General features: G+C 42.0%; 1 protein-coding gene across 1 annotated transcript; it reads left to right on the forward strand.

Moving 5' to 3' along the window:
• The first annotated feature begins 8,359 nt into the window (after window positions 1-8,359).
• Window positions 8,360-88,355, forward strand: LOC126183440 (uncharacterized). Its single transcript, XM_049925427.1, has 4 exons — window positions 8,360-8,418; window positions 55,862-56,086; window positions 76,880-77,022; window positions 86,440-88,355. The coding sequence occupies exons 1-4, from the start codon at window positions 8,362-8,364 to the stop codon at window positions 86,549-86,551; spliced, it is 537 nt and encodes a 178-aa protein (XP_049781384.1). The 5' UTR covers window positions 8,360-8,361; the 3' UTR covers window positions 86,552-88,355.
• Window positions 88,356-144,179: the final 55,824 nt, after the last annotated feature.

Raw genomic sequence — 144,179 nt, forward strand, 5'->3', positions numbered from 1 at the left:
TCAAGGCCGTTATTACGGCCAGAGGTGGTTCTTCTGGGTAGTGATTTCTCAGGATCTATGCACCTAAATTGCGTGAAAATGTAATCACATGTCAATTCTAGTATAACATATTTGTCCAATGAATACCCGTTTATGATCTGCATTTCTTCCTGGTGTAGCAATTATAATGACCAGTGGTGTCGGAAGCAATGGTCGGCGAGGAAACGGTAGAGTCAAAGCCGTACCCCTTCTGATGACTCCCTACATAGGCAAGGTGACGACCCAGCTACTGATGGTGCGCTGTCCTCTGACGCCCTGACACCTAACGATGTGACTCCTTCCCCGCCTCCATATTCAGTCAGTGTCCACCTCCGGACACCGACCTCCTGCAGATGTTGACGCTGCTCTCCTTCAGTAGGTGGACGTTGCAACTTTCTGTGCTCCCCATAGTTTTACAGCACATGTCTCGCTTGCTAGTGGGGTGGTGATTCTCTTACGTGACTGTATCCTCGCTGATGCAGTTGCCTATCTCCCTGACGCGAGAGGTATGGCTCTCATGTTTAGTGGCGTCAGGATCGCCAATATCTATGCGCCATCTGATTCGGGTCGCTGCCGTGAACGTTTCACCTTCTTCTCAGAGACAGTCATGTCTCTTTTCCTGGATCGGCTTTAATCTGCTTGCTAACGTCATTGACGACGAAGTCCACGATGCTCTCCAGGTGGGTTCTACGAACAGGTTGCCTGCCTCTAACGGCCTCCCACGGGAGTTTTATCGGGAACTTCGTCCCCTTCTGGACGGAAATTTGTCAGTACTCTCTGTCACCTTTCATGACGATTCCAATCAGTTTCCTTGATGTTTTCCTCATTCCCTTCCATAAGCCTCTGGGTAGTTCACAGATATTCGATTACCGCCCCTTGACGTTACTCTACAGCGACACAAGGATCTTTACTTGGCTGTTGGCTGCGCGGTTTAAACGGGCGGCTTGGTACGTGGTTTCCACCGAAGAAACTTCTTTGGGAGGTGCTAATAACATCCGCACTGCCCTCTGTCTCTGTCGGGACATAATCGCTCTTGCTCACACTCGTCGTATGCCTGGACTTTCGGAAGCTCTTGACATCAGTCAGCCGTTCGATCGGGTAGATCACGACTACCTTGAATGGGTTCTCCTCAATATGGGAAACCCTGACACTGCGGTCGACGTCGTAATGGGTCTCCGTGGAGCTACGTCTCGTGTACTCTACAACGGCCGTCTGACTCCTCCCATCTCGATCCGTCGATCAGTGCTCACTCTCTGCACTGTTATATGCTTTCGCCATGGAACTCTTCCCCTGCGGCCTCCGTCAATGCCTCTCTGGGATGTCTCTCGGTGACCATGTATTCATCTGCACTGATTATGCAGACGATCTCGTCATTGTTCTTCGTACCGGTGCTGACGTCAGAGAGTCACTGCCATGGGTTACCACCTACGGCGAAGCTTCTGATAGCTGCCTTAACGTCCGCAAACCGAGCGCTATGGCTACAGGTGCGGGGTTTCATGCGGACAGCGCTGCCCCATTGCGTGTAGCTGATATTATCCGATGCTTAGGACTCGATTTCGCAATAACATCCGCAGCGCACGATTCCCCAGAACTGCCGACACCTACTTTTCCAACTACGAGCTGGGCTCTTAGATCACCGTTTACGAGCACTCGATCTTCTGCAACGGACACAATATGTACGCGTATATTTGCAATCATGTATCCCCCAAGTGGCACGGACACTTCCTATTCTGCCATATATAGCCCCGCCGCATTCTATCGGCATTGGGTTCATTTGTTTGCCACGGCTTGCTGTTGAAGATAAGGTACGCTACTGGCCATTAAAATTGCTACACCACAAATATGACATGCTACAAACGCGAAATTTAACCGACAGGAAGGAGATGCTGTGATACGCAAATGATTAGCTTTACAGAGCATTGACACGAGGTTGGCACCGGTGGTGACACCTACAACATGCTGACTTGAGGAAAGTTTCCAACCGATTTCTCATACACAAACAGCGGTTGACCGGCCTTGCCTGGTGAAACGTTGTTGTGATGCCTCGTGTAAGGAGGAGAAATGCGTACCATCACGTTTCCGACTTCGATAAAGGTTGGATCGTAGCCTATCGCGGTTGCGGGTTATCGTATCGCGACATTCCTGCTCGCGTTGGTCGAGATCCTATGACTGTTATCACAATATGGAATCGGTGGGTTCAAGATGGTAATACGGAACGCCGTGCTGGATCCCAACGGCCTCGTATCACTAGCAGTCGAAATGACAGGCATCTTATCCGCATGGCTGTAACGGATCGTGCAGCCACGTCTCGATCCCTGAGTCATCAGATGGAGACGTTTGCAAGACAACAACCATCTACACTAACAGTTCGACGCCGTTTGCAGCAACATGGACTATCACCTCGTAGACCATGGCTGCGGTTACCCTTGACGCTGCATCACAGACAGGAGCGCCTGCGATGGTGTACTCAACGACGAACCTGGATGCACGAATGGCAAAAGATCATTTTTTCGGATGAATCCAGGTTCTGTTTACAGCATCAGGATGATCGCATCCGTGTTTGGCGACATCGCGGTGAACGCACATTGGAAGCGTGCATTCGTCATCGCCATATTGGCGTATTGCCCGGCGTGATGGTATGGGGTGCCATTGGTTACACGTCTCGGTCACTTCTTGTTCGAACTGACGGCACTTTGAATAGTGTACGTTACATTTCATATGTGTTACGACCCGTTAGATCTCTGCGAAACCCTACATTTCAGCAGGATAATGAACGACCGCATGTTGCAGGTCCTGTGCGGGCCTTTCTGGATACAGAAAATGTTCGACTGCTGCCCTGGCCAGCACATTCTCCAGATCTCTCACCAACTGAAAACGTCTGGTCAATGGTGACCCAGCAACTGGTTCGTCACAATACGCCAGTCACTACTCTTGATGAACTGTGGTATCGTGTTGAAGCTGCATGGGCTGCTGTACCTGTACACGCCATCCAAGCTCTGTTTGACTCAATGCCCAGGCGTATCAAGGCCGTTATTACGGCCAGCGGTGGTTGTTCTGGGTACTGATTTCTCAGATCTATGCACCCAAATTGCGTGAAAATGTAATCACATGTCAGTTTTAGTATAATATATTTGTCCAATGAATACCCGTTTATCATCTGCATTTCTTCTTGGTGTAGCAATTTTAATGACGAGTAGTGTACGAGACCCTCACGCTGCCGCGGTGAGGGATGGTTTAGGTCTGTATCATGTGCGTGACAGCTTATTGCTGGAGGCCCTTGCACTACACTCTCTGCCAGCACCTATCCCGCTTGCGGACGTCCCACCGCCCTTCTTTTACTTCCGCCACTTTTTCTTCGAGCTGAGCTACGTACGTCCGTACTGCGATAATGCCAACGCACTTGATATCCACGAAGGCGATCTATGGCTTTTGTCAGCCACACAGGTCACCGAATGTGATGAATCTTGACACTGACGTCCAGTTTGCATGTAACCTTACTGTCAATGGGAAGCAAGTATGCCGGTCACGCCTTCACAGGATTCACCTCGCAGACAATCCGTTGTGTGTCGCTTGTGATGTATTCAGAGAAGCATCATCTGGTGCGCAAATCAGCAAGTGGTGTGTGATTACTGGTGCGACAGGTGTTGTTCCTAATTACCCGTACGTACGACTTCTCATCAGATACGTACTCAACTGCTGCTCTTTCCGGATGCGAGATACTTCCCGCAAGCTAAGACGACCTCTATGAAGCGGATTTGTGGACACCCAGCTCACTACTCGTTTGCTGATGGCGAGAAGAGTATCCTTGATGTTTGGTAGTTCCTTAATGAACGTCATTGTGCAGTTGTCCGCAATCCAAAATGCAGACAATTTTTCTCCAATTTCCTTTGCAGTGTCTTCCTTAAACCGCCCCAGAGTTGGGGTGCTCCTGTCATGAAGAGTTGATCCCCTTGGAATCGATATATTCTCTGATCATCGGAACGTTCTTCTCGGAAAAACTATACGTTGATTGTCTCGTCTTGCAGCGCCCTTCTCCTCGAGACGCCGATTTCCTGCTATTCTCGGTAGTATTAATGTTAATTAAAAAACAGGAAAATAAATAAATAAACAATTGATGTTCATTGTACCTCCACGCCACGTTCCCTACGTTTTGCTTTGTTCCCGGAGGGTGGGAACAGTGGGAACAGGACACTGTAGCCAGGTTGCGACCCCTGCCCACTTTGCCTCCACCACTCCATTTGAGCACCAGGAAGGTTCCTATGGATAAAAAAAAATATTAAGTGAAATTCTGTAAATTTTTTATTTTTAAATCATTATCGAATGACTTTGATTATTATTTTTATTCAGGTAACTGGATTAAATCCAATTTTTTTCAAGTTTCTATTCCTTTGTCTCATGATTTTAATCACCGTATAACTTTTTCTGTTGCTCTGATCTTTTCCTATGTTTCCTTATCCACCTGTAGTGTTTTTGCAAGTGATTTTAATTATTTCCATCCATTAGCTCCGATTCAGTTACTTCCGTTTCTGCATTTATATTTTCAAATGGTTGAAATGGCTCTGAGCACTATGGGACTTAACATCGGAGGTCATCAGTCCTCTAGAACTCAGAACTACTTAAACCTAACTAACCTAAGGACATCACACACATCCATGCCCGAGGCAGGATTCTAACCTGTGACCGTAGCGGTCGCGCGGTTCCAGACTGAAGCGCCTAGAACCGCTCGGCCACTCCGGCCAGCTTCTATATTTTCGATCATGGTATTGCAGTCATTATTCATTATCTCTGTACTTCATTTTCCTTAAATTTTTGCTTTACGCATAATTCGTACTTTCGTTTAAATCTTCATCTGCGTTATTTTGTCCATAGTGCAATAAGAATTTATGTAGTAAATGTTTGTATGACGATTACTATCCAAGAAAATGTACATCTTGTAGCGAAAATTACATTTTGACGTCATTCCATGTATAAACAGGTTATCTTGTCTTTTGCTTTATAACCGATAAATCGGCATTTCCTTTAAATATTATGATAGATAAATGAAAATAATTATATAATTAAATTCACACTCACGAAGAGACCACCTGGATAAAGAATGATGGGAAGAAGAAATTAGAGGAATTGAAAAAGTTAATACGGTGATTAAAATGACGCGAGAAAGGAATTGCAATAAAAATTACATTAAAACCCTGTAATTGATTAAAAATGATGATCGAAGTCATTTCGATGAAGATTTAAAAATAAAGAAAATTTTAGTACCTGAGGAGATCCGAACACACAATCATTTGTGTTTTTGACTTGTTCAGGTTACGTAACCTGTCCTTACAATTTATCTCTTTTAAACCTGTAGAGCGTCAAGCGAAATTCCAAAATTTTTTTCGACGTTTATTTGCGAACGAGGGCCCACCAGGATGAATGATTGCAGGGTGCGATACGTGGGACATTAACCCCTTAGCTTACAATGTCATGTGACAGACGTAGCGCGCCGACCTGGCCAAACATCAACTAGACGTATCAGAGACGTGGTACGTTTACCTCGCCGAACAAGCCGGCCGAGCGGTTCTAGGCGCTACACTCTGGAACCGCGCGACCGCTACGGTCGCAGGTTCGAATCCTGCCTCGGGATGGATGTGTGTGATGTCCTTAGGTTAGTTAGGTTTAAGTAGTTCTAAGTTCTAGGGGACTGATGACCACAGCAGTTAAGTCCTATAGTGCTCAGAGCCATTTGTACTCGCCGAACAAGCGCATGTAGTGTGAGAGACGGCCTCGGTCAGCCGCGCCAAATGTAAACAAAGCGTCTCTGCCACGTTGCGCAGCTGATCGAGTACACGCGGCATACACGAAGTGTTCTTCGCCGCATTCGGACCTGCCGACATTACAAAAATACTTTCACAATTTTCCCGACGTTTAGCAAACGTGTTCATAAGGAAAGGGAGACATGTGATGGCATAGCCAACAATGATTTTGCAGGATATTTTGACAGCGGCAGTGACAGTGTATGAAAACGGTGTAAGCGGCTGGTGACTGAAGATGGTACTGACGAAGAAGAGCAAACCTACCAGCAACAATCAGAGCCGTGGATGTGGCAAAAGGAAGACAATGAACCAACAATCTGGACGAATACGGAAATTCCCGGAATAAAGGAAGCAGCTTTACAGCACGTGAGTACAAACATAAGAGAATTAGACGTTTTCTATGTAATATTCAATAGTACATTTTGGGAAAACATCGTAACTGAGACGGATAGATATGCACAAGACGTACTCAACAATGAACAGAAGAGACGAAAAATAGACCAAAAGTGGTCTCCTATCGGCTGTAATGAAATAAAGGGCATACTCTACATTTAGATAACCGGTTTTCTTCACCGAAACTTTTCAAAACTCTCCTCACCAATAAAACTAATGTGATTGGAACAGTGTGCTCAAACAGAAAAAATATGCCCACAGACTTCTTGAAGGCAAAATTAAAGAAGGGAGAATATACAGTGAGGAGTTGTAATGGAATATTGGGACTAAAATGGAAAGATAAACGAGACATTTACATGCTTTCTACAAAACATTCAACAGCAAAAATGATTGCCACAGACACACCTCTCCGCAATGTGTCGTGGAAAAGGAAATGTGTCGTCGAATACAATAGAGGCATGATTGGAATTGATCGCCAAGATCAGATGCTCGCATGCTTTCCTGTGATGAGAAAATCTATGAAAGGATACCGCAAGATATTCTTTTACCTATTTGATGTTGCTTTATTTAACACATTTTGTATCACAAAATACATTGCGGCAAACGACAGAGCTACAAAGAATATAGGATTCACATTGCAGAATCATTACAATGAAATGAACACCTTTAGCTGCTTACAGGCGTTGACATACGTCAACGGGGACAGATGAAAATGTGTGCCCCGACCGGGACTCGGTCCGAAAGAACAGATACCATCTTAGTATATATATATATATATATATATATATATATATATATATATATATATATATATATATATATATATATATATATACCAGAATCATTGTTGAAAACTACACCTCTCCCGGAATATAATCGGAAGGGACGATTAGCATCCGGCGATATACCACAAAGACTGCACGCGCAACATTGAGCACATTTTACGAAACATATTGATCCAACACCATCAAAAGTAAATTCTGCGAGAGCTTGTGTAGTGTGCAGAAAGCATAAACGACGCAGTGAAACAACGTGAGAATGCAAAAAGTGCAGGGTTACATGTGCCAGATTGTTTTTAACGACATCATACAATCGAAGACCGTTAAATTCGTGTACATGTCATTGTGAAGACGTTGCGTTTAAAAATATGTTGGCCAACGTACTAACGTAACAGGTCCCAGAATGTTTTGAACAAAATATTATACAGTCTTAGATCTGTGCATTGCTGTGAGTATTATTATTAAGATGTATTTCATCAATTTATGTTTGCTTATAAAGGGAAATAAAACGTTTGTGAATATACCGTTGCGTTTGAGAGAATGACTGTTTCCTTTCCAATGGGCAACTAATCGTCATTATTTATGATACCTGTAGAAATGTCACGTTACTGGTATCTCACACACGTACTTACAAATCCCGAGAGCGTCTGCACGACTTCGGAGCCGGCCGCGGTGGCCGATCGGTTCTAGCCGCTTCAGTCCGGAACTGCGCGACAGCTACGGTCGCAGGCTCGAATCCTGCCTCGGGCATGGATGTGTGTGATGTCCTTAGGTTAGTTAGGTTTAAGTAGTTCTAAGTTCTAGGGGACTGATGACCTCATATGTTAAGTCCCATAGTGCTCAGAGCCATTTGAACCATTTGAACGACTTCGGACGCCACCAGGCGTAGCGCACCGCAGCCTTAGCGTGTGCTGGCGCCGGGAATCGTAAGGCGCATCCGTACCTTGCAGCCACTTACGGCTCACGCTAACGGAACTTAAATCGTAAGGCAAAGGGTTAACCTATAATACCGTACAGATGGTTTTAAAAAGCCGATTCAACTTCTGGGGACGTCTCCTTCTAAGTGATCTCTCATTGTATACGCGCAATAATTAAAATTTCGTTATTTGTTGTCCTTCTCGGTTTTGGACATTTAATGACCAGAGGTGTAATATCCAAGTGCGTGGCGACTGGGCAGGAGGTGCTGTCCACCCTAAGTGACCAGTGGCCTGCTGGAGGCACTCAGCAGCTCCACAGCTCCCGGAAGGCTGCAGCCAGGGGCGCGTTTCGTCATGTAGGCCGCAGGAGCAAAGCTGGAGGCAGCGGCGGAGCGGAGAAAGTGGGGCCGAGTTGATTTAACCGGCGTGCGGCGCGCCCCGCCGACACTCACCTGCAGCATGCGGCCCGCGCTCCTACTCCTGGTCGTCGCAGCCGCCACCGCCGCCACCATCCAGGTGACCCAAACCTTCTGCTCTCGTGTCGACACTGCTTAGCGGAGCCAATTTTGCTCACTTTATCATAAATTTTGGGGCCTTCTCGTGGTCCCAACTTTACTTTCAGCCGTTCTTTTGCTGATATCTAATTTAATACCGTTCACTTTTATTCTTGATACGTGTATGTAGTGATGATCGGTTTGTGATACGTGTTAAAAATACGGTGCCTCAACATTTAAATGCTGGCTTGATGAATCTCATGAGCTCGTTACTATGTGGTTGGTTGGTTGTTTCTGGGGAAGGAGACCAGACAGCGAGGTCATAGGTCTCATCAGATTAGGGAAGGACGGGGAAGGAAGTCGGCCGTGCCCTTTGAAAGGAACCATCCCGGCATTTGCCTGGAGCGATTTAGAGAAATCACGGAAAACCTAAATCAGGATGGCCGGACGCGGGATTGAACCGTCGTCCTCCCGAATGCGAGTCCAGTGTCTAACCACTGCGCCACCTCGCCCGGTCGTTACTATGTGAAAACATGTTTACTGAGTATACAAAATCTCCACATTTTCCACACCCTGTCCTTAGATATTAGTCGATATTCCTATCTCGCTTAATATTTACCGCTTACCACAATTTGTAACGAAACGTCCAGTAAATATAGACACACACACACAAACTGTATTCCACGTGTACGTAAGCTTTATTGACTCTTATTTTCAGCGCATTATAACTCAAACCTACTTTAAAAATGAAACTGCTGCTCGGAATAAACTGCGCCAAGTGTCACGAAATGGCGTTAATGAAGGTCATGATTCATTTAAGGTTATGTAGTTTGTAGGAAATGGGACACAAATTCAGACCAATTTTTTTTAAACAGTCTCAGGTGTCTCGTTGAATCATTCTCGCTGATGACACGCAGCTCTAGGCGAACTGTAGATTTCTCCGTCCACCTTGGGTCCAGATGATGATGTGATGTGTTCCTTTCGCGCTCTACTAATTTATCACAATGTTGACTAACACAATATTACCGCATATCACTCTGAGATGTAAATAGTGAGGATGAGCTAACTCCGTTGATGTGTAGGGGTTGTAGGTGTCATTAAGTTCCATATTCTCGTGGATGGGATATCATTGAATCGATCCTTTGAGTTCATTCCGTCATATGTTCGTTTTGCAGTAACCACAAGGTAACGTATGTATGCTAACACAGAGGCTCGCCGCTACTTCGGTTACAAGTGACACTACTCGTGATATAATGAATTGCCTAGGCAGCGATTACGACGATGACGGCGACGTACGGCAAGCAGCTGCCTCTTCTACATGTGCAGCCAGTTCTGGTTACGGAAGACATATTTTAAACTTCCTCACGGGCCATCTCTTCTGCGACTCGAGAATGATGGAGATTTTCGCGGTGTTGCCGTCGAGAACCATAACTCAGTGCCACACACTGTCTCATATGTTACTTGTAATGAAAAGAACTGTGTGATCACCAATCCATCTTGTACTTCTTTAGCGATGTTCTTACGACGTAAATCTGAGAACACGATATACCGAGGACAGATTATTAGAGATAATTAGCAATGATCGGTTGCACTACCTAACGAGTCTGCTTTTGAAGAATACAAACAACTATGGCCAGTCGAAATGTGGTTTACAACGTCATAGGCCCCTCCGTAATTTGTGTTCAGAATGGCCCAGCTATCATGTGCTTTAACGCAATCATATCTACTGTATATTAAACAACTTGAACTGTTCGCGTTGCAGCGAGATTCTCGTTAATATGGGGCGTGTCGAAACATCTGTGGAGATGAACATTGTAGAATCAAGTGCAACCATTTAGCCAGAAAACTCATTGCGCCAAATGTAAATGAACATAGCTGACAAAATAGTTTGAAACTCATAGAAACTTCAGTACAGTTACATGCAAGAGAACTGCTTACTTTATCTTACGAAATTATGACTGCTTAAAAATACATGTCGCTCGTTTTCTTAAATTTCTTGCCAGAATAGTTTTCTAGTTTACCATATGGTTTAATCACTGTGAGATGATTTCCAGACAATTGTTTGGTTTACACGCTCATGTGGATTACGATTCACGCCTTGCTCTCGGCTGATAACGATCATGTGTCTTCCCAAGCCAACGTAACCTTACAAAACACATTATTCCTTGATCACCACACAAAATTCGCATCGTTATCGTCTAAATAACAATCTCTAGCTGATTGCTATTATCACCCTAACCTTCACTGGAGTTAACTGTAACTGTAACAGATGAGAAACATTAGAACAGACGATATGTATCGCACGTACGCACATCGATAGTATAATAAGCATTTGTTTGAATTGCGCAACTGTCGGTATCTGCTATCCTGAACTCAATGTATTTGCATCATTTATCGAGTTTTGAAGATGATACGTCGGGACTGAAATTTCAATACAAAGTTTGAACTAGGTAGATTTAATTGTCAAGACGTGCTGAATGAATGTAAAGAAAATTTCGACACTTGATTACACTGTAATTACAATACTCTTTAAAACTGATGGCTCTGTTAAAAAAAAGCATCATATTTAAACATTGGCCATAACGTATAGAGGTTTTTCAGTAAAGCAACAACCAGGACAGAGTCAACTGAAGACAATGTCCACCTGTTATCCTTCAGTTGTCCTGCGTCTGGATTTTGTAACTTTCATAGTCTCGAATGCAGAACGTAAAAGTAACGTGGCTACTTCCCCAAACTGAAATTTATCTGTTTTTTTTTTCACCGGAACAGGTATTAGTCAGAATTAGATACATGTATTCGGATTTTAATACAAAGTCGATTATAAAAATGTACATCGCTAAAAAAGTTACTTTCTCATCCCTGAGGAATTACGATGAAATTCTTTTGCACTTACCTTCAAAGGGTTTACAATTTTGAAAGGACATAATGTTTAGACAATGCAAAACTAACGACAAATCATTACATTGCTATTTTATACCACCTCATTCCTATAACTATGCAAAACTTCTGCTGTTACAGCTTCTGTGCAATGACATTAGATGTAAATTAACAAAGACAAGTGACTTCAGACGTTTATTTCATCGTCATACTTACGAGCGGAAATAATAAGTGACCGTTACACGAAATCATGGCTCCAACATTGAGGCAAGCGGGCAGGTCGTAGTCTCAAGTGGTCTGACGGTCAGGTAATAATCTATGAGTTGCAGGTTAACTGTAACTGCAAAATATAGACATTATGTTGATAAATTCTGTAAAACAAATGTAGCCATCCATTACTGCCTTAACGTTCAGGAGCCATTGTGAGTCGGCAATTATTTGGTTTGTTAATCATTAAAAGAATCTGGTAGTTAACTTGACACTGACTCTTGGTATTCTCAAACTACGATTGTGTCTTTTGTAACAAGAGTAGTCTCTGCACCGACGAATAAGAAACGTGATGTTTTGTTGTCTAGCACGTAAAAACCGCTTGAACAGAACCAAAGAGACCTAGCTAGTTTGAATACTCGGAGTGGAAGAAATCTTCGTAGCCGATACTCGGTCATCGGACAAATTAGATCTGATGGCGCTCAACTTCTGATCACTGAACTGTGCGCTACTGTGCTGGCTTGAACTGCAAACCTCTCCGGAGTTTCTTACGTGGTCGTGTGTGACTAGGACCTCCCGTCGGGGAGACCGTTCGCCGGGTGCAAGTCTTTCGATTTGACGCCACTTCAGCGACTTGCGCGTCGACGGGGATGAAATGATAATGATTAGGACAACACAACACCCAGTCCCTGAGCGGAGAAAATCTCCGATCCAGCCGGGAATCGAACCCGGGCCGTTAGGTATGACATTCCGTCACGCTGACCACTCAACTACCAGGGGCGGAGTTAATTTTAGGTAATAAACTGCCTTCAAGCCACTGTTATTCAGAAAAAGATGGACTATAGGGCAGCCAAAACAGTTTCGAGAAATTTACCCAGCCGGGAATCGAAACCGAGCCCTTAGGATTGCTATTCTGTCGCGCTGCCCACTCAGCTACCGGGGGCGGACTCTTACGTGGTGAGAGCATGTCACACTGTTGATATCGAGATCGGGAAGGAGACGTTAATACCGCTGATTCGATAGGATTAGGGTATGTGCCGGCACCAGTTTCTACCACCTCCCTACGTTCCATTCCATACAAACACCCGTCTGGTTAGTTCAGCACGTTAACGCGCCTCTTTCGGGATACGGGGAGCCGACTCTGACCCGAATCGAATCCTCCTCGCGGATTAGCGACGGGGGCTGTTAAGCCGGCTTGCCTGGACGTGGTACTGAGGCGGTTTCCCACATCCAAGTAGATAAATACCGGGCTGGTTTCCACGCCCCGCCTCAGATACACTCTATGCAAAGATGTAGAAAACGTTTTTAGCATGGATAGGGACTGCAACTGCTGTGTTCGGATGCAGGCTGAGTTGGCATCCCTTCGCTCCCAGCTTCAGGCAGTGTTGGCTTCGGTCACACAGCCTGAGGCTGTTGCCAATGGGCATTACCGTGGGGGTCCGGATGGGGGTTTGTCGGGGACGGCCAGCTCGTCCCACGCATCCCCCGATCGGGCTACAACTGTGGTTGCCCGGGATACTGCCCACATTGAGGCTGATCCCTCACCTGTGGTAGAGTGGGAGGTCGTCTCAAGGTGTGGCAGGGGGCGAAAGACATTCCGGAGGGCTGAACGGAAGGCCTCTCCAGTTTGTCTGACGAACCGGTTTCAGGCTCTGTCTCAGGCTGATACTGATCTTCGGCCTGACATGGCTGCCTGTCCTGTTCCAGAGTTTGCCCCTCAGTCTGCAAGATCCGGGCGGTCGCAGAGGGTGGGCTTACTGGTAGTTGGGAGCTCCAATGTCAGGCGCGTAATGGGGCCCCTTAGGGATATGGCAGCAAGGGAGGGGAAGAAGACCAAAGTGCACTCCGTGTGCATACCGGGGGGAGTCATTCCAGATGTGGAAAGGGTCCTTCCGGATGCCATGAAGGGTACAGGGTGCACCCATCTGCAGGTGGTCGCTCATGTCGGCACCAATGATGTGTGTCGCTATGGATCGGAGGAAATCCTCTCTGGCTTCCGGCGGCTATCTGATTTGGTGAAGACTGCCAGTCTCGCTAGCGGGATGAAAGCAGAGCTCACCATCTGCAGCATCGTCGACAGGACTGACTGCGGACCTTTGGTACAGAGCCGAGTGGAGGGTCTGAATCAGAGGCTGAGACGGTTCTGCGACCTTGTGGGCTGCAGATTCCTCGACTTGCGCCATAGGGTGGTGGGGTTTCGGGTTCCGCTGGATAGGTCAGGAGTCCACTACACGCAACAAGCGGCTACACGGGTAGCAGAGGTTGTGTGGCGTGGGCTGGGCGGTTTTTTAGGTTAGATGGCCTCGGGCAAGTACAGAAAGGGCAACAGCCTCAACGGGTGCGGGGCAAAGTCAGGACATGTGGGGACCAAGCAGCAATCGGTATTGTAATTGTAAACTGTCGAAGCTGCGTTGGTAAAGTACCGGAACTTCAAGCGCTGATAGAAAGCACCGAAGCTGAAATCTTTATAGGTACAGAAAGCTGGCTGAAGCCAGAGATAAATTCTGCCGAAATTTTTACAAACGTACAGACGGTGTTTAGAAAGGATAGATTGCATGCCACCGGTGGTGGAGTGTTCGTCGCTGTTAGTAGTAGTTTATCCTGTAGTGAAGTAGAAGTGGATAGTTCCTGTGAATTATTATGGGTGGAGGTTACACTCAACAACCGAGCTAGGTTAATAATTGGCTCCTTTTACCGACCCCCCGACTCAGCAGCATTAGTGGCAGAACAACTGAGAGAAAATTTGGAATATATTTCACATAAATTTTCTCAGCATGTTATAGTCTTAGGTGGAGATTTCAATTTACCAGATATAGACTGGGACATTCAGATGTTTAGGACGGGTGGTAGGGACAGAGCATCGAGTGACATTATACTGAGTGCACTATCCGAAAATTACCTCGAGCAATTAAACAGAGAACCGACTCGTGGAGATAACATCTTGGACCTACTGGTAACAAACAGACCCGAACTTTTCGACTCTGTAAGTGCAGAACAGGGAATCAGTGATCATAAGGCCGTTGTAGCATCCCTGAATTTGGAAGTTAATAGGAATATAAAAAAAGGGCGGAAGGTTTATCTGTTTAGCAAGAGTAATAGAAGGCAGATTTCAGAATACCTAACAGATCAAAACGAAAATTTCTGTTCCGACACTGACAATGTTGAGTGTTTATGGAAAAAGTTCAAGGCAATCGTAAAATGCGTTTTAGACAGGTACGTGCCGAGTAAAACTGTGAGGGATGGGAAAAACCCACCGTGGTACAACAACAAAGTTAGGAAACTACTGCGAAAGCAAAGAGAGCTTCACTGCAAGTTTAAACGCAGCCAAAACCTCTCAGACAAACAGAAGCTAAACGATGTCAAAGTTAGCGTAAGGAGGGCTATGCGTGAAGCGTTCAGTGAATTCGAAAGTAAAATTCTATGTACCGACTTGACAGAAAATCCTAGGAAGTTCTGGTCTTACGTTAAATCAGTAAGTGGCTCGAAACAGCATATCCAGACACTCCGGGATGATGATGGCATTGAAACAGAGGATGACAAGCGTAAAGCTGAAATACTAAACACCTTTTTCCAAAGCTGTTTCACAGAGGAAGACCGCACTGCAGTTCCTTCTCTAAATCCTCGCACAAACGAAAAAATGGCTGACATCGAAATAAGTGTCCAAGGAATAGAAAAGCAACTGGAATCACTCAACAGAGGAAAGTCCACTGGACCTGACGGGATACCAATTCGATTCTACACAGAGTACGCGAAAGAACTTGCCCCCCTTCTAACAGCCGTGTACCGCAAGTCTCTAGAGGCACGGAAGGTTCCAAATGATTGGAAAAGAGCACAGGTAGTCCCAGTCTTCAAGAAGGGTCGTCGAGCAGATGCGCAAAACTATAGACCTATATCTCTGACGTCGATCTGTTGTAGAATTTTAGAACATGTTTTTTGCTCGAATATCATGTCGTTCTTGGAAACTCAGAATCTACTATGTAGGAATCAACATGGATTCCGGAAACAGCGATCGTGTGAGACCCAACTCGCTTTATTTGTTCATGAGACCCAGAAAATATTAGATACAGGCTCCCAGGTAGATGCTATTTTTCTTGACTTCCGGAAGGCGTTCGATACAGTTCCGCACTGTCGCCTGATAAACAAAGTAAGAGCCTACGGAATATCAGACCAGCTGTGTGGCTGGATTGAAGAGTTTTTAGCAAACAGAACACAGCATGTTGTTATCAACGGAGAGACGTCTACAGACGTTAAAGTAACCTCTGGTGTGCCACAGGGGAGTGTTATGGGGCCATTGCTTTTCACAATATATATAAATGACCTAGTAGATAGTGTCGGAAGTTCCATGCGGCTTTTCGCGGATGATGCTGTAGTATACAGAGAAGTTGCAGCATTAGAAAATTGTAGCGAAATGCAGGAAGATCTGCAGCGGATAGGCACTTGGTGCAGGGAGTGGCAACTGACCCTTAACATAGACAAATGTAATGTATTGCGAATACATAGAAAGAAGGATCCTTTATTGTATGATTATATGATAGCGGAACAAACACTGGTAGCAGTTACTTCTGTAAAATATCTGGGAGTATGCGTGCGGAACGATTTGAAGTGGAATGATCATATAAAATTAATTGTTGGTAAGGCGGGTACCAGGTTGAGATTCATTGGGAGAGTCCTTAGAAAATGTAGTCCATCAACAAAGGAGGTGGCTTACAAAACACTCGTTCGACCTATACTTGAGTATTGCTCATCAGTGTGGGATCCGTACCAGATCGGGTTGACGGAGGAGATAGAGAAGATTCAAAGAAGAGCGGCGCGTTTCGTCACAGGGTTATTTGTTAACCGTGATAGCGTTACGGAGATGTTTAACAAACTCAAGTGGCGGACTCTGCAAGAGAGGCGCTCTGCATCGCGGTGTAGCTTGCTGTCCAGGTTTCGAGAGGGTGCGTTTCTGGATGAGGTATCGAATATATTGCTTCCCCCTACTTATACCTCCCGAGGAGATCACGAATGTAAAATTAGAGAGATTAGAGCGCGCACAGAGGCTTTCAGACAGTCGTTCTTCCCGCGAACCATACGCGACTGGAACAGGAAAGGGAGGTAATGACAGTGGCACGTAAAGTGCCCTCCGCCACACACCGTTGGGTGGCTTGCGGAGTATAAATGTAGATGTAGATGTAGATGTAGATGTTGTCACACACGCTCAAGGGATTTACTTTAGACGCAGACACGTGGGGTAAACATATTCTGTCTTCCAGGGTGAATACGAGACTGAAGACCACAGGTGTTTCTTCTCTTTAAATCCGTAATCAGCATTATTCCATACATATAACCGACTCTCACCATTCATCTACACAATACCAATAAATACTCACACTTTTGTAAGAGGTCATCATATTATTCTAAGAGAAGGACGTTCAATAGTAGTCTGCGTGACTGGCCTGAGGTCACTACGTTTTAATTTTCAAAACAATCACGGCCAGAAGTCTTTACGTAGGTTCCATTACTCACCAAGAGACACAAAAATAAATGACTTTACGTTGCATAGGACGTCCGAAACTTAACAACTTATATCTATCTCATGTATGTAAGCGACGCGTTTCACCATCGTTGACTGTGCGGCTGGTCCCGGCGGAGGGTCGAGTTCTCCCTCGGGCATGGATGTGTGTGTTTGTCCTTAGGACAATTTAGGTTAAGTAGTGTGTAAGCTTAGGGACTGATGACCTTAGCAGTTAAGTCCCATAAGATTTCACACACATCTGAACATTAACACCATCATTAATCGGAGCAGTGCTCTAGTGATTAACTTACACGTCTACGAACTTAGATGACAGGGAATCAATTCTCCGTGCAGGTAGTGTATTGTTTGTTCCCTGTTATTATATTACGATGAATTAATCGTTTAACAGTCTGGCCTCCCTCCCTAACACCTCATCTTTAAAGCATTGCAGAATTACCATCCGGTAGCCGAAGTACGACATGGCGCAAGGTGGTGACTTTTAATTTCAATATAACGGTTCCGAGCAGTCGTTGTTAGTGCGCGGCTCACGTAAAGACGCATCCACATTCATCCAAAAGAAATGTGTTCCCAATAGCGAATACGATGAGACTCCAGCTGTGAGAATTATTGGCGACATCTGAAAATTTATACCGGACCACCTGCGGTATCCAGGAACGCTTCTACGACCGATCGAAACCTCCATATGTCACCCTGTGTCAACGTCCTGCACTCGCGCAATTGCTGTGATTCCTGCACACGAAGAGACTTCCTTGTTATAGTCACGGCCTTTGCCAGCATGTAAATACTATTTGCAGTTTCTGTGTTTAACGGTCTGCTACGCAATGTCCTTCAGACAGGCATGCGTGCGTACACATGTCTGAAGGACACTACATTTTTTTTGAGTCATCGATCTTGTGACTTCTTTGATGTCACCCGCCACGAATTTCTCTCCTGTGACAACCTCTTCATCTCAGAGTAGCAATTGCAACCTTCGTCCTCAGTTATTTGCTCGATCAATCCCACTCTGTCTTCCTCTACAGTTTTTGCCCTCTACAGCTCCCTCTAGTACCATGGAAGTCGTTTCCTGATGTCTTAACAGATGCCATATCATCCTCTCCCTTCTCCTTGTCAGTATTTTCCACATATTCCTTTCCTCTCGGATTCTGCGCAGAACCTCCTCATTCCTTACCTCATCAGTCCACCTAATTTTCAACATTCGTCTGTAGCGCCACATCTGAAATGTTTCGATTCTCTTTTGTTTCGGTTTCTGCACAGTCTATGTTGCACTATCGTACGATGCTGTGCTCCAAACGTAAATTCTCAGTAGTTTCTTCCTCAAATTAAGGCATATGTTTGATACTAGTAGACTTCTCATGGCTAGGAATGACCTCTTTGCCAGTGCTAATCTGCTTTTGATATCCTCCTTGCTCCGCCCGCCACTTGTTATTTTGCTGTTTAGGTAGCAGAATTATTTAACTTCATTAACTTCGTGATCATCAATCCTGATGTTACGTTTCTCGCTGTTCTCATTTCTGCTACTTCTCATTACCTTCATCTTTCTTTGATTGCCTCTCAACACGTATTCTACACTCAGACTGTTCATTCCATTCATCAGATCATGTAATTCTTCTTCACTTTCACTCAGGATAGCAATGTCATCAGCGAATTGTATAATTAATGCCATTTCACCTTGACTTTTAATTCTACTTCTCGATCTTTGTTTTAAATCCATGATTTCTTCTCCTATGTACAGACTGAACAGTAGGGGTGAAAGGCTACATCCCTATCTTACACACTTTTTAATCAGATCACTTCGTTTTTGGTCGTTCACTCTTTCCCTCTTGGCTCTTTTACGTGTTGCGTATTAACCGTCTCTCCCTATAGCTTACCCCTATTTTTCTCAGAATTTCGAATATATTGCACCATTTCATATTGTCGGACGCTTTTTCCAGGTCGACAAATCCTATGAACGTGTCTTCATTTTTCTTTAGTCTTGCTTCCATTATCAACCGTAACGTCAGAACTGTCCCTCTGGTACCTTTATCTTTTCTTAAGCCAAGCTGATCGTCATCTAACACATCCTCAATTTTCTTTTCCATTGTTCTGTGTATTATTCTTGTAAGCAACTTGGGTGCATGATCTGTCAAGCTGAATGTGCGATAATTTTCGCACTTGTAAGCTCTTGCAGTCTTCGGAATTGTGTGGATGATTATTTCCAGAAAATCAGATGTTATTTCGCCAGACTCATACATTCTACACACCAACGTGAATAGTAGTTTTGTTACGACTTTCCCCCATGGTTTTAGAAATTCTGGTGGAATGTTATCCATCCCTTCTGCCTTATTTGATCGTAAGTCTTCCAAATCTCTCTTAAATTCTGATTCTGATACTGTTTACTCTGCGTAGTAAACAGTGACACTGCAAATAGTATAAATTCATACAACTTAAAACGTTGCAAGTTAGCTAGGACCAGATCAGCCATTAGTTCTCACGTTGTATTTTCTAATCCAGGTCGGAAAGAACGATTCACTATATATTGCTTCATTTAGTATCCTCTGACCATCTGTGTGATGCACTGTCACCGAAAAAATTAATTTATGCTAGCAATCGTGCAGATCATATTTGAGCTTCTTTGCAGTTGTTCTCACTTGATAAGGATTTTCCACTAACTTGCAGCCCTCAAGGTCGGGACGCACGTCTACGTCTACATCCATACTCTGCAGACCATTGCGAAGTGCATGGCAGAGAGTACTTCCCATATTACCATTCCGTAGGCATATGGAGCACGAGAAGAAAGATTGTTTACATGCCTCTGTGAGCGGTATAGTAAGACAAACTTTGCGTTCATGGCACGTAGGGGGGTGTAGTATATACCTAGATTCCTCATTTGATACCGTTTCATTTAACTTTATAAGTACGCTATAGCGGATCCATCTACTTCTACGAGATTACTCTATAATTCACAATTTGTTTGGCAGAGGCCTCTCAGTGTCGCTCTTCCGTGGGTCAAGTAAACCTGTAACGTTCAATATCACCGGTTAGTTCTACTCTTTGTGTCCCAAACGTTTCGCTAGCTAAGTCCTCCGTAGATGCGTTGCAGCCACTCAAAATCATTACAACGAAACATACTTGTGAAACTCATTTCCACTACTCCAGGGATCGGTGGTCCTTCCCTGTCAAAGAGCCTCTTAAGTGAGAGCTAGACGTCTAACCGATGTTAAGGACCCATTCTGCTTGTCGCGGATACCATGCACAAACAACACAGCGAATTTTTATATTCTTCTGTTTGTCATTTTTCCAAACTTTTAAGTAACGTCAGAATCGTTCACAATTCTACAGCACAAGATAAGTGAAATGCGAAAGAAAGAAAATTAGATCCCACGTTCATCAACAAAAAGTACCTACTAATACAACCCCTTCCTTTTTCATATCAAGCTTAAATGAAAGTCATCTCGCGTTTGAAGTAGTTATGTGCACTGTTCTTAGTTTTGTTGTGGTAAGGGCAGCAACTATCCTGTAGCGGAGAGTTTTGTACATGGAGGACAGTGTACCTAGTACAACATGATGGTTCTTGTTTGGCCTTATATTCTAGTGAGCTACTTTAAAATCATATGAAGAAACACTCACTAGAGATCGCTATTAAGCAGTTTGTGGCATTTTCTACTGTTTTTGTTGTTGAGAGACAAGTGTTTGGTGCAGCATTTTGAAATATTACGAGTTTTACATACGTAAGTGGTGTATAATACATTAAAGCTGTTTGGAGAATATTGTTAATTCTTCAGTTAGAACATTTTATGGTAAGTAAAATTCTGTAAATTTTTACAACTTGGTACATAACGTGTGGACGGTTAAACCCAACTTCCTCTGTCATGCGCTATCTTCTGCCTTGAAACGGAAGGTCTCCTGCCACACAACACGTTATGTTTGATATGAACTGCTTTTATTTCTTAACAGTTTTCCCCTTCGTGAAAATTGAATTTTATTCTTTGCCAATAGCTTTTATTTCAATTTTTTTAATTCTAACTAATTTATAATAATAGTTCTTCTTTATTTGATTTCACTTACCGATTGGTGATGTATAGGAGACCAATAACATAACAGAGAGACCATTAAATATAGTTTTGACAAGGTTTTCTCGATGTTACACGTCTAATTTGAGCAGAATATTTGTTTCTAGGTAAGTGACAATGTTTGTACCTTGGAACCGTTTCTTCGTTTTTGCAAAAACCTTACTTTTCCGGAGTCATTTTTGTAATTTCAGAAAAAGATTGCATCACCCATAAATTGAATTCAACCTTTTAAAAATGGAATCTAAAATTGTATTAAATCTCTATTACAGAGCTGACTAGAGGCGAAAATCTGAGAAGTGTTCCAAGACACAACACTCTCCCCTAATAACTACTGTACATTTTTTATGTGAGTGTTTAAAAATTGAAAATCCCTCTCAGTGTACTGTCTTTCTATAATAAGCTTCACTGCCTATTAACAGTCTCACTGAGCTACTAAAAGTATTTTGAATTCATTGCGTGTAGCGCAAACAGTAGCGTGCTCACAAAAGACGATTGAGCCTTTAATGACATTGGGATGACTGCGCATCCCGAAACGCACTTTCAGTTTCTACTGGGAAGGAAGTGGGTCGAGAGGAACAGGTTGGGTCGTGCACTTGCGCAGCTCAAGTCGTGAGGCTGTCACCTTACGCAACACTCCAACATCACGAAGGAAGCGACTCGTGCTGCGTCTTCAATCCCCGGTGGATATTTATTGCGTCGTGACTAGGGGGTAACAACGGCGCCGGTTCCTGAAGCGGGAAGCAGCTGCCCACTTGTAGACGCCGTTCTCAAAACTATTGGTTTGTATAGATTACCGCATTTGAATATCACGGGATCACCGCGGCTGACTAGCTGCAACGACCCCTCTACTCACTAGTGCATTAATAACGACAGACGTTCAGATGCGTAGTAGCAGGAGAATGCTTCGCGCTATCTGATCAAAAGTATCCGAACACCTATTAATAGACGTTACTATGGATTGACGAAATAAATCTCGGGTGAACAGACTGGTATAAGTGTGGATAGGACACAATATTTCGGCAATCGACCACGTTGCCATCGTCAGGTGCACTAATGTACATCAGCGCACCTGATGATGGCAACGTGGTCGATTGCCGAAATATTGTGTCCTATCCACACTCATACCAGCCTGTTCACCTGAGATTCATTTCATCATAAAATACGACTGGAGAAATTGAAGAATCACATTACTATGGGTTGTTTCCACCCTTCGCCTTTCTGACGACTAGGACTCTGCTAGGGACAATTGCAGTGAGGTCTCGGAATGCTTGTGGAGGAATGGCGTGCCAGTCTTCTGCCAGAGTCGAAAGCTAATGATGTTGGACGCTTGAGTCTTGAGCGAATTCGACGTTATAACTCATCCCGAAGGTGTTCCTTTAAGTTCAGGTCGGGACTTTCGGCAGGTTAGTCCATTTCAGTAATGTTTCTGTCCACAAACCATTGCCTCACCGATGCTGCTGTACGAAAGAATGCATTGTAATGTCCATACAAGCAGTCAACATTTCGGGACTTTTTATTTGTTTATTTATTTACACGTCGAGTTCGTTAGGACCAAATTAAGGAGCGAATCTCCAAGGTCATGGAACGCGTCAGTACAACATAAAAATTATAACAGATAAAAATAAAATGTTTATGAACCCAACAAAAGTCAAGCTATAAGTTTAAGTAAACGCAATCAACAACATAACATAAGAATCAGCTTAATTTTTCGAGGAACTTCTCAGCAGAAGAGAAGGAGTGAGTCAATAGGAAACTTTTCAGTTTCGATTTGAAACCGCGTGGATTACTGCTAAGCTTTTTGAATTCTTGTCGTAGCTTACTGAAAATGGATGTAGCAATACACTGCACACCTTTCTGCACAAGAGGTAAGAAAGTCTGATCCAAATGCAGGTTGGATTTCTGCCGAGTGTTAACTGTGAAAGCTGTTTATTCTTGGGAATAGGCTGATATCGTTAACAAGAAACGACAGTAAAGAATATATATATATTGAGAGACCAATGTCAAAATACTGAGACTAGTGAATAGGGGTCGACAAGGGGTTCGCGAACTTACACCACTTATTGCCGAACCGACTGTTTCTGAGCCAAAAATATCCTTTTAGAATGGGAAGAGCTATCCCAAAATATAGAACCATACGACATAAACGTATGAAAATAGGCAAAGCAGACTAATTTTCGTGTCGAACGATCACTTACTTCAGACACCGCCCGCATAGTAAAAATGGCAGCATTAAGTTCAAAAATGTTCAAATGTGTGTGAAATCTTATGGGACTTAACTGCTAAGGTCATCAGTCCCTAATCTAACCCACTACTTAACCTAAATTATCCTAAGGACAAACACACACACCCATGCCCGAGGGAGGACTCGAACCTCCGCCGGGACCAGCCGCACAGTCCATGACTGCAGCGCCTTAGACCGCTTTTTTTTTTTTTTTTTTTTTTTTTTTAATGTGTGCCCCGACCGAGACTGGAACCTGGGATCTCCTGCTTACATGGCAGACGATCTATCCATCTTTTATATATATATATCTCAATTTGCTCGCTTTCGTTCGTTACATCTGCTCGAGGCGGACGTCGTAAGACATCTGTTTTTGTTTGTTGTTGATCCATTAACTCAGTTTTTTTACTACAGAGGGCTGTTAACCCTCTGACCGAACACGCTGAGCTACCGTGCCGGCACCGCTTGGCTAATCCCGTGCGGCGCAGCATTAAGTCTTTGAACAAGATCCTGAAGGTGGGCTTTCCACGACAGTATACTATCTACCTGAACACCTTGAAATTTGAACTGTTCAGTTTCACTAATCATATGCCCATTCTGTGATAACTGATCATTTTATATCACATAATTTTATATATAATTTAATTTATAATATACTAATTTACGTATTTTTTTATATCTTTATATCACTATAAAATGTATTAATATCCTTCCGCATTTAGCGTTTTATTGAGCACATTAAGGGAACCATACGCTTACCACGTAAAACACCCTCGTATCATAACACCACCACCTCCTCTGTATTTCACTGCTGACAGCTAACATCATTGCAAGTAACACTCTGCAGGCAATCGTCAAACGTAATCCGCTCCACTGGATTGTCACAGGCTATAGAGTGATTCATCACTCCACATCACTCGCTCTTTATACCACCTCAAGCCTCGCTTATCATTGCCTACAGAAATGTGTAGGTTACGAGGAGCTGTTCGGTGAACTGCTGTGGCTGTTCGGAATTCACAAGTGACTTCTTCCATTGATTTTTTGCGGTTTTTTTACAGCTATCCACCGCATTGCTCGACGGACCCTGTCCGTCACTACGTTACGTCTTCCTGGTCTTAGTTTAGCTAAATTTGTTCCTTCACGTTTACACTTCACAACCATATCACGAACAGTCGATTTGGGCAGCTTTAGAAGGGCTGAAATGTTCCTGAAGAATTTCCTACTCGGGTTACACCCGACGACTATTCCCGTTTCGAAGTCACAGAGCTGTAATGGCCGACTTCTTCTGCTTTTCCGCTCACAACACCATAGTACCCTCCTCCTCTTACACGCGTGGATCCCCCTCTCTTGACATCTGGTGGTCAATTCCGCATCACATAGGGGTGCCCGGAGACGTTTGAGCAGATGGTGTATGTGTTGCACATACATAACAGTGCTGGGAGTATTGCTAGGCAGCTCTGTTGGACGACCTGAAAGGGGCTTTAGTCAGTTTCAATACAGTATGAATCAGGAGGAAAGGTACATGCTTTGAGGAATGACAGTATTGATGGTTCTGAAAAAAAAATTCAAATGAACGTACGCCCTCATCCTTACATCACATATATCTGTTTGAAAATCGTGGACATAAGTCGCATGTCCTTCACCAGCACTCATCTTACTCCATTAGATTACTGTTTGTGGAGCTGCCTTAGAGCGAAGCTACAAGCGCAAATTGGACACAAAGGAGATACTTCTTGCTCGTATTTTACATGCATGTGGTCAAGTAGAGGACCGTGCGAATAAGCTTAGATTAACAACACAGAGCTTTCTACAAGAGCATGTTTTGTGATGAAGTGTACACAGTTAAACAAAATAGTAAATCAAAATGTGTTATGTACTATCACTTGCATTTGTCCTGTTCCCAAAAGTTTTCATTAGCTTCCTCGGAAACAGTTAAGAACAACACATATGTTCAAATAAAAGTTTTTTGTTCAGAATCACTAATACTATCATGTGTCAAAACATTTAACTTTCTTTCTGACTAACCCTGAATTTTACACTATCAAGAGGAAATGCCCTTTTCGTTTCCAAGTATGAATATTTCATCCTTAAGGGACAGCATTATGAGGGCTGTGACTGTTGATCTAAAACTGTTTTATCTGTATTCCCAAGTATCTGTATGCGGTCAGTATTTATGAAAATATAGAACTCATTGAAATATGTTCTTCGTAGTTTATCGCCAGTCTGCCAAACACTTCCGTCCCCACCCCTTTCCACTGGATATGAGACTAAATCAAAGCAGAGGCTGGAATAACGTAACAGTATTGAATCTTTTGCGAATTACTTTCGGCAGTGCATCATATAATATTCGTTACATATGTTTTGTTAGGCATTACACGTTTTAGTAGCGTGTATTTCTGCATCTATATGTATAAACCGTCCAAGCCAATGTAAAGTGCTTGACGGGCTTACCTTGTCGTAATATCAGCAACTCGCTGTCCTGTTTCATTCGCTTAGGTAGCGAGAGAAAAATGACCATCTGTCAGGCTCCATGCGCCCAGTCTTATTCTCACAACACTCTACGAGAGATACACATTGAAGGACAGTAGAATTTTGGTACAGTAGCAGATATCTTTGGAATTTCTTCAGTAGCTTATCTGGAGTCCCCTTGACAGGACCGCAAAATTATAGACTCGTACACTGGAACAGGTAAGATTCTGAATGCGACTTCCCAGAACCCTCCGATCAAATCTAACTCTTCCATTCGCCTTCCTTATCATAAACACACGTGCTCGCCCTGTTTCGTATCACTGTGTAGTATAACCCCTGGAAACGATATTTAAATGATGTTACTAGCTCCACACCAACTAGTTCAGTAATCTGATACTATCGGTTCGTTTATCTTGCTTGGATGACATTACACTGTGGTCCAAACATGACTCCTTCTAACTGTCGCTGAAGTGGTCGAGCGAATAACCCCCTGATGGTAATTCCCATGCAAACAGGCCCATCTGGCCGGTTTTTCCATAAAATTCTGAGTTAAGTAAGGAATTAAATAGCATATTTTAGTGACCTACAAGTTCAGTACCATAAGGATTTTCTGTTGCCATTCGCGACCATAAATATCTACTGGCGGAAAAATACAATTAATACACCATTTTAGTGGTTTCCAATTCACTGAAGATTTGTTTTTGCGAGAGTGCATATGGAGTACATGAAATGATTACTGAGGCTTTTTGCGGATGATACTGTAGTATATCGAGACGTTCTAACAATGGAAAATTGTATTGAAATGCAGGAGGATCTGCAACGAATTGACGCATGGTGCAGGTTAGGTTAGGTTAGTGTTGTTTAACGTCCCGTCGACAACGAGGTCATTAGAGACGGAGCGCAAGCTCGGGTTAGGGAAGGATGGGGAAGGATATCGGCCGTGCCCTTTCAAAGGAACCATCCCGGCATTTGCCTGAAACGATTTAGGGAAATCGCGGGAAACCTAAATCAGGATGGGTGGAGACGGGATTGAACCGTCGTCCTCCCGAATGCGAGTCCAGTGTGCTAACCACTGCGCCACCTCGCTCGGTCGTATGGTGCAGGGTATGGCAATTGAACCTCAATGTAGACAAGTGTAATGTGCTGCGAATACATAGAAAGAAAGATCCTTTATCATTTAGCTACAATATAGCAGGTCAGCAACTGGAAGCAGTTAATTCCATAAATTATCTGGGAGTCGGCATTAGGAGTGATTTAAAATGGAATGATCATATAAAGTTGATCGCCGGTAAAGCAGATGCCAGACTGAGATTCATTGGAAGAATCCTAAGGAAATGCAATCCGAAAACAAAGGAAGTAGGTTACAGTACACTTGTTCGCCCACTGCTTGAATATTGCTCACCAGTGTGGGACCCGTACCAGATAGGGTTGATAGAAGAGATAGAGAAGATCCAACAGAGAGCAGCACGCTTCGTTATAGGATCATTTAGTAACTCGGTACGGGCCTGTGTTGAAATTTCGAGAACAAACCTTCACCGAGGAGTCAAGCAGTATATTGCTCCCTCCTACGTATAAATCGCGAAGAGACCATGAGAGATTAGAGAGATTAGAGCCCTCACAGAGGCACACCGACAATCTTTCTTTCCACGAACAATACGAGACTAGAATAGAAGGGAGAACCGAAAGAGGTACTCAAAGTACCCTCCGCCACACACCGTCAGGTGGCTTGCGGAATATGGATGTAGATGTAGATGTAGATTACATTTACAGACCAATAGTACAAGCGGTTCTGAGGTAGCAGATATCGACCCATGCTGAAACAGCCATGTTAGTACGTGGTGTAGCCTCCACAGGTGGAGACGCAAGCGCTGACTCTGTCATCCAGTCGATCGTACAGATGGCGAATATTGTCCTGGGATAAGTTATTCCACGCATGCTCGATCTATTGACGTAGTTTTGTAAGAGTTATTGTTTGATGTGTCGCACGAGTCACTTCTCGTCCCATTATATCCCACACGTGCTCGATTGAAGACAAGTCCAGAGATCGTGCTGGCCAATGAAGTTGCTACACGTCTTGCAGAGCACATTGAGTTTCACAGGGAGTGTGTGACCGAGCGTTATCCTGTTGGAACAACACATCACCTTACTGCTACAAGAACGGCAAAAGAATGGGTCTAACAACATTCTCCACATACTGAGGTCTCCTTAGCGTCCTCTCTAGAAACTCCGAGCTTAACGAGAATTTTAGCTTATCACACTCCAGAGCATGAGTGTTGGGATGGGCCCAGTGTGTCTTGGGCGTATGCACTCTCGAGACAGCGCTCACCATGGTTGCCTTGTACTTGCAAACGACCGTCGCTTGAGTGCAGGCAGATCTGCTTTCATAGCTGAAGACCAGAGCGTGCCGTTCTATCTTCCAATTGATCCTCTGGTGGTACTAGTCGAGCGTGTACGTCGATGCTGTGGCGTGAGTCGAAGACGGGCTAGATGTGTGCGTGCCCGCAGTGCCACTGCTAATAATAAGTTCGCAATAATTCCTGTTGACACGTCTGAGCTCACAAGTCCTCTTATCTGTTTGCGGTAGCTGTACTACACTACAGGCCATTAAAATTGCTACACGAAGAAGAAATGCAGATGATAAACGGGTATTCATTGGACAAATATATTATACTAGAACCGACATGTGATTACGTTTTCACGCAGTTTGGGTGCATAGGTCCTGAGAAATCAGTACCCAGAACAACCACCTCTGGCCGTAGAAACGGCCTTGATACGCCTGGGCATAGAGTCAAACACAGCTTGGATGGCGTGTACAGGTACAGCTGCCCATGCAGCTTCAACACGATACCACAGTTCGTCAAGAGTAGTGACTGGCGTTTTGTCACGAGCCAGTTGCTGGGCCACCATTGACCAGACGTTTTCAAGTGGTGAGAGATCTGTAGAATGTGCTGGCCAGGGCAGCAGTCGAACATTTTCTGTATCCAGAAAGGCCCGTACAGGACCTGCAACATGCGGTCGTGCATTATCCTGCTCAAATGTAGAGTTTCGCAGGGATCGAATGAAGGGTAAGCCACGGGTCGTAACGCATCTGAAATGTAACGTCCATTGTTCAAAGTGCCGTCAATGCGAACAAGAGGTGACCGAGACGTGTAACTAATAGCACCCCATACCATCACGCCGGGTGATACGCCAGTATGGCGATGACGAATACACGCTTCCAATGTGCGTTCACCGCGATGTCGCCAAACACGGATGCGACCATCATGATGCTGTAAACAGAACCTATCTATATTCATCCGAAAAAATGACGTTTTGCCATTCGTGCACCCAGGTTCGTCGTTGAGAACAACATCGCAGGCGCTCCTGCATGTGATGCAGCGTCAAAGGTAACCGCAGCCGTGGTCTCTGAGCTGATAATCCATGCTGCTGCAAACGTCGTCGAACTGTTCATGCATGTGGTTGTTGACTTGCAAACGTCCCCATCTGTTGACTCAGGGATCGAGACGTGGCTGCATGATCCGTTACAACCATGCAGATAAGATGCCTGTCATCTCGACTGCTAGTGATACGAGGCCGTTGGGATCCAGCACGGCGTTCCGTATTAGCCTCTTGAACCCACCGAGTCCGTATTCTGCTAACAGTCATTGCATCTCGACCAACGGGAGCTGCAATGTCGCGATACGATAAACCGCAATCGCGATAGGCTATAATCCGACCTTTATCAAAGTCGGAAACGTGATGGTACGCACTTTTCATTCTTACACTAGGCATTACAACAACGTTTCACCAGGATCGCCGGTCAACTGCAGTTTGTATATGAGAAATCGGTTGGAAACTTTCCTCATGTCAGTTCATTGTAGGTGTCGCCACCGGCGCCAACCTTGTGTGGATCTCTGAAAAACTAATCATTTGCATATCACAGAATCTTCTTCCTGTCGGTTAAATTTCGCGTCTGTAGCACGTCAACTTCGTGGTGTAGCAATTTTAATGGCCAGTAGTGCACCTGCCACTGCTTCCCTTACAATACGACGAATCCTGGCTGGAGTCTGTGCTGCATGGACCCCCAGAACCTCGTATACGGTTTTGGGGATGTTCACGTTACCACTGATATCAGCAGCTTTGCACAACTGACACAGCAGCACTTCCAACTTGTGTGGCAATTCACTGAAAGGTTTATCTGCCATTCGGAAGGTCACAATTTGACACCTTTAAAACCCGCTCACTTGGTTGTAGGAAGCACGAGTGCATCTCCGTGGCATTGCTGTCTGCTTGCTTGACACGTTTGCGCCACATTGTTCCTTCTGGCTGTGAGCATTCCCCGTTAAAGGGTAAACACAGATGGCGAATTGGTAGCTATGCCACCACTCTATCTGTCGGCGGACGACACTGAAACCATTATCAGTGTATCTATATCCTCAAAAAATGGTTCAAATGGCTCTGAGCACTATGGGACTTAACGTCTGAGGTCATCAGTCCCCCAGAGCTTAGAACTACTTAAATCTAACTAACCTGAGGACATCACACACATCCATGCCCGAGGCAGGATTCGAACCTGCGACTGTAGCAGGCGCGCGGTTACAGACTGGAGCGCCTAGAACTGCTCGGCCACCACGGCCGGCGAGCACAGTCAATAGGTATCGTGAAGATTTTTTTTTTCCCTCGGGCATGTGCGCCCCTTGGACAGTTGGTCAACTGTCCAAGGAGCGCACATGCCCGTGGGTCAGTTGCTGTCAACTGTCCAAGGAGCGCACATGCCCGTGGGACAGTTGCTGTCCATTGTCCAAGGAGCACACATACCTGTGAAAAAAAAATCTTCACGATACCTCTTGACAGTGCTGCATTGCTTTCCAACACGATGGTTACTCGATATACGCAGGCCTGAAGATGGCATAATGTGTTGCCGAAACTGGTTGCCTAACAAATAAAACCAAAATAACTGCTGTTGGTATTTTATTATGGGCGGCTTATGTTCTCTTCGAATCAAAATCGACGTCGTCTTCCCAGGTGTATTAATTTTTTTCCAGCAGTGTATGTTAATTTTTTCCCATCGCTTTCAATATATTACAAAACTTATAAGGAATGACAATGTGACCCTGGAAGACTCAGCAAAAGTATCACTTTGCTACAGAACTTGCGAATTAGTGTTATTACTTTTTTTAACTAGTAAACAGTATTTCGTAAAAAAATGAAGATTTCACTCTGTGATACTTCCGGTGGCCATGTCTGTGTTCTCCATCAGATCAATATTACCATTTATGATCTACCAGTTCTGATATTTTCAAATACTTTTTCAATATTATCGTCGAGTGGACAGTAATGATTCTGGATAGGGCTGTTATCTACATCGATATAGCGCCGGGAACTAAACGCTGGTGATATTTGTCAAGGAAGAGTTTTCCCAGTCATGTGGAATGACATCCACGTATTCTGACTATGTAGGATTCGTTACCAGTTCTGTAGTGGAGTTCTCAGCTATTCAAGATGCATACGGAGTCCGTCGCCCGTTGTGAGAAAAGGAAGGAACGTCACAATTCAAAGTACTGTTGACGACAAGCTGATTTTAGACGGCCCGTGAGTTCAGATCCGACAATGAAGGAAAAAAATAACGTATCCTTATAAAAAGAACTGTCAGAATTCACCTTAAGGGATTTGCCGCGCGGGATTAGCCGAGCGGTCTCAGGCGCTGCAGTCATGGACTGTGCTGCTGGTCCCGGCGGAGGTTCGAGTCCTCCCTCGGGCGTGGGTGTGTGTGTGTTCGTCCTTAGGATAACTTAGCTTAAGTGGTAAGTAAGCTTAGGGACTGATGACCTTAGCAGTTAAAAGTCCCATAAGTTTTCACACACATTTGAACATTTTTTTTGGGGGGGAGGGGGGAGAGACCAATTTAAACCGGTATGTTAAGATTAAAACTGCCCATTTTCATTGGCAGTTAATACTAATGGGATAAAAATCACCTTTAACATATTAGAGAGAGAGTTCACAACCAACAAGTTTATCGAACTTCTGACATGGTATCTTGACCAAAAATGCTGAACGTCTAAGTAGAAGGTTAGGCGTCATTCGCGACACATCACAAGTAGGTCATGAAATTCTTCATGTAATCATCTTTCAGTGCCGGCCGCTGGTGGCCGAGCGGTTCTGGGTGCTTCAGTCTGGAACCGCGCGACCGCTACGGTCTTCGTGTAATAATCTTTCAGTCATTAGTGAAGTATTATCGTCGAGACCGCAAAATATTAATAGCATAAAAGGCACATTATTTGTAAAAAGTGATGTAATTTTGATCTTGGGCACTTAAAGCATAAATCAAGCGCAATAAAACTGGCACTGGAATTTTCGATCACTTGTCTCTTCGGCCTAAATATTAAGTGTTTGGACGTTAGTGTTCGTCTTATGAAGATGGTTATAACTATATTCCGCGGAATAATGAACTGGTTTGTACTGCTGCAGTACAAGAATATTTAGAAGAAATAAATGGAGCACCATAAAAAGCCCTGAAAGATTCTTATTGAATCCTGAAAGAGATCGACACTTACAAGCTTCGAGATAATAGTATTGCCACACATCACGTTTGACGAAATTGTGTTACATCTGATGTGGATCATTTCGAGCAGATGAAAATTGTACCTAAAGTTGAAATCGTTGTGTAGACTATTGCGTATTTCTACGAAGTTAGTGATGTGCACTCGCATGCGGCTTGTTTCATAACCACAGGAGTAATTGCACGTTACTCCGTGAACAGACGATAACTACCTATCAGTAAAGGTCATGCCGAACTCAAAACAGCCAGTTACCCGGCGTCCTCTATAATTTAATCTTCGTTCGTGCACTTATTTCGTTCGAATACTAAAATTAAACACCATATTATGGCAAAAGGTAGTCTCACTTGAAGGGCGTTTTTTTTTTAACCAAGTCGATCATGCGATCGTGATGAAATAAGAATCGGAACGAGGATTCGAGGTCGTTCAAAGATGGGGCAGTCAGCAAAATAACTTCCTCGTTAACGCAAAAATCTCTACCCTCCAGCGTAGAAAGGTCAGCTTCGTGAAAATGAACAGCTGTTATGTTGCGTATACGCCAGCTGCGAGGCGGCTGGTAGCGGCCCCGCACTTCCAGTGTTCGAACATCTGTGCTGTCGCCCCGCACTTCCAGAGATCTAACATCTGCGCTGGGCTACGTAGTCATTTCTTCTCATGAAGTTACTTTGTGAATGCTCAAGGCTAGCGACGGCTGCCTTCGCAGGGAGTATAACCGATGAGTCTGGTTGAAAGATGTTCATATGCCACGTACACTACTGGCCATTAAAATTGCTACACCAAGAAGAAATGCAGATGATAAACGGGTATTCATTGGACAAATATATTATACTAGAACTGACATGTGATTACATTTTCACGCAATTTGGGTGCATATATCCTGAGAAATCAGTACCCAGAACAACCACCGCTGGCCGTAATAACGGTCTTGATACGCCTGGGCATTGAGTCAAACAGAGCCTGGATGGCGTGTACAAGTACAGCTGCCCGTGCAGCTTCAACACGATACCACAGTTCATCAGGAGTAGTAACTGGCGTTTTGTCACGAATCAGTTGCTCGGCCACCATTGAACATATATTTCCAATTGGGGAGAGATCTGGAGAACATGCTGCCCAGGGCAGCAATCGAACATTTTCTGTATCCAGAAAGGCCCGTACAGGACCTGCTACATGCGGTCGTGCATTACCCTGCTGAAATTTAGAGTTTCGCAGGGATCGAATGAAGGGTAGAGCCACGGGTCGTAACACGTCTGAAATGTAACGTCCACTGTTCAAAGTGCCGTCAATGCGAACAAGAGGTGACCGAAACGTGTAAACAATGGCACCCCATACCATCACGCCGGGTGATACGCCAGTATGGCGATGACGAATACACGCTTCCAATGTACGTTCACCACGATGTCGCCAAACACGGATGCGACCATTATGATGCTGTAAACAGAACCTGGATTCATCCGAAAAAATGACGTTTTGCCATTCGTGCACCCAGGTTCGTCGTTGAGTACACCATCGCAGGAGCTCCTGTCTGTGATGCAGCGTCAACGGTAACCGCAGCCATAGTCTCCGAGCTGATAGTCATGCTGCTGCAAATGTCGTCGAACTGTTCGTGCAGATGGTTGTTGTCTTGGAAACGTCCCCATCTGTTGACTCAGGGATCGAGACGTGGCTGCACGATTCGTTACAGCCATGCGGAAAAGATGCCTGTTATCTCGACTGCTAGTGTTGCGAGGCCGTTGGGATCCAGCACGGCGTTCCGTATTACCCTGCTGAACCCACTGATTCCATATTCTGCTAACAGTCATTGGATCTCGGCCAACGCGAGGAGCAATGTCGCGATACGATAAACCGCAATCGCGATAGGCTACAATCCGACCTTTATCAAAGTCGGAAACGTGATGGTACGCATTTCTCCTCCTTACACGAGGCATCACAACAACGTTTCACCAGGCAACGCCGCTCAACTTCTGTTTGTGTATGAGAAATCGGTTGGAAACCTTCCTCATGCCAGCACGTTGTAGGTGTCGCCACCGGCACCAACCTTGTGTGACTGCTCTGAAAAGCTAATCACTTGCATATCACAGCATCTTCTTCCTGTCGGTTAAATTTCGCGTCTGTAGCACGTCATCTTTGTGGTGTAGCAATTTTAATGGCTAGTAGTGTACATTTCAGTCATTTTAGAAGTTAGAGAAAAAAAGCAATCGTCAACCTTGAGGTTGGTTTAAACATTACAGCACTGCCTCACCTATGGCCATACTGTTACGTTCCACTCACAGCCCTTCCCGTGACAGAATAACGCCCCGCCATTTCATGTGGCAGCTGCACTTTTAAGTGGATTCTGAACCAATACGAAAAACGTTTTTCATATACACAGCGCACTAATAGACCATGTGTTGGGAACGTTATCCACCTATCACTGTAAAATAACAAAAAAAATTAAGACCTTTATGTAAGAGAAACATGAAAAAACTGCAAATGCAGACAAATTTCATGAACAGCTACTGTCAGAAACAGAAAAAAGCTTAAGGACTGAACGATGTGCAAGCTTGAAACGTTCGTATTTGTACGAGGTCTTCAAAAAGTCTCTCCGCAGCGCCATATGCCGCAGTGAATATACCGAAATGAAACTCAGTGAAATACAAGTTATTAATTTATTGAATATTCATTTTTACTTAGAAATTTTCAAATTAAATGTTGAAAGTGTCCCCCTGTTGTTGAACACATAATCCAATTCGTCTAATCATGTTTCCAAAACTTAGCTGTAACATTTCTTCTGTAACAGAAGCAGTGAAAGTGGATATTGCAGTTTTCAATTCATCGACGGGTTTTATAGACAGCTGCTATAGACAGTTGCTTTCGCTGCACCCCAGGAGAAAAGTCTGGTGGCGTTAGGTCAGGCGATCGTGGAGGCCAAAGCCCTTGTGAAATTATGCGGCCACCAAAAACATCAGCAAGCAGTGACATTGAAACGCGAGCTGTATGCGCGGTTGCACCATCTTGCTGAAAATAACCTTTAAGTATTTCACTTAACAGAAGTTCTCCTATGAATGGGTACAGAATATCACTGCAGTATAGTTGTACGTTTATTGTTTCGTTGAAAAATATGGGACCCAAAATCCGACGTCTAGAAATTGCAATCCAAACTCCTTTTTTCTCAGAATGAAGTGGTTCCTCATGAGTACACAATGGATTTGCTGTACTCCACATACGAGAATTTTGCGAGTTCATGTACCCGGATAAATGAAACCACGCCTCATCAGTGAAAAACGTTCCACTAAGAATATCCCTTACATTTCGTTGAACGAAAGTTTTGAACCATTGACAATAATGCAGTCTCTTGCCATGATCAGTATTTTTCAGTTCTTGCACGACTGTCACTTTGTATGGGAAAAGTTCTAACTTTTTCCTTACAGCTGTGTGGGCCGTTCCGACACTAACATCGATTTCCTGGGCGAGTTTTCTTACTGACTTGTTCGGACTCATGGACATTTTATCGGAAATATCCTCAGACAAAACGCTAGGACGATCACTTCTCGGTGCATCTGTGACTGAACCCGTACTTCGAAATTTGTTAATGAAATCTCGCACACTATCGCGATGCGGGAGTGTTGTCTCCGGGAAAACTGAATTAAATGTTTGACGAACTGAAACTGTGTATTTACCGCCGGCGTTGAACACTTGTTCGACTAAAAACACACATTCTTCAATGATTAGCATTTTAACAGTGACAAAAACGAAACAAACGAACAAAGGAACTAAACTTAAACGTTCACGTCAACAGGTAACGACACACACCAACGATACTACTGACGCTGGCTGAGATAAACGAAACAGTGGATTGTTGGGAGAGTCCACTTGAAGGCCAACAATCATACGGCACGCGCGGCTAACAATCATACGCCACTGCGGGGAGACTTTTTGAACACCCCGTAGTTTTAATCGTTGAGCCATCAAGGTACACAGAAGCTGGGATCGCGTGCAGGATATTTTGGGTGGCTGTGCAGATGCAGTCATAATAGACAGTCCAGTCACATCAGTGTGACCACCGCCTGTCTTCTAAGTCAAAGTGCAATAATCACTCACAGACGGCAGGTGGCACCACTAGCGGTGGAGGGCATAAAGGGTGTCGGGGGGACGCAGAAAACAGTGCAGTCTTTGTACGAGGCTTGTCCAGAAAGTAAGTTCCGATCGGTCGCGAAATGGAAACCACTGGGAAAAAACTAATAAAGCTTTGCACAGATGTGTTGGGCATTGTCTCTAGTATGCCTGTCGATAGTGTCGCGTCGCTCTTTTCAGTTTTGAGTGAATAGTGAGCACGTAAAGACGCGTCTCCCGCCAAGTATGAGGGCCTGGTTAGAGATTTCGTCTGTGCCATGCAGCCCACATAACACAACTGTCGAGCAGTACCGTGTTCATGCCAATTCTCGGCGGCACACTGCAGGGGCAATGAAGACGCTCCTACAGCGTTTCCGATGAGAAGTGTTTGATCACGCACAATACAGTCCGTAATTGGCTCCCCCTGAGACTCATCTCTGTTCACAAGAACCGCTTGCTATGAAGACAAAATTTTTCCGCAGACAACGAGCTGCAATCCAGTTCAGATAACTGGCCGAAAGCACATGCGGCTGCTTTCTACGACGAGAATATTGGAAAGTTGATACAACACTACAACACTCGAAGTTGGAGCGGCGACTGTGTAGAGAAGTAGGTAGAAGGGGTACCTAACTGTTGCAAATAAAACGTTTCTGGTTTTCGCTGTGGTTTCCATTTCGCTCCCGATCGGATCTTCCTTTCTGGACAACCCTCGTATTGTGGAAACGGAGCGATTTATCTGACATCCGAAAAGGGCATGATCATTGGCTTTCGGGCCAAGAGTAGAAGCATTTCAGAAACGGCTAAGTCTGTAAGCTGTTCGCATGCCGTTGTGGTTAAAATACCCGGTGATCAAAAAGTCAGTATAAATGTGAAAGCTTAATAAACCACGGAATAATGTAGGTAGAGAGATAAAAATTGGCACACATGCTTGGAATGACATGGGGTTTTATTAGAACCAAAAAAACACCTCATATTGCTAGACGCGTGAAAGATCTCAGCACGTCGTTTGGTGATGATCGTGTGTTCAGCCTCCACTTTCGTCATGCTTGGCCTCCCAGGTCCCCAGACCTCAATCCGTGCGATTATTGGCTTTGGGGTTACCTGAAGTCGCAAGTGTGTCGTGATCGAACGACGTCTCTAGGGATGCTGAAGGACAACATCAGACGCCAATGCCTCACCATAACTCCGGACATGCTTTACAGTGCTGTTCACAACATTATTCCTCGACTAGAGCTATTGTTGAGGAATGATGGTGGACATATTGAGCATTTCGTGTAAGGAACATCATCTTTGCTTTATCTTACTTTGTTATGCTAATTATTGCTATTCTGATCAGATGAAGCGCCATCTGTCGGACATTTCTTGAACATTTGTATTTTTTGGTTCTAATAAAACCCCATGTCATTCCAAGCATGTGTGTCAATTTGTACCCCTCTATCTACATTACTCCGTGATTTATTCAGTTTTCAAATTTATACTGACTTTTTGATAACCCGGTATATCGTATATGGCCAAATGTCGCTATCCAAAACCGACGCAGAGGCAGCTGTGTTCCACCACGGGCCATAGATGACAGGGGTAAACGATGACTGCGGTGATGTGTGGCCTACTGGCGAATAGAAGCACCACTGTTTAGTAGCTGACTCCCATATGAACTAAGGTGCCACCAACTTTGTCTCCTCAATGACCGTTCAGCGAACATTGACGCGTATTGGCCTCCATAGTGGGCACCTGGTTCATGCTCCCCTCTTGACTGCTGTTCATCGGCGACGAAGGCTGGAACTCGCATGCCAATACCGCAACTGGACGTCCACTGCGACAGGTGACCTTTGCAGATGTATCACGATTTATGCTCCATCGGACTGAAAGTGAATTCCCTGCAACAATCGTCTGAAAGATCGAGGCCGGAGGAGGGAGCGCTATGGTCTGGGTAGGGTTTTTGTGGCGTTCCCTGGGCAATTTCGTCATTCTGGAAGAGAAAAGGTTTGCATCTATCCTTGGGGACCATGTCCGATCCTGGATGCGTTTGTTTTTCTCGACATCTGCCATCAGGACAATACAACATGTTAGACAGATAGCGTGGTCTCGAGGACACCAGGATGAGTTTACAGTACTCTCCTTGCCACCAAACTCCCTGGGTTTAAATCCAGTGGAGAATCTGTGGGACCGTCTCGATCAGGCTCTTCGTGCCATGGCTTACTATGCCTACTTTCATTCACTGCTTTCGTATGGCATCATATTCTGGGGCAATTCATCGTTGAGTAGAAAAGTATTCATTGCTCAAAAACGTGTAATCAGAATAATTGCTGGAGCCCACCCACGGTCATCCTGCAGACATCTATTTAAGGATCTAGGGATCCTCACAGTAACCTCACAGTATATATATTCACTTATGAAATTTGTTGTTAATAATCCAACCCAATTCAAAAGTAATAGCAGTGTGCATAGCTATAACACCAGGAGTAAGGATGGTCTTCACTATGCAGGGATAAATCTGACTTTGGCACAGAAAGGGGTAAATTATGCTGCCACAAAAGTCTTTGGTCACCTACCAAACAGAATCAAAAGCCTGACAGATAGCCAACTAACATTTAAAAATAAATTAAAAGAATTTCTAGATGACAACTCCTTCTGCTCATTGGCTGAATTTTTAGATATAAATTAAGGGAAAAAAAACTTAAACATTAGTGTCATGCAATATTTTGTGTAATGTAATATCTTGTACAGCCATATTTTATTAACCTGACACGTTCCACATCATTACGAAGTGTCGTATTCATGATCTATGGAACAAGTATATATAAAAAAAAATGGACCCCAACCGAGATATCGAGCGCAGCTGGTCACGCACTGGAGCCAGCATGGCTTCACATCCCTATCGGTGCCTTCCAGAACCTCATTAACTCTCTTCCTGCACCTCTCGCAGCTGGATAGCTTATTTGGATGAATTCTTGCCCAAGTCCTCAAGTTCGAGTCCAGGCTAGGCACACACTTTTAATCTGCCAGGAAGTTTCAGATCAGATGCAGAGTGAAAACTCTTTTCTCTCTGCTCCTCATTGTAGGTCCAGTGCACCACCACCATCGACAACAGTGCACAAGTGATACTTGTACCACAATATTTGGTGGAAGACAATGATTGGTTATAGATACAGAGTATCTGTTCACTGCCTATCTGCATAGTTACCATAAAGTCGTTGTATCTTTTAACATTCGATCTTACGAAATAATGTATTATTTGTCTAATTAGGAATTTCTAAACCTTCAGTTCTTTTTTCAAATGTTATAACTGCATGTACACCACGAATCACTGGCATTTGTGTTGACAGGAAAAACTTCTGGCATTCTTGAAGTTAGTATTTCTATAACTCCGACAATACCTTTCTTACTCGGTATAGTACAAAAGATGATGGGACATTTCATTTCTGCCAAGAAAGAAAAAAATACTTTATACAACAGGAGACTCTGTAAACCGCTTCCCGCGCCCGGGTTCCCGGGTTCGTTTCCCGGCGGGGTCAGGGATTTTCTCTGCCTCGTGACGACTGGGTGTTCTGTGATGTCCTTAGGTTAGTTAGGTTTAAGTAGTTCTAAGTTCTAGGGGACTGATGACCATAGATGTTAAGTCCCATAGTGCTCAGAGCCATTTGAACCAACTCTGTAAACTCTCAAACTGAATTCTGCAATTCTGGAAGCTGTCTGGTTCTGCTTCAGTATCCCAATGATTTTTGTAGAAAAAAATGAAGATTCCTTTCAGTAAGTTTTATCAACACCAACCATATTAATAGATGCATTGCTATGGATAGAGAAATATATACTCACACGATAAATAAAATATTTTAATTGGTCTAACACAAACTGAATTCTCAATCTGTAACAACGACTTGTGCACTACGAAATGCAGCAAAGGTTCAGAAACAGTGATGCTAACTGCGGGGTCATGATAATGGCAAAGAAATAACCTGAAAGTGGCTAGATCGATGTTCGAAATTGAATTACAATTGCTAATTCATTATGTCAGCAATATCAAAACGCATAATTTCTTGTGACGAAATTAACACTCAAAAAAGCTAGAATAGCCTAACAAGGCAATTTTGTCCAGAGACAGGTATCAATATTTGGGTATTAAAGCAAGTTAAATGCAGAAGATACGTTGCCAAATGTTTTTAGTAAATTTACCCTTGTTTAGAACCGATGTTACTTGTGGAAGTTAAGTAACTTATAATTTCGTATAACTAAAATACCGGGAATTTCTGATTTCAACTTTGGATTCCCCATGTAAAATTGCTTCAGAAAAACTTATTTCCATATTAGAAAAATTTCCTTTGTAGAACAGTGTAGTAAATGAACCATGCGAAAATAACTGACACATTTGTGGTATTAAGTAGATGTTTAGAAATGTTCAGATGTGTGTGAATTCCTAAGGGACCAAACTGGTCAGGTCATCGGTCCCTAGAATTGCACACTACTGAAACTAACGTAAACTAACTTATGCAAACAACAACACACACACCCATGCCCGAGGGAAGACTCGAACCTCCGGCGGGAGGGGTCGCGCAGTCCGTGGCATGACGCCTCAAACCGCGCGGCCGCTCCGCGCGGCGCAGATGTTTAGAAACCACGAAAATGTGACACGTTGCCGTTAATTCATTAGTGTAAATGTATTATGGTCACGAGGTTCTGCGTATTCATGATAAATGAAATGATGATATCCGCTGTACTTCGTAGCTTTTACAAGCGTTCTGTCGTTCGAATATCTCAACATTTTTTTATCGAATTTATAGTGTCACAAGTGTGGAAACCCCTATTGGCCTTCAACCTGTGCGAGATCCAATGAAAATCAGCACTCAATAGATATTACCACAAGCAGCATGAGTGCGTTAAATGAAAACAGTTAGATTTATGTGTCGTGAGGCTGACAGAGTGATTGTGATTTTCATGCGGCAGTTACCTCAGTTCAGATAAACCGGCAATATCGCTCCGTATCACACTCACGCAATCTAAGACCTTTGTTGGGAACAACAGTTACACATTCACCGCTCGATTCTTTACTGCCTCGCGTGATATTGTCATAGTTACGCGCAGCTTTCCTGTCCGTCCCGCAGTCGTTTGTAGTTGGGCTTTACTTGTATACAGCAGCAAGACCGAAAGTGAGCCTGTTCATTTTGATTCCATCTACACAGATATTAGACTTTAAGGCTTTCCATGTTTTATATTCACTTCTGTGTTCCTTTATTTATCTTTAGACCTTTTCTACACTATCAGGACAATAAGAGTGGATTGCGTTACGTAGTTCTGACCTGGAAATTTATTTTGTTTTTCTTTTCCAAATACTAGTTAACAGACAGAAGCGCGAATGCAGTGTTTTGTGTTTCGTTTTTCAATGAGTATAGAACTCGCGTGCTTCTAGTTTTTATGGGATTACAGTCTCGCAAACAGTGACTACTGGGGAGACATAGTGGATTTCATGACTTGAAGTTTAGTGCAACTTTGGATGAAGCGGGAAATCAAAGGCAAACTTTAGAAATATACTTTGATTTGTATTTCATTGTGAACAGGGTAGGTGATGAATAGAAAAATAAGAAAGGTAACTTAGCGTTTAACATCGCTTTGACGCCCAGAATTTTAATGACGAACCACTAGTTAATCTAAAGAAACATGGAGAAGCCAATCAACCAGTGCCTTCTTGATGAAACCTAATCGTATCACGAATTATAATTGGGTGTGTTAGGCTAGTATACCTTTCGTATATGCACTCAGAACTTTTGTTAAACGACATGTTTTCTAACGTAACTTAGATATAACTATCTTGACTGAGTAAACTGAAACGCTATTCTCCGTTGGCAATTACACCGTCTCTATGTGCTATCTCGCCGCAAAAATGAACGAAGCAACTCACATCACTTAGGATCTACTGTGCGTTAGTGCGTTAACTGGCTTCAGATCTTCGACTGAGTCTTTACGCTATGACAAGTTCCATCTTATCGATCGACTCACTGGTGGTGGAAGCACAGATTACTACTGATATGTTTTTACTCTCTGCCAGAAGGCAAGTTGAAGCGTATCCTAACAAAAAATGACGCGCATAAACATTTTGAGACGTGGAACGAACGATTGCTGAAGTCTGCGAGCTCAAATGATTCCTACTCTGAGGACGACCAACACTGACTGAACATATTTAGCAAGTACATAAATTTGCCGTATCTGACTCGTTTCTTTCGTGTCAGCCTTCGGACACGACTTTTTCCGGTGTAGCCCTACGACACGCCTGTTGTGAACAACTCTTTCATTGTCGTAGAGTTCATCGACTTTGATGAAACATCTCAAAGCGTAAGAACACAACTTAAGTCAAAAAACATCGTGCAGTCTAGTATGTCACGAAAGTTAGTTCCTTTATGCGCGCTGGTTTGAGAACACCGTGGCTATTTTCGTAAATATCACACCAAAAGAACTGCACCCATCCACACTTTTTCATTAATGATTTATTTCGTTGTAGCTAGTTTCGGACCTGAGACCATCGTCAGATGGCAGCGAGGATTTCTTGTATCAATTTCGTTTTATTTTTCATCCACACTCTATACCGCCACTTTTAGCTTAGGTAGTAACAAAAATTTCATTTTGTAGTGCCATTATTTTTCAAAAGGTAAATTAGCGTCCATTACAATCTAGACTAAGAAAAAAAGTATTAGCAATAATATACATCATAGCTGTAGAAGTATACCATTACTGCGCCATCTTGTTGTTTTGTACAACCAGTCAGATCGTAAGCACACGTGACGTCAGATTTGAACACACGGGGCCAGCGAGATATACGGACCCTGCAACGATCTCGTGACGTCACATTAGTCGGTCGGTCCGCCACACTTCGCAAATGTTCGGCTCCGTGCAAGGGCTACTCGTCTGAAATAGTACTCGCTCCCCGCCGGAGACAGCTGCTGGTACTCTTAAGACCTGCAGTGTGACATACACACCACGCCCTGTCTTTATCGTGGGCCCCGTAAACACATGTGACCACCATCTTGTCTTCAGTCAAGCTCATGTTTAGTATTCTACATTACAATGATGCAGACCTCTATGCTGTAATGCACTGTAGCGAACAAAGAAAAACCTTTCCTCAAGTAAGGAAAATGTAAAGTGCTTATTTATATAGGGTAAATGCTTTTGCGAATAAGAAAATTATAAATATTCTGTTACATTGATAAATTCTTCTCGGGTTATCAGCCGAGTGGTGGCGTCTTCGCCAGAAGATGATAGGTACGAAACTTATCGAAACGTTGCGACAAGACGACGCCACCACTCGGCTGATAACCCGAGAAGAATTCATCAGTGAAACACGCCGAGAAAGACTGCAATTTTCTTCTTCTTCTCCTTTTTCTCCTTCTTGCGATATGGCCTCTGTAGGACCACGGGTAGCCCCTTCGTGGACTGCATTCTCCTCTTCTTTTCCCAGAACCTCTTCATTCTTTCTCTTCTTCTCTCCCGCTCTTCTTCCGAGATCTTCAGTGTCCGTTTCTCCTGTTGGCTCCACTGGTGACACTCCAATTTTTCCTGTATTCTTCTCTGTCATTGATCTCCGACATATTGGTCGGTGTATATTTGTTCCTCCAATTTTCCTTTCCTTCGACCTTGATCCCCAATTCCAACCAGCCAAAAAATGGTTCAAATGGCTCTGAGCACTATGGGACTTAACAGCTGTGGTCATCAGTCCCCTAGAACTTAGAACTACTTAAACCTAACTAACCTAAGGACATCACACACATCCATGCCCGAGGCAGGATTCGAACCTGCGACCGTAGCAGTCGCGCGGTTCCGGACTGCGCGCCTAGAACCGCGAGACCACCGCGGCCGGCTCCAACCAGTCCTTCCGAAGTTCAACAGCCCACTTGGTTCCTGTCTTTCCCCTTGTCCTCCCTGTTGTTTCCCACACTCTCTTCGTCGTACTGTCCATACTCATCCTAACTACATGTGCAGCAAACCTTGCCCTTTTGAGTCTGATTTCCCCGGATAGGCAGTCCACTTGAGCCCTGTTGTCCTTTTTGTACCCCACATGGGTCTTTGGTATTCCCATTTCCTCGTTTATTGCTCTCCACTGCCTGATCACTTCGTCCAGTTCTATACTGAACAACAATGGTGACAATCCATCTCCCTGTTTGACGCCAGTCTTGATCTCAAATTCTGACTGCTATCGCATATATTCTGTTACATTATAAGACAAAAATAATGTAATAATGTAAAAGTTGTACAAGAAATCCTCGCTGTCGTCTGACAATGGGCTCAGGGCCAAAACTAGTTACGACGAAATAAATAGTTCATCGAAGGATGTTGATGGTTGCAGCTTTTGCTTCTGTGATATGCAGTTTGTTTCCATTGAGGGCAGTCTCGTTTATTTTGTGTCGTGCGAGTATACCAGTAGCGTCACCACAAATAGATCGATGAACGGTCAAAGATAATGTTAGAAGTAATTTTGGATGACAGATTTGCCTGTTTCAATGATGTAGCATTGAACACTGATGAATGATAGTCTATGGCCTGTACCTGTAACCCACTGTTGTTTTGACGACGTGAGTTCATGGAAAACATACAGCAGCAGTGTGCTTGTTCATTTTTGTTCTTCTGATAGTGAGGTATTGGCCATATAGTTTGATGTACACGATCAACAACTTACCACTGACAGCACTATGGCTAGTCCCGTATGAATTAAACACAAACGTTAGAATAAGCCGAGCAATCTATCCCGATTGTACGAAATAATTTCATTCCATAACTATATAGTGTTTGAAGAATATAATTTTACTATTCACCTTGCGGTACTTGTAGTTTCCTGGATATAGTGTTGTTCGCTCATACACTGCAAAAGTTAAGAAGTTATTTCTATAGAAACATATGAGCAATCACATTAATACTGAAATAGTTTTTTATATCTACACTCTAAATTCGAAGCTCGGCACCCCCTTCTTATCATGCGTTGCCACTTTCAGATGCTGCAGTGCATTTACAGGAAGACTAGAGCCGATTGCCTCTGTCTGTTCGTGTAGGAAGGAGAGCTAGTACCTTCTTCGGTAAATGAATTAACTACCTTGAGCGTTTGGCCTAATCGGATAAAGTAAACCAGTACGTGCATTCTTGGGATGGGTAATGGAGTCCCTCACCGCACTAGTGACCTTTTGTCTGACATACCGTCTGGATTTTCACATTCATTTAGACGAGTGGTAGACTGGCTCACTATTTATATTCTAAATTCACAACACGTAGAGAATTGTAATTGGCAGCCAAATGAAGACGAATCAGTTAGAAAAAAAGTAAGTAAACTGTTTATTTTTTTAATCGCCATTCGTGGCAGTCAATTTGCTTCGGATGAAGAGGTGCTTAGCTGAGTGGAATGATGGTACCGTAGACAACAACAGACATTTTTTTTTTTTTTATGAAGGCACCGACCGTCTTGTCTTACAGTGGGATAAATGATTAAGTTATGGCGATTATTTTTGAAATAGTAAACAGTCTCATTTTCATTTGACTCCCCTTTAGAAAATGTCAACAACTCGAAGAAAAGCGTGTATTGAACTCAGGTGGATGATGTTGTCCACTTTAGTCTCCAAAGTAGGTTACAATGGCACTGTTGCGTGATAAGCTGTATGAGAATATTGAAATCGGCGGCAGTGGCTACTGCGGTAATTGAATATCTCTCTGTATGACCATTAACAAAGATAAATGGGCCGCGCGGGGTAGCCGCGGGGTCTCGGACGTCTTGTCACGGTCCGCGCGTCTCCCCCCTTCTTCCCCCCCCCCCCCCTCGTCGGAGGTTCGAGTCTTCCCTCTGGCATGGGTGTGTGTCGTCCTTAGCGTAAGTTAGTTCAAGTTAGATTAAGTAGTGTGTAAGCTTAGGGATCGATGACCTCAGCAGTTTGGTCCCATAAGACCTTACCACAAATCTCCAAATTTTCCAAAGATTAATGGCGTAGTATAATTGGTTTCTTGGTATGCTAAACGCACTCATCATACACTAAGTAGCTTTTTGTGGGTTCCCCCTATCCCTGTTACTGACTGTAAGGTTATCCCCTCATTCTACATCTACATACAGGGTGTTTCAAAAACGACCGGTATATTTGAAACGGCAATAAAAACTAAACGAGCAGTGATAGAAATACACCGTTTGTTGCAATATGCTTGGGACAACACTACATTTTCAGGCGGACAAACTTTCGAAATTACAGTAGTTACAATTTTCAACAACAGATGGCGCTGCAAGTGATGTGAAAGATATAGAAGACAACGCAGTCTGTGGGTGCGCCATTCTGTACGTCGTCTTTCTGCTGTAAGCGTGTGCTGTCCACAACGTGCAAGTGTGCTGTAGACAACATGGTTTATTCCTTAGAACAGAGGATTTTTCTGGTGTTGGAATTCCACCGCCTAGAACACAGTGTTGTTGCAACAAGACGAAGTTTTCAACGGAGGTTTAATGTAACCGAAGGACCGAAAAGCGATACAATAAAGGATCTGTTTGAAAAATTTCAACGGACTGGGAACGTGACGGATGAACGTGCTGGAAAGGTAGGGCGACCGCGTACGGCAACCACAGAGGGCAACGCGCAGCTAGTGCAGCAGGTGATCCAACAGCGGCCTCGGGTTTCCGTTCGCCGTGTTGCAGCTGCGGTCCAAATGACGCAAACGTCCACGTATCGTCTCACGCGCCAGAGTTTACACCTCTATCCATACAAAATTCAAACGCGGCAACCCCTCAGCGCCGCTACCATTGCTGCACGAGAGACATTCGCTAACGATATAGTGCACAGGATTGATGACGGCGATATGCATGTGGGCAGCATTTGGTTTACTGACGAAGCTTATTTTTACCTGGACGGCTTCGTCAATAAACAGAACTGGCGTATATGGGGAACCGAAAAGCCCCATGTTGCAGTCCCATCGTCCCTGCATCCTCAAAAAGTACTGGTCTGGGCCGCCATTTCTTCCAAAGGAATCATTGGCCCATTTTTCAGATCCGAAACGATTACTGCATCACGCTATCTGGACATTCTTCGTGAATTTGTGGCGGTACAAACTGCCTTAGACGACACTGCGAACACCTCGTGGGTTATGCAAGATGGTGCCCGGCCACATCGCACGGCCGATGTCTTTAATTTCCTGAATGAATATTTCGATGATCGTGCGATTGCTTTGGGCTATCCGAAACATACAGGAGGCGGCGTGGATTGGCCTCCCTATTCGCCAGACATGAACCCCTGTGACTTCTTTCTGTGGGGACACTTGAAAGACCAGGTGTACCGCCAGAAACCAGAAACAATTGAACAGCTGAAGCAGTACATCTCATCTGCATTGGAAGCCATTCCGCCAGACACGTTGTCAAAGGTTTCGGGTAATTTCATTCAGAGTCTACGCCATATTATTGCTACGCATGGTGGATATGTGGAAAATATCGTACTATAGAGTTTTCCAGACCGCAGCGCCATCTGTTGTTGAAAATTGTAACTACTGTAATTTCGAAAGTTTGTCTGCCTGAAAATGTACTGTTGTCCCAAGCATATTGCAACAAACGGTGTATTTCTATCGCTGCTCGTTTAGTTTTTATTGCCGTTTCAAATATACCGGTCATTTTTGAAACACCCTGTATATACTCCGCTAGCCACCAAGCGGTGTGTGGCGGTGGGCACAATTTACGCCAAAGTCATATTTCCCCCCCTGTGTTCCATTCGCGGATCGCGCGAGGGAGAAACGACTCTCTGAACGCCTCAGTACGAGCTGTAATTTCCCTTATCTTTGAATGGTGATCATTGCGCGATTTGAAAGTTGGTGGTAATATTATATGCTCTACATCCTTGGTGAAGATCGGAATTCGGAATTTAGAGAGCAGTCCCTTCCGTTTAGCGCGCCGTCTATCAGCAAGGGTGTTTTTCTAACTTTCTATGAGATTTTTAACGCTCTCGCGATGGCTAAATGTACCAGTCACGAATCTTGCAGCTTTTCTTTGGACCTTCTCAGTCTCTTGTATCAGACCCAACTGGTAAGGGTCCCATACAGTCGAACAATACTCTAAGACTGGACTAACTAACGTATCGTAAGCTATTTCTTTTGCTTAACGACTGCAACGCTTCAGGATTCTACCAATAATCCGCAATCTAGAGTTCGCCTCACCCGTTACTTGTGTAATCTGATCATTCCATTTGAGATCATTTCGAATAGTTACACCCACATACTTGACGGATGTTACCGCTTCCAAAGACTGGGCATTTATTTTGTACTTGTACATTAATGGGGATGTTCGCACATGTTCACCCCAGGTACAGGTACAGGATTCCGCAAGAAGTGAGTAACTCGTGATGGTCGGCCAACACATAGGCAAATTTAACAATGCTCTCCATTGTTTCAGGAAACAGGATAGATGCTGGAGTGAAGATGAATCCAAGACAACTTTGTTGGAATCGTTTCTAGAGACATTATGGTGCACATGTTCTAATCGAAAGCGCAAGGTTCTATTTATTCAAATTTTGAAATGTGTATAGACTGTGGGGCATAACTGGAAAGTACATTATTTGTCCTGTTATTCTCATGTTGAACATCTGAATGCTGGCTTATCTGTCCTTACCGACCAAATTCTAGTGGCTGCACTATTTTCCGTTCGTCAGCAGGATCTGAAGCAGCTGTGTCAGAGTGCAGTGCAACATCACTGCCACGTGTTAGAGAACTTAGCCACGAGAGTGAGTGGAGAAAAGTGCAGTGACGAATACAGTAGACCTATTAGACGAAAATATCATGGCAGTCGAACATTTGAATAAATACACGACATATAATGTAGGTTAATTCTTACAGAGAAGAAAACAGCAACCAGCCACTATTAATACTGCTATTTATTTAGGTAAATAGCGGCGTCCTGGTTTCGAACTGACAAGTTCATCATCAGACGGCTGTTCACATGATTTTCAAGATACACTTTACATTATCGTCCGTTTTTGATTTTTATTATTCCACTGTGCCGAAGTATTTTTGGTGTGTTGTTGCCCTACGGTAGAAAAACAGTGTTAGAAGCGCCATATGTGAAAATAACTAACCTCCAAACGATGAAATACAGCGTAGATAAATATGTAAGGTTAAGTGGTTATGGTACGTACGTCGAAAATTCCGCGCGATTTTGTTGCGAAGTTGTAGGATTGTATTTTTCGCATATTCCTAAATATATCCAGCACTTATGTAATTTGTACAGCACCATATTGTGTAAAGCACCACACACACAAACACACCAAAAAGAATTTGCCACATGTGTAGTTATCACAGAGATCACAGATTTACAAACTCAACAGTGTCAGAGACGTTCTCTCTCTGACACTGTTGAGTTTGTAAATCTGTTATCTCTGTGATAACTTCACATGTGGCAAATTCTTTTTGGTGTGTTTGTGTGTGTGGTGCTTTGCACAATATGGTGCTGTACAAGTTACACGCTGGATATATTTAGGAATATGCGAAAAATACAATCCTGCAACTACACAACAAAATCGCGCGGAATTTTCGACGTAAGTACCATAACCACTTAACCTTACATATTTATTTACACTGTATTTCATCGTTTGGAGGTTAGTTATTTTCACATAGGGCGCTTCCAACACTTTTTTTCTACCGTAGGGCAACAACACACCAAAAATACTTCGCCACAGTGGAATAACAAAAATCAAAAACGGACGATAATGTAAAGTGTATCTTGAGAATCATGTGAACAGCCGTCTGATGATGAACTTGCCAGTTCGAAACCGGTAACGGCGCTATTTACCTAAATAAATAGCAGTATTAATAGTGGCTGGTTGCTGTCTTCTTCTTTGTAAGAATTAACCTACATTAATTGTTCACAGCCACGGTCTCACCATGTCAGTTCTAGACAAAATAGCACACGACATATACTTTTGCTTCACTATTGATTAAGACAGGTGGTCAGTTAATGAGATAACCAGTAACATAGTTTGTGTTTCCAAAATGTCCCGTACACACAAGCCGAACGTCCGTATGAAATCGGCTTCGTGAGTATATGAATAGTAAACGTTCTCCAGAAGACTACATTTATGTCCAATACAGGAACAAACATGTAAAATTATGTATTTCATTTTCTCTCGTCTAATGGTTGGAAAAGCGTTAGTAATTTATGAAGGCTCTAGTAATTACTACGTTTGTACGCAGGTAACTAAAGTCTAACAACGTGCTGTACTAAGTTACACACAAAATACTAAACATTTGCGTCTCAGATTACACGCTCGGCGTCTCTTCCTCTACTAATGGTCCACATACCCGTCCACCACTGTAATAGAGATTAGCTTTTGACATTTTAAGACATTTTCAGTGAAAATCTAGCAACACCCTACACAATACACTTAAAATAGCTGACATCGATAGAATATAAGATTTATGTTTCTCAACAACAGATACGGAAACACAGTGGGATTTCGTCTACTAGAATACGGAGCTGCAGAAGAATTTTGAAAAAAGCTATCTTCTGCTCGATTATCTGTTTTCCACCTTTTAGAATGCGTGAAGCTTAATCTATTCACTCAACTGTTGGCTTAGCGTTTGTGAACAACATAGCGCACTCCAGTAGTATTTTCAGTGCGACTTACGAAACATTTCTTAAATGAAGGGGAGCAGCAATTCATAACGCCCGCTGTTGCGCAGAACTGCGGTTAACGTGGTGTGAAACGTAGACCATTACGTTGTACTTTCGAATTGATGGTTGTTTCCAGCTTATTTCCAGTAATAGTCTCTACATTAGGGCTTAACTGGCTAGTAACTCTTAATTGGCTCAACCTCTAAAATTACGTAGCCGTTTCAAGATACAGTCCCATGAATTTTCGATTTTCCTCGAGTGTAATTACTGGTACCTTTTTAGTGTTTCGGTTCACGCTCTACGGAAACTAGTATTAGCATAATACTAACGAAATTTTATGCATTCATTATCACTGGCGATGTAGGGATATAGCATTTCCGTAACAGCTCTCCATAAGGGATGGAGCACTGAAAACATAAGAGTGAAAATCGAATGCAACACGTTCTCAGTATGAGGTTTGCTAGAGCTATGTCAGAAGTCAAGGAAATCCTTCTGTTTTATAGGCATGTCTAAAGACACTTCCTGTTTTGACTGTTTATCGAGCTTCCTGGCCATGATAATATAGATTATGACTACCAGTCACATATTGCCTGGCACTTTTCCATATTTGTCACACATCTGTACAACATTGAAATCATATACAGCATACACTGGCGGAAATACAAAGTGTTACACCAAGAAGCACCAGTACGGTATTTATCAAACTTTATTGAGATATTTATCAAACGTTATGGAGATGTTCATCACATAACGTGTATTATGTGATTTAACGTTCATTTTATTCGCAAATGATGTTCATCAACATCAGCGTGAAGTGTTACCAACACGAGTATGAATACACTGTTGTAAACCATGTGGCACGGAAACAAAAGATCCTTCCAACGTTACTTTGAGGAATTCCTTGCATGTCTGAAACACGTACTGCGTCATTTCATGAAGACTGTTTGCTCAAAGCTGCTGGAAATTTGTATGTATTCCCATCCCATCCCTGACATGCTGTACGAGTGGCAAATCAGTGCGCAGGGGAGGCCAGTCAACAATCCGCGCATTCATGAAGTCGTTTATGATGTGAACTGTGGTTTGGTGTCTTCATTTATCCTGCTAGAATATGCCATTTGGTACCTTGGTCATGAAGGGTATGACAACAGGCTTTATTACTCTTACCCTATACTGGCGAGCATTCAGTGTCCCTTCAACAACCGCCAGATCTGTCCTGTTGTCTTTTCCATTAGCACCCCACACCATGACTCCAGGATTTGGAGAGGTATGGACCTCGAGAATAGTTGCTCCTATGACTTTTCACCTGGTCGCCAGCTGACACATTGATGTCAACCTGACCGCCACAACGGAGGTGAGATTCACGACTGAACACCACAGAATGCCACCCAATGTCCCTGTTGACTCTACAGCACGCAGTTCTTTGTTGTTTGTGATATGGTATCAGCTGTAAAAGACGCATGGGATCTCGAGATCTCAGTCCACATTCCAGTAATCTTTTTCCATTCGTTGGAGCAATTCGAACAATTCTATGATCTTCTCTTGTGTAGTTCTTCAGGAAGCACCTATGCCTACAAATGTTGCCAGTCGGTCGCCTTTAGTTCACCTCGTCACCATTCTTTTTCAGTCATGCACTGCAGCCAACTGCTTGTGTGATCTGTTGGTATTATATTTATAAAACTACCGTAGACTATCATAAGTAAACATAGACAAGGGTAGTTTTGTTAGTAGCTTTGGTCAATTAAGGTCGTACTCGCGTTACAAGTGCATTAGGTGTGCTGCATACTTATTGAGCGTTACCTCATAATGATCGCTTTCTTTAAGTATACTATCAGTGTCTTGTTCGAGTCCCCTAAAATACGAAAGTGGTGAAACGTCTACAAACTGAGTGAGGATATATAATGGGCCAGGTAACACATGGAACAGCTTTTTTCTACACATTTATCCTCTTGCCTGTTACTTAAAAGTACAGTATTTGTAGCAAAATTGAGATTGTCAGGTTTTATTCGAAAATTGTTGATTTATGACGTGATACAGAGGGACGCTGTACCACAAATAAAGAAAAATATACAGATTTTTCATATAGCACTAGAAAACGCAATTTACTCAACAATAAGGTAAAATAAAAGAAATAAAACGCAAAACAAAAATATATTAAACATCGCTTCAATACTTCGTCCAACTTATATAAAACATATCTGTTATTTACAAACAACTTTCGCACTTATCAATAATAACAGAAAACTCTTGCCTTTGATCACGACGAAGAACATTCTACCGAGTACAAAGTAAGAAAAATAATTCTATATATTTTTTTATGTTTGTGCATGTAAACTATACTTGCATCAAAAGTAATTGCTTTGTTTACCTAAAAGGCGGAAGTTATGCTATCAAATAATTTTTACTACAGATAAAATGAAATTTATAAACTGTAAAGATATAAAATACACAATGGACTAACGCTGACTTATGCATAGTTCTAATTATGTGCAAAACAAACAACCAAACAAACAAAAAAGACAAAGAGAATTAGTTGGTTCCCAGTTTCTCTCTAACACATTCTTTTATGTTTCTTTCTGTACCAATGCTGCCAACATTACCGGTAATCCCACCATTTCCTACGTCAATTATGAAGTGTACCAGAACTACCGAGCCATAGTTTTGGTAAAGCACAACTCTATTTGGTATTATTTCTGCAGTGTCCTTCATTCTAGTGAATCGACCTTCCTGAAAGTCAGAAACATGGCGATAAGCTGCATGTGCATGCCCGCTCGGCATACTGAAAAGTTCCAGTAATGCTAGACGCACTCGATGGTCGTCATGTACTCCCAACTTTCTTCATCTGTAGAAATGACTTTTTGTGTACTGAAAATGAGATCGCATACTGGAATTTTAATTCAAATACGCCACGGGCATAGAAATACTGAAGTATCAATTTTGTAGTGTTCGACCAAGGTTTTCAAGGTATGACAATTTCATTTCAGTAAGTGAAACATAAAAAAAAGCACTCCGTCTTCAGGCCACGAGTGGCCTACCGGGACCATCTAACCGCCGTGTCATCCCCAGTGGGGGATGCGGATAGGAGGGGCGTGGGGACAGCACACCGCTCTCCCGGTCGTTATGATGGTATTCTTGACCGAAGCCGCTACTATTCGGTAGAGTAGCTCCTCAAATGGCATCACGAGGCTGAGTGCACCCCGAAAAATGCTAACAGCGCATTGCCGCCTGGATGGCCACCCATCCAGTGCCGACCACGCCCGACAGCGCTTAACTTCGGTGATCTCACGGGAACCGGTGTAGCCACTGCGGCAAGGCCGTTGCCCAGTCAGTGAAACATAGGTAGTAATTTTATTAGACGTTTATTATGAGAAGTTTCCGATTCTGTGCGCACTGTAAATGTTGAGTAAGTTTTATTTCGTCTCGTTGTCTCTGTAGGCTTGTACCAAGAGAACAAGGACAGGATGTTGTTCGGTGGCCTATATCCTCTTCCTATAACACAAACTGCATGCACATATTAACTGGGTTCTTTATTTATAAGAATAGAAAATTACTTAACTCAAGATAGTCATTGTGGTAGAAGCTCTCTGTAATAGTCCATGTTAGCCTCACTGCTAGTGAAGTACAAAGTCCACTATGTACACTATTCTGATCACTATGTGCTGCCTGATACTGAGTAACAGGCTGAGACTGCGGCTCCGACTCAGTGACCCACTGGATAACAGTCTCGAACTCACTCGGTGCAACAGACTGGCCCTCCGGTCTGCGGCAGTGATGTAAATACTGGTGGCTGAGAGGGCGTTGGCGGCGCGTTTCCTGTGAGTCTGTCGTTGGCCTCTGTCAGTCTTCTTGCAACCTCTATGCCACACAGAGTACTGGCACCAGCTTACGCCAGCACAGTATAAATATTAAGATGTTGTGAAATGGATAACAGTAGCGTTGATCTAGCTGTGATCCAGAATCATTGATTCTTTGCAAATAAGGGCCCAAAGTGTTCCGCACTGCATACGATCCTCTCTCTTATGTGGTATTGAGCGACCTGGCGCAATGATCAACACATTGGACTCGCATTTACGAGGACAACGGTTCAAATCCATGTCTGGCAATCTAGCTTTAGCTTCCAGAATGAAACATTCACTCTGCAGCAGAATGTGTGCTGCCTTCCTGGCAGATTAAAACTGTGTGCCAGACTGAGACTCGAACTTGGGACCTTTGCCTTTCGCAAGCAAGTGCTCTACCAACTGAGCTACCCAAGCACGACTCACGCCATGCCTTCACAGCTTTAATTCCGGGTAGCTCAGTTGGTAGAGCACTTGCCCGCGAAAGGCAAAGGTCCCGAGTTCGAGTCTCGGTCTGGCACACAGTTTTAATCTGCCAGGAAGTTTTATATCAGCGCACACTCCGCTGCAGAGTTAAAATTTCATTCTGGAAACGTCCCCCAGGCTGTGTCAAAGCCACGTCTCTGCAATATCCTTTCTTCCAGGAGTGCTACTTCTGCAGGGTTCGCAGGAGTGATTCTGTGAAGTTTGGAAGGTTGGAGACGAGGTACTGGCGGAATTAAAGCTGTGAGGACGGAGCGTCAGTCGTGCTCGGGTAGCTCAATCGGTAGAGCACTTGCCCGCGGAAGGCGAAGGTCCCGATTTCGAGTCTCGGTCCGGCACACAGTTTTAATCTGCCAGGAAGTTTCGTAGCTTTAGTTTTTCTGTGCCTTTCCTAAATCGTTCAAGGCAAATGCCGCGATGGTTACTCTGAAATGGCAAGACAGGTTTCCTTACCCTTAATCCTGAGCATGTGCTCTATCTCTAATGACCTCGTTGTCGATGGGACGATAAACACTAATCTTCCTCCCTTGTAAGGTGATGCACAATGTAAATGCAGATGTAAGTAGAGAGGTGACGGAGCGCCGTGTGTGGTGTTGCAGAAGCGCGGCGTGCTGGTGGGCGCGCCCGCGCAGGTGGTGCCGGTGGCCGGGTACGTACTGAAGCAGCGCTCGAGCGAGCGGGAGCAGCAGCAGGACTTCAGCAAGATCCCCGGCGTGCCCGGCGTCGACTACCCCATCTACCACTCGGTGCCACCCACCAGCTTCCACTGCGGCAACGTGCCCTTCGCGCCGGGCATGTACGCCAACGTCGAGACCGGCTGCCAGGTATCTTCCTCTATCCACACTTTCTGTAAGAGTTCCAGTTGTAATTGTACTTGAATTACGTAACCATTATGGCACCTCACCTGAACCTCTCGATACCACCTATATTCTACTGTGTTTCTGCGAAGTAGTTGACGTATTCCTGAGACAACGTTCAGATTTGATTTCATTTGTGATACATCGATATGTTTAGATTGCAATGATATTATTCTTATGTGTATTCTTTCTTTTGTCACTATGATCTTTGACGTACTTGTAACTCTGATTTTTGGGCGCGTAAGCGATAGTTAGTTGGTTGTTAACTTGTTAGAGAGTCGGACCTTGAGAAAGACGCATTTACGTAGTCCGCTTATAAAATGTGAACTTTAACAGTGACTGTGAGAGAGATGTTTTCAAGTATGTTTTGTATTGTGAAGTGATGTTTTGTGTTTACGTGATATTGCAATAAAAGCAATTAAAAGGAAGTGTAACTTAATTTCGGAGTGCTGATTATTTTTGTTACATCACTATTGTGCTAACTTTGAAAGGTTTAATCTCCAAGAATGGTTTGAGAAGCGCGTCTACAAAACTTTTGAATATAGCAGAATAAAACCTAGGCCTCTTTGCATCCGAGCTTGGAATCATAACCACCTAGATTTTCAACGATTGAGCCATGATAATACAACGAGACCAGCGTGGGAAACACAAAAAGATGAGTGCCTAGTTTTTTGATTATTACATGAAATGACTTTATTAACAGTGCTCTAATGACACCTGCCACATAATATGACTGTTGTTGCCCGAAAATTAAATTTTGACCTTTGTTGTGGTAGGGTTGTTAGACAATGTTACACGTTTTTCCTCCTAAACAAAAAAAAGCCTCATATTTGAGTGATGTTCCGAAAGTTTTAAGCCTAATACGGCACAAATAGTGAAAATTCGAGATGCCTCGAGCTAGTGATGAATGCTTGCGTTAGATACGTGTGCAATATACGGTTGTATGATCATATCAGTCCTTCATACTCCCAGCTAGGTTGGATACGCCCACATAAGGCACGCGATCTCCACACAATGTGCTTACTTCATCGATTTCTTAGCCACTGGTGCCCCCAATACTTATATTCTCGCATTAAACATCTATCATCGATTTCTTAGCCACTGGTGCCCCCAATACTTATATTCTCGCATTAAACATCTATCATCATCCACAACCGCAACACCAGATCGGATACGTCTAGCATCTTGGCTGTACCTTTACATAACACAAAATCTTTCTCCGTGTCATTCTCCATCTCAGCCATACGACTATGGAACGCGCTCCCCTGTCATCTGCGTCTTATCCAGAACCACTCAACATTCAAGAGGGAACTCAAATATTACATATTAGGGACGGTATAGCCACCATTGTTGTGCCCCTCTCATCTCTTTCTTTCTCCTCTCCATCATAGCTTCGAATTTTACCATTCTATTTCTCTTCCTGTAACCTAGCTATCTCTTCTATATCTTTTTCACCCCATTCTATCGTCTTATTTCTCTGCTCGATGAGAATAGCTCACAAGCTGCAAGAACATAAGGAGAAAATTCCCAACTGGCAATAGGACTGACATTCATAAAAGAAAAATATGTTTACTTTCATATACATAGTCATTACTATTATTATTATTATTATTATTATTGATTGTTATAATTATTTTTGATTGTTATAATCATCATTGTACTACTGTTATAATCTCTATTTTTTCTTCTTTAACATTAATACTGTATAACACGTTATATGTCCTTAATGTTCTGTACAAACTGAAATTCGTTCAGTTTGCGTATGCCTGGTTAGGTGTAACAGAGGGCCTGTAGGCCCCAATCTTGCCAGGTAAAATAAATGCATAAATAAACAAATAAATAAATAACTACGGACACGGTGAGAATATGGCCTAAATACGGGGATATTTAAAAAGTGAGTTACACATTGTCAGACCTTAACTTTTCCTGGCGAATTAAATGTTCAAATAACTCACGGGTTTGCTGCCGGGTGACGTCGTCGACCACCGCCGATATTCCGATAGGAGCACACCCTCCCACTCTCAAGGCACAACTGCAAGGAGGAAGCAGTGTGCAAGGGAATTAATACCTCGGTTCACAGAGGAGAAACAAGGAAGATACCACACACAGAACAAGTAACCACAGTCAACACACAACCAAAGATAACCAACACCAGAAATATCGATAGTGACTATTAATCAACAGGTGAGGTAGCACTAATACTGTCCCTCTGTTTTTTTATGAGAGACAGAGCTGGATTCCAAGCAGCATTTAAACAAAATCCACCACCTTATAAACAGATATGGTCGATTTTGTTTAAATGCTGCTTGGAATCCGTCTCTGTCTCTCATCAAAAAACAGAGGGACAGTATTAGTGCTACCTCACCTGTTGATTAATAGTCACTATCGATATTTCTGGTGTTGGTTACCTTTGGTTGTGTGTTGACTGTGGTTACTTGTTCTGTGTGTGGCATCTTCCTTGTTTCTCCTCTGTGAACCTAGGTATTAAATTCCCTTGCACATTGCTTCCTCCTTGCAGTTGTGCATTGAGAATGGCAGGGTGTGCTCCTGTCGAAATTTCGGCGGTGGTCGACGACGTCACCCGGTAGCAAACCCATAAGTTATTTGAAGTTACACATTATTACGATAAACCAAATAACTTTTATTGAATGCTGCGCTACGCATATAGATGGCAGTATTTTTCAACATAGTCGCCTTGTCTCTATAAATAACCGTTGGAACGTTCTACCAAGCGCTAAGTTCCTTTGCGATACAAGTCGGCTCGTTTGGTCATGGAGTGATTCGAGAACCGCTATGTGAACATCTTCATGTTGCAAAATCTCTTTCCGTTCGAAATGCTCTTTCAGCTTTCCGGAAAAATCGATAAGATCTTTACTTGGAGATAAGCATCACCCGCGTCTGTGGGCCTTTGGTCATTTCACTACGCCTGGAAGCGCCGTTGAAATTACACATGGATCATTGTGGACTGATGCTTTTAAACCATTTTCATTAAACGCCGAAGGTCTTCCTGAACACGGAGAGTCACTAATGTCAAAATGATTCTCCTTAAAACGAGAAAACAATTTTCTTGCCGTGCTGTCTCCAGTGAAATTATCCCCATATACGGCGCAAATTTTTCAGGTTGCTTCCGCTGCTATCACTCCTTTATTGAACTCAAAAGGAACAATATGTCGGAAATGTTCTGATTCATCCACTTGGATGGTTCAAATGGCTCTGAGCACTATGCGACTTAACATCTTAGGTCATCAGTCCCCTAGAACTTAGAACTACTTAAACCTAACTAACCTAAGGACATCACACACATCCATGCCCGAGGCAGGATTAGAACCTGCGACCGTAGCAGTCCCGCGGTTCCGGACTGCAGCGCCTAGAACCGCACGGCCACCGCGGCCGGCTCATCCACTTGGAACTCCATTTTCTAGCGTCCACAGCTGCACTCATTATCTCCAGATGACAATATGTACACTCCAACAGCAACAGCAACCTAAAAATGAAGAATGACAATCGATAAATAAACCCATAACATCCGAAATATCAACATGAAAAAAACAACACTTCCAACTTATGCATCAGCTTCATAAAAGACAGGATTATGCTGCCAAGGAGAAACCACAGCGATCTGTATGTTCTAACTGTCCGAAAAACACTCTGAATCACAATTTTTCTATATTTTCAATAACTGCTTCAAGCCAATATAAGCCCTCTTCAGATCAAAAATCTCGTCGCAGCAACTGTTGCACGTCCTCAGCTCAGTTACTGTGACGAGGATTTAGACTTGAAGAGAGGCTCTACTGATTGAAACCATTTATCGAAAATATAACAACATTGTGATCTACACTGCGATTGTCAGAGAAAGTGACTGTTGTTAAAAGTTTAAATAACGCTCTTGAGTTTTGTGTTTTCTTTGACAGCGTGACAACTTTCTGAACTTCCCTCTTACTACTCATACAGAGGTTTGTAGGTTGAAATAAGACCCACATTTGAGATGTTTACATTCAGTGAGTGTTTTGTTCTATACTACACTTCAAAGTAACACAGGTACAAGCCACTATTTTTCAATGTAATCACCAAGTCTCTGTAAACAACAGTCGGAACGTTCTATCAATCGCCGGCCGGGGTGGCCGAGCGGTTCTAGGCGCTACAGTCTGGAACTGCGCGACCGCTACGATCGCAGGTTCGAATCCTGCCTCGAGCATGGATGTGTGTGATGTCCTTAGGTTAGTTAGGTTTAAGTAGTTCTAAGTTCTAGGGGACTGATGATCTCAGAAGTTAAGTCCCATAGTGCTCAGAGCCATTTGAACCATTTGTTCTACCAATCTTTCAGTTCTTCGACGGCAGAGATCCATTCCTTCGTCACGGAACCATTCGGGAACTGCTATGTGGACGTTCATCGCTGGAAAAACCCTCTACCCCTCAGATGCTCTTCTAGCTTGCTAAAAGGTTGAAAAATGCGTAGTGCAAGATCCGGCCTTCCCGATCAGCTTCACTCACGTCCGTTCAAAAATGGTTCAAATGGCTCTGAGCACTATGGGACTCACCATCTGAGGTCAACAGTCCCCTAGAACTTAGAACTACTTAAACCTAACTAACCTAAGGACATCACACACATCTATGCCCCACGCAGGATTCGAACCTGCGACCGTAGCGGTCGCGCGGTTCCAGACTGAAGCGCCTAGAACCACTCGGCCACTCCGGCCGGCTCACTCACGTCCGTGTGCCCTTCGTCAAATTGTTCACCACTTCACAATCGCTGGACGTGACAATGCATTCGGTCCACACACCGCCAGAATTTCATGGTGAATCTGTGTGCAGTTTACAACTTTTTCCCACAATAATCGTACTGTTGCTCTTCAACTTTGGAGTACGTCTCTCGTTGCCGCCCCATTTCACTCGCGCACTGTGACGCACCTGTTACCCGAATCCAAACAGAACTGTGTCTGCAGGAATGCCGGAACATGTACTCTCTTCTGACGATGTACCACGCTTGTCGCGCAATGGTCACTTACTTCCTTAAATGGTTCAAATGGCTCTAAGCACTATGGGACTTAAGATCTGAGGTCATCAGTCCCCTGGACGTAGAACTACTTAAACCTAACTAACCTAAGGACATCACACACATCCATGGCCGAGGCAGGATTCGAACCTGCGACCATAGCAGCTCTGTGGTTCCGGACTGAAGCGTCTAGAACCTGTCGGCCACCTCGGCCGGCCCGAGATTTTGCCTCTTTTGAAGCGAGGCAGGACTTCGATTACACCGGCGGCTCAGTGAGTTGTTCAAACCGCAGTGTGCCGAAGGTGTAGTTCAGGCCGGAGGTGGTTCTGCGATGTTAAGGGGGTGTTTTTCTTACCATGACTTTGAGGCACTCATTCAGTTTACCTTGAACGTGAACCAGGATGCTTGGTTCAAAATTCACGGTGTCCAAGTGTCCCCTTTATTCTAACCCGTCATGATGAGTATGCTGTGGAAAATCCCGTCTTTCAAGCCATGTTTACAGGAATGCACACATACATTCCTGGTTTGATAAACACACTGGACAGCTAAATCGTACGATCTTCATCAAATAGCAAACATCTGGCACTGTTGGGAACAAATGGCTCTGAACACTATGGGACTTAACTGGTTCAAATGGCTCTGAGAACTACAGGACTTAACTTCTGAGGTCATCAGTCCCCTAGAACTTAGAACTGCTTAAACCTAACTAACCTAAGGACATCACACACATCCATGCGCGAGGCAGGATTCGAACCTGCGACCGTAGCGGTCGCGCGGTTCCGGACTGTAGCGCCTAGAACCGCTCGGCCACTTCGGCCGGCCTGTTGGGAAGAACTGGTGAAACGAATCAATCAGTATCCCCGCAATCTGGTAGCTCTACGTGATCTAATCAGTGAGTGGCTTCAGCTCGTATTATAATCGATCTGGGAGACCAGTTTTTATCCGGTGCGCTTATACACCATGATCATACGAAATTCCGTGTCGCATCCTTACGGCACGTCTAACACTATTTAGTTTCCTCAAGGGCATTAGCACTATGGGTTGTACCTTTAAAGCAGTGTTTGAGAAAACCACGTATGTACAATGTCTGGTAGAAAAAGGGAACCACCCAGAAGCGTAGAAAGAAACTAAATGCAGCTTCATGGGTTTAGAGCGTATGTGATGTTATTTCAGTGAATCCAAAATCGAGTGAAATTAACAAACGGGTTGGTAGTATGAGCGTGCTTATCAGTATGACGTTGCACCGCCTCTGTCCTGGATGCTTGCACTGAGTTGGTTGGGAAGAGTATCATAAACCTGATTTAACCTCTTCCAAGGCAAGCTGGTCCACAACTGCTGTAACTGATTCTTGATATCCTAAATGGTGCGTGTTCATCGGAGGTGAGGGTATCATCTGGAGTGCCCCAGGGAAGTGTGGTAGGTCCGCTGTTGTTTTCTATCTACATAAATGATTTTTTTCATAGGGTGGATAGCAATGTGCGGCTGTTTGCTGATGATGCTGTAGTGTACGGGAAGGTGTTGTCGTTGAGTGACTGTAGGAGGATACAAGATGACTTGGACGGGATTTTTGATTAGTATACAGAATGGCAGCTACTCCAAATATAGATAAATGTAAATTAATGCAGATGAATAGGAAAAAGAATCCCGTAATGTTTGAATACTCCATTAGTAGTGTAGCGCTTGACACAGTCACGTCGATTAAATATTTGGGCGTAACATTGCAGAGCGATATGAAGTGGGACAAGCATGTAATGGCAGTTGTGAGGAAGGCGGATAGTCGTCTTCGGTTCATTGGTAGAATTTTGGGAAGATGTGGTTCATCAGTAACGGAGACCGCTTATAAAACACTAATACGACCTATTCTTGAGTACTGCTCGAGCGTTTGGGATCCCTATCAGGTCGGATTGAGGGAGGACCTAGAAGCAATTCAGAGGCGGGCTGCTAGATTTGTTACTGGTAGGTTCGATCATCACGCGAGTGTTACGGAAATTCTACAGGAACTTGGGTGGGTGTCTCTGGAGGAAAGGAGGCGTTCTTTTCGTGAATCGCTACTGAGGAAATTTAGAGAACCAGCATTTGAGGCTGACTGCAGTAAAATTTTACTGCCGCCAACCTATATTTCGCGGAAAGACCACAAAGATAAGAGAAGAGAGATTAGGGCTCGTACAGAGGCATATAGGCAGTAATTTTTCCCTCTTTCTGTTTGGGAGTGGAACAGGGAGAGAAGATGCTAGTTGTGGTACGAGGTACCCTCCGCCACGCACCGTATGGTGGATTGCGGAATACGTATGTAGATGTATAATACAGGCACTGAGATGGAGTTGACGTCCGACCTAGTCCCACACGTGGGCTACAGAGAACATATGTTGGGATGCTGCTGGGCATGGGGGTACCTCAACATCACAATCTCACATACACTCCTGGAAATTGAAATAAGAACACCGTGAATTCATTGTCCCAGGAAGGGGAAACTTTATTGACACATTCCTGGGGTCAGATACATCACATGATCACACTGACAGAACCACAGGCACATAGACACAGGCAACAGAGTATGCACAATGTCGGCACTAGTACAGTGTATATCCACCTTTCGCAGCAATGCAGGCTGCTATTCTCCCATGGAGACGATCGTAGAGATGCTGGATGTAGTCCTGTGGAACGGCTTGCCATGCCATTTCCACCTGGCGCCTCAGTTGGACCAGCGTTCGTGCTGGACGTGCAGACCGCGTGAGACGACGCTTCATCCAGTCCCAAACATGCTCAATGGGGGACAGTTCCGGAGATCTTGCTGGCCAGGGTAGTTGACTTACACCTTCTAGAGCACGTTGGGTGGCATGGGATACATGCGGACGTGCATTGTCCTGTTGGAACAGCAAGTTCCCTTGCCGGTCTAGGAATGGTAGAACGATGGGTTCGATGACGGTTTGGATGTACCGTGCACTATTCAGTGTCCCCTCGACGATCACCAGTGGTGTACGGCCAGTGTAGGAGATCGCTCCCCACACCATGATGCCGGGTATTGGCCCTGTGTGCCTCGGTCGTATGCAGTCCTGATTGTGGCGCTCACCTGCACGGCGCCAAACACGCATACGACCATCATTGGCACCAAGGCAGAAGCGACTCTCATCGCTGAAGACGACACGTCTCCATTCGTCCCTCCATTCACGCCTGTCGCGACACCACTGGAGGCGGGCTGCACGATGTTGGGGCGTGAGCGGAAGACGGCCTAACGGTGTGCGGGACCGTAGCCCAGCTTCATGGAGACGGTTGCGAATGGTCCTCGCCGATACCCCAGGAGCAACAGTGTCCCTAATTTGCTGGGAAGTGGCGGTGCGGTCCCCTACGGCACTGCGTAGGATCCTACGGTCTTGGCGTGCATCCGTGCGTCGCTGCGGTCCGGTCCCAGGTCGACGGGCACGTGCACCTTCCGCCGACCACTGGCGACAACATCGTTGTACTGTGGAGACCTCACGCCCCACGTGTTGAGCAATTCGGCGGTACGTCCACCCGGCCTCCCGCATGCCCACTATACGCCCTCGCTCAAAGTCCGTCAACTGCACATACGGTTCACGTCCACGCTGTCGCGGCATGCTACCAGCGTTAAAGACTGCGATGGAGCTCCGTATGCCACGGCAAACTGGCTGACACTGACGGCGGCGGTGCACAAATGCTGCGCAGCTAGCGCCATTCGACGGCCAACACCGCGGTTCCTGGTGTGTCCGCTGTGCCGTGCGTGTGATCATTGCTTGTACAGCCCTCTCGCAGTGTCCGGAGCAAGTATGGTGGGTCTGACACACCGGTGTCAATGTGTTCTTTTTTCCATTTCCAGGAGTGTAGAAATCAAATGGCTCTGAGCACTATGGGACTCAACATCTTAGGTCATAAGTCCCTTAGAACTTAGAACTACTTAAACCTAACTAACCTAAGGACATCACACACACCCATGCCCGAAGCAAGATTCGAACCTGCGACCGTAGCAGCCTCGCGGTTCCGGACTGCAGCGCCAGAACCGCACGGCCACCGCGGCCGGCCAATCTCACATAGAGCTGGTAGAGACACGCGTCGTATTTGGACGTGCATTGTGCTGTTGAAAAATTGTACCATGATAATTTCGGGGAGAGGAAGTACAAGAGAACGCACTATGTGCGTGACGTAGCGTTGTGCTGTCACAGTTCGCTCAGTCACTACCATATGTTCCTGAAGTCTCATCCGATAGCTCCCCATATCATGACGTCAGGAGTAACACCACTGTGGCTCTCCGAAACATTAGAAGAATGGGACCTCTCCACGGAGCACCGCCATGTTAGCCTAGGATGGTCATCCGTGGTAGTGCAGAATCGCGATTCATCTCTGGACACGCTGCGACGCCACTCAGTAGCGCTCCGTGCTTTCCATTCACGGCACCCCTTCAAACGCAGACGTTTGTTTGTGGTGTTAACGGCAACCGTCACGTGGTACAGTAATTCCTTAACTAGGCCGATGGTAGTCTCTGACTAATGTTGCTTGATGCCAGAATGTTACAGGGAGTCCATTACTTGTTCTCGGATGGCAGGCGCAAATGTGAAGGGATTACGACGTTCGTGGTGCACAATATGACGATCTTCCCTCGCGGTGGTCGGATGTGGCCGACGGGAAACTTGACGAGCATACTCGCCATCACGTTTCCATGCAGTCCAACATCGGGCCACTGTCACATTCGAATGCCTCAGAGATTTGGATATTGCGCGATGGACACCCACAGTGTGGTCCCTTTCAAATTCTGTGAGGTGGTTATAACGCTGTCTCAGAAAACAAGCCGGCGTCTTCGTGCCCTTCACTGTGATCACGCTATGCTGATCACGCACCTTATACAGGGTGGTCCATTGATCGTGACCAGGCCAAATATCTCACGAAATAAGCGTCAAACGAAAAACTACAAAGAACGAAACTTGTCTAGCTTGAAGGAGGAAACCAGATGGCGCTATGGTTGGCCCGCTAGATGGCGCTACCATAGGTCAAACGGATATCAATTGCGTTTTTTTAACATATAAACCCCCATTTTTATTACATATTCGTGTAGTACGTACAGAAATATGAATGTTTTAGTTGGACCACTTTTTTCGCTTTGTGATAGATGGCGCTGTAATAGTCACAAACATATGGCTGGCAATTTTAGACGAACAGTTTTTTCAGGTAGGTTTTTTAAATTAAAATACAAAACGTAGGTACGTTTGAACATTTTATTTCGGTTGTTTCAATGTGATACATGTACCTTCGTGAACGTATCATTTCTGAGAACGAGGGTGTTACAGCATGATTACCTGTAAATACCACATTAATGCAAGAAATGCTCAAAATTATGTCCGTCAACCTCAATGCATTTGGCAATACGTTTAACGACATTCCTCTCAATAGCGAGTAGTTCGCCTTCCGTAATGTTCGCACATGCATTGACAATGCACTAACGCATGCTGTCAGGCGTTGTCGATGGATCACGATTGCAAATATCCTTCAACATTCCCCACAGAAAGAAATCCGTGGACGTCAGATCCCGAGAACGTGCGGGCCATGGTATGGTGCTTCGACGACCAATCCACCTGTCATGAAATATGCTATTCAATACCGCTTCAACCGCATGCGAGCTATGTGCCGGACATCCATCATGTTGGAAGTACAACGCCATTCTTTCATGCAGTGAAACATCCTGTAGTAACATCGGTAGAACATTACGTAGGAAATCACCATACATTGCACCATTTAGATTGCCATCGATAAAATGGGGGCCAATTATCCTTCTGCACCATACATTAACCCGCCAAGGTCGCTGATGTTCCACTTGTCGCAGCCAACGTGGATTTTCCGTTGCCCAATAGTGCATATTATGCCGGTTTACGTTACCGCTGTATATATGAATGTTTAGCGGATTCGTCGTTAAATAGAATGTGTGTAAAAAATCTGTCATCGTCAGGTAATTTCTCTTGTGCCCAGTGGCAGAACTGTACGCGATGTTCAAAGTCGTCGCCATGCAATTCCTGGTGCATAGAAATATGGTACGAGTGCAACCTATGTTGATGTAGCATTCTTAACACGGACAATTTTGAGATTCCCGATTCTCGTGCTATTTGTCTGCTACTGACGTGCGGATTAGCCGCGACAGCAGTTAAAACACCTACTTGGGCATTATTTATTTGTTGCAGGTCGTGGTTGACGTTTCACATGTGGCTGAACACTTCCTGTTTCCTTAAATAGCGTAACTATCCGGCGAACGTTCCGGACACTTGGATGATACCGAACAGCACACATAGCACACGCCCGTTGGGCATTTTGATCACAATAGCCATACATGAACACGATATCGACCTTTTCCGCAATTGGTAAACGGTCCATTTTAACACGGGTAATGTATGACGAAGCAAATATCGTCCGCACTGGTGGAATATTATATGATAGCACGTTTGTGACTATTACAGCGCCGTCTATCACAAAGCGAAAAAAGTGGTCCAAGTAAAACATTCATATTTCTTTACGTACTGCACGAATATGTAATAAAAAATCGGGATTCCTATAGAAAAAAAAACGCAGTTGATATCCGTTTGACCTATGGCAGCGCTATCTAGTGGGCCAACCATAGCGCCAGCTAGACAAGTTTCGTTCTTTGTAGTTTTTTCGTTTGATGCTTATTTCATGAGATATTTAGCCCGGTCACTATCAATGGACCACTGTGTATACCCCAACAGGCCTTGTGACAACAGTAAACAAGAACAACTCCAGTGCACTACGGTGGCCGTTCTACCTGTCGTACCCGCCGGTGGTGAGTGGGTATATGATGTTACATTGACATACAACCATGGCTTCTGAGTGCTTCACTTTTTTGGTCGTGCAGTTTATAAATGGAGATTTTTTGTACGAACTTTAGGGATTGATCGATGAGAGGATGCGGAACAAAAAAGTTCTAATGAACGTATGTCCACAAATGCATGATTTCCACGCTAGAGACCATTTATTCAATCATACATTTTTACAAAGACTCCGGTATAATACGTGCTGTACCATGCAGCCACAGTTACAGTATGTGCTGAAAATGGTTTCCACGTGCCTCAACGATGCGTGTACGCGCCGTAGCATGTTCTGTCTCACACGTTCACATCGGCCAGGCTGCACCCGAACAGTGTCAAAGACAGCATTAATACGTTGCTCCAGAGTCTCCACATCTGGAACGGGCTCTGCATACACAATACTTTTGAGATGGCACCATAACCTGAAGTCGCACGGGTTGACATCGGTGAACGATCAGGCCATGCAACTGGACCCCCTCGTCCGATCCATCGAGCAGGGAAGACACGACTGAGATGGGTCCGGACGTTAACGACGAAGCAGGCTGGAGCACCATCATGTAGCAGCCACATAACCCTTCGAATCATCAATGGAGGAGGAGGAGATTAGTGTTTAACGTCCCGTCGACAACGAGGTCATTAGAGACGGAGCGCAAGCTCGGGTGAGGGAAGGATGGGAAAGGAAATCGGCCGTGCCCTTTCAAAGGAACCATCCCGGCATTTGCCTGAAGCGATTTAGGGAAATCACGGAAAACCTAAATCAGGATGGCCGGAGACGGGATTGAACCGTCGTCCTCCCGAATACGAGTCCAGTGTGCTAACCACTGCGCCACCTCGCTCGGTCGAATCATCAATGGCACTTCCTCCAGCAGGGGAGGCAAAGTCACCGGCAAGAAACGCCGGTAGTTCCGTCCTGTTAGTTGACGTGGAAGGAAGACAGGTCCCAAAAGACGGTCGCCAATTATCCCGGCCCACACATTCCTGCTGCACCGATGCTGGTGATTCGCTGTCGCCATACCGTGGGGGTTCTGCATACTATCGCACAGATAACTTATGAAAGTTGAAGATTAGACTCCGTGTAAAGGTGGTCTCAACTGTGAACAGGACGGATGACACAAATCTCGGAATCTTGGTTGCCTGGTGAATAAACCAGTGAGGAAACTGCTCCCGATGTGTAAAGTCTGTCACTAGTAAAAACGGCTCTGAGCACTATGCGACTTAACTTCTGAGGTCATCAGTCGCCTAGAACTTAGAACTAATTAAACCTAACTAACCTAAGCACATCACACACATCCATGCCCGAGGCAGGATTCGAACCTGCGATCGTAGCGGTCACTCGGCTCCAGACTATAGCGCCTAGAACCGCTAGTGCAGCGGTGTACCGTAGGTCTCTAGAAAAGCGTAGCGTTCCAAAGGATTGAAAAAGGACGCAGGTCATATCCGGCTGTCACTAGTAAACTCTGCACACGCGTAGGGTAGTAACAATTGTCATGGAGAATGTTGCACATGGTCGTCTGGCTCATCCTGTACTGACGGGCCAACTGCCTGGTACTGACACGGCGGTAGCCTTCCACAGTGTTAATCACATGTTGTCCGAACATATCGAGAACGTCTTTCCTGATTTTCTGCTCCCTGAAACGACCCTGTCTCAGGCAAACGGCGAAACACTGTTGCAAACATCGAATGTTGATGTTGCTGCACGTCGCCCGTTGCCGTTTGCCTTTCCGTAAGCAAACAACACGTAGGCAAGCTCTCGACCCGAATATGGAATCATTATGTACAATGCTGTATTACGTCCACGACAAGTTGGGTCAGCAAGAGAAGTGAATCGGACACAACATTACCAGTTACTACGGCAGGAGAGGGCGCTACAGCATAATGTATGAGGAACAGTTCCACCCTCTCGGAGGAAACCATGCATACTGTACTGTACGCATGGTACAGTGCGTATTTGCCGCAGTCTCTGTAACAAAGTGTGATTGAATAAGTGGGCTCCAGCATGTTTCACAGAGGAAGACTGCACTGTAGTTCCTTCTCTAGATTGTCGCACAGATGACAAAATGGTAGATATCGAAATAGATGACAGACGGACAGAAAGACAATTAAAAATCGCTCAAAAGAGGAAAGGCCGCTGGACCTGATGGGATATCAGTTCGATTTTACACAAAGTACGCGAAGAAACTTTCGCCCCTTCTTGCAGCGGTGTACCGTAGGTCTCTAGAAAAGCGTAACGTTCCAAAGGATTGAAAAAGGACGCAGGTCATATCCGTTTTCAAGAAGGGACGTCGAACAGATGTGCAGAACTATAGACCTATATCTCTAACGTTGATCAGTTATAGAATTTTGGAACACGTATTGTGTTCGAATATAATGACTTTTATGGAGACTAGAAATTTACTCTGTAGGAATCAGCATGGGTTTCGAAAAAGACCATCGTGTGAAACCCAGCTCGCGCTATTCGTCCACGAGACTCAGAGGGCCATAGACACGGGTTCACAGGTAGATGCCGTGTTTCTTGACTTCCGCAAGGCGTTCGATACAGTTCCCCACAGTCGTTTAATGGACAAAGTAAGAGCATATGGACCATCAGACCAATTGTGTGATTGGATTGAAGAGTTCCTAGATAACAGAACGCAGCATGTCATTCTTAATGGAGAGAAGTCTTCCCAATGATTTCAGGAGTACTGCAGGGGAGTGTCGTAGGACCATCGCTATTTACAATATACATAAATGACCTTGTGGATAACATCGGTAGTTCACTGAGGCTTTTTGCGGATGATGCTGTAGTATATCGAGAGGTTGTAACAATTGAAAATTGTACTCAAACGCAGGAAGATCTGCAACGAATTGATTCATGGTGCAGGGAATAGCAACTGAATCTCTATGTAGACAAGTGTAATGTGTTGCGAATACATAGAAAGAAAGGTCCTTTATCATTGAGCTACAATATAGCAGGTCAGCAACTGGAAGCAGTTAATTCCATATAATAATAATCTCGTGTGACTAGGGCCTACCGTCGGGTAGACCGCTCGCCTGGTGCAAGTGTTTCGATTTGACGCCACTTTGGCGACTTGCGCGTTGATGGGGATGAAATGATGATGATGAGGACAATATAACACCCAGTCCCTGAGCGGAAAAAAATCTCCGACCGAGCCGGGAATCGAACCGTGGCCCTCAGGATTGGCAGTCTGTCGCGCTGACCACTTTTTTTTTTTTAATTTCATTTTGATCGCTATTGTTCGTTGCATCTGCTCGGGGCGGACGTCGTAAGACATCCATTTATGTTCGTTGTTGATCGATTGACTCAGTTTTTTTATTACAGAGAGCACGTAACTCTCTGAGCGAACACGCTGAGCTACCGTGCCGGCATCACTCAGCTACCGGTGGCGGACGATAATACCATAAATTATCTGGCAGTAGGCATTAGGAGTGATTTAAAATGGAATGGTAATGCCGGCCGGTGTGGCCGAGCGGTTCTAGGGGCTTCGGTCTGGAACTGCGCGACCGCTACGGTCGCAGGTTCGAATCCTGCCTCGGGCATGGATGTGTGTGATGTCCTTAGGTTAGTTAGGTTTAAGTTGTTCTAAGTTCTAGGGGACTGATGACCTCAGAAGTTAAGTCCAATAGTGCTCAGAGCCACTTGAACCTTTTTTTTTTTTTTTTTTTTTGAGTGATTATATAAAATTGATCGTCGGTAAAGCAGATGCGAGAGTGAGATTCTTTGGAAAATCCTAAGGAAATGCAATTCGAAAACAGAGTAAGTAGATTACAGTACACTTGTTCGCCCACTGCTTGAATACTGCTCACCAGTGTGGGATCCGTACCAGATGGGGTTGATATAGGAGATAGAGAAGATCCAACGGAGAGCAGCGGGCTTCGTTACAGGATCATTTAGTAATCGCGAAAGCGTTACGGAGATGATAGATAATCTCCAGTGGAAGACTCTGCTGGAGAGACGCTCAGTAGCTCGGTACGGGCTTTTGTTGAAGTTTCGAGAACATACCTTCACCGAGGAGTCGAGTTGTATATTGCTCCCTCCTACGTATAGCTCGCGAAGAGACCATGAGGATAAAATCAGAGAGATTAGAGCCCACACAGAGGCATACCGACAATCTTTTTTTCCACGAACAATACGAGACTGGAATAGAAGGGAGAACCGATAGAGGTACTCAGAGTACCCTCCGCCACACACCGCCTTGCGGAGTATGGATGTAGATGTGGATGTAGATGCAAGTTCAGTAGAGCTTTATGTTCCGAGTCCTCTCATCGATCAATCCCTAGAGTTTTTACATGGAGGAAATATCCCCCTGTATAGTGTAGTCGAGAATGCAAACGAGGCAAAAACACGGTCATATGCGTTTGTAAATAACTTTAGCCGCGGGCAATAGGCACAGCTGGAGTGTGGGGGTTGGACAGCAGCAGGTTGCGTCATCATTCAGCCAAGGAACCAGTTCGGGGCGCGTACGGCACGGCGGGGCCGGGTCCGGTGGCGGCAGCCTTTCACCGCACGAGGCGAGCCGTAAGCTGTGGGACAGGGCGTGGCGGCCAGACCTAACTGGGCCAGCGGTCGCCGTCTGCACCACAATCATATGCAGCGCTACTGTAGGTCACTCGACAGCGCTGTGGTTTGCGACCAATTACATCACTGTCTTTGCACGTTGTGCTTAATCGATTTCATGTGACTAAGGAATGGTTCCTCTTCTTCAAGTTCGCAATCCCCAGAAGATACACTACTAGCCATTAAAATTGCTACAACACGAAGATGACGTGCTACAGGCCCGAAATTTGACCGACAGGAATAAGATGCTGTGATATGCAAATGATTAGCTTTACAGGGCATTAACACAAGGTTGGCGCTGGTGGCGACACCTACAACGTGCTGACATGAGGAAAGTTTCCAACCGATTTCTCATACACAAACAGCAGTTGACCGGCGTTGCCTGGTCAAACGTTGTTGTGATGCCTCGTGTAAGGAGGAGAAATGTGTACCATCACGTTTCCGACTTTGATCAAGGTCGGATTGTAGCCTATCGCGATTGCGGTTTATCGTATCGCGACATTGCTATTCGCGTTGGTCGAGATCCAATGACTGTTAGCAGAGTATGGAATCGGTGGGTTCAGGAAGGTAATACGGAACACCGTGCTGCATCCCAACGGCCTCGTCTTACTAGCAGTCGACAAGACAAGCATCTTATCCGCATGGCTGTAAGGGATCGTGCAGCCATGTCTCGATCCCTGAGTCAACAGATGGGGACACTTGCAAGACAACAACCACCTGCAAGAACAGTTCGATGATGTTTGCAGCAGCTTGGACTATCAGCTCGGAGACCATGGCTGCGGTTACCGTTGACGCTGCATCACAGACAGGAGCGCCTGCGATGGTGTACTCAACGACGAACCTGGGTGCACGAATGGCAAAACGTCATTTTTCGGATGAATCCAGTATCTGTTTACAGCATCATGATGATCGCATCCTTGTTTGGCGACATATCGGTGAACGCACATTGTAAGCGTGTATTCGTCATCGCCATACTGGTGTATCACCCGGTGTGATGGTATGGGGTGCCATTGGTTACACGTCTCTGTCACCTCTTGTTCGCATTGGCGGCACTTTGAACAGCGGACGTTACATTTCAGATGTGTTACGACCCGTGGCTGTACCCTTCATTCGATCCCTACGAAACCCTACATTTCAGCAGGATAATGCACGACCGCATGTTGCAGGTCCTGTACGGGCATTTCTGGATACAGAAAATGTGCGACTGCTGCCCTGGCCAGAAAATTCTCCAGATCTCTCACCAACTGAAAACGTCTGGTCAGTGGTGTCCGAGCAACTGGTTCGTCACAATACGCTAGTCACTACTCTTGATGAACTGTGGTATCGTTTTAAAGCTGCATGGGCTGCTGAAGCTGTACACGCCATACAAGCTCTGTTAGACTCAATGCCCAGGCGTATCGAGGCCGTTATTATGGCCGGAGGTGGTTGTTCTGGGTACCTATTTCTCAGGATCTATGCACCCAAATTGCGTGAAAATGTAATCACATGTCAGTTTCAGTATCATATATTTGTTCAATAAATACCCGTTTATCATCTGCATTTCTTTTTGGTGTAGCAGTTAAGAGTAGTGACTGGCGTATTGTGACGATTCAGCTGCTCGGCCATCATTGACCAGACGTTTTCAGTTGGTGAGAGATCTGGAGAATGTGCTGGCCAGGGCAGCAGTCGAACATTTTCTGTATCCAGAAAGGCAACATGCGGTCGTGGATTATCCTGCTGAAATGTAGGGTTTCGGAGGGATCGAATGAAGGGTAGAGCCACGGGTCGAAACACATCTGAAATGTAACGTCCACTGTTTAAAGTGCCGTCAATGCGAACAAGAAGTGAAAGAGACGTGTAACCAATGGCACCCCATACCATCACGCCGGGTGATACGCCAGTATGGCGATGACGAATACACTCTTACAATGTGCGTTCACCGCGATGTCGCCAACACGGATGCGATCATCATGATGCTGTAAACAGATACTGGATTCATCCGAAAAAATGACGTTTTGCTATTCGTGCACCCAGGTTCGTCGTTAAGTACACCATCGCAGGCGCTCCTGTCTGTGATGCAGCGTCAACTGTAACCGCAGCCATGGTCTCCGAGCTGATACTTCATGCTGCTGCAAACGTCATCGAACTGTTCGTGCAGATGGTTGTTGTCTTGCAAACGTCCCCATCTGTTGACTCAGGTATCGAGACGTGGCTGCACGATCCGTTACAGCCATGCGTATAAGATGCCTGTCTTGTCGACTGCTAGTGATACGACGCCGTTGGGATCCAGCACGGTGTTCCGTATTACCCTCCAGAACCCACCGATTCCATATTCTGCTAACAGTCATTGGATCTCGACCAACCCGAGCAGCAATGTCGCGATACGATAAACCCCAATGGAGACAGGCTACAATTCGACCCTTATCAAAGTCGAAAATGTGATGGTACGCATTTTTCCTCCTTACACGAGGCATCACAACAACGTTTCACCAGGCAATGCCAGTCAACTGCTGTTTGTGTATGAGAAGTCGGTTGGAAACTTTCCTCATGTCAGCACGTTTCAGGTGTCACCACCGGCGCCAACCTTGTGTGAATGCTCCGAAAAGCTAATCATTTGCATATCACAGCATCTTCTTCCTGTCGGTTAAATTTCGCGTCTGTAGCACGGCATCTTTGTGGTGTAGCAATTTTAATGGCCAGTAGTGTATTTCAGCGGGCGAACGCCCAGCGCGAAGACTTTCTATAATCGCTGCTCTTCGGTTGTACTTCGCACTTGTCCGTAATACCTCGGCCATTTTGAGGTTCTGACTGTTAACTAGATGCATATGGCTTTCAAGAACGCCAATCGCGACCTCCGGCGGAACTACGATATGGCGGGGATTTCAGATTGAAATGTGTCCGGATTTGAGAGCCGCACCCTGTATACAACTGATGGTAGTCCACATTCGCAATTGCGAATACATTTCACGTGTTTCGTAACAGCTTTAGTCGCCGCAGCGCCTGTTCCTTCGGACATTCGACCATGTCCGAAGTAGGTTTCATCGTAGTTCGGTACAACACAGGCACTGCAGTATCGTAAAAAGTTATCTTTTCTCTTCTTACGTACCGTGACTTATCCTTAGTTATCCTGCCTCATAAATTATTTCTACGTCTTCATCTACATCCATACTCCGCAAGAAACCTGACGGTGTGTGGCGGAGGGTACCTTGAGTACCTCTATCGGTTCTCCCTTCTATTCCAGTCTGGTATTGTTCGTGGAAAGAAAGATTGTCGGTATGCCTCTGTGTGAGCTCTAGTCTCTCTGATTTTATCTTCATGATCTCTTCGCAAGATATACGTAGGAGGGAGCAATATACTGCTTGACTCCTCGGTGAAGGTATGTTCTCGAAACTTCAACAAAAGCCCGTACCGAGCTACTGAGCGTCTCTCCTGCAGAGTCTTCCACTGGAGTTTATCTATCATGTCCGTAACGCTTTCGCGATTACTAAATGATCCTGTAACGAAGCGCGCTGCTCTCCGTTTGATCTTCTCTATCTCTTCTATCAACTCTATCTGGTACGGATCCCACACTGGTCAGAAATATTCAAGCAGTGGACGAACAAGTGTACTGTAACCTACTTCCTTTGTTTTCGGATTACATTTCCTTAGCATTCTTCCAATGAATCTCAGTCTGGCATCTGCTTTACAGACGATCAGCTTTATATGAACATTCCATTTTAAATCACTCCTAATGCCTACTCCCAGATAATTATGGAATTATCTGCTTCCAGTTTCTGACCTTCTATATTGTAGCTAAATGACAAAGGATCTTTCTTTCTATGTATTCGCAGCACATTACACTAGTCTACATTGAATTCAATTCCCATTCCCTGCACCATGCGTCAATTCGTTGCAGTACAATTTTCCATTGTTGCAACCTCTCAATATACCACAGCATCCTCCGGAAAAAGCCTCAGTGAAGTTGCGTAGTTATCCACAAGGTTGTTTATATACATTGTGAATAGCAACGGTCATACGACACTCCCCTGCGGAACACCTGAAATCACTCTTACTTCGGAAGACTCCTCTCCATTGAGAATGGCATGCTGCTTTCTGTTATCTAGGAACTCTTCAATCCAATCACACAATTGGTCTGATAGTCCATATGCTCTTATTTTGTTCATTAAACGACTGTGGGGAACGGTATCGAACGCCTTGCGAAAGTCAAGAAACACGGCATCTACCTGGGAACCCGTGTCTATGGCCCTCTGAGTCTCGTGGTAATTACTTTAAGACACTCATTTCCGCAGTAAGTTTCCAGTGTATCAGTGCGCAAACCGTGTCGGCCAAGTTGCTTTGCCGGCAAGGTACCAGTGTTCGGAAAGAACCGTGATAGCGTACGATAAGTTGTATTGACGTTTGTCTTCTGTCGACAGGCGTACCACGTGTGCCACGACGGTCGTGAAGGGGAGCAGGGGGCGGCGTTCCTCTGCACCAACGGCACGCTCTTCAACCAGAAGGAGTTCGCCTGTGACTGGTGGTACAACGTCGACTGCGCCTCCGCTCCTTCCTTCTACAGGTAACTTCTACCTCTGACTAAGGCATACAGCAAGTAGCAACACAGCTCAGTCCACATAAACACATATTTATTGATTGTGCAGAACAAGAAAGCAGCTGGTCTGTCCCTTGCAAGCCTCTTCACCTCCGCATGACTACTGCAACTTACATCTATTTGAAACCGCCGACTGCAGTCGAACCTCGATCTCCCTCTACAATTTTTACCCCCAACAGCTCCCTCCACTACCAAATTGACGGTTTCTTGTTGCCTCAGAGACTCACTACCCCTTCTTTGTTTATTCCACCTAGCCATCTGATCTTCAGCATTCTCCTGTAGCACCGAGTTCTTGTCTCAACTGCATATTGGTCACCTTTCCGTTTCGTACAAGACAAAATTACAGACAAATGACAAATACAATGACAAGGGAAGCCACGAGGTTGGGATCACGGACTTACTTCAGACTTTGTACACCTTTAGTAGACCATTAAAACAACATAATATGCAAGTAGTAATGTGCACTCAAATGGTTCAAATGCCTCTGAGCACTATGAGACTTAACATCTGAGGTCATCATTCCCCTAGAACTTAGAACTACTTAAACCTAACTAACCTAAGGACATCACACACATCCATGCCCGAGGCAGGATTCGAACCTGCGACCGTAGCAGTCGCGTGGTTCCCGACTGAAGCTCCTAGAACCACTCGGCCACCGCAGCCGGCTTAAGGTGCACTACTTTGGCAATTCCGAGGAAGTCGCAAGAGAAAATTGTGTAACTGATATATCCTTGCAAAGTAATTAGTAATAAAAGCTATAGAGGTCAAATGGTAAGCGTTAAGCGTTCGCGCATCGCGTATGGGTCGTGGAGATTGCGACCGATAGAATCCTGCCAACACTTACTTTTTAATCTATGTTTTTTTCGTCACTGGTCACGTTATTTAATTTATATATCATTTGAGAGGTAATACAGTGAAGAAAAAATGCCCCAGGCCGGCCGAAGTGGCCGTGCGGTTAAAGGCGCTGCAGTCTGGAACCGCAAGACCGCTACGGTCGCAGGTTCGAATCCTGCCTCGGGCATGGATGTTTGTGATGTCCTTAGGTTAGTTAGGTTTAACTAGTTCTAAGTTCTAGGGGACTAATGACCTCAGCAGTTGAGTCCCATAGTGCTCTGAGCCGTTTGAACCAAAAAATGCCCCAGGTGCATTTCCGTGAATTTGTAGTGAATTTCGTATGTTGCGGTATTTCACTATTTACTATTCGTAATTAAATTTTCAAGGACGAGGGACAGGCTTGGAAAGTTCAAGTCAAACATCGATAAATAATGATGCGAATGGCGTCATTGACGGGTGGTAATATAGTAAGTGACAATGTGCCAGATCGCAAGAGTAAGTTACAATTACTCGTCGGATGTGCTCTCGTCATCACACGTTGCTGATGGTATTTTGTCATACAGACAATGAAAAGCTAAATTGAAACTTCGTACAGATACAAGTGTTTTTTTTTCATTATATTACCTCTCAAATGTCATATAAATAAAATAATATGACCAGACATGAAAAATAGATTAAAAACTAAGTTTAAATGGTGGTCGAACCATCGCCACATACACATTCGCCTTACGGGGTTCGAACGCTAATAACTTTCTTTTTATTTAAGTGTGGGGAAGTGTTTGGTGCATAGGTTGTATAGTGATAACAACAAGGGAGGAGCGAGGATGAATGGAGAGGGATAGGGAGAGAGGAGCCCTGATGTGGATGCAATAGGTGAGGAAAAGTTAAAGTTTGTAGCGGACCACTTGACCACAATGAAGTCGAATGTCCAGCATCTAGGCACAGACACATACACCACATAACAGACTCGTAGAACTTCTTTTACGATTTTCTCGAAAAATCGCACCTTGCTAGTTGCACATTACGTTGTTTTAATGGCTGCTAAAGCTGTGCAAAGTGTTAAGTAATTCTGTGATCATAAGGTTGTGGCCTCCCCTTGCGAGGAAAGACATCCTATCATTTCAATTTATTTCACATATTAGCAAATTTCTCTTTTTTAGAAAAGTTTCTCTTGCAAATGGCAGTCAGCTACTTGGCAGTCTCACTACTTCGGTCATCGTCCGTTTTTTGCTGCTCAAGTAATAAACGTCAGCTACAATTACCGTCTCATTTCCTGTTCTAGGTTCCCCAACATCGACTAATTTAATTAGACTGCATTCCGTTGCCCTTGTTTTATTTTTTATGCACATCTTACAAACTCTTGTACGATATTATCGCAATATAATATTATGTGTTATATGCAGGGTGTCCCAAGAGGAATAGTCAGTATTCAGGGATAAGACATGAACGATTATTCGGAGCAAAAATGTATAGTAAACCTGAGCTCTAAAACGCATACCTTAAGAAGTACGAGAACTTAATCAGTGGAACAGACGGAGCGAGGATGAACAAGTGTTCATAGCTCTTAAGGTATGCACTTCACAGAGTCTATGATAACTGAAACGTTTCTGATCCATGCTACCACGCTCAGAATAAGGAAAACAAGAGACTGCAATACCGAACATAAATGAGTGCTCATACCTCTTGAAATATTCATTTTAAAGCTGCGTTCAGTAAACTTTTTTGTTTCAAATGATCGTGACATATGTCTGAATATTCGCCATTCTTACTGGGGCACCTTGTATATATAGGGATATGTATTATCGCTAATACGTAATGGGTATTTCGTGAAGCTTGAATGGGTTGAAAGAAGAGCATCCATACATGACGAAATAGAATAAAAGAGGCGTTTGGTATGGTCCTGAGACATTGTCTATAGTGTTGCTTCTGTTAAGGGATTAGTTTATGGTACTCATGGCCGAGAAAGATTGAACTAACAGTTCTTGTATTTCTTTTCTGGTATTTCTTATTTAGATATTCTTAGCTTGGGTAGGTATGGTAGACTAGCTGTTACCACTTTCCTGCTTTCGATTTAAAGAATAATGAAAACACATAAAAATATAATTTATCGACACAAAACGATGTTTTAACATGTGATGAGAAGTTGGTGACGCGTACATTTCGGTGTCCAGTTGGGTAGTGGGGGCTCTTTTAAAAATTAATAAGTAACAGTTGGATCGTTTCTGGAATTGGAGAGAATATTGCTTTATAAATTGACACTGTTTATGTGACTGAGTAAATAATGATGGGAAGTGCGTGTGCATTAAGAAGTGGAGAGAACTTTCAACTGGACAGGAAAGAGAGGAACATAGTATTTCCTTGGGGTGGGAAGGGTACGATAGACTATCGTGGGAAGGCTAGGTACATCTCAAGGAGGATGTTATAGCGCAGGAGAGGAAAGCCATTAAAAATATCGTGGGAAAGATTCTGAGGTATTGGGACATGGAAGATGGGATAGTCTGGTATAGGTCGCCACAAGGCAGCGTCATCAAGGAATTAAGATGCAGTGGGGTGCTAAGGTTTGAAAAAAGTGAAGATGAACGTTTCACGTCACGGCGACGATGAGGTCATAAGCGACAGAGCATAAACTCGGACCGGCGAAGGATAAGGAAGGAAATCGACCCCTGTGCTTTTCAAAGGATCTGGTATTTGCCTTAATCATTTTTGGGACACTTCAAAAACACCAAAATCTGGATCGCCGGATGAGGACTCGAATCACCATTCTCCCGAATGGATGTCCACTGTCTTATTATTGCGCCAACTTGCTCGGTTGTTGGGATTAAAATATGCGGAAGATGTAAGACAGGCAAACGTGATCTATGTGCTGAGCATGTGTGGAACATTATGAGTTGATGCAGAGTACTAATGGAACAGTTATACGACACGGAAAGGAAGATCTTCAACGATTTCGAGGGAGCGACAAAACGCTGGAATGGTGGAGCTGCATGATACGTTTACACAGGCAAGATGGGATCGATGAGGGTGTCCCATGTGTGAATGATTGTCGTTGGATGTAGTAACCATGTTCGACTGGATAATAAGTTAGTTTTTAATAGTTTTAGTAAACTGTGTGGTTTGAGTTGGATTTTTTAGTAGAAAGGAGTCCAAAGCTAGTTGTTAATCGATTGTTAGTCATAGGTAGTTTAATGTTTTAGTTCGGATTATTTTTTCCTGTAATTATTGTCTTGGTTTTTACAACGAACAGACGTTTTAAGCATCATGTGGCTGAAAATTGTAGTGATAGCTAATAAGGAACTGAGTGCGGCGATTGAGGCGTATTACTTTGGGTGTCATATCTTCCATGAGAAATACACTCCTGGAAATTGAAATAAGAACACCGTGAATTCATTGTCCCAGGAAGGGGAAACTTTATTGACACATTCCTGGGGTCAGATACATCACATGATCACACTGACAGAACCACAGGCACATAGACACAGGCAACAGAGCATGCACAATGTCGGCACTAGTACAGTGTATATCCACCTTTCGCAGCAATGCAGGCTGCTATTCTCCCATGGAGACGATCGTAGAGATGCTGAATGTAGTCCTGTGGAACGGCTTGCCATGCCATTTCCACCTGGCGCCTCAGTTGGACCAGCGTTCGTGCTGGACGTGCAGACCGCGTGAGACGACGCTTCATCCAGTCCCAAACATGCTCAATGGGGGACAGATCCGGAGATCTTGCTGGCCAGGGTAGTTGACTTACACCTTCTAGAGCACGTTGGGTGGCACGGGATACATGCGGACGTGCCTTGTCCTGTTGGAACAGCAAGTTCCCTTGCCGGTCTAGTAATGGTAGAACGATGGGTTCGATGACGGTTTGGATGTACCGTGCACTATTCAGTGTCCCCTCGACGATCACCAGTGGTGTACGGCCAGTGTAGGAGATCGCTCCCCACACCATGATGCCGGGTGTTGGCCCTGTGTGCCTCGGTCGTATGCAGTCCTGATTGTGGCGCTCACCTGCACGGCTCCAAACGCGCATACGACCATCATTGGCACCAAGGCAGAAGCGACTCCCATCGCTGAAGACGACACGTCTCCATTCGTCCCTCCATTCACGCCTGTCGCGACACCACTGGAGGCGGGCTGCACGATGTTGGGGCGTGAGCGGAAGGCGGCCTAACGGTGTGCGGGACCGTAGCCCAGCTTCATGGAGACGGTTGCGAATGGTCCTCGCCGATACCCCAGGAGCAACAGTGTCCCTAATGTGCTGGGAAGTGGCGGTGCGGTCCCCTACGGCACTGCGTAGGATCCAACGGTTTTGGCGTGCATCCGTGCGTCGCTGCGGTCCGGTCCCAGGTCGACGGGCACGTGCACCTTCCGCCGACCACTGGCGACAACATCGATGTACTGTGGAGACCTCACGCCCCACGTGTTGAGCAATTCGGCGGTACGTCCACCCGGCCTCCCGCATGCCCACTATACGCCCTCGCTCAAAGTCCGTCAACTGCACATACGGTTCACGTCCACGCTGTCGCGGCATGCTACCAGTGTTAAAGACTGCGATGGAGCTCCGTATGCCACGGCAAACTGGCTGGCACTGACGGCGGCGGTGCACAAATGCTGCGCAGCTAGCGCCATTCGACGGCCAACACCGCAGTTCCTGGTGTGTCCGCTGTGCCGTGCGTGTGATCATTGCTTGTACAGCCCTCTCGCAGTGTCCGGAGCAAGTATGGTGGGTCTGACACACCGGTGTCAATGTGTTCTTTTTTCCATTTCCAGGAGTGTATATTGCAGTCAACATGATCGATGTTAAGCCATAGCGCTCCTTACCATAAAACGCGTTTCTCCTACAGTACAATATTTCAAAATTACACTCGAACGGTTCGCAGCTCGTGGTCGTGCGTTAGCGTTCTCGCTTCCCACGCTCGGGTTCCCGGGTTCGGTTCCCGGCGGGGTCAGGAATTTTCTCTGCCTCGTGATGACTGGGTGTTGTGTGATGTCCTTAGGTTAGTTAGGTTTAAGTAGTTTTAAGTTCTAGGGGACTGATGACCATAGATGTTAAGTCCCATAGTGCTCAGAGCCATTTGAACCCATTTTTACACTCGAACGCGCTCTTGAACTATCAATGACATTTTCATTTGTGATTGCTGCTTGTGCTTATAGATTTTATACTGTCATGTCAATCCGCCTCCTTAGCCAAGGTCGCTGACGCACACATATGTGGTGGCACTCGACCTGGAGGTAAGCCGGTTCGAATTCTGGTGGTGGATGAAATTTTCGCTACTAGTATTTGGCCAGAGAGGGCAGGAGGGCTGCTGGCATAAAGTTCCTAATCACCAGACTTTGCCCAAGTGTCCAGGATCAAAGTCCAAACTTCTTCGCAGTGTCTCCTGAAATGAGGACATGTGATGTTGGTGATGGTGATACTTTCGTCGGATGGAGACGTAAAACTCGGCACTATTCGAGAGGAGTAGACTATGTGCAAGCACTGCTTTTCACTCTTTCTCGTCTCTCATCATCATCATCATCATCATCATCATAAAACACAAACATAACATTACTCTGTACATGCAGCCATTACACTCACCCACACTCTGCAAATACACATACGACACAACTCACATATCTCAAGTGCAGGTGCCATTGTGCTCTGTCTATACGGCAAGAAAGGGAGAATTGTTGGTGTTAATAACGATCATCCTCCTTTACCTCCTCTGCATTACTGTAGATGACATGTCACTGAGCACATTTGTTACGTGCATGCAGTAGACGTGAGGCACCTAGTTGTTTCCACTGCACTGTGTGGAATACGAAGGTTCTGTTATAGTTCACTAGCCTGCTGTCTTCAAGTTGATGTCCTCAGCACAGAAAACAGCACGCAGGTCGTAGGTTCTGTATCTTGAGGCTGAAACTGACTTCTGTTCTGTTCTGAAATAATATATCACCTCTTTGGGATACCACTCGCGTATTTTAATATAGCCACACGAGAAGACTACATGATCTTAATGCAACACCTTCTGATACAGCAAAGTACGTGATCAAACATAACGTTTACGAAAATGTATCTTTACACTATTTGTGGCACGTGTCTGTGCCTCATAACTACCGGAATGAATCTTTTAATACTGAATACTGGGAAACACATCCTGCGACAGACAACATGACTGTGCATCTCGACTGCCTAATCCAGAGTGACTAACAGGAACTTAAATAAAAACTGGAAAAACATCGTACAACAGACAACATGTCTGCTCTTCTCGACTGCCTAATCCAAAGTGACGAACAGCCCGACACACATCGCGCGCCATACCCGAAACGGCGTGATCCGAACGCTTCCGAAGTGCTTCGTCTGAAATTTCGTCAGTCTTTTTTTTATTTAAATTGTTTTTAATAATCCTAAAATGACTGACTGATAATCAGCTGTTGAGAGATATTTATATTAAAAAGTGAAGTCATTCCAATGAGTAGTTTAATTAATAATAATAACTATACTTTAACGTTTTGGCGCCCTTGCTCCGAACATAGCAGCCAATCACAGAGCAGTAGCATTATGCAGGCGGTCTTTCTCACGAGAATGGTATCGAATCTAACATCTGTCACAGTACCTCACACTACACTTCGTCATCTATATACTTCTTGCATCTCCACGGCTCTGGGAATAGCTTCTTGGAACCTAATATAATGGCTGACTAAGCTAGAAATATTACAACTAGACATACCCATTTCGACTAGGCGGACGACCCAACCCCGTGGGATATCCCAAGTAACAATGCCATATGGTATTTAACTTAGTTTTTATTGTCATCCCAGAAAAACGGTAAACGTTATAGTGCGTTGTGTGTAAATACCGTCACCAAATTTTGCTCTACGGTCTGCTGAAGTTTCCAGAACTGAATGCTACGTCCAGAAAATTGTGTCTTTGCTCCAGCACATTCCTGGGCGCTTATTTCACCACGACAGTGAGCACTCTCTTTTTCCACAGATTGTCGAGCTTTCTTCGTTATAAATCGGATACCAATTCCACTAGGTTTTTTTCACTGCACAGTCGAATGTGCACTGTTTTGGAAGTCTCAGCATTTTAAAACAATGTGGCGGATAAGGCCTTGAACTCACAACCACGTGCTCTTAGCAACTGAGTTACCAAAGGATAATGTCATTTGGATACTGCCCTTAAAATGACCTATGTAGGTTAGTGTCAGAAAACAGCATCCACTCTGCCAGTACCTCTCTCCTACTTTTCAGATTTCACATAAACTTTTCTCTCCTGCGTTCCTTTGCAGTACTGGCACTGCTGGAAGTACAGATATCGCAGCGAAATGGTTTAGCCGTAGTCCACTTTGCCTGTGACAATCAACGTTCCAGGTTCGAATCCCAGTTTCACTCAATCTTAATCTGCCAGGAAGTTTCAAAATAGCGAACGCTCCACTGCAGAGTGAACTATTCTTTCAAGAAACTTTTCCGTTCCTAAAGTTTCGTCCTGAGCTGCACTGGACACTTTCGGAGGCTTGTTCCGCCGAGTCTTGTGGGCTGATGTGTCGGACATTTGGAGACCGACATAAATACTACGGAAAGGAGAGAGTGGTCGAACTTTACATGTGTGGGCAGCGAGAATCCTTGTCAGAGATAAAAATTAATTATTGATCGTCGTCTATAGTCGTTTATCTCTGACCAGGATTATCTTTGCTGATCACGTGTAAACTTTGACCACACTCCTGTTTTCCACACCATTTATGTGGCTCTCTGACGGTCTGACAGTAATCATCAAAACTCAGTGCAGCACTGGTCTGGACAAAACGTTAGAAACGGAAAATTTTTATGAAGCATTACAGTACGATACAACCAAGAATATTCATCAGCAAACGACAATACGACCCAGAAGATTCACCAACAGCTAAGATATCCACCCATGAAAGCCTTCACCATATGATTATTTCAAGCAACATTCTGTAGGTTGTAGCTAAGCCCCTCCTGCAGAACACAGCTTTAAAATTTCAGGATATTTCGGGTATGCTTTCTCTCATGGCTTGATTGTTGGACTCAGTTGTCATTCATTAAAAATGAAAGGTATAATGTCATGTGGATACTACCCTTAAAATGCCCAACAGAGGTCAGTGTCAGATGACAGAGCACTCGGATCGAAACGTTAAAAGCCAAGAAATACACCAAATCACTGCAATATTTGATTATTTTACATCACTTTCATCTTCCTGTAGCTCATTTGAGCATTTCCAGAGTCATAGGTATGGGCTGAATAAACATACATTATAAAAGTTGAGCCTCTTATGAGAAAACTATTGATGCTGGCGTGCTGTATGTCCCAGTTACCGTCATCAGTATGAAAAAAATTGTAGTCCTTCCTTAAGGGCCTTTAGCTAGAGACTTGGTGGTTTATTCTTGTGGCCCATCACCTCCATCCTTCCTGTATCAAGAAATACTCACATTCCTTTCTCCCTCTGTCAAATATGTCAGTGATTCAAATTATTCTTCCTGTTGTAATGCTGATAAGTCTGTTTTATTATTTTGATATATTGTTAATTCATCCACTTCTACTCTCCTGCATAGCCTGAACCTGGATCCGCTGAAGAACCCGTACGTTCCAAAGCCTAAGGTGGAAGAAGTTCCAATTGTTGCAGCCGCACCAGCACCACATTTCAAGATAGTGGTGCGCAAGTAGAAGAGTCACCATGGACATCATACTTCACTCACAGCCATTTCATTATTAGTTTCACATACATATTTCATTCAGTATTACTTTGATAAATGTACACTGCAAATGGATGAAAGTTTGACCAAATGTAATTAAAATGGAAGTAGCAGTCTACAGAACTTCATCCGAATCCTTTCCATAGTTTGAGCAGTGTCATCCATGAGAAACTTAATTTATGAAGAATACTGTTAAACACATGTAACTGTATTAGTATTAATAGGACAATACATCCACTTTTTAACACCAAAATATGGAAACATTTCCTAGCTAGCATTTAGTGCTGACAATAATAACTGTTAAAACTGTTATACACTTCACGTAAAAAGCTAATTTGATGTAGCTTGTAAAGTGTGCAAGAGTTTCCATAATATTATGATATATGAAGAAAGTTATTGAATTAACTTAAACAGCAGAGCATATTCAGATACTTACACATTACTGTCTCCTGCAAAGTATCATGCAATTTTTCCAAATTCTGTTCTTCTAAAGTGTCTGCAAATTCTTTCGTTTCAGTGCTTGTTGTACATGCAGCTGTCGGGTTGTGCAATATTAGGTTATAGGAAAAGAATCTGAAAATAGGATAAATTACATTAAGCACTTAGTCAATGTAAAACAGCCTCGAAGAATTATTACATACTTGTACATATATCTTCTTTCAAGTATATATACCATTTTTGTAATTTATTAACTAGTTGGAGGAGAAACTGAAACATTTAATAATATTATCCGTTGTCCAGTAGCTGTCTCATGAAAGTAGGGATATTGAATGAGAATAATTACTGATTTGAAGAACTAACAATCATACTAATGCAAGTACTTCCTTGCTCAGAAGTCATCATCTTGTAATTTTAGATGTATTACTTGCAGTTTAGTAAAAATGTATGCTTATAATATGTAGTTGAAGCTACTATAATGTATGCTTTCTCCTCCTCAGATTAGCTTCATTCTGTAAATAACATTCATTTCATTTAATGACTATCAAATACACAAGAACAGAAGTTCATGTGATACAAGGAGTATAAGAGTTACTGGATGACATTGGATTTTATACAAACTACAGATTTCAATTTGTGCTCACATACAATTATTGACTAATTGATGTCTATTTTGAAAATATTTCTGTCTTTGTTATTTAGTTACTAAAAATACTAACAATCCCATAGAGTCAGGATTTATATGAATGTTACACTATTTTACTTTACTTTACAGGTAAATATATCTCCATGTCTACATACTCACAAAAACAATAGTTGTTATTTATTGATTTGTACTAGAGACAAGAGTAAAGCTCAGTAGCTAATCCACGAGTGTCAAAGAATAGTAATATCAGTTCCATTGTTTCCTTTCTGTAATTATACAGAGTAATGATGTACCATAATGAATTTGTATATATACAATTTTTATCCTATGAAATAACAATAAATGAATACTAAGTACCTAGTGCTATTAATTGCATATAATCCTCTACATTAACACGAGTGCTTTTTGCTTCTGTCACATTGCTGCAACTGATACTAAATCATTTTGCCTGTATTATGAAAGTATGAACAACATGCACAAATACTGTTAAAACAATGGACTCATTTGTTTTGTGTGTAAATTTTTTGTACCGCATGCTCTAACATTTAATTTTCTAATTTGATACAACATAGAAATAGTTTTTCATGATTGTATAACTATTTAGATTGTGATTTCTACTTACACTTATAAACTACAATGCTGTCATTCAGACAGTGGTACACATAAGGCAAACTAGTGGTGAAACTGTGACTTCTTGTCACAGTTTCACAGTATATATATATATATATATATATATATTATGAAAGTTTCTTCATTTTGAAATTGAATAGCTATAATTACTGACAACTGATATGACTTTAATGGAAAATTTTAACAAACATTTTATATGAATGAAACAAATTTACATGTATTGTACAAAAACTTATTAATTTGTTTTTAGTGATATTTTCTCTGCTGACTTATGTCTCAAACAAGCATCATTACAGTAACAAACAAATTTAGTTCATGTTTTTTAATATTAAAACTGTGACTTCATTGTTATAATATATTAATGCATATAAAATTTAGTTTTTATATGGTTTCTAGTGAATGCATTGCACTTTAGTTTGTAACCGAATTTTAATGATTTTTTGAATTATTTCTGCTCATTGCTGCATCACTATACACATCGCTTTGGATAAATCTCATCTGTTTCTTACACAATATTCTTTCTCTACTTTTTAAATTCTTATTATAAACACTCTACTTCTGAATCTGTATAGCTGCTGCTTTTTGTTTCTGAAGTGTTCTCTATAAATATAAGGCATTCTAGATTAGAGCATGTGTTGAACAGTATTCTGTATCAGAAACACTTCATGGTGTAGAAGCTGTATGTCACCTACAAAAGTAATGTACAGAATTGTTGTATGTGAATAAATCATTCGTCATGGAACCCTATATTGTTGTTTTGGTAATAACCATTGTCATTTATATAGGAAATAATGGCCAGAGAGTTCACTGTCTTTATCTGTGACTCATTGTTTCATGTTAGTTAATACTATTAAAACTAGATAGCCTCCATGCACAGCAGCAATTAGGTACGTTATGTGGCATCATCTGAGATATGCATGTGCATCTCGGTATGTGTGATGAAAAAGATCTAAGAGCATACTTATGACCACCCTTCATTGCCCATTATTGTGTAGAACTGTAATGTATGTCACATACATACTTTTGGTGAATTTCATACACGATTCAGATGGAAAAAAGCCTTGATATTTAGGTCACTGAAGTCAAACAACTAAAATTTGCGGCTAAACATAGGTTGTAAACGCACCATTATGTAGCAATGGGCATGAAATGGCAGCTAATAAACAAGTGGGTAGAAGTCTGTATATTTACCCTAACTTCCCCAGATGATTGATACCTTTTACACTAAAAGTGGCAGGTGCTGGATAAGTTGCTTGAACTTCTTATTTAAGCTAGAGTTAAGCCAGCTTTTCCATCATATACGAGAGGTTTTACTTCAGATAAGATTTTTTTTGTTATGTTTACTTGGCACTGACTATTGAATCACCTACAGGAGGAGTATCATAATGCATTTACAAAAGCCATGTGCTTAGAGTTTCACTAATGAGCATATAAACAGAATGGAATTTCATTCTAACAAATAGATTGGTAATATAAGAAAAAAAGATATTGATGAACAAGTAAATAGAAACGTAACTGAAACACTCCCCTTTAAAGAAATCATTATTTTACAGAAAGTATTTCAATGTTCTGTCACTGACAGAGCTACAAAGTAAACACCATTGACTAGATACACTCTGTCAAAATTTAAATGCATTTTGTGAATGATTCTTATGGCCCAACAAAATTCTTGCTAGTCACCCTACATAATACAGAACAGTCAAACGGCAGTTTAGTTAGATAAAACCATACTTGCGACCTATGATTACTCGGTAAATTCCTCTCACCTCAGTTTCGTATTTTTCTGCAATTCTACACATTTATTGCACAGTGCTCTGTCAAATGGTTCAAATGGCTCTGAGCACTATGGGACTTAACTGCTGAGGTCATTAGTCCCCTAGAACTTAGAACTAGTTAAACCTAACTAACCTAAGGACATCACAAACATCCATGCCCGAGGCAGGATTCGAACCTGCGACCGTAGCGGTCTTGCGGTTCCAGACTGCAGCGCCTTTAACCGCACGGCCACTTCGGCCGGCACACAGTGCTCTGTCCTCTGTTCCTTTATTCATATTTTGTGTCCACTTCAGGCACACACATCATATTCTATTACCTTCTTTTCTTTCTGATAATTTTATAACATGACCAAAATAAGATGTCTATCAGTCAACGTTATGGATTTGAGAGCATCAACTTTAGGGCATTATCATTCATCAACTCATAACTTACCATGGGTTGTATAAACGAAACTGGATATTAACTTATGCGTGTTACTGGTGGTTGAGTTCCATTGCTGTGGCTTGAATTACTTAAAGAAATATAGCAACTGGCTACTTTTTGAAGTACCTTTATTTATGGCAAGATGTGTTTTGGACTTTCATCCATTTTCCAGTTGATGTAACATATTAATGATTTTATCAATAAGTTTTTATGGACTGTATTTGAAAGCCAGAGTGCTTTTTGTTTTGTGACTTGTGATTTCTTTCTTCTACCTTTATATGCATAGGACACTTGAAGGTCCACTGATGCTCTGGTTCCGCAAACACAACAAAACAAGGCAAACAATAGATTGCCCCATTACACCAGAAAGTGTTTATGCTATGCATATAAAGACAGAGAAAGAAGCTACAGAAGAAAAAGACAGCAGCAGCATTCAAAATGAAGTCAACAAAAACATTGTGTGATAAATGTATTATGCCAGTTGAAGACTGGTGAAAACTAGTGTCTTGATATAAATAATGCTAGCCTACACAAAGGAGAGACTGAATTCTATAGTTCTTCAAGTAAATTTGGTATGTTTTCCGATACTTGCCATTAATCAGTTATGGGTTAACAGCATCGTTAGCACCATGTTGGTCAACTGAGTATGGAGAGCAGGATGATAAGTATGTAGTACCAATTTCTCAGCAGCCATGAAATCAGAACTGCAGCAGTATCAGCATCATATTTTATTTAACAAGATACTCATACAATAGCCAAAGTGGCCTGATGGTGGTATACATTGACTACCGGGTGGCAGGACCTGCCTCAGCATAAAACAAGGTGACATGTTGGGAGGTTCACAGACACTGGCCAGGCAAGCAACATCAACAAAGTAACAACATCAGCTATGTTTCCATTCCTCAAGCAGTGAGGCACATATGCACCAGACACCAGCAGTCCTGGCAATGGGTCAGGTATAAGACATGCCAGGGTGTGGACTGCAAACCCAAGATCCATTGGGGACTTCCAAGAGCCAGATGAGTTCTCCTAGGTGGTGGGTTCCATTCAACAGTAGCTGCTCTGGCCCAGGTAGCATCACAGCTAGCAGTGACCCATAGACCAGCAGCTAGCTGATGATGCAGCTAGATGAAGCTGTGAGGTACTCTTGGAAACAGTAACAGGTGGTCAACGGCTCGAAGAAACCATTCCGAGGTATTCACCATCAGTCACATCGCTGATGGTACTAACAAATCTCTCATCTATCCTATCTTCTCTCTATATTCTTCTTAAAAAACAACAAAATTTTATTTATATTTCAACCTTAAATTATTGTTATTTTGAAAAGTGTCATTCTTTGTAAATTTTATAGATAAAACAAAAGGAATGAAAACTGTAAAAAGATGAAAAACGAAAATTGTAAGATGTACGACCTGTTTTAAACATCAGGTAACAGGTCTATAATTTGGCAATAAATAAATAAAAACAGTAATAGGCATGGTGTATGTTCCAGTGTAGGCTGCAGCATGGTGTATGTCCCAGTGTAGGCTGCAGCATGGTTTATGTCCCAGTGTAGTCTGCAGCTCGACATAAAATATTGTTAGTCTGGGGCAACTAGCATTTATAATCACTGGACTCAGTTTATTATGATAAGGCACTACTTCTGGTCATATAGGAGCCTGTCTTGCACCATGCTGCGTCAGCATGATTCCAGCACTGACCACGGGTTTCCACAGACAGCTAGCTTGCTCGCCACATCTTGGGTCATGAAGTGAGTTCAGAGGTGTCTGGGTGCAACAGGTAACTACATACGGCTGATTGCACTTATCAGTGTGCTTTGATAATGCTGCTGCCATGTTTGTGATAGTGTAAAATCTCTAAACAGAATTCATTAACAGTGTTGCATCTTGGTTTGTAAATGTTAAACTGTGTTTGAGGTGTTGTGATCACAATGATAGTGGAATGGTGTTGGGAAAAGCACTTCACTGGTCTTTCCTAGATGGTCAAAGAATGTGAAAACATAGCACATATTTGTACCATCATAAGTAAAGTGATCGTGGTCAGGCACACAAAACTTAGCAGTTCGGGTTGCTAGTAACAATGTTGTATAAAGGCTGTGTGGTTCCCAGGGATTAGTGCCCCAGCTATCTTGTGTATATTTCTCTGAGTCTAAATCTGAATCAGTCCACCATGAAGTGTATCATTCGTTATCGCCTTTCTCTGTGGTGCATACACAAAGACCAGATCCATATCCTTCCCATCCTGAAAACGACATGACATACCACCACACACTGGTGAACCCAAGACAGACAACTGAAACCTGTATGAATGATGGCTGGAAGGATTGAATTAGAAGACATCTGACACTTTGAACAAAGTTTATATTTATCTCATGCATAATGGTAGTATTTGAGCAACTGTGCATCAGGAGAGAGCTATTAAAAAGCATATAATGTTTCCCCAGCAGTACTAAGATAATTCCTTGAGATTCATGACTATAAAATGCATGTTTCACCATCAGCTGCTTTTTTATGTAAAACCCAAATATTGACCAGTTTCAATCAGAGACCATCTTTGTAGATTTATTAGGGTTACAATGGTTTGGGCTACAACATTGCATCTGTCATTACTTAAATAATTGTCACAGTTCATATGTAGAGCATGCCATGGATTCCAGTAGAACACACAGGACTTTTAAAGACAATCATGGTAATAACATGCATATACAGATTACTACTTAACTGTGTTGTGGCACAAACTGTTTTAATTCTAATCTGTTAAGGTGGTCTGTGACTGAAACCAGTCAATATTTGGATAAAAATGTAGCTGATGGTCAAATATGCTTTTTACACCTTACTTGACAGCTGTTAGCAGTCACCTTCCAAAAAGTTTGGATTCATAACTGTTGCTACAAGAGGAAGTTTGTGGTGCATATGGTTTAAAAAAAAAACAACAATTTCATTTCTTCACTGTCTTCTATTTTTCCTTTGGAATGCGCTGGCTGTTCATCAGGCACACAGGTTTTAAATAAATAAAGTTACAAATAAAAGTATTAAAGTATGGTTTAAAACTGCAATTCTGTTACTTTAAATATTGGTGATGCTGATGAGTCAAAGAATAGCTGCAATGGTAGTTAAATTGGTTTTGTTATGCTGCAGAGGATGTTGTGTTGGATCTGCTGCTGCTGCTGCAAATGATCTCTCTACTTCTTGATGACCAGCTCTAGACAAAATGTGGAAATGACCTAGGATTGGGAGTTTTGGGAGGAAAGAGACAGTGAGACATTGGTGAGGAACTGTTGAGAGGATGTGGGCTGGAGAAGAGAATTGTTAGATGGACATCACAAGGGCACAGCTCAGGCAAGATTATCTGGCTCTGCTTGTGGTTTGGATCACATACAATAGGATGAAGATGCTCTATAAGGTCTGGTGGGATTGAGATTAATCAAGGGTACCAAAGTGGGGGACACTGAAATGATAGTTGTTCTGGGAGTACTTGGCAGTAGCACTTGGGTGAAACACAGAATTTGCAACTTATTTGAATTAGAGATATGAGGTTGCTTAAAGGCAGGTTTTTTTTTAAATAAATCTCTAAGTTTTGAACATGGCTGCATGGTCAGTGACCATTTACAAAGTAAAATTAAAGCAATAACAGCCCTCAGTTGTAAAAAAACAGTCTTTTGACCTAGGTTTTGGCACTACTATGAGTGCCTCCTGACTAGAGCATCTTTGGTTACACGTGCAGAAAATATGGGGTTATTTGAGTGCGACAGTGTATCAGTAGATTGGATGAGCATGGTTAATTAGTATTTGGCAGGCAGAGGCTAAACCTTATTTGTATAGAAGTAGGTTAGGTAGGATGGATTATACTGCGGCAAGGATTGTGGGTTGGATAATGTTTCAGCAGATGACTGACTTTGCAATGGGGGCAAGTGGGAGAGATTTTGGTGCCTTGGATGAGGTAATCATTGTAGGTTAACCATTTCAGGCATCAATATCTCTGAGACATGGATCTAGAGGATACAGTACAATGTCTACAAAAGCAAATTAGGGAACGATTGATGATGAGGTAATCAATACTTGATAGAATTTCTGAGAAGATAAGAAATACGGATATGAACCTTAGACTGTAAATCTGGAAACACAGGCAGATATTTACTTACCACTCAGCCTCATCTACTATGACCTCAGGATTACTACAGTAAGCTACTTGCTGAGGAGGTTGAGGTTATTTGGGACATTGGGTTCTGAGTGACTGTAGTGATGTACAGGGATCAAAGATTACAACAGAGAGTACAGGCAGCAAGAAAGAGTGTAAGTTAGGATTTGATGATTTTATTATGTCAGCATCTTTATGAATACAGATTGGCATATATTTAGGCCAAGCAGGTGCCTTTCTTTTTTTTTTTTTTTTTTTAATTTGAAGGACAAGGATTTGGTTTGAGGAATATTGAGTCACACTGGGTTAGAATGAAGGGGTGATATTTGGCAGGGCTTTCAGAGGATATGAAACAGGAGTTCATTAGCTAGGTGACCAGTGTTCTGGTTTTGCGGCTTCTGGGCTGGGTGGTGTATAAAGTGCTGTTACATTTACAAGTGTTGTGAGGTGTGGCTTGCGAAGTTACTGGTTGGTCTGAGGGTTTGGATTTGTTGCAGCATGGTGTCTTACCTAGAACGTCATCAGTCAGAAAAGATGAAACTGGAGGAGTTGGAACTGATGTTGATGTTGGTGCCGACGATGATGATGCCACTGTGACAATTGTATATGATGTTGTGTGGTAATGACTGCCGCATGTGATGTTAATGGTTGTGATTGCTTCATTCAATGCTATGCTGGTAGTAAACCTGTTGCATGTCCAGGAATGTCAGCAGCTGTAGGAGAAAGGGTTGCTGAGTGTGGTATACACCACTTCTAACAAACACTGAACAACGCGCTCCAGTACGCGGCCGCTAAATACATCGCTGGCCGCACTTCTCTGGGCGGCCTGCTGCTTCCATCGCTGGCCGTTTTCACACGCACGCTGCCTTACGTGGCCGAGAAATACATTGCTGGCCGCACTTCTCCGGGCAGGTGGCTCGCGGCTACCGTCGCTGGCCGCCTTCGCGTGCACGCGTTTGTCAGCACACAGCAATTGGCTACGCCAGGAAACATTGTGATTGGTTTTCCCTGGAAAACAGCGACCCCAGCTGACGGCTCCATTAACTAGCAAGCCTTATATAAATCCAGCCACCGCCGCAAACAACAGTTCTCATCAGAAAGTGCAGTACGCCGTGTTCCAGCTGCTTGTGGATGACTCGCCGCACCGCTCGAGGTTACCTGGCTGCTCGGCGGAAAAATCTTGCGACTTCACTTGGAGAGACTGAACTTCACTGGACTTGGGAATAATTACGGAATGTGCACCCCACCATGCACATTCGGACAATGGTATAACCAAACTTTAATTCTGCATTACTTCTGAGTGTGAGCCTGGGTAGACGCTTGGCTAACATAATTGTTAAAAAGTGATTTGTGATTTAATAAACCAGACTGAAGAGGTTATTGTGTTAATCCTGGTTATAACACTGAGCTCAGTGAACATTAAAATATTAGAGGAAAGATTTCAGGAACTGTTCTTGCAGTAAAATAGGTGGAAAAGTTGGGGCAGGCAAGTGGAAAGGTGTATGCAGTTGCTGGGGCCAAATAAAAATTGCTGTGGATAGCTGTATATGTGATCGTAGTAAGAAGATTACTTTCTGTTGATGATTAGAGACAGGTGAAGACAGTGTTGAGAGAGAAGGTGATGAGTAGAACAAAATGATTTCAGGTGATGGTACTGGTGATGATAACATCAAACATCCAGTGTGCAGTTAAATGGTACAGGATGTGATGGGGGTAGTGGCCATTAAAATGATAATGATGTGAATAATAATATTGGCAAGATCAATGAGAGGCAATGGGTAAGTGGTGGTCACATGGATGACACTGCTGATAGTCACTTACACAATACAATGACAATTACAAAGTTCCAGTGGCGCTTTGAATAATGCAGGGTGCATGAAGAAGTTTTATTCAAACACAGAGATGACCCTGAAAATACCACAGGCTAGTTACTCCATGAGTAAATGAGCATTTCCAACTATCAGATGTTGATAGCAAAGTAAATGTTGCATATTTCCAGGAAGCCATTGCGACCCCAGTTATCTGACACATGTCACTCACTTTCATATATCAACAAGAATCAGTTGTGGATCCACATGCAATGCATTTCACAAAGAACTGCATAATGAAATAACTTGGCAATAGTGAATAAACAGATTTTTCAAACAGTACTCTCTTTACTAGGAAATATTTACAAATCAATTAATAACATTCTTAATTAGTTCAAAATGCCACAAACATGTGCTGTTGTTACTGTTATTGTTGCTGATGTCCAAGAAATTTCATCTGATGAGTTTTATGTGAGTCCAAATTAGCACCATATCCTACAGAATGTCCTACTAATATTTCTCTAGCTGATGCAATGTGACAAAGCCATAGCCATCTGCACTTTGCATCAAATAAATGCATGAACAATGTGTTTGCTATAATTGGTGTTAATGGATTTGTTTTCAGCTGCATACAGTTCACAATTGAGGCATCTAAAGGTGATCCCCATGGTATAACCCTTATGTAAACAAACCAGCCACTTGGCCTAGACTCCACATGTAAACAAACAGCACTCCAATTAGCCACTCCATTGTTTATTTAAGTTAGTTGATGACTCTAATGTATACAAACTGCTCACTTTTGGCCTTAACTTTTGTGAACATAAGTCTAATTTATGACCAGATGATTTTAGCCTTATCTTAATTACCTTAATTTATTACCCAAAACAACTACCTTCAAGAAATAATTGCTCATCTAGTCCATTTGGTTGATGTGTAAATGGTGGGAAATTACTCAACTGACGGAATTTGACCCCACCACTAGCGCACGTTGTAGGTTACCTCCACAGCTCATCTGGATATGCTAACCACCATCATGAAATAGACTCATCATTTGTGCTCTGTATGTCAGTTGATCATAATGTTTCAGCAGCAGCAGCAACAGCAGAGATCAGTCTTAGGGCAATTTGTTACAGTTTTGAGGCAATTTGTTAAAATTTTTGGCTGATTTCACATTTTCAAACACTTTTCAAGATTATCATCCATAAAGATTATAATAAATATGAGACTTTTAATGTTTAATGATTAATTCTGTACATTATTTCAACTAATACACACTTGCTACATACCAATTATACTGATATCCTACTATTCAATGTTTAACAATTTTCACAGTGCATTATTTAAACAAATTCACTCTTACTATGTACAAGTTACACTGATATCCTAATTTAAACAATTTGCCACACTTGTGCTATTATAGGATGGGGATGATTACATGTTCAGTTACAACAAGCATAATTTGGGAAGAGCCTCACTGCCCATCTGGAACACATTGTGTTGGAGAGCTAAAGCCAATACCTTCAGCACTGCCTGTCCAGGGTCACTACCACTCTCACCAGGAGGGCCCAGCTTACAGCTGCCACAGCCCAGATGCTGTGGCAGGTAGCAGCCACAACACACAATTGCCTTTGAGACAGCTAGAGAAGAAGTGTAGAAAGATTTGTTGTACTCCTCCACACAGACTGCAACAGGACCAAATACACCTTTCTTCTTCTTTGCTTTTACCACTAGAGAAACTGTCCATTACCACTCAATACTAATTCCCAAAATCATTCTTTATATATACTAAAACACATGGATTGTGGTGCGGGTAGGTGAGTTATAATGTTTAACATATCATAGATGAATGTGTTGACTTTAGTTTTCCTAAATACAGATTTATGCTTACTGATTGTCACAAAATCACACTCCATGACCATCTAACAAAGTTGACATCTATTCTCACTTTCTCATACGTTAATAATGCAGAATAATGATCTATTGCAGCTGCCAGAGTTTCATATATACTCTAAAGACCCAAGATGTATGTAACAGATGGAAACAATGTTCAAGGAAGTATCTTTATACAATTGTAGATACCCAACCCAGCTGCACTATTTTGTGTATGTGTTGGTTTGTCATGTTGGCTCTCATTATACAAGATAGGTCCAGGGTAGTGTCCTGAGATGAATCTACCCACATTATGTCCAGAATAGTGTTTTGAAGTAGATCCACCTGCATTACATCCAGAATAGTGTCCATAGGTGGATCCAGAATAATGTTTGAACATGAATTCCCATGGGTTACATCTGGAACAGCATCCGGAAGTGGATCCAAGCACATTAAATCTGCAATAGCATGTGGAGATAGTCAGAAAGTTAATAAATCAGTTAAGAAGGCTAGGAGAATGTTTCTGCTAGAAAGAGCAGATAATCAGTTGTTACCATGTCACTTAGACAATGAGCTGACATAATTTATTTACAGTATGATAGACATAGAGGAATTATGGGAAAAGTTTAAACAGATTGTAAATCATGCTCTGGACAAGTATGTGTGTTGTAAGTGGATTAAAGATGGAAAAGGCCACAACAGTTTAACAATGAAATTTGGAAATTTCTGAGGACACAAAGACTGTTCCACTCTCAGTTCAAAAGAGAAAGTGCAAATGATGACAGGCAAAGGTTAGTAGAGATTTGTGTGTCTGGTAAAAGATGTATGCACTAAGAATACAACTACCACTATCATACCTCAGCAAAAGATCTGCTTGAGAAACCACAAAAATTCTGGTCCTATATAAAATCACTAGGCAGATCCAAGGCTTCCATCTGGTCACTTCTTGGCCAGTCTAGTATGGCAGTAGAAGATTGCAAAACGAAAGCTGAAGTTTTAAATTCATGTCGAGGAATCATACAAACACACCATCGACTGATCATAGCACAGAGCCCTGCATGGACAGGATACTATCAACCATCCCTGACATCAAGAAACAACAATCCCTTTTCAGTGATCAAAAAATACTCTATGGCACATAGCTTGCATTTATCAGGAATCTTTCACCCAGTGCAAAGTCCCAAGTAACTGGAAAGAAGTGCAGCTGACTCTGTATATTAAAAGGATACAAGAATGGACCCACAAAATAACAGACCAATATCCTCAACATCAGTTTGCTGCAGAATTCTTCAGCATATTCTGAGTTTGAATGTGATAAATTTTGTAGAGACTGAAATGCTTATGGCCACAAATCAACATGGTTTTACAAAGCATCATTCATGTAAAATTCAGCTTAACCTTTTCTCACACAATATCCTGTAAACCATGAATGAAAATCAATGGGCTGTTTCCATATTCCTAGATTTCCAAAAAGCAATTAACACGGAGCCTCACTGCAGACTGTTAACAAAAGCTCAAGCTTATGGAATAGATTCCCAGATATGTGAGTGGCTCTAAGTAACATAATGTAGTATGTTGTCCTCAATAGTGAGTGTCTGTCAGACACAAGAATGTCATCAGGAGTGCCTCAGGGAAGTGTGATAGGACTGCTATCACCTTCTATATATGTAAATGATGTGTTGCACAGGGTGGACGGCAGTTTGATGTTGTTTGCTGATGATGTCTTGGTGTATAGGATGGTGTCAAAGGTATGTGACTGGATGTGGATACAAAGTGACTTTGACAGCTCAAAATGTAGAAAAATATAAGTTAATATACACTCCTGGAAATGGAAAAAAGAACACATTGACACTGGTGTGTCAAACCCACCATACTTGCTCCGGACACTGCGAGAGGGCTGTACAAGCAATGATCACACGCACGGCACAGCGGACACACCAGGAACCGCGGTGTTGGCCGTCGAATGGCGCTAGCTGCGCAGCATTTGTGCACCGCCGCCGTCAGTGTCAGCCAGTTTGCCGTGGCATATGGAGCTCCATCGCAGTCTTTAACACTGGTAGCATGCCACGACAGCGAGGACGTGAACCGTATGTGCAGTTGACGGACTTTGAGCGAGGGCGTATAGTGGGCATGCGGGAGGCCAGGTGGACATACCGCCGAATTGCTCAACACGTGGGGTGTGAGGTCTCCACAGTACATCGATGTTGTCGCCAGTGGTCGGCGGAAGGTGCACGTGCCGTCGACCTGTGACCGGACCGCAGCGACGCACGGATGCACACCAAGACCGTAGGATCCTACGCAGTGCCTTAGGGGACCGCACCGCCACTTCCCAGCAAATTAGGGACACTGTTGCTTCTGGGGTATCGGCGAGGACCATTCGTAACCGTCTCCATGAAGCTGGGCTATGGTCCCGCACACCGTTAGGCCGTCTTCCGCTCACGCCCCAACATCGTGCAGCCCGCCTCCAGTGGGAGCGATCTCCTACACTGGCCCTACACCACTGGTGATCGTCGGGGGACACTGAATAGTGCACGGTACATCCAAACCGTCATCGAACCCATCGTTCTACCATTCCTAGACCGGCAAGGGAACTTGCTGTTCCAACAGGACAATGCACGTCCGCATGTATCCCGTGCCACCCAACGTGCTCTAGAAGGTGTAAGTCAACTACCCTGGCCAGCAAGATCTCCGGATCTGTCCCCCATTGAGCATGTTTGGGACTGGATGAAGCGTCATCTCACGCGGTCTGCACGTCCAGCACGAACGCTGGTCCAACTGAGGCGCCAGGTGGAATGGCATGGCAAGCCGTTCCACAGGACTACATCCAGCATCTCTACGATCGTCTCCATGGGCGAATAGCAGCCTGCATTGCTGCGAAAGGTGGATATACACTGTACTAGTGCCGACATTGTGCATGCTCTGTTGCCTGTGTCTATGTGCCTGTGGTTCTGTCAGTGTGATCATGTGATGTATCTGACCCCAGGAATGTGTCAATAAAGTTTCCCCTTCCTGGGACAATGAATTCACGGTGTTCTTATTTCAATTTCCAGGAGTGTAGATGCATAGGTAAAAGAAACCTGTAATGTTCAGATACAGCATTAATAGTGTCCTTCTTGACACAGTCATAGTGTTGATATATTGGGCACAATGTTGCAGAGCAGTATGAAATGGAACAAGCATGTGAGGATCGTGGTAGGGAAGACAATCATCAACTTTAGTTTTTTGGGAGAATTTTAGGAAAATGTTGTCCATCTGTAAAGAAGACCATATATAGGATGCTAGTGTGACCTATTCTTGAGTACTCCTTGAGTGTTTTCCATCTGCAGCATGTTGGATTAAAGGAAGACACTGAAACAATTCAGAGCTGGACTGCTAGATTTGTTATCAGTAGGTCTGAACTACACAGAAATATTACTGGCATGATTCAGAAACTCAAATGTGAATCCCTAGTGAGAAGGCAACATTCTTGTTGAGGAATACAACTAAGAAAATTTAGAGAACTGGCATTTGAAGCTGACTGCTGAAAAATTCTACTGCTGCCAACATTTATTTTGCATAAGGACGACAAAAATAACATATGAGAAATTAGGACTCATATGGAGGCATATAGATAGCCTTTTTTCCCTTGCTCTATTTGGAAGTGGAATAGGAAAGGAAATGACTATTGATGATACAGGGTACCCTCCGCCATGCACCATATGGTGCTTTGCAGAGTACGTCCATAGATGCAGATGTAGATGTAGAGGTGGACCCACATCCATTACTTTTGCCAGTTTCCTTATCCAGTCTGAGCTTGCACTCTGTCTCTTATGACTTCATTTTCAATAGGACATTAAACCCTAAAAGTCCTTTTACTTTCAAAGACATGAAACAAAAATGACTTTCTTTATAATTAATGCAAATCAGATACAGTTTGATAATATAGTGCTTGATCAACAATAAAAGAATAATGAGACAAAAATACATCTGTTACTATATCTGCCAATCAAATATAAAGTGAACTTATATTACATAACAGAGAAACTTTGTATTTTTTCATACCAACTGTAGAAATTGTAACATTTATTTGGGCTTTATACTGTTATCTACATTATAGCCAAGTTTGTGTGAAAGATTTGGTAATGAATAGTTTTTGGTGGAATATAAATGCTTCAGAGCTAACTAGTACAGAAATAACACTAGCAGGCACTGAAGTTTTACAGTCTGGGCTTGTACTCAGCAGAATGCTCCACCACTTGGTGGTCACCTCTACCCTTGGCTACTGCTTGTTGATGTCTATTCACTCGAGTGGACAGTTGGTTGTTGGCCATGCCCACATGAAAGGCAGTACAGAAGTCAAAAAAGAGCAGGTATATGACATGACCTCTTTTAATGGTGAACCTGCCTCTGATAGGATAGGATATGCCTGTGAAAGGACTGGAATAGTATGTGCTGTGTGAGTGATTAGGACAGGACTTGCACCTAGGGCTTCTAAAGTCCCATGTGGAAAGGTTTTGGGAATAGGTGAGATTTGAGGATGGACAAGGGTGTTTCATGTATGTGGTGAGTGGCAGAATAATGCTTTGGTAGGGGTGGGGAGGACTGTGAATGGAATTTTCCTCATTTCCAGACACAATGATATATAGAAAAGTCATGACAAAAAAAGTGGTAGACTTGTTACAGTCTGGGGTGATACTAAATGATGAGGGAGCTGTTCCTTTTCTGTTGATTCATAATGGTGATTGAACCTGACAAAGAATGTGGTGGAGTTGGTACAGTCTGGGTGATAATGAATGATGAGGGATGTATTCCTTTTCTGTTGGTGATTGAATGATTGGGGCATGGGTTGATATGGTATGTGGCTGGGAATGAGGGACAGCAAGCTGCACTTGTTAAAGCCAACTATTTACTGTGGTGAACCCTATGCCAGTCACTCAGGCAGGATGAAGCAACCCTGACCCACTTCTGAATTCATCACAGTTCATTCAGTTTGTATGAAATACATATAGATTATACACACAAACCATCCTCAAAAACCAGTCTACCTATTAGTAAAAAATAATCAAAATCTCTACAGATTAGGCAGAACATACAGACAGAAGTGAGCAAGTGACTTCAGTTAATATATGTAGAAAGTATCTACTGAAATCATAAAATATCCTTTACCCTGTCTGCAAATACCTTCACATCCTGTGCAAAAATCACTCCTTGGAAATCTTAGTGGCAACATCATGTACTACCTCACCTTTTTTAACATTGTTATACTAAATTATGGAGCATGACTGACCCTATGTCACTGATGTGGTTGCTTTCTTCTTCTCCCAAAATCACTTCACCTCCTCAATGTCATTTTTATTATGTTCAGTTCATGGTATCCTATATTTAATACTTGTATTAGGTTTAAACTGGTGCTTATCAACTAAAGCTTTTAATTCAGCTCTGTCCTGTGAAATGTTGTTTTTTGATGACCATTTCCAGAAGATCTTTTTCAATTTCATGTAACCAATTGTTTTTAATTTTCATTGAGAGAGTGCAAGATCAAAGGCATATCCAGACGTACAGAGAAACAAAACATACAAAATCTAAACCTGTTTCAGAAACACACAAGATTCCTTCAGGAAACAGGGTCCAAAGTTTATATTTAGTCAATGAACATAAAACTGTTGAGGCTTGTGAATCAGATAAAGTACATAAAACTGGATTGCTAATAACAAAATGCTTAATGTGCCAGTTAGGTCACAGTACATTAGTAGAATCCATTAAAAAAGAGGTAAACAACCTGTTTAACAACAACATTCAAATGACAAAAAATAATACCAACACAGTTCTGCTTGCTGACAGCCATGGCAGAGGGATTGCAGGAATACTTCGCTACCAGCATGATGTAAATATTATCAGCGTCGTGAAACCTGGAGCTGGATTTCAGGAAATCTTGAAGGACTACAATAACAAAAATTGTGTTACAAAATCAATGTCTCATGTTTCAATGAACAAAAACAAACTCAAAATTGCAGCCAAAGTTCTAAGAGAGAGACTGAATGAAATAGATGATCAGGAAGTGATTGTGATAGCCATACCACATAGGCATGACCTTATGGCATCTTCTGTTATAAACAAAGAGATCCAAAAGGCCAACATTACTCACAGACACATTTGTCAGTCCAATCCAAATGCTTCTTACCTCAGCATAGATGATGATCAGGAAAGGAAACACTTTACAGCACATGGCATGAATCTGAATATATGGGGTATGTCATTACTCAGAGAATTAAAGTGTTCCTGGAAAGCGTTCATCATACAAATGAAATCTGTGATATTGTTGCACTGCCATAAAAAAAAAAGGCATGCAAAGCATTGTACACAGCCAAGGTCATCGTTGTTGTTGTTGTTATTGTTATTGTTGTCTTCAGTCCTGAAACTGGTTTGATGCAGCTCTCCATGCTACTCTATCCTGTGCAAGCTTCTTCATCTCCCAGTACCTACTGCAACCTACATCCTTCTGAATCTGCTTAGTGTATTCATCTCTTGGTCTCCCTCTACAATTTTTACACTCCACGCTGCCCTCCAATACTAAATTGGTGATCCCGCGATGCCTCAGAACATGACATACCAACCGATCCCTTCTTCTGGTCAAGTTGTGCCACAAACTTCTCTTCTCCCCAATCCTATTCAATACTTCCTCATTAGTTATGTGATCTATCCATCTGATCTTCAGCATTCTTCTGTAGCACCACATTTCGAAAGCTTCTATTCTCTTCTTGTCCAAACTATTTATTGTCCATGTTTCACTTCCATACATGGCTACACTCCATACAAATACTTTCAGAAACGACTTCCTGACACTTAAATCTATACTCGATGTTAACAAATTACTCTTCTTCCGAAACGCATTCCTTGCCATTGCCAGTCTACATTTTATATCCTCTCTACTTCGACCATCATCAGTTATTTTGCTCCCCAAACAGCAAAACTCCTTTACTACTTTAAGCATCTCATTTCCTAACCTAATTCCCTCAGCATCACCCGACTTAATTTAACTACATTCCATTATCCTCATTTTGCTTTTGTTGATGTTCATCTTATATCCTCCTTTCAAGACACTGTCCATTCCGTTCAACTGCTCTTCCAAGTCCTTTGCTGTCTCTGACAGAATTACAATGTCATAGGCGAACCTCAAAGTTCTTATTTCTTCTCCGTGGATTTTAATACCTACTCCGAATTTTTCTTTTGTTTCCTATACTGCTTGCTCAATATAGAGATTGAATGACATCGGGGAGAGGCTACGACCCTGTCTCACTCCCTTCCCAACCACTGCTTTCCTTTCATGCCTCTCGACTCTTATAACTGCCAGCTGGTTTCTGTACAAATTGTAAATAGCCTTTCGCTCCCTGTATTTTACCCCTGCCATCTTCAGAATTTGAAAGAGGGTATTCCAGTCAACATTGTCAAAAGCTTTCTCTAAGTCTACAAATGCTAGAAATGTAGGTTTGCCCTTCCTTAATCTAGCTTCTAAGATAAGTCGTAGGGTCAGTATTGCCTCACGTGTTCCAACATTTCTACGGAATCCAAACTGATCTTCCCCGAGGGCGGCTTCTACTAGTTTTTTCCATTCATCTGTAAAGAATTTGCGTTAGTATTTTGCAGCTGTGACTTATTAAACTGATAGTTCGGTAATTTTCACATCTGTCAACACCTGCTTTCTTTGGGACTGGAATTATTATATTCTTCTTGAAGTCTGAGGGTATTTCGCCTGTTTCATACATCTTGCTCACCAGATGGTAGAGTTTTGTCAGGACTGGCTCTCCCAAGGCCGTCAGTAGTTCCAATGGAATGTTGTCTACTCCGGGGGCCTTGTTCCGACTCAGGTCTTTCAGTGCTCTGTCAAACTCTTCGCGCATTATCGTATCTCCCATTTCATCTTCATCTACATCCTCTTCAATTTCCATAATATTGTCCTCAAGTACATCGCCCTTGTATAGACCCTCTATATACTCCTTCCATCTTTCTGCATTCCCCTCTTTGCTTAGAACTGGGTTTCCATCTGAGCTCTTGATGTTCATACAAGTGGTTCTCTTATCTCCAAAGGTCTCTTTAATTTTCCTGTAGGCAGTATCTATCTTACCCCTAGTGAGATAAGCCTCTACATCCTTACATTTGTCCTCTAGCCATCCCTGCTTAGCCATTTTGCACTTCCTGTCGATCTCATTTTTGAGACGTTTGTATTCCTTTTTGCCTGCTTCATTTACTGCATTTTTATATTTTGTCCATTCATCAATTAAATTCAATATTTCTTCTGTTATCCAAGGATTTCTACTAGCCCTCATCTTTTTACCTACTTGATCCTCTGCTGCCTTCACTACTTCATCCGTCAAAGCTACCCATTCTTCTTCTACTGTATTTCTTTCCCCTATTCCTGTCAATTGTTCCCTTATGCTCTCTCTGAAACTCTGTACAACCTCTGGTTCTTTCAGTTTATCCAGGTCCCATCTCCTTAAATTCCTACCTTTTTGTAGTTTCTTCAGTTTTAATCTACACGTCAAAACCAATAGATTGTGGTCAGAGTCCACATCTGCATTCACTGCAAGTGAATGTGAATGTGTAGTGTAACAAGTAGGAGAAAAGTAGTGCCAACATCCCATCTTAAAGGTTTTTTAATATCAGGTGCAAAGAGGAGGAAACCACCATGATAAGTAGAACTAAATGTTTAACAGTATTTTGTCAAAATATATAATCGATAAAGAATAAAGTTCAGCAGCTAGAATTAGAATTGCAAACACTATACAATATCACTGTATGTATCACTGAACAATGGTCTAAGGAAAAAGAAATTGTATATTCTGTATTAACATCAGATGATCTGCCTTATTCCTATAGCAGAAATTTTTGAAATGTGAAGGTTCATGTATTTATGTCAAAAAAGATGTTACATTTAAAATTAGAAAGGGCCTGATAGCATTAAGTGAAGACGCAGATTTTGAATTATCATCAGTTGAAATAACAGAAAAAGCCAGAAAAATTCATTGCATTTTGTTTGTGTAGATCCCCTACTGGTAATATGGAATTTTTTTCCTCAAAACTCAGAGTTTGGATAAAGCATCTAGTCCAAAAATGAACATTCTCATATGTGTGGATTTAAATATCAATACAATGATATCGGGTAATACTGTATCAGTAGTACATATGTGAGTATCGTCAGCAGCTATGGCATAATATCACTCATAAGCTGTCCAACTAGAATGACTAAACAGTCTTCCTCAGTAATAGACCATGTGGCAACAGATGTAGAAAGAAAGCACTGCAGGTTACTTGTTCATATTCTAAGTCTATCAGATCATGTCTGTCAGACATTAACAGCAAATATTAATGTAGAAAGGTCTACTAAATTGAATGCATACAAAAATGTCTTTTCAGAGTCAAACCTATGTCAGTTCTCGTTCCAGCTACAGCATGGAAGATGGGAGGCAGTGTATGCAGAAACAAATGCAAACAAAATGTTTAATAAATTCATGACAATATTAAAATTAAAATTTGAGGAAGCATTTCCCAAAACATTCCATTCCATTGGAGCTTCAAAGAAAAGTATATGGATGTATGGATGACTTGAGGTATCAAAATATCATCTGAAACTGTAAGGTATCTCACAGCTATTGCTAAGAAACTGCAAGAGAAATTTCCAGACACATATGTTCTACACCACAAGGACCAGCCACCACACTCAATGGTGTTATTTCCAACAACAGAGAGAGGTGGCACAGGTGGAATACCGATTAAACCATAAAAAATCCACAGGCTTCGGTGAGATCCCAGTCAGTGTCCTTAATGTGTAAATAACATAAAAACCCATTAATAATAATAAATGAATCTTTCAGACCTAGCTGCTTTACTGAATGTCCAAAATAAGCAAAAGTAATAACAATACTAAAAAATGGTGATCCAGAAAATGTAGAAAATCCCAGACGAATTTCTTTATTATCTTACATTTCCAAAACAATGGAAACCATAATTAAAAGTAGACTAATGAAGTACTTAAATAAAACCTTCTGTAAAAAGAACAGTTCAGTTTCAGACCCACAAGAAGTACACAATCAGCTATAACACAGTTTACTAAAGTTGTACTCGAAGCACTAGATAAGGGTGAGAATGGAACAGGAATTTTTTGGGATCTATCAAAGGCCTTTGACACAGCTGACCACACAATTTTACTACAAAAATTAGAAATATTAGGAATAATGGATAAGGTGCAGAAGTGGCTTAAGTCATACTTGGCAAATCAGGTGCAAAGAGTTGAAACCTCACATATTTCTAAAAAACTTCACCAGCACAACAAAATTATAACTTCCAGAATTACCTAGACCTTGGGATATCTTCCAGATATCTTCCCACACAAGGTTTAGGTAATGCTGGAAGTTATAATTTTTTTTTGTACTGGTGAAACTAACCAACGTGAATGCAAAATAAAGGTTGCGGTAACAAACTGATCTGTAACACTCGTGACGTCTACATTTGCATCATACTTAATGGTCATATAAATGCACTTTTCATTATGTAACTTTTAGCAAATGACTGATGTTACGTGGTAACATTCCTTTGTAATTCATTCTGTAATACCTTCACTGGAATTGCTGTCAAAAATCTCCTTCCCATTGGTTGATTTTTCTCCTGATTTACTTCTGGAAAAAAAATGGGTGGTTTGTTGCTACATTAACTCATGTAGTTACTTTTCAAGAAACATTATTCCATGCAGGCACTCTTGACTATCAATAAGCACAACAGTTACTAACCACATAAACAAATAATGTTACAGAGATACAATACTTTGTTGTTTTTACGAGTTCATTTTCCTGGAATGGTACTGCAACACTTGTTTCCAAGTTAGCACATCAGACAACCACATTTACATGATATAAAGGTGTGTACTTATGTCCACTGCCATTAACTGTGGAATTAAAAATTAACTTAAGCATAATGAGGTTTAGACTCTGTTTCATGTGACTGATCATCTCTGAAGTCTTCAGCATACTGAGCTTATTCATTGTAGATTACAAGCTATAATCACATAAATTAGTGATGTCACCATAAAATTTACAGTAATAACCACATGAATGTAAAATGTGTCTGTGTATGTTGCTAGATGGCAGCAAAATTCCCTTGTAGTGTATCGGAATGCTGCAGTATATAATGAACAGATTGATACCAAGAATTTCAGAGACTGTAGTACTATTATGCAAAACTTACACAGTGTTATATACATGTAAAAAATTTCTACTGTATTCCTTACACTTACCGTATCAGTGAGAATTAATTAACTTATGACTTTGACTTTGTACAGCAAACTCAAAATATGAGAAACCAAATGTAAATACACACTAAAATTATTATTTTTAAGATGAGATACAAGAAAAAAGTAGTAGTAATAATGACAGAACTCAATGTAAAGATGCTAAAAGGATTTTAGTATCAGAAGTCATGGTGTAATCACAAAGTAATTAAGGGTGTAGTTAATCAGTTGTTAACAGTAAATATTTATTGCAATTTTGATTCAAAAACTCATTTAGTTCAAGATAATAATTATTTAAAAGTTGTTGCCACTATTTGTCAAACTAAATCCTGTAATCAGTTTTCTGAAAGCAAAAAAATTTCAGTTGTAAATTTAACTGTGTCAGTTCAAAAAATATGCAGAAACTTTTGGTAATTGTAGGACGTTATATAAGTGCCAGCAATGGTAGCCATATAGAGTCAGAATTGTGATTGTATTGCTTCTGGCCTGGATGAGATTTTGTGGTGATAAATCTGTGTATGCCTTGGTAGAAATAAATAGGTGAAAGATAAAGTCCAATGTGTTGGCTACATTATTTAGTAATTAGTACACCACAAAAACTGTCTTGATAATGCTAGATGTGGCTAGCAGGCATGTTGCAAAAAGGTAAGCACATTTATTGATGAAGAGCTACACCACCCATTCAATGAAAGCAGGTGCAGAAGTTAAGTATTCAACACTGTTCCCAGAAGTATCTTAACATTTCAATACAATGAAGACAAGTTGGGGTGTGCTGAGAACATCAACACTGGCACACTATTTTCTCAGCTCTAGGTCTACACTGAAAGACCAAAAGTAATTTGGCAAGTAGAAGAAAAACAGAATTTCATGAAATGATTTGGGCAACAATACCTGAATTACTGGCTGAGAATATGACTACATGGAGAGACAAGAAACCACAATCAAGTGAGTGACTGGAATTAAATGAGTGGGGCTTCATCACCAAGAACATCAAAAAAAGGTAAGTACTGCAATTTTCATATTTTTTCTGGACAGTAGTGAAAAACACTGGTTAAGCCATGTGAAGCTTTTTTTTAGTATTAGCACATTAAATTGTTTAGAAAATGGAACATCAGAAAAAGTAGTCAGCAATGGATCATTTTCAAATAACATGGAACTTGATCTAAATCTTAGTGAGGCACAAATAGTTTTGAGCAGTAATGCCAAATTTAATCAGACTTGTGATGAAGAATCAGGTAGATGGGAATGATAGTAATATTTGCAGTCCATTCTGAGGCTTTAATCACAGATAACTATTAGGAGGGAACAACAGTTTGTCTGAACAACTCATGAAGCTTTTTGAAGAGAAACTGAGTAAAAATTTTAGTATCAACATAGAATGAACACTGATCAGTAGGACTGAAGTATCAAAAAGTGATTTGGGCATTAAACTTCACATTACAATGAATGAATTAAATGAAATTTTAAGTTGTAAGACTCAAGTCCTGGCATTATTAAAAGTACTTGCTGTGGATTCAGTGTGTGCAGATAAATGAAGCTGAAAAAAAAGTACTGCCTAATATTGAATGTTGTTGGAAGAAACTAAAAATGTAATTTTCAATGTTGATGGGTTGGCAATAGTAGATGCTGATTGTCAAAAAATTGCCACACATGTCAGAAATGAAGTTAGAAGTGTTACCAATGTAGTCCCAATAGTTTATGCAGATTTTAACGAAAGAAGAGATAATAATACTGAAAAGAAATTAAAATATTCGAAAATTAAGCTAAAAAAAGGCTTGAGTAAATGCAAGAAATGCAAGTTATTAGCAAATACGTTTGTCGAACATTTTTTAAACAAACATGCAGTGGAATTTGTAAACTTAACTGACTGTAGAAGAAAAAATTATTTCAGATGCAAGTTGTGATGAAAACATTTATTTGCCTAGAAGAATAAAAAAGCTAATACTGTTACTGTGGGAATCCAAATGTGTTATCAGTTCACGGAATGCAAACCTGAGCAGCAACCATGAAGTGTACTGTTATACTAGGAACTGTTTTAAGTCAAGAGTATCTTCCAAGTCATTTTTGTATTTTCTGTTGTTTTTTTTTTTTTGTGGTTTTAGGGCGCAAAACTTCTATGGTCATTAGCGCCCAGCCCGTGACTTAAGACAGTAAAAAACCGAAATTGAAAACCAGCAGCAATGGGAACAAAGTCAGAAAATTGGGAAACTGAAAATAGAAGAATGCTTAAAAATCCACTACAGAAAGGGGGTGGTTGTCCCCAAAAAAAAACTTCAAATGACTAACGTCATTTCACTGTCAATAATAAACTGGAGAACGCGGTCGGCTGAGCGCGTGTCATCTGCTAAAATCGACGATAGATCAGGCGATAGCTGTAGACGGGAGCGTAACGGATTAAAATAGGGGCATTCAATTAAAAGGTGTCTTACCGTCCACAGCTGAGAGCAGTGGGGACAGAGTGGGGGAGGATCGCCGCTTAAAAGATGTCGATGGCTAAAACGACAGTGCCCTATCCGGAGTCTAGCTAAAATTACCTCCTCCCGACGACGCGTTCGGGAGGAAGAGGTCCAAGCGCAAGGAAGGGCTTTCACTTCCCGCAATTTATTACGGGGAAGTGCCGACCAATGCGCATGCCATAAATCAGCAACTTGGCGACATAAACCGCTCCGTAGATCGGTGAAGGGAAGCGACTGAATAGCTGGCCGAGGAAGAGAGACTGCAGCCTTGGCCGCTATATCGGCCGCCTCATTCCCACAGATACCAGCGTGTCCCGGGAGCCAGAGGAACGCCACCGAGACGCCCCCCAGGTGGAGCAAGCGCAGACAGTCCTGAATCCGGTGGACCAGAGGGTGCACAGGGTAAAGAGCTTGGAGACTGAGGAGAGAGCTGAGAGAATCGGAGCAGATAACGTACTGTATCCGCTGATGGCGGCGGATGTAGTGGACAGCCTGGAGAACAGCGTAAAGCTCCGCAGTATAAACCGAACACTGGTCGGGAAGCCGAAAGCGATTTGGGGTGTCGCCAACAATATAGGCACTCCCTACACCTAACGATGTTTTCGAGCCGTCGGTGTAAATAAATGTGGCGTCCGTCATTTCTGCACATAGAGCAGCAAATGCCCGACGATAAACAAGTGTAGGGGTACCATCCTTGGGAAATTGACAAAGGTCACGGAGCAGGCAGATCCGGGGACGGAGCCAAGGCGGTGCTGTACCCCAAGTTGTCAAGAAGGTTTTAGGAAAGCGGAAGGAAAGAGAATGGAGCAGTTGACGGAAGCGGACTCCCGGGGGTAGTAGGGAGGAGGAGCGGCCTGCATACCCTACATCAAAGGAGGCGTCGAAAAAAAGGTCATGGGCTGGATTAGCAGGCATGGAAGACAGATGGCTAGCATAACGACTCAGGAGGACTGCTCGCCGATTGGACGGCGGAGGTTCAGCAGTCTCAGCATAGAGGCTTTCCACAGGGCTAGTGTAAAAAGCTCCAGACACTAAACGTAATCCACGGTGGTGGATAGAGTCGAGACGCCGAAGAATAGACGGCCGAGCAGAGGAGTAGACTATGCTTCCATAATCCAATTTCGAGCGCACTAAGGCGCGATAGAGGCGGAGAAGGACCACTCGGTCCGCTCCCCAGGAGGTACCATTCAGGACACGGAGGGTGTTAAGCGATCGCAGACAGCGAGCCGAAAGATAGGAAACGTGGGAGGACCAGCATAGTTTTCTGTCAAACATAAGACCCAAGAATTTAGCGACGTCTGAAAACGGAAGGTTGACAGGACCTAGATGTAAGGAGGGCGGAAGAAACTCCTTACGTCGCCAAAAATTGACACAAACGGTCTTACTGGGTGAGAAACGGAAGCCAGTTTCGATGCTCCACGAGTGGAGGCGATCGAGACATCCTTGAAGACGTCGTTCAAGATGGCTGGTCCATTGAGAGCTGTAGTAGATCGCAAAATCGTCCACAAAGAGGGAGCCCGAGACATCAGGAGGGAGACAATCCATAATTGGATTTATGGCGATGGCAAACAGTACAACACTCAGCACGGATCCCTGGGGTACCCCGTTTTCTTGGGAGAAAGTACGGGAGAGAGTAGTGTTCACCCGCACCCTAAAAGTGCGCTCTGCCATAAATTCGCGAAGAAAAAGGGGCAGCCGGCCTCGAAAGCCCCAAGAGAACAGTGTGCGGAGGATGCCTGTCCTCCAACAGGTATCGTATGCTCTCTCCAGATCAAAAAATATTGCTACCGTTTGGCGCCTCCGGAGAAAACCGTTCATTATATAAGTGGAGAGAGCAACAAGATGGTCAACTGCAGAACGATGCTTCCGAAATCCGCATTGGGCTGGTGTTAAAAGACTGCGGGATTCCAGCCACCAAGCTAAACGGTAATTCACCATACGCTCCAAAACCTTACAGACACTACTCGTGAGAGAAATGGGGCGATAGCTAGAGGGGAGATGTTTGTCCTTTCCAGGTTTCGGAACGGGAACGACAATAGCTTCCCGCCACCGTCTGGGAAAGGTACTGTCGGTCCAAATTCGATTGTAAAGGCGAAGGAGGTAACGCAGACTATGAGTTGATAAATGCAGCAACATTTGGACATGGATACCATCCGGTCCTGGGGCGGAGGAGCGAGAAGAAGAGAGGGCATGTTGGAGTTCCCGCATGGAGAAAACAGTATTGTAGCTTTCGTGATTTTGAGAGGAGAAAGCAAGATGTCGCACTTCTGCTGCACGTTTCTTCGGGAGAAACGCTGGCGGGTAATTTGAAGAGCTCGAAATCTCAGCAAAGTGCTGACCCAACGAGTTAGAAATTGCGACGGGGTCCACTAAGGTATCATGCGCGACAGTGAGCCCAGAGACCGGGGAGAAACTAGGCGCGCCTGAGAACCGTCGAAGCCGACTCCAAACCTCCGAGGAGGGAGTGAAGGCGTTAAATGAGCTAATAAAGAATTTCCAGCTTGCCTTCTTGCTATCGCGGATGACGCGACGGCATCGCGCACGGAGCTGCTTATAGCGGATACAGTTGGCTAAAGTAGGATGGTGACGGAAAATGCGAAGAGCACGTCGCCGCTCACGTAGTGCGTCACGGCATGCCTCGTTCCACCAAGGAACTGGGGGGCGCCGGGGCAATTCGGAGGTGCGTGGTATTGAACGTTCCGCAGCTGTAAGAATAACGTCGGTAATATGTGCGACCTCATCGTCGACGCTGGGAAAGCGACGGTCATCGAATGTCGCTAAAGACGAAAAAAGTGTCCAATCGGCTTGGGCAAATTTCCAGCGTCGCGAGCGCATATATGGCAGTGGAGGCTGCAGTCTAAGGACACATGGAAAGTGGTCACTCGAGTGTGTATCATCAAGGGCGAACCATTCGAAGCGCCGAGCTAGCGGAACAGTACCGACCGAAAGGTCCAAATGAGATAAATTTGTCGTGGAGGCAGACAAAAATGTGGGGACCCCAATGTTGAGGCAAACGAGATCCGCTTGGTGGAAGACGTCTAGCAATAGAGAGCCACGTGGACAAGGATGTGGAGATCCCCAAAGCGGGTGGTGGGCATTGAAGTCCCCAACCAGCAAATAGGGGGGTGGAAGCTGACCAAGAAGATGAAGGAGATCAGCTCGTGCCATTGGTGTGGATGATGGAATGTATACAGTACAAAGAGAGAACGTGTATCCAGAAAGGGAAAGACGGACAGCGACAGCTTGGAAGGAACTGTTTAAGGGGATTGGGTGATTTTCTGTTGTGTATGTGTAATGTCAAATTGAAACAAGTGTTTTCAGAGAAATTTATGCAAGAAGTAGATAAGATTAATTTGAAAATAGTGATGATTATGTTACACTGTAGTTTCAGTGCCTCCAGGAGGGTATACACTCATTTGTATACTATGTGGATGGTGAACAGAGTCCTGAGCTAATATGGTTCTTATTTCCAAAATTTGGTTTCCAGAGCCACATTCATTCTTTGACTAAGCCATAAATGAAGTTTTGTCCAACTGGTTCCATCAGAGAAATTTTGCAACTTGCTTATACTTCAGGCACTTTACATTGTTGTAATGAAAAAATGTATTTACATTTATGCTTGTATAGTTAAGATGATGTTTTGCATTTTGAAAAGAAATAATTTTTAACTGTTTCCAAATAATATATTTTTGAATTTAATGACATTAAAAGTACTTTAAGTTTCTGTGCTGTCAGGTTTTATAGAAATAGCATAAACATAAATTTTGTATCTATTTTGAGAACTTTTGTACTGTATTTTCAACTGAAAAGATAGTTTTATATCTTCAAATTTAACACATATTTCGGACCACAACACATATAAGTCACTGAGTAAGTTGACCTGTGTACAAGTCGGCATTCGATTAAACACTGAGTCTCAGTCTAGCGGCCGCTGCTCGGCTGGCCGCTTAGGTGGCGCAGCTGCTGCGTGGCTGGCAGACAGCGCCGCACGTAGAGGACGTGCGTAATTGCGCGGCGGCACTTTGAATAATCGGCGAGTCACAACAGATAGGAAGTCAGAGTTGATGCTTTCCTATTGTTATTTTTAAGATCTACAGTTAGCTTTTGAATATAACTATTATCGTGAAAATGTTGCTAAAGATTTTGTTATAAGAGAATACTAAACTGAAATTTCAAAATTCGACAACTTTTGTGTTTTATCTCAAGTACGTTTCACTGTGAAAAATGCTTAGATTAAGAAGACTACTTTTCAGACCACACGTAATTTTTTAAAACTGTAACAGGTGAGAACTATGGCATATATGAACTGGATTATTATTTAAAATGTGTTGTGGTGGATGTCTTCTCATTTTTGAAAGTATTGAACATGTTCTGAATGATTATGATTTGAAAACAGTTACGTTATGGTTAGAATATTAAGTATATTGGAGATAGTATGTTGAGCATCCATGTTCTGAGAAAGAGGAGTTGACTATGAGTGTGACAATGTGTGATGATGAACAGATTTTCTTCATATTTAAATGAGATATTGCTAAAGTGTGGGATGTATTGAATACTTTGGAGATGATGGTTCAGATGTGGCTGCATCGTGTTAGGAAACTTTATTTTGTGCTGTGGTGTGCGAGGTTCAGTTGTTTCATGTAATGTGTGTTTGTGTGTGTCTGGGAATAATAAAGAGGTTTGTAATGAGTTTACTTAGTCTAATGGCAACATAAAGAAGTATACTGACTACTTTGATGAGTGTGTGGTAACAGAACATGTCTTGAGATACTGAAAATAGTAAAACTTTTATTACAAAGTCTGTGTCATTCAGCAGCCATTGCCGGATAGACTGTGGTTAGTTGTGAAAAATTTGTTTGCAATGAAGTGATGTTGATGACTAATAATTTGTACCATACAACTGTTACTTGTAACGAGTCTAGTCTATTAAAGAGAATAATGCTCAAGAAGGAAATCAGAGATTGCTCAGTCTGAAAAAGAACCTGAAAACTGTTTTTGATGTAGAGAAGTTGTAGGAGGTTGTTGTCCCTGATGCCATGCAAAAAGTTTTGTTATTATGATATAATTTTCTGAAAAGATAATAAATGGAATGGAACATCATTGTCTAGAAGCACACTCTGTCATAGGCATTTGAAATTTTTATGGGATTATACTTAGAATTTTGACATACTAGTTGTAGGAAACATAAATAGGTTACAAGGATAGTTCCCAAATTTGTTGAAGAATGTATTTGGTAAAGAACATGTTTTGTCATGTTATCACAATTACATCTTGCCATATATGAGATATATGCATACTCTTGAGTTTTTATATACAAGTATAGTGTAGTCCAAGAATTTATATTTGTTAAAATGAAAGTTAAACATGTAGTACTTCACATTCAAAATATTTTAGTTCATTCTATATAAACATGGATTGATGAACATTTCAACTTAATGGAAAGAACTTACAGTATTTGACTTCAATTACTTAAGAGACATGATTTTTCAAATGATTGCCTTAGAATCCACTGTTTTGCCATGTCTCTTATGCATGTGTAATGCCATATGCAGATGCTATTTGCAAATTTGAAGTGACATGCTCAAATGATTTATGCTTATGTTAATTAGCTTTAATCCAATGAAACAGTTGAACTAGACAGAGACTATGCATACTGTTTCTCTGCTATTATATTAAATGCACAATTATTTAATTATTACCACAGTGAGTATTACTCAGACATTTATAATGCACACACTATGCCAGAACACCTACGTATACTACATTGACTGAAAGAGGTGATTGTACTAGAAAGGATCATACCAAACAAAGACTATGTTACCATTGGCATTTGTTCAAATAAGAAAATACCCACTACCAAAACAAAACATGTATAATGACAATCTAAGCTTGTGACTATGGATATGAAATTATTACTTGTCAGTTTGCCAGCTAATGTTCATGAATGACCAAAGTGAAGCTGGAAGGAGGATAAGAAAGCAATTTATATTCATTTTGTCACTTGCATATGAAAGACTTGGTTTACAGTAATGCATTGTATAGAACTTCATAGTTCAAGAAGTATGAACTTCATAGTTCAAGAAAACAGCATAAGTAGCAAGAAAAATTCGTACAACAGACACAGCACTAACACAAAAAGTTCACCTAAACACAAAAAAAGAATAACAGTGTTTGCAGACAGCCATGGGCGATCAGTTGCATCTAACTTAATGCATCAAAGTCATAATAATTTCGTAATCCAAGGAAATCTTATACCAGGTGCACCATTAACTTCAATACTTGAAAGCTGTAACAACTTACAAGATCTCACAGTGAATGGCACAGTTATAATCTGCGGTGGCACAAATGATGTAGCCAAAAACGAAGCAGACAAGGCATTAAATGCTATAACATCAGCATTAATTAAGCTTCAGCACACAAATGTAATCATAGTAGGGATACCCCATAGACATGATCTTGAAAGCTGGTCTTGTGTGAATGATGAAACCAGGCGAACAAATAGGAAAATAGCCAAAATAGTGAAATCTTTCCAAAACACTCAGTTCATAACAGTCCCTGACAACAGAGACTGGTACACTTCTCACGGACTACACCTAAATGCTAATGGCAAGGAAGAAATGGCCAGAACTATACTTGCAGCCATCTCTCCAAAAAATCAACTAAAGCCTGCAATATCACTTGAGTGGAAGGATCCAGATGGAACTGAGCAAATAATACCACAGCAAGAAAAAATTACAGTACCAGAAATCAACCACAATGTTGTCAAGAGGACAGTAATGAACAATGGAGTAGGAAGATCAGTTTGCAGAAACAGGATATTCAAAAGTCCAGAAACACATTGTGCTCCTAGAAGATCCTCAAGACCAATAAAACCCAGAGTTCAAAGTGACATGTTTTTGTGGGAAAGTAAAGCAACTAACAAATTCCCAGGACTGGGTAAAAACAACTGGCCAAGCCAGCTAGTTAAAACAACAGAAGCTGTTGCATCAACTGCAGACTCTTCAGCATCACTTACTCAATCAAATGTGGTGGAGTATACAACTCCAGTTACTGCAACACCAGGCAGCTCTGCAACTCCTCGGACTGTACGGAGCAAGAAGGCACCTGAACAGCTACCTTGACAACTAGACAGACAGAAGCCAGGTTGGGTAGTAGATCGAGAAATGCAAGATCGCCAAAGAACAGGAACACTTTTAGTGCCTGGATCCAAGTGAACCAACTCAGTGCATTTTAAAGGAATATAATCAGAGTGACCAGTTAAAAATACCACTAAGGCTCATGCACCTAAACATACAGTACCTTAGAAATAAGCTTAATATATTACAGGTTTTTGTAAGTGAGCAGTCACCTCATATAGTAGTGTTAACTGAGCATGGATTAAAATCTGATGAAATTATTTACTGTAAACTAGAGGGCTACTCCTTAGCAAATAGTTATTGTAGACAGCAACATAAGGGTGGTGGTGTGGCAGTTTACATTAGTGAGAATCTCGAATACAAGAAAATAAACTATCTAGACCAGTACAACAAAGAAGGCTTGATTGAAGTGACAGGCATTGAAGTCCACACCAAAGAGTGTAGAGAGGTTATGAGAAAACATAAAGTTAATAAAGTTATTGGGATTTACCATCCATCAAAGGCTGATGTAGTAAGCTTCATAGACATATTTAGTAGAGTAGTGGGACGTTGTGGTCCCAGTGACCTAACTATACTTGGTGATCTGAATATTGAGGCAAAATCTTCCAGTTTGTGTAATATGAGGTTAATAGATACTCTTAACTCATATAATCTCATAAATGTAGTAAATAGTGATACCAGGGTAACAAAGTCCATATCTAGCAGAATTGATTACGTTATACTATGTAAACATATTAAAGACAGTGTTAGGTGCTGGAATATGGATTTTCACTACTCTGACCACAAATGCCAGCTTGTAGAGTATGTAAACACAAGCATCCCAAAAATGACAAAAGTTATCGAAAATAAAAGAATCCTAAAAGAGGGTAACATCCTTGCCCTAAGAAATAAATTAGCTATAGAGGACTGGGATCTGGTTTACCAGACTGAAGGATCTGAAAACAAATGGGCCAAATTCTATGATACAATGCTAAGATACTTTGACAGATGCTGCCCTGTCAAGAAAATACAAAGTGCAAAAACCAACAGACTGATACTTCCAGCAAATATGGTAAAACTCAGGTAAAACATCCAGGACCTGGATGTGTTACACAAGTCAACAAACCTGCAGGTTTTTAAGGCCAAGTACAATGAAGCCAAGAAAATCTTTAAGAAAGAGCTTTCAAATCTAAGAAAACAGATATACAGCAGTGAAATAGCTCAATCAGACAATATAGCCAAGACCTCATGGAGAATTATAAATCAATTTCGCAAAGCCACACCAAAGCCAGAAACTGAAATTTTAATTATAAGACATGAAGGAAACACAATTAAAGATCCTAATAAAGTCTGCAATATTTTCAATAAATACTTTATATCTGCAGCTGTTAGTCCAATTAATAACACAGTTGTGATTAGTGAGGTAAAGCTCTGCCCTTTTGAAGAGTCACCTTTTGAATTCAAACAAGTAAGTGAAAAAGAAATAGGCAGGATAATAAATAACCTAAAGAATAAGTTCTCATCTGGATGGGATGGTTTGAGTAGTATCGTGATTAAAAAATGTAATAAGGAATTAGTTAAAATAATCACCCACCTGGTAAACTGCAGTATCAGAGAACATAAATTTCCAAATGTATTGAAATGGAGCACAGTTAAACCAGTGCATAAAAAAGGATCAAAGGAAGAGGTTTCAAATTTCAGGCCCATATCATTAATACCTGTCTTCAGCAAAGTATTTGAAGTTGTGCTGCTGACACAACTTAGTGACTATTTCTTGAAAAATAAGTTCCTATCAGAGACACAACACGGATTCCGAAAAGATCATAGCACTATCACGGCAATTACGGAATTTCTTCACAAAACGTATGGTGCCCTTGATCAAGGAATGCAAACAGCTGGCATATTTCTAGACCTTACTAAAGCCTTTGACTCGGTAAACCATGAGTTACTTTTAAGTAAACTTGAGTCATACAATGTAAATGCTGCATCCATGCAATTGCTGGCTACATATTTATTTAACCGCATGCAGTGTACAAAGCCGACTTACAAAATCAATAATCAGATCATTAATTTCCAGTCCAAATATGAGACAGTCACACAAGGTGTACCCCAGGGCTCAATTTTGGGCCCTTTCCTTTTCCTGGTGTACATAAATGATATAGAGCAACCTTTCAACTCCCAATTGGTAACCTATGCAGATGATACCTCACTGTTATTTCTTGGTAAACAAAATGATGAGTTAACGTTGGTAGCAACTGGGGGACTACAGCAAATAACTACTTATTTCCAAGATCAAGGTTTGAAAGTTAATATCAGTAAATCTCAGTTATTGCCATTTAAACTTACAAACTCACACCAAACCTCTATCAGTAACATAGGTGGAATTGAAGTAGTGGACACAGAAGGCTGCAGATTTCTAGGTATTCACCTAGATGAAAATCTAAGATGGGTAAACCATATCAAATTTTTATGCAATAAAATCAGCAGTTCATTACATCTAATCAGCCAGTTATCAAAAGTAGTTCCACATCAGACATTAAAAACAATTTATTATGGAACCATTTTTGCACAGATTAATTACGGGATAGAGATATGGGGTTGTGCTGCCAACATACATATGAACAGAATATTATCCCTACAGAAAAGAGCAATCAGAATTATCCATGGATTAGGGTATAGAGATTCATGCAGGGAAATCTTTGTTCATCATAAATACCTCACAGTCTACTCACTGTATCTTTACAAATTAATTATCTTTTTGTGACACATCAAAACAAAGAAACAAAGTGTTCTGATATGCATGCCTATACAAGAAATAAAGACTGCTACTACAGACAAAGAACAAAATTAAAAACAACAGACCATAGTCCATGCATTAGTGGTCAAACATGGTACAACAGATTACCGAGCTCTATAAGGTGCCACAAAGGGAACTTATTCAAAGTGAAACTGAAACATTTCTTGATTGACAAGTGTTTATACTCTTTAAGTGAATATTAATATTAAACTAAAATAAATTATTTTGTATATATATATATATATATATATATATATATATATATATATATATATATATATATATATTGTACTAAACTTGTAAAAAAATGCTATGACATTTGCAAAAGACACCAGTTGGTGTCTCCATGCAAAAAATACAATAAATAAATACAATAAATAAATAAAAATAAATAAATAAATAAGGTGAAGGAGTAGAGATTAAGTTAATTAACTGAATATTATTCTGCAAATTCACGTCAGAGAGAGACATACTACTTGTACTGTCATACTGTGAACACAACTCAATGAATTGACAAATCAATCATATCCATTCTAATCACCGATACTTTTCATTAGCATTTTATCTTATATATATATATTGGTGTCCAAAATTAAAACAACAAATGGAAATTTTACAAGGATGCATTTATTTTGCCACAAAAGAGTATAAAAAGGGATAGTAAAGTAGGAACCATGTAAAGAATACAGAACATAAATAACTACTAGATGCATAATGATAGACAAAAATTTTCTTCATTTTCTTCCAACTTAATGTATTTTCACACACATTCTGACAACTGGTTAATGTGCTCCGTTTGGGGTGTGACCACCTCTGGCTGCAATACAGACCCAAAAATGACAGGGCATGCTGTGAATGATGTCATCAATGTCATGTTGAGGCAATAACACCCAATTTTTCATGTAGGCTGCTTGCAAGTCTTGAAGAATGGTTGGTGGACACTGACATGATTCAACCTGTGTCCCAGACATACTCTACAGCATTCAAATTTGGAGAGTGTGTAGGCCACGCCATGTGTGCAACATTTTCTGTTTCCAAGAAAACATCAACCACTTGTTCTCTATGAGGTTGAGCATTATCATCTCTTAATATGAAGTGTGGGTCCACACCACCTCACAACAGCTGCACATGGGGTCCAAAGATCTCATCACAATACCTCACAGCAGCTAAACCATACTGACTCATATGTACAATTTCATGAAGAGGTGTTCAAGTGGTCCACACAATCCCTGCCACATCATTAGGGATCCTCCTCAATATCGGTATCTTTCCACAATGCTTGGGTCCCAAAATCATGTTCCATGTTCCTGCCAGATGTGAATGCTTGGAAAATCAATCTCCAGATCAAATAAAAATGCATTGTGAAAAGAACGTTGGCTCACTGTTGTATTTCCAGGTGGTATATTGACAACTCCACTCCAGACATTTCCTTCTGTGACGCACATCATAGGTAGACATACAGCATCTCTCCAACAATAAAGGCCACTCTACCAAAGACTTCTGTCACCGTTTGTCTGAATACAACATGTTCAGTGGATGCTGGGAGGTCAAATGCCAGTTTCCATGCAGTACTAAGGCGGTACCATTGTGCACTTACAGCTAAATAACACTTCTCTCTGTCTGATATCATATATGGTTGGTCCTGCTCTGGTCTTTAGGGTACTGTTTTGATCTCTAAGCTGTTGCCACATCCAAGAAACAGAAAGATTCACATTAAGTCATTGGGCCACATCATTTTACGACTGTCTTGCTTCCATTCTTCTTATGGCCCTCCACTGCAGAGAGTCTGGTAGTATTCTTCATCATGCCTTACTGCCCCACTTGTGACTGTATATGTTACTGGCATAACCTGATTTTAGGATGAACTAGTTTTGCCTAGGTCAAACTCATTCATCTTGTTACTGATAGGATAAAACAGTTTTCCCTAGGTCGAATCGGTTTATCCTGGTTAGAATTTACATGCTTTAGGATAAACTGGTATGTCCTAGTCTGAACTAATTTCAACTAGTTTGTATCTTCTATAAGCTTTTCAAAGTAAACTGAATAAAGGAATAGAAATAAAATAGTCAATATGATTCATTAACATTATTTATTAACTAATCAGTAATTTCACATCCATCACTAGATCAACTTACATGTATCCATCCACAGAAATCACCTTATCTGCAATATGCTCACTTACTTATTTTTGCAAGGTTTACTTTGGTGGCACTTAGGATTGCAGAGTACTTCATTTTTCTTACAATTGCATTTGTTTGTTGTACAGTTTTTCATGCAACTGCATATCATGAAGCCTTGCCCCATCCAAAAGAATGTTTTGTGGCTGCAGTCCTTAAAGATATTTCAGTAACCTGGTTAATATGTCCCACATCTAAAAACGTCTGAATGCAGACATTGAAATCAGTACTAAAAAAATAAAAAAAGAAGTTAAAAGAAATATTTTTTAATATTTTATTACAAAAAGTTACAGAAAATTTTAATAAAATTATACCTGCAATAATGTTTTTAAAGTACACCATGTTTGGTGCCAACTTTGTAGAGGACCTCATCAGTCTTTTGAAGTATTACTCCAATTATGTTTCAAAGGTCACCTCTGCTTTTATCTACATTTGGAATAGGTATAGTTACATTGTCTCCAATGTTAGCTGGTGGATGGGATTTGTCAGAAGAAGCTTTCATTCTTTTAGCTTGTTTTTTTAAATTTTCTGTCGCAATTTTTCTAGCATTTTGAATGTCATTTGCATCAATTTTCATAATGTTATCATGATCACTGCCTTTTTACTGTTCAGTGTTGCTGTCATCTTGATTGCCTCCTTTAGGCCATCTGCATCCTGAATATCATTTATGATTTCTTGAGGCAACAAGGCAGTGGAAAGTCCTACTCTAGATTCGATTCTGAATAATGCTTTGTAAAGTGATTGTTTTATGCCAGAATGGCAAGCTCGATGTTTCATGAACTAGACATACCTCAATCCTTCTGACCACTTCGTCGAATTGTTGTACTTCAACCAAGAACTTATCATAGTTTCAATGTCTTGGTTGGCACGTTCAACCAAATCATGAATTTGGCTGTGCCTTGGTTTTCCATGCACAATTTTCAGTTCTGACCAAAGCTTTGTGAGTTCACTTATAACATTATTGACAAATCCTCTGCCATTATCAGATTGAAGAATGCACAGCACCCCTACAGTTAGGGGCATGTCATTCAAATGATAATCCACTTCTTCAGGCCTCTTTGATGTCAATGCATGAAGGAGAACAAATTTTGTGAGATGGTCTTTGTAAACTAGAATGAATTTTAAATTCCTGTCTGGTTGTGTTTGGAACTCAATCAAATTGACTTGGCTTCTGCTATTTATTTCTGAATGGAGAATTGGCTTTGAAACTAGCCCTCTTTTCTTTTTTGTCTTCTTTTGTTGCCAAACATCACACATTGACAAATAGAGGCATATAATTTCCTTTCTGATATTGGCATATTTTTTTGATGTCCTGGCTAACATCCTATCATGACCACCATGAACCACAACTACATGAGCTGTGTCAGTCACATCATAAAGTTCATCAGCTGGAACAAAGTATTTTATATTCCCTTCACACCGTGCAATGAGTTTTTTCACATCACCAATTTTAAAAACCACAAATTGTTTCAGTCTTCTTTTTTATAGTGATGTTCTTTTTTCCAACTTTTCCACATCTTCTACTTGTTTAACCAAATCCGTATATTCGTCTACTGATAACACATTATAATGAGAAGACTTTTTGTTTTCACTCTGCAAAATTTCCTCCAGAAACTTTTCTCTCCACAGCTTTTGATTGGCTTGTCTACTACACAAAGGCTCATGCAAGATGAAATGGCTCACAATAATTATACTAGGATTATAATAAAATCTTTTAAATGCAACCAGCAACTTAACACGCACACTCGTCAATGCAAAACACCATTCAAAACAAAGAACAGTGCGAGTGAAGAGTGGGTGAGAGGCACGAGGGGCAAGCCAGAGATGATTTGGGGATTCACCATTCATACAGGCAGCAACATGTGGTCCGACTAGGCAAAATTAGTTCAGACTAGGACGTACCAGTTTATCCTAAAACATGTAAATTCTAACTAGGATAAACCGATTTGACCTAGGTTAAACTGTTTTATCCTATCGGTAACACAGTGAAAGAGTTTGACCTAGGCGAAACTAGTTCATCCTAAAATTGGGTTTGGCTATGCAGCACACACTACTCCATTTGACAGGTGCCCTGATGTCACTGTTGGTGTGGCTGTCCATTGACCAGAGGCTCACCTTCCATGCAGTACATGATTATACAGACATCTGTTAACAGTTTGCATGATTATATCATGAATTAGACACAAGATGAGGAAATAGTGGTTTGTTGCTGTAGTGTTGGTCACCAGTGAATGAATGAGTTGCACACTCTGAAACATAAATGACTTAATTATATACTTGTATTATATGATAATGTTGTTATTGGAGATAATTAACTTTTCACTACTCTGACAAAATGAGTTCTTTTAATAATGTGATATTAGTAACCATAAAACCTACCCTTGCTTAGTATTATTTATGTTTTCCTGTAATTATGCTCTGACTGCATTGTTAATGACAGAGACCATGTACAAGGAGCATTCAATAAGTAATGCATAAAATTTTTTCCCTCAGCCAATTCTGGTTGAAAAATGTGGAATTTGTTGTGGGACATGGTGGTACACTTTCACTTAAGCGCCTACAGTGTCACGAATTTCTGATAGGTCGTGGTGCAATACATAGCCTTCGAAATGACATCTGTAGTGGAAGTGTGTTCTAAGCTGAGACCGATCATTAGTTTCTTTTGGCAGGAAACCATAGCATTGCAGATATCCACAGGCACTTTCAGAATGTCTATGGAGACCTGGCATGAACAAACACATGGCAAGTCACAGGGCAAGGCATCTGTCAGCATCGCAATGAGGTCGTGCAAAGCTGTATGATCTCCCGTGTGCTAGCTGACTGCACACAGCTGTGACTCCTGCAATGTTGGAATGTGTGGACACTGTCATTCGAGGTGATAAACACCTCACTGCACAACTGGACATGTCTTTTGGTACTGCTGACACACTCGTGCACCAGTCAGGGTATTCAGATATGTGTGCCCATTAGGTTCCTCACCACCTAATAGGCCATAAAGAGCAATGAAGGACCATCCATTGTCTGAAGTTCCTTACATCTCACAAGATTAATTGTGGAAATTTTTGTCAAACATTGTCACTTCACTGAACAGTTCTTGCTCATACGCCCTACAGCCCAGATCTTGCACTTTCTGACTTTCATCTTTTTGGCCCAATGAAGGATGTACTCTCTGGGAAGCAGTATATGGTTGATGGGGAAGTTATTGATGCAGCACTATTTTGCCTCCAATGTTGACCAGTAGATTCTTACGTGTGATACTCATAAAAAGGGAGCATATGTAATGTAGAGGAATGGGACAGTATATGATGAACAGGTCAATACCTAATGTTTCAGAGATTGTGATACTACTATGAGATGTTATGTGTATGTAAAACCTTCAGTTGTTTTGTTTTACACTTACCACATCTATGAATATCGATTAACTTATTAGAATTAGTGAACAGTGAAATTATTATTTGCACAATAATATGCAAAAAGAGAGAAGTAATAATGATGTAACTCAATGAAAAGACACCAAAACCATGCCAGTATCAAAAGTCATGGTACAATTACAAAGTAATTTTAGGCTGTACTCAATCAGTTGGTAACTGTGAATATTTCATTAAATTTAAATGTGAAAACCAATTTATCTCAGCCTACTAATTATTTCAAACTTGTTGACTCTATTTGTAAAATTAAATTCTGTAATCAGGTTTATGAAATTTCAATTATAAATTGAATTATGTACAGGTGGTTACAGAATTTGTGAGAACCCTCACCTCACTGCTATACTGAACTGTCTATTAACCCAGCATAACAGGTAAGGAGACAATGTACTACCAACATATTGTCTATAGAAGTGAAGTCAAAAAACTATCCCAACACTGTCAGGTTGTTTTAGATAATGTCGGAGACTATACTGCCAGTGATTTATTTATCTCTTATGTTCATCCATTGTATGCAATGAAATAAAGACAAAATATTGTTTAGTATGAACTGTACTAATACAAATGAATTTCAACTTAGCATGGTATCATTGAAAAAATATTATTTTTTATAATAGAAAGTATCCCAAATTATTACAAATCACCAGGAAAATAAGCGCTTTCAGCTTCAAAAGAGTCTACCACTATGTTCACTCCACAGTCATACTGAAGTAATGTTACAGGATTACCATGAATTATGCAAACATGGAAGTAGGTGCAGATACATAACCAAATCCAGTTAACAAACCCTCTAGTGCAATTATATTAAAACAATTGACAGAAGCAAAAAAAGCAGGCACTAACATGTGTACAATTCAGCAAGTTTTTCACCTATGTATCTACAGGGTAGATAATCAAGGTAGTGACAAAACTTATGGGGGAAAGTTTTCTTAGGATTTTCTTATTGACTTCCATTCTGCCAGCTAATGACTCTTTCACAGAAGAGGTAAAAATCTTGTCTCAAGGAAGATTACAACTGAAAACAATTATTGCACTGTCCCACTTGAAGGGTGGACACTCTACCATTAGGCTAGCATTCAGTTACATCAAACAGCACCCACTCATTGACACAATGATGGCCAAGACAGAATTTCCTATGTAGCTGGTAAAGTAAGCTACATTTTCTGTTGGAACAAATTTCTTGGACTCAAAAACATAAATTCTTTCCTCTGTCATCCCTTATCTATGAGTAACTGAGATTTTGTGTCTAAGTGACAAGAAAATATTGAGTGAATTTACCAGGATAATTCTGAGCCAAACTGGGAAGTAAGGCAACAATCACATAGTTGCCAAACATACTCTACAATGTCACCAATTCCCCATTAGACACGTAAAACATGGCTGCTTATCTGATGAGAATCTTGAGCTGGCTGGCATTGGGGGAACTCACCTCCTGAAGATGTGATGTTGTCAGCTGCCACTGCATTGACTAGAAGCAGAAATACCTAGTATAGGCCAATGAGTTTTATTCACATTTCTGAAACTATGATTTGGATCTAAAGAATAGTCTTGGAAAACATCCAGATGTACCAACTGCATCTTGGACATCACAAATAAAGAACAAGGACAATTATTTTCTTAGTTCTCCTCTTCTGTAGCTGATGTAGGTGGTTTTGTTTACTGCCATAAGTGAACTGCAAACTAAAAAACTTGTTTAGTGGAAGTGATTCAAATTTTTAGTATCACCAGATTCTATTAACATGATGAGTAAGTAATATTCATTTTTAATATTTTATTTTTGCATTGGCACAACATCTAATACATACAAAAAAATGAAAAGACAACATAACACTGTTTGTGGGTGCTTTCATCTGGTAATCACATTTCATATGCTGTGAAGAACATGTAATTTCAAAGAGAATTTTTCACACCAACCAAAAAATAGGACTCAATAGCTGTGAAGATAATTAAACAAGTGAATCATTACAGTGCAAATTCTATTCCAGAATAATCTAAACATTTCAAGATGAAATCTAAATAATTTCTTCTCTAAGGATTTACATTATGAAATCACCACTACGCTGCTAACAAATGCCGAGTACATGTAATTGAAAAATTCTTTGAGTTGTTTTAAATAATTTGGTAACTTGAGGTCACAGTGAGGAGTATTTGCCACCTGATACTGTCATCATATCAGTTCCAGTGCATTTCAATCCCCTACTAGTATCATACAATTTCATTGAAAAGCTCAGCAATGATATAGTTTCAGGAAGAGAGTCAGAAAGAGAAATGAGAAATAACTAATGTGTAAGTATCTTTTCATTGTGCCTGTCTGCTACGTATTGTGTCTTTTTTATGGCAAGCAGCAATCTACCTTTTCCTTATATTATTGCATTAACTAGAAGTATTTTGCATTAAGTATATTGTACATTAATCTGAGGTCATGTGAAGCAACATTTTATCCCACCCCAGCTACATTTTTGTGGACAATGTTGTTTTTAGAGAGAGAGTGTATTGCTTTTCAGACATATATGTAGTATTTAGAAACTACGTCATAAGATGAAAGTCAGGAAAGCTATGCACAGATAGTGAATGATTATAAATTGAATAACAAGTGGCCTAGTCATGTTAACGAGACCACTGTCTATTTTCAGTGTCAGGTTAAGGAGGGAGAAGGGTAAAGAGAGGTGGGAAGTGGCAACAGGCAACAGGAGGAACAGGCCTAGAACTTTGTCTGACAGCTTTATGGTGAATGTGAAAAATAGATTTGACCTGTTGCTTCAGTTAGAAGCTGGTGAGCCTCAAGCAGTTACAGGTGTAGACAGGGCACAACAAACTTTCAGCAGCAAATTGAAAAGTAAGAATGTAGGGAAATCAGTAAAGAGAAAGAAAGTGTTGTTGTTAGGTAGTTCCCATGGAAGAGGTGTTGGCCAACTCTTGCAGGATGAACTAGGATCAGAATACCAGGTCACCAATTTTTTTAAACCTAGTGCTGGTCTGGAGCAGGTGACAGAGGATTTAGGATCACTTTGCAAAGATTTCACTAAGGAAGACACCGTGGTTATAGTGGGTGGGGCAGGTAACAGTATTGACAGAGATCCTGGGTACAGTATAGAGTGTGACCTGGCGAAGATTGCATCAGCATCGAGGCATACCAGTGTTGAGTTTGTATCTGTTTTTGGGCGCCATGACCGACCTCATTTGAACTCTTCTGTCAAGAGAGTTAATTTGGAGCTGGAAAGGCTGCTCATGTCGGGTGCGGGGTCACACATTGGTGTGGTTCATGTTGATTCTATCAGTAGGTGGGATTATACTAGGCATGGCCTTCACCTCAACAGGAAGGGGAAGGGTAAATTGGCTGGGAAAATAGCAGGAAAGTTAAAGGGGGGAGGCACTGTCATGAGTGGTAAAATACCAGTGGTTGTAGGATTCAGAAAAGACCCTTTTTTAGGGTAGGGAGGACAGAAAGAAAGCAAATTTTAAGATAGGTTAGAACTGAGACAAACCTTCAGTTTGAGAAAGAAATCAAAAAACATAATTCCAGCTTATTACATCAACATAAACAGCCATTGGTTAAGAATTTTCAACTGTCAGCAGATATTTTAACTCCACCCAATTTTAACTCAGTCAATGTGAAATGTCAGCTATCTTTATTGCATCAAAATATTCGAGGACTGAGAAATAAAATTAATGAATTAACTATCTGCATAGATGAATTACAGTCTTCAAACCCAGCTGACATAATCTGCCTCTCGGAACATCATGTGACCACTGGTATAGAACTTTTAAGTGTTACAGGGTTTAGGTTAGCATCTCACTTTTGTAGATCAGAAATGGAGAAAGGAGGCGTTGCCACATTCATCAGGAACTGTCATAAATTTAAGAACATAGACATTCATAAATTTTGCCTAGAACAGCATATGGAAGCATGTGCAACAGAATTAGATTTTCACAAAAAATCTTTCATAATATTAAGTGTATATCGAGCACCTGCAGGTAACTTTAACCTGTTTGTAAACCACCTTGAAGCTGTACTGGCCCATTTAACAACCAAAAACAAGGAAATAGTGGTTGCTGGTGATTTCAATGTAGATTTCCTTAAAGACTCTCCCAATAAGAACTTATTTGAGTTAGTAACACTATCATTCAACTTAATTCCCACAGTAAAGTTCCCCACTAGGATAGCCACTTGCTCACAAACAGCCATTGATAATATCTTTATAGAAAAGTCCAATGAACAAAATTATATTACAAAACCAATAGTCAATGGCCTCTCAGACCATGACATGCAGTTCCTTCTGTTAAATGTTAATACTGAACAGGATATAAAATCTGTTAAATCTGAGCTCAAGAGGGTAATCAGTAAGCCAAAAATTGATTATTTTAGGACACTCCTCAGAGACATTCACTGGACTGATGTTTACAGTGCTCATGGCATGAATGAAAAATATAACATTTTTGCTAATAAAGTGCTTACCTTATTTGAACACTGCTTTCCCCCAAAACTTACCAAGGTTAGAGCAAAGTCTACAAAGAAGCCATGGATTACTCGAGGAATAGGGGTATCTTGTAAAACAAAAAGAAAACTGTATCTGTCAATCCGAAACATTTCCAATGTTGATGCTATAGCGCATTATAAGACATACTGCAAAATATTAAAGATTGTAATACAGATGTCAAAGCAAATATATTACAAGGAAAAGATAGTCATATCAGATAACAAAATAAAGACAATATGGGATATAGTGAAGGAGGAGACCGGTAGAACCAGACATGAAGAGGAACAAATAGCAATAAGAGTAAATGATACATTGGTGACAGATGTGTATAGTGTTGCAGAACTTTTTAACAAACATTTTATGTTACTGAAAAGATGTGGTTGTCAGGTTCGGTATATGCTGCTATGGATTACCTTAGACCAGATATTTCAAGTAACTTCCATAATATGAATTTGACCCTCACTACCCCAACAGAAATAATGTCCATCATAAAATCTTTAAAATCAAAAACATCTAGTGGGTATGATGAAATATCAACAAAGTTAATTAAAGAATGTGATTCTGAGCTAAGTAACATATTAAGCTATCTGTGTAACCAGTCGTTTATCAGTGGAATATTTCCTGAATGGCTGAAATATGCTGAAGTTAAGCCACTGTTTAAGAAGGGAGATAAAGAAATAGCATCAAATTTCCGTCCAATTTCACTGTTGCCAGCATTCTCAAAAATTTTCGAAAAAGTAATGTACAGTCGTCTTTATAACCATCTTATCTCAAATAACATACTGTCAAAGTCACAGTTTGGATTTCTAAAAGGTTCTGATATTGAGAAGGCTATCTTCACTTACAGTGAAAATGTGCTTAATTCATTAGACAAAAAATTGCAGGCAACTGGTATATTTTGTGATCTGTCAAAGGCATTTGACTGTGTAAATCACAATATCCTTTTAAGTAAACTAGAATACACTCCTGGAAATTGAAATAAGAACACCGTGAATTCATTGTCCCAGGAAGGGGAAACTTTATTGACACATTCCTGGGGTCAGATACATTACATGATCACACTGACAGAACCACAGGCACATAGACACAGGCAACAGAGCATGCACAATGTCGGCACTAGTACAGTGTATATCCACCTTTCGCAGCAATGCAGGCTGCTATTCTCCCATGGAGACGATCGTAGAGATGCTGGATGTAGTCCTGTGGAACGGCTTGCCATGCCATTTCCACCTGGCGCCTCAGTTGGACCAGCGTTCGTGCTGGACGTGCAGACCGCGTGAGACGACGCTTCATCCAGTCCCAAACATGCTCAATGGGGGACAGATCCGGAGATCTTGCTGGCCAGGGTAGTTGACTTACACCTTCTAGAGCACGTTGGGTGGCACGGGATACATGCGGACGTGCATTGTCCTGTTGGAACAGCAAGTTCCCTTGCCGGTCTAGGAATGGTAGAACGATGGGTTCGATGACGGTTTGGATGTACCGTGCACTATTCAGTGTCCCCTCGACGATTACCAGTGGTGTACGGCCAGTGTAGGAGATCGCTCCCCACACCATGATGCCGGGTGTTGGCCCTGTGTGCCTCGGTCGTATGCAGTCCTGATTGTGGCGCTCACCTGCACGGCGCCAAACACGCATACGACCATCATTGGCACCAAGGCAGAAGCGACTCTCATCGCTGAAGACGACACGTCTCCATTCGTCCCTCCATTCACGCCTGTCGCTACACCACTGGAGGCGGGCTGCACGATGTTGGGGCGTGAGCGGAAGACGGCCTAACGGTGTGCGGGACCGTAGCCCAGCTTCATGGAGACGGTTGCGAATGGTCCTCGCCGATACCCCAGGAGCAACAGTGTCCCTAATTTGCTGGGAAGTGGCGGTGCGGTCCCCTACGGCACTGCGTAGGATCCTACGGTCTTTGCGTGCATCCGTGCGTCGCTGCGGTCCGGTCCCAGGTCGACGGGCACGTGCACCTTCCGCCGACCAATGGCGACAACATCGATGTACTGTGGAGACCTCACGCCCCACGTGTTGAGCAATTCGGCGGTACGTCCACCCGGCCTCCCGCATGCCCACTATACGCCCTCGCTCAAAGTCCGTCAACTGCACATACGATTCACGTCCACTCTGTCGCGGCATGCTACCAGTGTTAAAGACTGCGATGGAGCTCCGTATGCCACGGCAAACTGGCTGACACTGACGGCGGCGGTGCACAAATGCTACGCAGCTAGCGCCATTCGACGGCCAACACCGCGGTTCCTGGTGTGTCCGCTGTGCCGTGCGTGTGATCATTGCTTGTACAGCCCTCTCGCAGTGTCCGGAGCAAGTATGGTGGGTCTGACACACCGGTGTCAATGTGTTCTTTTTTCCATTTCCAGGAGTGTATTATAGTGTAACAGGAAATGCTGCAAAATGGTTCAAATCTTATATCTCTGGCAGGAAACAAAGGGTGTTATTAGGAAAGAGACATGTATCAAGCTATCAGGCATCATCCAACTGGGAACTAATTACATGTGGGGTCCCACAAGGTTCCATTTTGGGGCCCTTACTTTTCCTTGTGTATATCAATGACCTTTCATCAGTAACATTACCAGATGCCAAGTTTGTTTTGTTTGCCGATGATACAAACATTGCAATAAATAGCAAATCAAGTGTAGTCTTAGAAAGATCAGCCAATAAAATATTTGTGGACATTAATCACTGGTTCCTAGCCAATTCTTTGTCACTAAACTTTGAAAAAACACACTACATGCAGTTCAGGACTTGTAAGGGGTGTCCCAAGAGTATATGCCTAACATACGATGATAAGAAGATAGAAGAAGTGGACAGTGTTAAATTCTTGGGATTACAGCTTGATAATAAATTCAACTGGGAGGAGCACACCACAGAACTGCTGAAGCGTCTTAACAAATCTCTGTTTGCAATGCGAATTTTGTCAGACATAGGGGATATAAAAATGAAAAAGCTGGCATACTATGCTTACTTTCATTCCATAATGTCATATGGGATTATTTTTTGGGGTAATTCATCAAGCCAAGCTAAAGTTTTCCAGGCACAAAAACGTGCAGTAAGAATTATATGTGGTGTGAACTCAAGAACATCCTGCAGAAGCCTGTTTAAGGAACTAGGGATACTAACTACAGCTTCCCAATATATTTATTCCTTAATGAAATTTGTCATTAAAAATATATCACTTTTTCAAACCAACAGCTCAATTCATGGAATCAATACTAGAAATAAGAATAATCTTCACAAGGATTTAAAGTCACTTAGTCTTGTACAAAAAGGTGTGTATTATTCAGGAGCACACATTTTCAATAATTTGCCAGCAGCCATAAAAAGCTTAACAACCAATGAAATTCAGTTTAAGAGAAGCCTAAAGGATTTATTGGTGGCCAACTCCTTCTACTCCATTGATGAATTTCTTAGTAAAACCAACTGATTTGTATATAAGTACAACATAACTTCTGCACAATTTCAGTGCAGTAATGTGTTCACTGAAAATTTGTGTGTCTGTGTCTGTGTGTGTGTGTGTGGTTGTGTGTAAGTATAATCTAACTTCTGCACCATTTCAGTGCAGTAATGTGTTCATTGTAAATAAGTATTACAGTAGTTGTATTACATGTTTATTACCTTATAAATAAATAAAAAACTTTTTTATTTTAAATTCAGTGCATTAGTATTTGTAAAATGACTCTTAGTGTTCATTAAAAAATGACGATCATTCCACTTGGGACCTGTGGAATGGTACATTAGCTTATTTGTTTTAGTTGTAAATATTTGTCATGTATTGTTGTTTTTCTGACATGTTCCACATCCTGGAGGACCTCCTCACTACGGATCAATTGGAATGAAAGTAAATCTAATCTAATCTAATCTAATCTAATATGTCATGTGACAGTACTAACAGTGGAGGATACATAAAACTTCTCAGGGGATGTAGAAAACAGCCGGCCGCGGTGGTCTAGCGGTTCTAGGCGCGCAGTCCGGAACTGCGCGACTGCTACGGTCGCAGGTTCGAATCCTGCCTCGGGCATGGATGTGTGTGATGTCCTTAGGTTAGTTAGGTTTAAGTAGTTCTAAGTTCTAGGGGACTGATGACCTCAGATGTTAAGTCCCATAGTGCTCAGAGCCATTTGAACCATTTTTTGATGTAGAAAACAGCACAGTCCTTGCTGTAATGTGGAAATGGAGCTGTTTATCTTATTTGCAAAAAATCAAGGATGGAAGCATTTCTGAAATGGCTAAGTCTGTCAACTGTCAACGTGTCACCATGATTAAAGTATACTGTGGATGGCAAAATGGTGCCATCCAAAACAGGTGCCAAGACAACTGTAGTGCACCATGGGCCAGAGATGATGGGTGAACGACATCTGTGGAGATGTCTACTGACAAATAGACATCCAACTGTTGAGCAACTGACCACCCAAATTAACCAAGGGGATACTCACATTGTCTCCTCATTGACCATTCAGTGAACATTGCTGTTTATGGTTCTCCACAGCAGGGCCTGGTTTATGCACCCATGCTGACTGCTGTTCATCGACTAGAAAGGCTGGAATTTGTGCAACAATACTGCAACTGGATGTCCACTGATCTGAAAACAAACACTCTGCAATAGTCATGAGAATGATCGAGCCAAGAGGGTACTCCCTGAGTGCTAATGTCGTCAATGAAGGTACACATCTATCCTAGGGGATGATGTCCACTCCTACATGTAATTCTTTTCTTCAGCAGCAGGGCAGTGCAACATGTCACACAGCTTGCTTTGTACATGGATGATTCAAAGAGTAGCAGGATGAGTTTACTGCACTCCCTTGGCCACCATAGTCTCTGGATTTAAACACATTTGAGAATCTGTGGGACCACTTTGATTGGGCTGTTTTCACCATGGATCCCCAACTGAGAAACCTAGCACAAGTGGTCATGGCACCAGAGGCAGTATCTCTGTCACTACCATCTAGACCCTCACTGGCTCTCTTCCTCCACATCTCAAAGTGGTCTTCAGTGCATAAATAAGTTGGTTGTTCAGTCTTTTGACAAGTGGCCACATTAATGTGACTTGACAGTTTATGTGTGCTATCGCCAGAATATTTTTATTTATGCTGTTGTAAGGTGTCTGTGTGTTTTAAGAAATGAAATGATTAAGGTGATACTGAGATGATGATGTATTGAAACCTGATATGAAGTATATAATGTGGAAGATAATGAAGATACAGTTAGGGAACTATATTCTGATATATGGTGCAGTATTGCCAGTTGTAAATATGAACAATGTGTTTGCATCAGGGAAAGAGCAGAAAGTTTATAACGTACTTAGTATGATTCAGATAGCTAAGAGAAAAATACTCATCCCATTAAATAGTTTTGCAGGTAAAAACATGTGATGGGATGATAAAAATATTGAAATCATGGTGAATAATGATAGTACAATGAAATACGCTGACTCACGTTTTGTGCCACCTGTTTGGTAAGACAAATCTGTTTATTTAGAAAGAAAATTTCTTCAGCTTGGGAACATTACTTCTTTGATATCACATAAGCAGAATGGTGGAGATGGTTCATAAATAATTTGAGCTGAAAGAAAAAGGTTTTTCACCAGAAAAAAATTAAATATTCTCTTGTACAATCAAATATTGAAAAATGCATTTACAAGTTATCAGATGTGTGTACCCATATGAAGTTACTGTTGCAGTAGTTCAAAATAAAAACACCTATTGCATGTTGGACATTAAGCTTCTTTAAAATTTAACCTCTGCACTCAGACATGTTTAAGGTGAAATGTGTCTGGGTGAGTAAGTTAAACTGAAAAGCTTAATGTGCAGCATGCAAAAGGAATTTTGAACTACTGCAGTTTAAAACAGCTGCTATGGAAATGACCACCACAAGGAACTTGAAATAACTGTTATTTTCATTATTTCGTTTGCAGTCTGTCAACTTTGTATCATGATAAAAATGAATCCCCCTAGAGGAATGTACACTCATTGGTACATGATATACCTAGTGAGCATCCCAGATAGCACAGTAAGCCAGTTTCAAACTTGTTTCCAGATGTAAAGTTCAAGTATATAAGCTTGATCAAAGCTGGAATATTCAAGCCTGTTAGTTGGATTCAAGCTTGAAACAAACATCAAAGTTGGCAGAGTTCAAGCTATATTTCAAGCTTGAGTTATCAAGTTTGGCTCCAGCTGTATCTACACACGTGGAATACAGCCTGGTATTTACAGCTTGTTTTAAGCTATATAATTATTAATCTGAATTTATTGAACCTAATTAATTAAATAAATATCAGAATGGAAATGCTGTGAAAAAAATTATCAAGACATGTATGTTTAAAAATTTTTATTTTCAAAGTGTTTAAAATTGTTTTATTTTAAAATTTAATTATTCTGAAGCCTCTCCGGCCCCAGCACACAGACCAGAGCACACAGACCAGAGCAGGATCAAATATCGCTGACTTCTGCTGGTATAATGATCCTGTAACAGGTAAAAGAAAATGTTAGCCATACCTAAACATAAAAAATGTAAAAAGTTGAAACTGATCAACCTAAATATAATTTATGCCCCAGATTAGCAAAATAACTTCAAACTCACTAATGTAGTAAGAATCATTAACTAGTATAAACGTCACTGAGTAAGCAGCTGCTTCTGGTGACTTCATTCCAAAGGGTTTTTAAAGTAATTTGAAATTTTGAAAGTAAAGATGACATTTGGGTAATTTTAAGATGACTTCATGAAGAAGCCACACATCACTATTTCTAACAGTTTCAGGGCCATTTAATCTGAATTATAAAGAAACAATTACTTGAAATCATATACACCTCATACTGTAAGCTTATAAGGAAACTACCGTTTAGAAAAATGTAGACTGTTTATTCTATCCACAATTATATTTTGGTGAGTAAAACTGAATCAAAATGAAATAAAAGATGAAATCGAAATGAATTTAAAAAATTACCAGTTCAGTGGAACTGAAATGTAAAAGAACAAAAAATGTTCTCCTTTTCATATTTTAATATTGCCTTTTATTAGATTTCAGCCACATTTCAAATAACAATAAAAGAAAAAGTACCAGTAGGCCTTGCGGTATTATTTCACCTAGGGAACAACAAAATTAAGAGCAATTGAAGACCAGTCAAAGCTACGTAAATAAAAAATACTGACACCTATGTAGTGATTGGTTCTTGATGCACTTTTCCCGTTCACCATGTCATTACTATTTGTATTAGCAAAGAAACTTTTCACACTTCACGATTATTCATTCATGGTGTGACACACGTGAGTATTTACAAGTAAACAAATGTAGTAGGGCAATATAAATAAAAAGGCGAGATTTTAAAAAGGTAAAATAACATTAAGTTTTAATTTATTAGTGCCACGTATCAGAGAGCTAGTTTAAAATGACCTCTTTTTGCTGAACAATTTGTAATATGTTTCCTTAGCTGGTAATCCATTTCACTTTCATCCAGGTTCAATTTTTCTACTTAAAAGAATATGATATTTCTTTACATTACGTAATAATATTCAACATTTGTAATATGAGAAAAAATGCACCAGCGTACCTGTAATATACTATATATCTTCTTCAGACCCGGTGTAGCAGTAAGGCAGGGGACGCCACACACTTTCCGAACTATTTTCCAGTATAAAACAAACTTTACAACAGTCAACAATCATTAATGCACGTCACAAAAATAAAATGGCCGTAAACCTAGCAGAGTCAGTGCAACTGCAAGGCTTATAAACGCTTGTGGCGCTTCCCGTGGACATCTATGGAAGCTATGCTGTGCGCGCATCTGCTGTACAGCCTCCCAGAGAAATTACAGTTTATTTCAAGCTTGGGAAAATTATTTTAATTCAAGCTAAATTTTTACAGCTTGATGTAAACTGTGTAACAGGTTGATTTTTCAATCTTGAATTTTCAACTGAACCTAAACTCGATATCCACCTTGAAATAAGCTGTGTAACAGGTTGATTTTTCAATCTTGAATTTTCAACTGAACCTAAACTCAATATCCACCTTGAAATAAGCTTGAGTGCTAGCTGGGATGGGGCCTTGAACTGTTGTGGCATTGTTTCTTCCTTGTTTTCTGTACTGTATCCTCTTTCTCTCCATTTAAATCTATCAATGTTATCTCTGTCTATCTACACCGTCTCTCTTTCATTTGAATGAACAATGATTCTGATATACACATTTTTTCTTGTAATTTTTTATTATGTGCTGGTCTTTATCAATCATTTAAGTATGTCTGCAATGCATTGCAGATTCAGTAAGTTTTCATTACAGTCTCAGAAATAAGTTGCTTAACATTAACATTTGCATATACATACTAAATCGAACAAACTATATTTATCTCTTGTTTCCTTTGCCAATGAGAATCATGTTTCTGCTGTAAATAAACTACAGGGTGGGTCAAATATTAGTGACCTGGATGAGTGGATACAGCTGGATGTGAATTTGTGGCAGCATTAACAGAGGAGGAAAAGACCTACAGGCACTCCCAACAGGATGGAGTAACTGCCCATACAGCCAGCCAAACCTCAGATCAAATTTACACAATCTTCATGCCTGGCAGAGATGTTAGCAGAGGCCAGTCTGGTCATGGTTCTAGCTGGCCACTCGTGTCACCTGATCTATCAGTGTGTGATTACTTTGTGTGGGGAACCATCAAGTCTGAGGTGTATCGCAACAACCCTCATATTCTTCAAGAATTGCAGCAGAACATTTTTGATGAGACTTCAGCAATTCCAGCAGTCCAGCTTCAATCTGCCTTCAGTAACTTGCTGACCAAGGCCCAATAGTGTCAAGGAATGGTGGTCATTTTGAACTCCTGCTATAGTCAGGTTAGTACTGTATTTCCTTTCCTATCTGTGTTTCTTTGTAGCCTGAAAATCTGTTCTCCAAGTCACTTCTATTTGTCCCACCCTATATTAAGAAATTAAACAGCACAATTCTAGCACATTGGATCACCAATCACAGCTGTCAATTATAAATTTTCACCAATCACCAGAAATTTTATCTCCACCAAGTTGTATCTCAGTCCTAGGTAATTGCATTGATGAATTAAAGTCACCCAACCCAGTTGACATAATCTGCCTCTCTGAACACCATGTGACCACTGGTATAGCAACTAGGCCTAAGCACAATGAGAAACTCAGACAGGAGAGTACTGCAAATGTTAGAATAAGGAAAGGTCCTCATAAAAGTATAATTAAAAATAATGTAAGTATATTTCATCAAAATATTGGGAGTTTAAAGAATAAAATAGATGAGCTTCTGGTTTGTTTAGAAGATTTAGAAGCTGAGGATGAAATAGATATACTATGCCTGTCTGAGCATCACATTGTTACTGATATGGATAAGGTAAATGTAAGTGGATATAAGCTCTCTGCACATGTAATGAGAGAAAATATGGAGAAAGGAGGAGTTGCCATATATGTCAAAAGTTATAGTTGTGCAAAAAGTATAGAAACAAAAAAGTTTTGTGTAGAGAAACATATAGAAGCATGTGCCTGTGAGCTTAAATTAAATAAAGGCACATTTATAATTGTAACTGTATATAGGTCCCCATCAGGAAATTTTCATCTATGTCTGTAAAATTTGGACTCCTTGTTGTGCTGTCTGTCAGACAGGGGGAAGCAAATTATTATTTGTGGGGACTTCAATGTAGATTCTCTGAAAGAGGGTAATAGGAAAAATGACCTTGAAGTATTACTCGGTTCTTTCAATTTGACACCCGTTATTGATTTTCCTACTCGGGTGGTAAAGGATAGCAGCTCACTAATAGATAACTTCTTTATAGACCAAGATAAGTTTAACCAGATAAATGCTCAGCCTGTTGAGAATGGTCTTTCTGATCATGGTGCACAGCTAGTTACAATATATGACATAGCTCCATTCAGAAATACTAAACAGTCCTCCAAAGTAGTTCAGTCAACGATTTAACAATTGCAAATTTCAGGGAAAGCCTACAGAAATTAGACTGGGATGAGGTGTACCATGAACCTGATGCTAATTTAAAATATAATTTATTTCATGACATTTTTGTAAATGCATTTGAAAACTGCTTCCCCAAGAAAATAGTTAAATATACTCGTAAGAAACCTTGTAACAAACCATGGCTTACTAAGGGTATAAAAATATCTTGTAACCAGAAAAGGGAAATGTATCTGACAGCAAGAAAGAGTAGTGACCCAGAAACTATCAAACATTATAAAAACTACTGTGTTATATTAAGAAAAGTTATTAAAAAATCCAGAAGTATGTGTATCATGTCTGAAATCAGCAACTCTGATAATAAAATAAAAACAATTTGGAATATTATTAAAAGAGAAACAGGTCAACCAAGAGCACAGGAAGACAGTATTACCATCAAATTGAATGAAAACGTTACGAAGTTTGGGTTTAGATAACATTATTCTGCATTATGGCAACATATTTGACTATGGTAAAGTTTATGCATGAAAGCTCAATATGTGATTACTGTGGTTCTGATAACTCAAGGAAAAGTTCTTAAAATAACACTAAATAATTATTATAGTAAGAGGGTAACTTTAGACAACAGAAATGATGGCAACAGTAAAAGGCTTGAATACCAAGGAAATTTAGAGTAACAGAGTGTTGCTGACCATTTGATAACATCAAAACGTTAAAACAAGTCTGACCATAAAAATTGTTATTAATGTTTTTGACAGAGAAATGGATAGAATTTTGAAATCTCAGATTTTCATAATACATCTATTTGTGTTTAAATAAAATTGTTATTACCTTATTTTTTAAATTATATCTTAAGGATTGTATAAATAATTTGAAACCAGTATGGCTATGTATAACTCATAACATCACCAGAAAATAATCAGTGATATTTTGGAGTCTGTCTATTGTAGAGTGGGCAGTTATGGAGTAACATTTTGTTGGAGTCTCTCTGCCGATCAATTATGGACCATGGATTTGATGGTCATTAAAAAGCTGACATGAAGAAATTAACCTGCATCATTATATTATTTCAAAGTAGATATTTCTGAGCAACAGCATGACTTTATCTCACAGCAAGCAGAATCTACCAGCCAGACAAACAGCCAAACAAGAAATTCAACATCAGTGAACACAAAGTTAAATAATTAATTATGAACTATTATTGTCCATGCTCTCTTGCTCTTGATAAACTGCAGTTATCATATAAATGCCTATGCCTGGAGCATCATGAATGAGGCTCCATTGATTTCTGAAAATGTGCAGGCAGACATACACACTGTTGTCATAAAATTGCATGACAAGACTGCCACAAATATTTGCAAACCACCTGAGGCACTATGGCCCCACTTTGTCATTCATATTGCAGAACACACAGCAATCTATGTGCACAATTCCAATAGTCACCATGAATTTGCAAGTACTCTGACAGTGATGACAATGGATGCATGCTTTCAGAATGGGCTGAAGAGAACAATGTTCATCTAGTTTTTGATGCAAAAGTCAGGTCAACTGCTTGGGGCATGGACTCAAACCCACCATTATGTCTTGTTAGTTATATGCCTTTCTTCACAGCTGGCACTGACCTGTGATAATGAAAAATATAAAGAAATCAAACAATAATGTATTAAGCTCTCACATAACAGCCCTTCTTAGCTGCTTCTACAATCTCTTCGCAAGACTAGTCTGTAACAGAATAAACAATGCTATCAAAGTGCATATTCCAATTGATCAGGCAGGCTTCAGACCAGGGCACAGCTGTTGCAAGCAACTGTTATCTCTTACTGCCTTATAGAGATTCTAAATTAAGCTAAAAACATCCACAGGGTTGCTAGTGCCCCATCAGGCACCTCCCTAGGTGGTGGATGGGTGAAAACCTCCAAGACATGTATGGGACCAGGCAAATGAAATACCTGGGGCAGACTAAAATTTGTAAGATGGCCAACAAAAAGGGGTCTGCGCCCCACGTTAGGGGCAGCTTGGAAAATTATGTCTCCAATCTGTTCTGAAGTAATTCTTATGTGTAAAATGACCACTCTTAGCTATCACCTGAATAACATCTACATCACAGAAGCTGAATTAACATATTGGTATCAAAGTTCATAGTTAGAATTTACTTCTTTAACACCTCAATGTAGAAGACACAACTTGTAATCAAATGGTTCAACTGGCTCAGAGCACTATGGGACTTAAC

This window comes from Schistocerca cancellata, chromosome 4, assembly GCF_023864275.1.
Source record: "Schistocerca cancellata isolate TAMUIC-IGC-003103 chromosome 4, iqSchCanc2.1, whole genome shotgun sequence".
In the NCBI taxonomy this organism is placed as follows: domain Eukaryota; kingdom Metazoa; phylum Arthropoda; class Insecta; order Orthoptera; family Acrididae; genus Schistocerca; species Schistocerca cancellata.

Excerpts from the sequence above, each read along its gene's own strand:
- LOC126183440 (XM_049925427.1), top strand. The coding sequence starts at position 8,362 with ATGCGGCCCGCGCTCCTACTCCTGGTCGTCGCAGCCGCCACCGCCGCC. Across the intron at positions 56,087-76,879 it reads ACGTCGAGACCGGCTGCCAG|GCGTACCACGTGTGCCACGA; the intron begins GTATCTTCCTCT and ends TTCTGTCGACAG. Across the intron at positions 77,023-86,439 it reads TCCGCTCCTTCCTTCTACAG|CCTGAACCTGGATCCGCTGA; the intron begins GTAACTTCTACC and ends TCTCCTGCATAG.